Here is a 101,354-nt window from a genome sequence, read left to right on the forward strand (position 1 = left end):
ATTTAATTTTTTTGCTTTTTTCCCAAAATATTCCTTCGATTATCAGTTTATTAACTTGTTAAAAATGATAAACTCATTATTTGGAAGGCATTTGATCATTTAGATTTTTCTTTTATTTTTCTATCCATGTGGAAAGAATAAAAATTATTTAGCATGTAATTTTCCAGCCTCGGATCTGATTTCAAATGATGTTAGCAGCTGCAAGACAGGTCAAAGTTCTTTTGATCAGTGTTGTCATCTAAGATCTGCAAATGCAAAATACCATCACTGATCTCTTTTTTCTCTTATTTTCTTTGTGTCGGTGCGAAAAGATGAAGGCAGATACAAAAAGTGTTCTTTGTAGAGTTATAGAAACAGTCACAAACAAGGAAACCAATCCCTACAAACTTTCAAGCTCAAAACACAACTCAGCAAATTATTACAGGTTTCTATATAGCCTCACAAAACCTTGGATTTTCCTCGTCCTATCGATAGGTGAAACCTTAATCCTGTTATCTATCAAACAAAAGAACCTCAGATTGTAGGCATGAAGTGAAAATTTCCGAGATCATAAAATCATACGCTGACTGATCAGAATACCATGCAGCTAGCTACACTCTACTTGGAGTCTGCGGCCAATGGCTAATCCCGTGACAGAACAAAGTGTTCTTCTAGAGAGATAAAGCTTGATGCGTTGTTCGCAGCTGGTTCGAAAATGTCGCCTAGCAGTTCATTCGGGCTTGTTCCTGTCCTTTGATCTCACTTTTGCAGCACTTTGCATGGTATCGCTGGGTGGTGCAGGCCGCTGAATCTGAGACTGGGTGATGTACTGCCTCTGCAAATCTTTAAAGCTTTCAATGAGTTCATGGAAACTCGGTCGATGTTTTGGTTCACTGTAAGGGAGAGAAAAAAAAGAAAAAAGAGACGGTTAGTGGAGGCTAATTAAGAAAAATGCAGGAGAAATTGTATTCAAGATATTTATGGGCAAAAAAACAACCTGCGCCAACAACTCTCGATTATGAATGCCCATTGTGGATCCAAATCTTTCGGAAGATCCAACCTCTGATTCAAGAATCCAACAGCTGCGATGACCTGGATTGAGAAAAATTAAAGTGTGATAGAAATTCAATTCAAAATTTGAGCCAAACTTGTTAGAAATGGTGAAACAATCAACCAAACAAGCATCTCCTGGTATCAGTGTTTGATGGCATGATATGAATGACTGAGACTATTAACAACTGGAGAAATAGTATGATACTACACAAAAGTATCAGACCAAAATGAATCTGTTCTATGTTTCCACCAAGGTTCGCAATACCGTATCGTACCGGTATTTCGACCTGGGCTCGGTACCGGTATGGTACGGTATACCGAGCGGTATACCCAGGTGTACCGAGTACTGTCGGTCCGCGTACCGAAAACCTGTCGGACCGGTACGTACCACCCGTACCGGGCGGTACGGCTCGGTATGGCAGACCCTGGTTTCCACTATCAACCAAGAACATGTGTTTGGATGACAACAGAACACGGGCTTTCCTGAGTTAGAATAATAATTTATGATAAACATACGATGGACTAAAATAACTTCAAATTCATTTTGATAGCAAAAAATGAAGATGTGGTTCATTCGGTAATCACACTAGTTATGTTAGTTTAGCTTTCATGCATTGAACATCATTAAAAAGCAATAGAAAAGTTATATGCCATGATCATACATCACGATCAAAGGTATGAAGAACTTCTATAATAATGTAGACTGTCAACAAATGGAAACTACTAAAATGTAATAATAACCTGCATTGAGTTGAGATTACACCAGGGAACTTCCTCAGTGACAAGTTCCCACAAGATCACTCCATAGCTGTACACATCCGACCTATTTTTTTCACAGACCAAAAATAGAAGATCACTGAAGCAGCATGTTGATTACCAAAATAAAATATACACTAAGCCAAATTAACATCTGAACTTACTTCTCATCTGAAGGTTCATTTCGAAGGACTTCTGGAGCCATCCATTGAGGCTAAAAACCAGGAACATAATTCAGCATCACGAATAATTAAATGCACAGAAACCATCATCAGCAGGAATGCATTATAAGCTTTGTCAGCAATATCAATACCGTTCCTCTCCCAGTTTTGGTGGTCAAGAAAGTCTCATACTTCAAACGCGAAAGACCAAAATCACCAACCTGTTTTCCATAAACAAGTTAATAGAGGATAAGGTGTTTCTGTCTAGGTGAGAGAGACCAATGATACATGCAAGGCAAAAAGCCAACCTTAACGGTCCAATTCTTATCGACCAACAAATTTGATGACTTTAAATCACGGTGGATGATAGGAGGATTGCAATGATGAAGATAATTCATCCCCCTTGCCTGTCAGAAAGTAAGACTTTTAATGATGAGCCAAACTCATCTGCAACATGTGGAAATGAACAATTTCTACAAAAAAAAATAGCAGATTTAAATATCTTGCTAACAGACAAATAACTTTATCGGAAATCAAACAGAATATACATCTGGACTTGGATGCAAGAATTTTTCTATGCAACTGCTACTAAAATTTCTGAGGAATATGCATGCATTACATTCATTTTTAAGGTTATATGCACGAAAAGTCACAACATTAATTAACAAGTAAATGCTGAGATCATCTTTCATCATCTTTCCCTTTGATAATGACATTATAATTCCAAGAAACATATGGTTTCTCCTGGTGCATAAAACATAGCCATTCACCAAAGCTTGTTCTTACTTTTCCAATCTTTCAGCTCCTCAACTCTGCCACCTATTTTCTCCCTCTAGCTTGTTCCTTCTGCTCCATCCTGTCCTCACTACCCACCTTTAATCTGGAAGTCCCACCACCTACCAAAATGTTTGCCCTAATTTCCCAACTCCCATACTATCTGGGAAATCCAAAGTCAGGACAGGTTGGGGAATTTTTTTTTTTTTTTTTATTGAATTCAGAAACAAATTAAAATAGTTAACCGTATGGATCTGGATGCTGAATCATTTACTGGCTCTGAAATGGCACCTATACCACCCTTTTTAATGTCCATATGCATGCATATAGTAAATTGCGGTGCCTGTGATATCTTGCATTGTTTAATGTGAATACAATTAGACTTAAACAGGGATACAAAATCGAAACATGTACATCTTCAAATAAGGAACTACGCTTACAATATCTAGAGCCATGAGAACGCGCCGTCTCCAGTCCAACTTTGTTGTATTTCTTTGCAGTAAACGGAACAAACTCCCACTACATTTAAAATGGAAGAAAAATGTAAGATTGGATGCTGATTAATATGTTTTTTCCAATATTATGTCTCTGTCTAAAGTAATGAACATCTGAAAAGATTCAGAACTGTAAATCACAATCCTGTGTAGATAAAAATGGGACGAGATAACTAGGGCTAATAGTTGCATCCAATTGTTGAATTTCCTAATATGTAGTAACAAACTAAATTAGTGACACTATCATCAACTTAAAACTATTATATGTGCCTTTACGAATATCATTTACAGCATAGGATATAGGGTTGTGTTTCACTACAACCTGACACTGAAGAAAGCTTTTTTTTTTTTAGCTTGAGGCAATTATGATATCGCTGCCATGTTCATGGCCATACAATTATTGCAAAAGTCAAGAAATGACAAAGAAAACATATATACAAAGTTATAAACACCAACTACAATCATGATTACCTACAAATAAAATTCTAATTATCAACTTTACAGGGGTTTTGTTATGTTCTTGGCATGATATGACCGAGAAACCCCATGTGCTGGCCAAAGCTGGCCTGGTCATACTACAGAATAGTTGACACTGGCATGACTCAACAAAACCCCCTGGTGCCATACAACAATCTAACAAGAATACTACAATGACACCACTTGGTGTACGCTGACTTTCTGTGGATTGGGAGCTCTCCGTTGAATAACTTGCTACTAGAAATTTGAGGCAAGATCATTTGGTTTCCTGATTATAAAGGACAGACATCATGTTGCCTAATTTCCTATATATGTAAGATCATTCTATGAATATTAGAATTGAATTCCTGTTATGAAAAAGCTGGAATATATGCACATTTTTGGGTAAAAGAAGCTAATATTCACAAAAAAATAATGTTTACATTGTTTTTGTTCGACTTTAGAAAGAAAATGTTGAGTACTAACCGTGGAAGAAACTCTGTCACAATACAAAGACGATGTGGAGAAGTAACCGCACCCATAAAAAGCAGTATATTTGGATGCCGTAGCTTCTTCATAAGTGACACCTTAAAAAACAAAGCATCGTTTGGACTTTGGATTGCAATGGGAAAGGGAGACATTCATCACTAAATTCAGAGAACCACAATGGACCATAAAGTTAATAACACCATGACAAGCATATATGAATACTAAAAGCAGCAGATATTTGGAGATCTAAAATACAATCTGGAAAAGGATTCCTTAATTCATTTCAACATTGAGACATTTTAGATTGCATGCTATTAAGTTAGAGCAACCGATGACTAAAAACTTATAAAGTTTTCTTATCTTTCCAAGTTTTCATCTTACAACATACACCAAAAGAAAAAAAGAAAAAAAAAACAAAGTTTCAACATTCTACCTCTTGTCTAAAGGAAAGCATCACTTCATCAGAAAGTTCCTGCATTGAGAACAATTTAACTGCCACATCCTGCAAGAAGCACGATACAAAATTTTAATCCATAACAAGAGGCACATAGCAGTTTGAACATCATAACTATTAACGATATGTCCAAGTCATCATTTAACAAAAGACCTACTTAAGAAGTTGAAAGGTTCATACTCAAAAATAAAAAAGATGAAATTATGCTCGACTTTGACCATACTTTTCAATGGTACCTTCTTGGGAGAGGACAAATTATATAAAACATGCCAGAGGCAGCTAAGCTGGGAATTAGCAAATCTTTCATCTTTGTGCAACTTGCTGGCCACTTGATTTCTATTACTAAATTGGTGTGGATACATCATGAACACTTGGATAATGTGTATAAATGTCATCCACTTAACTAATGTTGAAATATATATTGACCACCAAAAAAAAAACCCTATAACCACCAGCATTAGGAAAATATCAGATGTCTAGAAAGTATCTTTTCAGAAGCTTATAGAGATCAACAAGTTAAAATCATTACTTATCAAAGAGAAAAATGCATGGTTGATTGAGATGAAATGATACAAATATTCTAGTTTGTTTTCTTTGGAAAAAGCATATCCCATAATACATTGAATATCAGAAGAACTTGGTTCTAAGAAAACATGAGTTCCTAACCTGAAAATAAAAAGCTCTAAGCATTCCAAAACATGGTACTCCCCTTGAAAGAAAGTCATCAAGTTATTGAAGCAAAATTAACACTCAGCCAGTCAGATAGGAATCATGTCTTTTACCATGAAAGAGTTCATAAAGACCCATAGACATGGAATAATATGTATATCACTTATAATACTCATCTCTAACTTGAAACATTTGTTATATGTCTAACCCATCATTCCTGAGCATCAAATCACCAGCAGTATGCACAAAACATCTACGTGGTTGAAAAACAAAGTACAGACAAAGTTCAGCTGCATCTAGAGAACTCGCAAACAGTTTATTTAGAGGAAACTAATTGAAAAAAAAAAGCAATACTAGAAACCTTATTTTGGAGTTGACTTATATGAAAGAACAGGAGAAGCTTACCGAGCCATACCACTGAGCATGATATACAGTTCCACAAGAACCTGCAGAAACAGAGGATATTTACAGTGAGAAGTAGTAATGGACAACAATGATGACAGCATTATTCTCTTAACTAAGTCAGTTCTATTGGTTCGATCATTCAGCAACAACACAAGTTAGGCAATAAATAGATGATTAATTTTAACAGATGTAGGTGTTAAAATAATTACTTGGTAGCAAGCATCCACCAAAGAGATGATCATTGCATGAGGACATTCAACCGAGAAATGTTGCAGAATTTTGTTTTTATCTTTTCCATTAGGCGCATCCTAAAGAGGTAAGACCAGACAATCACTACTTTTGTTTGTGATGAACAACCAAACTTCATCATTACAAGTCTCGACTCATTACAAAAAAATAGGAGTCCTTTAAAGGGGGGTAATACGAGATTCAAGTTTCAAACACAGTGAGTCGAAGAGTGTCAGAATCAAATTTCTAACAAGTTGAACTCTGCCACTAGCAAAAAAAGTCAAACTCTGGCATTCATCAGTAACAATCAGATAAGAATTGCAATTGGAAGATGAAGAGACTGTACTGGTCTAATAGTCACATGGTTGGAGAAAGAAAGGAGATCAACAAGGAACTGTAGGAAGTATGCTTCTATGAATATAAGCCCCCATAAAACCCTCTTGGAACAGTAGGAAGTATGTTTCTATAAATATAAGTCCCTTAGATCTATGTGTCTATGATTATATACCCCTTAGATCTATGTTTCTATGAAATATGAATATAAGCCCCTTAGATCCCTCTCCATTTTTTGGAGCAATATAGTTACACTCCACAAAATAATTATTGAACAAAGATGAAGACATTCAAGGTTCAAATGTTCTATCTAGCTCAAATTCCTAAAATTCATTGCTAGTTTCTGCAAATTTAATTTTTTGGGCGGACAACACGATATTCATCTCATGGAAAAACCAATAATAGAAATGGAACAAAACACAGGACAGAATTTTTTTATATTACAAGATAGGACTTTTCCCAAGCCTAAATTATGCAACCATGGTTCCAAACAGTTTATAAACTGTACAAGAACCCTTTATTATGTAATAAATTTGTATCGAGCAACAGATGTTCTTAAAGTGCAAACTAGATCTATTAACATAAAAATAATTTGAATGGCCAGATTAAGAAATTCATTTTTAAATAAGTTCTAAATCTATATGAAATACCAGGAAACTGAGGCCTCCTTTACTAGCCAAGGGCAGCTTGATTTATGTATAGAACAAGCAGCACATTATTAATTGTCCAACTCTCTTATAGAAGCACAACAAACTGTCTTGGTACTATGAACATACAACACTAGCATAATATGTCAGGTGATGTCTCTCACTATATGTCTTATCCTATGCAATGCACTAATTTAACAGCCCAAGCACATAATGTTCAAATAGCAAACAATCAGGATTTGAATTTGGAATATCAGCGATAGCTATAAGAAACATCTCACCAATTCTCTGCATAATCATAGGACAATTATAACGTGATGCACAAGCCTTACAAACTAATGGAGCACCTGATAACATAGATTTAAGACAAGACATTGTGTTTTATAAATGCTAGTAATTTTTTTCTACAAAATTCCTGCAACTGTGGGGTATACCTCAAGGAATTGATTAATAAACGAGGCTGCAAGTTAATGGCTACTGGATGATGAGAATAAAAGTGAGATGTCATATGTACTGATGTCCGCGAGAAAGGCAACCATTTTTTTGTCTCAGGAGATGCTAGCAAAAGAACTGGTGAAAAATTCCTTCGAAACATTAAGAGCAGCATATAATTGTTCGAGATACATGGGACAATAAGCAATGAATTTAGTCTGACTGCTGGCAATTGTCTAGACGATAGCCAGCAACCAAAAGAGCAACCAAAAGAATGAAGATATAAAAGAAGCTGGAATTCGAATTCGATGATTCAATTGTTCTTATCAGCATGTTTGGATTAGAGTTTAGAACAACTTCCGAAGCAAATATAATCATGTTATTGCAAGAAGACGATGATTACCTTGTCCAATATGTTCTCCAATTTTAAGGTCTTCCCATAAGATCTCATAATCTAAGCAGTCAGTATCCATATCCACTTTCTGAACAGTACTGCTGCCAGTGCTCCCACAGCTGCTAACGCTACTTAAGCTCGCATTATGAGAGGAACAAGATCCAGAAGCCTCTTTATTGCCTGTCAGATTGATTTCAGTCAATTGATTTTCTGTTCTTGTACCAGATTCAGATGGCTTTTGAAGATTGTAATCATTTTCTTGATTATCATGCAACCATGGCCAGACAAAGAGATTCTTTGCATCATTACCGTCTTGCTCATGCCCTTTCCAAGGCCATGATATCCCCTTTTTGGCAAATAATGCTTCTGTCTTACTGATGATCTTGTGAATGCCTGTTTTTCCTTCATCTTCATCATTATTTGCTTTGGTTATTTTGCCAGGAGATTTCTCCTCCACTACAGCAGAGACCTCTGTTCTAGGTGTGCTAACTCCACTTGAAGTACCATCCTCCTTATGGTCTGAGGAAAGTGCATCATGATCAGAAGACTGACTATATCTGGTTCCAATTTCACGTTCCAAATTGGTTTCGCCTGCCCTTATTCGAGAACGAACTTTGCAAGTAACTTTAGAAGCCTGTTTCATCGATTTTAAAAATAAAAAAAGAATAAACTAGAAAAAAATTAACAATATATGCCAGATTCTATAATGAAGAATGATCCCAAGTGATCCTATGACATATGATGTCTATTGAACTATTTTGCTTCATGAAATTGCAACGTTTTACACTCACCAGGTTTGTGATTTTGGATGCAATAGAAACTTGGAAGGGTTGCTGATCCGAACCAAGCTTATTTATTAAATTTATTCTTGGTCGACTTGCATTGCTGCAGACAGACGCTCGTGGCTTGATAGAGATTGGAGGGGATCCCACGTCCTGAAAGGACCTTGAATCACTAGAAACACAAATTATGCCAACCAAACTATCATCATCATCATAAAAGGGGGTGTTGGTGGCAATAGCTAGAAAACGTTCTCCAGACTTGTTCTTCACAGGAAACTTCCCTGTCCAGCTCTCCCCCATGGTTGTACGGTGAACCATGTTACTAGCAATGTTGAAATCACACACATCAACAAGCAGCTCAATTGCATCCCGACCAAGAGCTTCAGACGAAGAATAACCATAAAGACTTTCTGCTGATCGATTCCTACAAAAATAAATAAGATAATCTTTGAAGAAGACCCTTTATGGATTCCTAGCTTAACATTTCAAAGACAAAAGGATCACACACTTGTGTGTTGATCAAAACACAAACCTAACAGCAAAATATTATTAGCAACAGCACAGCATAAGTTGCAAAATACTGGAAACATTTTAAATGCCACAAGAAGAATATGCAGCATCGTTCATGATATAGAATGGGCAAAACAATTGTTGCACCATGGAATACAAAATGACAAAGAAAAGTTTCAATTAGAATGACAACATCAGATCCATGTTTGAAAATTTTAATATCACAAAAATGCCATTGTCTGCAAGTAACTCTCCACAAACACAAAATTCATGTATACCCATGTTATAACACCCCCAAGCTTAATCTCACTTCCAATGGGGAAAGATATAAATTAACCTATGAGGACTTGATAGATGTACTATTATTAATTTGGTCTTAATCATTTTTAATCAATGTTTCAGACTCAGCAAGGTTAATGAGGCACTTATCCTATTGGACCATATCGTGACACTTGCAAACCTCAAGAAAACCCTTACATGTCCCTGATTTTAAACCTTGATTGATGCCAATACCAGATTTTATTCTCAACTCGATCTAAGATAGATGGGCCTTGATGTGATCTAATCAGGTCTATTATCAGCTGCATGTCTCATAAATATTTGCTATTTTTTAGTGGGACATAGAATATCAGAGTGCTTTGCAGCTATACTCCAGAAATTTTCCCTTTCCAGCCTATAAATTCAGCACACCAGAGGACAAGCAGAAGATACAACAGGTCAGGGTAGAAAGAAGAGGAGCATGTGAGGTTGCAGATTCTAACAAGTGTCCAATCCAGGTATTGACGACCTTAGTCTGCAAGCAACTATCACGTTGACAATGATTGGCAAAGGATTTAAAGCTGCAAGCAGCAGTTTCCATTCCTTTCTTCTCTAAGACTCCATGCATATTATTTTCCTCATCAGCTATTTCTCCAACAGAACTAGACAATGTGGAAATCACACATGAATGAAATGTTCAGTAACCGAAGTTGTACGTCATAAGTAGAAACACAAGGTATATGCTGATTGTTCCACCAAAATCATGGCAGAAGACAACATACTCAATTCTAGTAAAGCTACTGATATTGATCAAATAATCCCAGCATATCAGGTGAAAACTAAGCATAGTGCTTTTTACAGTTGCTTGAACAGTCCCATACACTGGTGGATCTTGAACACTACCTCTCCTTGCTACCAATTATACTTGCAATTCTCATGCAATTTAATAGAACATCATAGGCTAAACGATACTTTTTTAAGTACCCGCAATAAGGAATCATATGAAACTTGATTGATCTAGGATGGATAAAGAGCAGGAAGAGGAGATCAAAGAGCTCATAGAGGAAAGCAAGTATGCACAGCTCACCAATAAATTATCCTGCCCTCGAGATCGAATATATGAACCGACTGCCCCATCGACTGCAAAATGTTCAGGTACTGCCTTTCCGAGAGAAGCATGCCAGCCGGACCGTCGCTGGAGCCGCTCGTCCCCCGGATCTCTCGCTGTAGACTCGACGAGTGCCCCGAGGAGCTCGATCCCTTCTCCCAGGCAGGACTGGCCTCCTCGAGACCTCCACTGTTCCGCCTCTGAACCAGTACCTTCGTCCGCTCCGGCAACACGGACACGGAGCGGGACCGGCCGCGGTCCGACAGGCGCCCGCCGCCGCCGTCCACATGCATCATCTTCGACATCTCATGCTTCAACCGGGCATGCACCGCCTCCAGCTCCTGGATCTTCTTGAGCAGCTCTTCTGCCGGGGATTCCATGCCCCAAAAGCGGCTCCTTTTCGCTTCAAAAAAGGAAGTGGAAGAGGCAACGGTGGCAGGGATGAGCGAGGGCGAGGGTTCATCGGCTGCTCTTGAATCTCCGAAGCGGTGGAGAGTGGGTCTTCTGCTCCAAGAAGCCTCCTTTTCTTCTGCACCTCTCCATTTTCTCTTCTTAGAAGGGTAATCGCCTGCTCTTTCCTTTCTATAATCTGAACTCTTTCCTTAGCTTGTAAGTTTGCTGCCACTAGGAAAGCATGTTCAGGGGGGCTGCTCCCTTTGCTGAGTTCCAAAAGCCACATTTTTCCCCCTTAACTCTTCTTGCCTTGCTATGTATGCCAGTTCATGGCCTAATCTTTTCCGTCTCAGCAACTGGAGTTGGAGGCAAGCGAGCTTGTCGGGTCGTTGTGTTCTTCTTATCCGCTCAATTGCCGGCCTGGATACTTCCGACGCAACGTTTCATTCTTGGGAATCTAAACATTGTTGCTGTTGCGGTGCAGTTCATTTCCCATGACTGCCCTTCTTTTGCCTTCCTTGTCGGCGCTCGCTTCCAGTTGTTTCGACTGCCTCTTGCAGTCCATGTTGCTGCTCCAGTTCTCACTTTCATGCTTGTCATTTCCCTCGAAAGAGAGCAATCTTAACACATCACGAATCTTCCATCACGACCTTATCTTCCTTAGGATTTAGTCCTCCACCAACCTCATCCTCGGGGTTGTGTTTTGCTTGCAAGCATGTCGGCTCATAGTGAATCAATAAGCTTTGTGAAGCTTCACATGGCTGCATCTTCTTCTGTGATTCAACTGCATTCCTTCCAAACAGAGAAGAAAAGAAACTCCAATTATCTGCCTCTCTTATTTGTGTTGATGGAAGATCAACTGACCGAGGATAAAAATTGTACATTGATTGCATCAGCCTCACTCATGCTCATAAATGCTTCAGTAGATCATCAGTATCAACATCAGCATCAATAATGTGTCAGGAAAATTGATTGCACGGAAGCAGCCATCCACGGAAGACGACAACTACAAAGGCGCAGATAGTGAGGCATCAAATTGCTGATCTTTCAGAGCAACTGCCCAAAAAAATAATCTTCCAAAGATGCTACTTGCTTGCTCATCCGCGGACAGATTAAATGTCACATACAAATATGTACGAATCATACTAGATTGATTTCTCTCTCTTATTATAGATTATGGGCCCAATTCTTTAAAAAAATTATTATTTTTATTTATGATAGATCATTTTTTTATTCTCGCATAACATCCCTCTTGAACATCTTTATCATTTTACCTTTCGGTTTTCAACATCGTCGTAACTATCTTCAGCCTCATCGTGAATATCTCTGCCCTGTCACACTATGGGCTGCTGTGTTTGTCTTTCAGGAATCACCCCTACGGTGATACTATCACTTCATTCATCTCTATTTTGTTCCACCATGATAATTACTCATAAACCCTTCAGATTCTTAACTCTCCCGATGTATTCCTATTCGTGCCTCCACGAGGGAGTCAGGAGAGGGAGGTCTAAATGCATTTTTCTCCTTCATCCTATTATGGCCACCTTCGTCTCTTCACAAGACTTTCGCAAACTTTATAGGGTCGATTTCATTCTATCGAGAAAGCAAATTATCTTTTTTCCTTTCTTGCAATGGTCTTATCATCTAAGAGATTTCTTCATTATTCATTTTAAATAACAATATCATATATGAGAAAGTAGATAGTCAAATCTTACGATGAAATCCAGACAAAAACGATAATCGTGGATGCCCACCTAAAAAAATGAAGAATGTGATGACGTAAAGGTTATATTATTTTTTTAAAAAATAAAAATATCTAAAAAAAAAAAAACTCTAAACTCGAGGAATATGCGATAAGTACTTGTTTGAATATATAAAAAAACACAAGAAAATTATGGTAAACACTGAGAATGGGAATTGTGACGGCAAGGCTGCGAAGTTTCGCATGAAATGTCCCTTTCTTTTTGGTAATTACAAAAATCCACCTTATACGGTGCACGCCGGAGGGGTTTTTCCCGTCGAAAAATAAAAGAAAAATCGATCAAAAATTCAAAAAAGGGGCACAAACCATTTTTATACGGTGTATGATCGACACGCCCAAACTCAGTGGATAGCCCCCGAAATAGGCCAACTTGATCAAGACGCCCAAACTTCGCCACGCAAAACCTTTGCCCCCCTGCCAGCCGTCCATCCTTGATCAGACGGTCGACGACCCCGAAAGTACTGCGAACTTCAGAGCCCTTCTTCCTCGCCTCCACGGTTTCTCCATGGTGCCGCCCCTTCCATCGTATGCGGATGAGCCGAGGACGCGAGAGAGAGAGAGAGAGAGCCTAACGGTGGATTTTGCTTTTGAGACCCTAGAATCCTCTTCGATCTCGACAGGCGAGGCTGCATGAGTAGGAGGGGAGAGGTCGGTCGCGGCGTCAGACGAAGGTTCTTGAAGCACTCATGGCGCCGTTCATCGTCTCCTCCCCGTGGACGCTGCCTCCGCCTCCTCCCGGCTGCGGAGTTTCGCCTCTCATCCGGGGTTCTGCGAAGCCGAACCCCCGCCGATGCGTTGGCCACCTTCGACGGTTGAGGCTGAGGCCCTCCGGCTGCCCCATTCGCAGGTGATTCATTCGGGTCTCCGATGGGTAGCGTATTTATGGAATTGGCGAAGTTGCTTCTGTAGGAGATAGTTGTAGCCGAAAATTGAACTTAGATCGCACTGGAAGCTTGGATTATCTTGGATGAAATCCTTGGAGATCCGTAGTTTTAGCTTGCGGCAGCCCCGCTGTTTCTGGGTCAATTAGGCTTCTTCGTGACAAGGTGAACGTGCTGTTAGTATCGTATAAGTTGGATTAAACATCCATACAGCAGATTGTCTGTCGTGCGTTATGGATTCAATCCAGGTTTTACTAGTTATTGGAAGGCCTTGATCATAGTTCAATTGATTTATGGGATTTTTATTGCGACATCTGTGTTTGTTGTAGAACAATGTCTTTTGACAATCTCCAACAGTAAGCATTTCGCCTCTGTGGTTAGTGACATATGGAGATGATGAAATCAATGAGCACGATGGTTTTAGAACAACAGTAAATGGACAATCTTGGGGAATAAGGGAAATGATACATGGATATGCTACTAGCAGTGTAGGGTCTTATAGTGGAGTGTAAAGTTCTTACATTCCTGATGCTCATGAAATAAGGAAGGTTCTTATTGATTTTAGTTCAATTACTAGAGTGTTTGTAACTGTAGATGAGCTAAATTACTAATTAAATAGCTGTGGACATGACTGCATAAATTTTGGAAGTGGAAATAATTCTATATACATATATATGTATATATATTTATATATATACATACACACACACACACACACACACACACACATATATGTATATATGTATATATATATATATATGTATATATATATGTATATATATATGTATATATATATGTACATATATATGTATATATATATGTACATATATATGTATATATATATGTACATATATATGTATATAAATATATATATATATATATATATACATTACTGAATTCATGTTCCATGCACATATGGGAAGATTAAAAGCATATCATATGAAGACTTTGTGGGCATCCTTATAATCTGATTTATTAACCACTGGATCTGATAAACATTGGAATTATTGTATCAGGTTGGATGTATTCACTTCAAAATGCTTTGCTACAAACACTGATGTTGATGGTGACAATGTAGCAACTGAGAATACAGTTGCAGAAAATCCTAGGCCTCTTTCATCCAGTTGCTCAATATCAGTTCATCTGAAATCTGATATTCTTGATTCTATACCTTTAGATTTGTCGAGCAAAAAGACAGATGCAAACCATGTCTTCACAAACCTACATGTATAGTCTCTCTCTCTCTCTCTCATTCTCTGTGTGTCTATCTGTACATCTGCTTACATCAATTACATATTTTAAAGCCCTGGCACTCTTTGATTATGCTTGTCGGTTATTCATCTTCAGTATTTATTAGCTTGAAGCTTTTGGAACCTCACTTTCAGGTTTTATCCAAAAGAGAGCAAGATGCTCTAGCAGCTACTCCAACACATCCTGCAAGTTTATATGGTACGTTCAATCTTCAATTAAAGAACAAATGCTAAATGTCATTTCTTTCATGATAGGATAGAATTTGCAGTTTTGCACCTTATATATCCATCTTTATCTGAGAACAATATATACAGATTATGTTATTTTTTGTTACAATCAATAATCTCGTTGTTGGTAAAGATCCATTTGTTGGTATTTTTATATTGGAGTCAAATTTTAAATCTATGCTATGTTGACATGTAGTTTTTAAATGATCCTACAGGATTTAATTTAAAGTAGAAACTGGAATATGTGTGAACTTTTATATTCTAAAAGGCAAAGTCTGATTACATCATAGTGTTTATTTCAAACAGACCTATATTGAGGATACAACTGCTACTATCAATCTAACACAGGTTGAACAGTTCCACTAGAAAATCATAGAATTACTGAACCTTCCCTCTGTTCACAATATCCCATTTTAGTTACCAATCGGCAAGATGGTTTCCTTCTCTCAAAATGTGTGTGATCTTAACATGAGCAAACTCTTTTAGGGACAGATGTGTTTTGAAGCTAAACACATTTAGTCATGTCAATCCTCTCCTCTGAACTCCTTCAAAATTGACCATTGGAAAACGCTCTTCAGGGGAAGGTCGCCAGGAGAAAATAGAAGAATTCTGATGTTCTGATTCTTTCCAAGTTGTTCCATTTTCCTTCAGGTATTGACTTAATATCAAAATATTCTTTAGCATGACTGCAGGCGTAGCAGCAAGAGAGTGTGCCTGATCAAGGGAAATAAACTTTCTTCCACATATTAGAACATTCTTCGCTCTTCAAATACCTCGAAGAAGACATGCAGAGGCCATTTTTGTTTGACATGAAGCAAAACAATTAGCAAGTATTTATATCCATGGCATTAAAAGGCACACCATGGATACTCATGAACCTTTTGATAGTGCTCAGCAAATGGCAATTGAACTTTGGGATACAGTGCGACCAACTGGTTCCTCCTCACTTACACCTTAGGCTTAAACCATTCACATTCAGCCAAGTAGGTGAAAGGTATTTCCATGTTAGGATCCTCTAACAACAAGCCTTCCAATAAATGATCTCGTATGGTTAGCTTATTTATATCCATTTCAAAGGTAAGGAACCCTCCACCTAAGCACCCAAGGAAACAAACTGCTACATATAAGTCTCTGCCACACTTTTGCATGTTATGCATGCTGCAGCCTGATCTATCGAAATATCATGCATAGTCAGAGGTATGTTGAAAATCCTCATATATTTTGGATGAGCCAACCTTGTTCGTGCAGTAAGTTCACCAACTTCCAATCAGAGAAATGAGCTAGGTTCTTGTGATAGAGAATTCAAAATCAAACATATAATTGACTCCCAGATATTCCTTATCACTGGAGTGTTTGGTAACCAAGGGTGTCCTGGTTTATCTGCCTTTCCAGTATCAAATTGAAATACAAGGAGAATCACTGTCACACCCAAGCATAATGATAGGGCAGCCAAGATTCTTTGCTTTTATGCTTGGCTGATATATATCTGTTCCAGAGACTGAGGATCTAATACAAGTTTTGCAGACAGCATTTCTCATCGGTTTAAGCTGTGAAATTCAGAGTCCCTCAAAATCCTTTTTGCAATTCCCAGATTCGAAAAATTAGACCACTAAATTTTCCCCTCCTCAAGAGATAACCTTGGTGCTTCTTTCCAAGTTCATAGGAGATTGTTTGGAGAAAAACAGGATGCAGAGGATACCAAAAATTGATAAGAATATAATATTCATGCAGTAAATTTGTTGTTGAACTTATTAGATATTCCAATCATCTGATTAGATAAAGGCCAACATCTGAGATAATTTTCTTAGCTTAGCAGATGTGCCAGTTGGAACCCATCTCCTTTAATATGACCTTCCCTCTTGTAGCTCTCTATTTATCAACCTAGAGAGTGATTGGATTCCCAGTAAACAAATAAAAGAAATACAGGATTTTAATGATGGAGAAATCTTTTGAGCGTGACATTGTGCGGAGGAAATACACTCCAAAAACCAGTAACTTCGAACATTACCCCATATCACTTAGTATCTTATTAGAGAGCCTGGATGCTTCCTATCATAAGCTATCTCCACGTCAAGATTTTCCAAGTACATTATTTTAAAAACACTATCATGCTTCAGAGAATGAAGACCTGAAGTGCTAAAAAGCTATAATCACTTGTACATATTTCAGAAATAAATGCTCTATGTTTAATTGAGATCATCTTAGGAAGAACAGGTGTATCATGGTAGCCAATCATTTTGTAGAAATTGTTGCACAAGTTGATAGCCTATTAATTTTTGTCTTGGATGTATTTTCAATCTTTAGCAATAGAAATCAGCTTTGAATGAACATTTGCATGCTCATGGCATATGTGGCATATGAATAGTAGTGAATAAGCATTTAATGCCAGAACATTTCTTACTCTTAATGGTAGGCCAAAAAGCCTTGTGAAACAAACCTTTGCAAAACACTCGGTGTTTGGATAAGGTGAGTTTTAGCGACATCTTTGTGAATCTTGTAAACCTAGATCAAGCCATCACAAGATGTCTGAGACTTCAATATTACATATCACATGCTACAGAAGTTCTTGAAAACTACAATGCCATTAACCCATCTACAAAACAAAACCCTCAATAAGAATAGTCCAAATAGTAGTGACTCAGTTTCAGAGAATATGTATAAGTTATTGAACAAAGGAATATGTGATTCATGTAGTAAGCCGATATCTCTAGTATATGCAGGCAGTCTAGGCAAATATTAAAAGAAATTGCATTGCAGTCATTGAATTTTGTCTTTGAATTGAGCAACATAATTCTTTATGCAACTTACCAAAAGAACATAATATTTTTATGTTCGCAGCAATTTTGTCAGCATTGATATTAATATTTAGTTGTTTATGACTCTAAAGTGCAGTTCTATATGCTATCTCCTTGGTGGGAAATTTAGTCGAACAACTCTGGAACTTCGTTTGGCCTGCTGCTGTTGCAATTGTTCATCCGAGTCTTCTGCCTGTGGCTGTTGTGGGTTTCTTCACAAAGGTATTGAAAATTTTGACTTTTCCTTGAATATTCAAAGAAGGTTGTGACTGTCTGACTGACACATTTCATTATACACAGCTAGCCATTTTTGTTGGGGGCCCATTGGTTGGTAAACTTATGGATTGTTTCCCTAGAGTTCCTGCATATCATAGCCTAAATGTTATTCAGGTATTTAGGTGTTCTTGTTACCTTTGTTATGCTTTAGATCTTCTCCTTTGGCTAGTAATAACTATGAGCCAGGGAAATTTTCCTTTGAACTTTATGGTTCCTTGTTTTAAAACTTTTTGTCAATGATCTTATTATGTCAGACAGCTGCTCAGTTGTTATCAGCTAGTATGATCATATATGCACTAAATAATACCATAAAGCAAAGCTCTACATCTTCTGTAATTCTCCAACCTTGGTTCATGGTACTCGTTGTGGCTGGGGCAATTGAAAGGCTTGCAGGCTTAGCATTGGGGGTCACGATGGAGCGTGATTGGGTTGTTATGGTAATTTGGATGATTTGCACTTGTTGATTTAACAAAATTGTGAAAATCATATAAGCTAAATTTCTTCTTTGTTTCCCCTGTTTTGCTTCTCTGGAAGTTAGCAGGCAGAAACAGGCCAGTTGCACTTGCCCAAGCAAATTCTGTACTTAGTCGAGTTGATCTTCTTTGTGAGGTAAACATTACTACTGTCATGTAAAATCAAAGATTCCAATTCTACAAAATTTTCATGATTTTTTTTCTCATATATAGACTGTCTGCAGATAGCTGGTGCTTCACTCTTCGGCATTTTGTTGTCAAAGTACAATCCAGTGACATGCTTAAAACTTGCTTGTGGTTTAACAATATCTGTGCAACCTATTCTGGTAAGTTTTCCGTATCCTTTTATGAGTATATTAATTGCTGATTAGAATTCCTTCTTTCACTCATTTTGTGTTTATTTTGCAGGTTATCCTGGGTCATGTTATCAATTCACTTTCCAGTGGTGTTCTTGATTGCTCAAGATCTGGCGTTAAACCTGTTGGTTCATCTTCTTTGTTTGATGCCAGGAAGATCGGTTGGACTACTCATACTCTATGACGACTATTTTTCATATCTCAAAGGTTATATTTATGGATATGTCTAACACTTAGAAAATATGCAGTTGAAAATGGACTAGATGCGTTTGGACATGGCTGGAAGGAATATAAGCATCAGCCTGTGCTTCCTGCAAGTTTGGCATATGTGCTTCTTTACTTCAATATTGCTTTAGCACCTGGTGCCATAATGACTGCATTCCTAGTACATCATGGTAATTATAACTCTTTATTAAGAACCCTACACTTCTGGTGGAGATCCAACTTTCACATGATTTTTGAACCCAACATTTTTTTACACGATTAGATTCTTATATGTTATTTAGTCTTAGTTTTAAAATTTAAATTATTATTGTCTGAATTCTATCACCATTATATAACACATCTGTGTCTAGATAAGACATTCTGTTAATTAACAATGTAAGATCTGAAAGTAGGAACCACTGCTACAATCACAAACAAATAGCCTCCTAAAAAGGCATGGTAAATCATTATAAGCTACACTAACTAGACATTCACATAGAAATAAATCGGTTTTGCTGCATCGAGTGCTAGCTTTTGGAGGTTATGGTTGTGCTTGTCATTAATGTGACCAGAAAATTTGTGCTCATTCAGAAGCTGTAAACAGCCTATGTATTTGCACTCACTTGAATGAATGTGACCCATGAAGTAAGAATGTCTATGATGGTTGAGTTAAATCTCTTATTCAGAAGCAAAAATGTTGTCACAGCAACAAAGATAGTGTCCCAACTATTTGGGTTCTGCCACACCTTTTGGTGAATGCATCTGCCTCCACAAGTCTGCTGACAAGGTTGCAAATAAAGTCCTTGTCTGAGGGTCTAGAGAAGCTATTAGGAATGCAACAACTTTTCTAAATAAAGTTCGCCTTATTTTCTTCAAATGACAATGACACAAGGGTTTATGTTCTCATTCATTTAGTTGAAGATGTCTAAAAACTCCCAGTAGTCACACCCAGTGATGATCATGACCAAAGAGCCTCCTCCTGGCTACTGATAAAGTTACTTTTATCTATAGATAGGTTATTGTCTTTTTGTCTCTTGATGAAGTCAGCTTTTCTGTGTTCATATTTAATCCACCAAATGAATCTATTGACTCATCTCCTGTCTGAAAGACTCTTAATACCTACTAAAATTTAATCTGGGTATAAAAATCCTACTCTTATTGTTCATAACAAGAAAAACTTATAAGTTAGGAGACATAGGGAAGTTTCACATGGTTCAAGTTTGCCAACTATAGAAGCGATCAGTCTCTAACAATGATTGAGAGGGGGAGAGAGAGAGAGAGAGAGAGAGAGGAGGACAGGGTGGTTGAGGAGGTGGAGCTGAAGGTTGAGGACTGGTGCCATGTTGTGTGGCAAAGGAGGTAGTGACCTGGGCAAACAGCAAAAGGAGAAGAACCAGCAGCACAAACAGAAAAGAGAAGAAAAAAAGGTTTAAAGGTATGGCAGGTTACCAACCGATACAGCTCAATATCAATCATCTTATTACCTGGTAAGCTTGCCTTTGGACCATACAGGGCCAATCTGTACATTGGTCAGCCATTTGACCAGTTAGAGCCAGTCCAAATCTAGTGGTATGGTTGAAACATTAATCCTTGGTGTCGAAACCATCCGGAGGCTAAAAGCCCTCTATGGTTGCACCTATGAGATAGTCTGACTAGAGAACATTAATGTGGCTGCGGTTGTAAGTCACCTTCTCTTGAGGTTAGCAAAATTAATAACTTGAAATGGAATTACTAAATCACCTACTTAGGGATAAAGTTGGATTTTTTTTCTAAATGTTTGGATACCAAATGCAGGAATTTATGGTTGTCCTATAGACATTCATTGGGATTTTTTTTCCAAATGTTTGGATGCCAAATGCAGGAATTTATGGTTGTGTTATAGGCATTCATTGGGATGATTGCTGAGCCATCTATGACTGCAAACTGTCTGGATACCAAACACAGGAATCTTTTGGTTCTGCTATAGACATTCATTGGGATGATTGCTGACCCTGTTGGTGGTTGAAAACATATTTGGAGGGATACTGAGATAAGGAGGCTATTTATAAGCTACAGTTTATTACCAAGGGATAAAGCTGATTTGCCGACCGGAAGTTAACTATTGGTGTTGATATTTGCAATCACCTAGATGAATGCCTATGATAGCCATCTACTCATGCTTAATCATATGAACTTGCTGAAAACAACCTTTTTAAGTCTGTAAAATGATGCTTCTCTTATTTTGAAGATTGAAATGCTATGGTAAATTATGGCCTACACTTTAAGATAGTCAATTTTGCTGTATTTGGAAGCCCCTGAGAGCTAGGAATTGTCATGGCAAGGTATTATCTACTGAGATTCATTTTGGGATAATGTTGCTCTTGAATTTAGTAGTAACAGTCAGACAGATAATTGTGACTGAGAGTCAATCATGCTTGCTCAATTGAATGTAAGGATACATGATAGATGAGTTGGGTCAGATCTGTTTCCTGTTTAAATCACAGTTTTGAGAAACTTTTGCTTGGCATGAAACAAACTGCCTTGCCATGGATGAAGGATTTACCGTGCAACTAACTAAATGGATCCTAATTTGAAGGTCAAGTTAAGTGATCCATATATTCAGATTGTTGTGGCTCCTTTTATGTTTTTTTCCTTGCATCAGCATTGGTTACTCATATTCTACTCAGTCATTAAGACCTTGTTCTTGCTACTGTGACTTATTTTTGGTTTTGTAGAGAACTTAAGATATAGCAACTGCTAAGCTTATATGGCTGGGCTTTTGGTCAGATATTTTGATTATATGCATTTACCACGGTTGCATCCATGGTTTTTGCAGGGATAAATCCATCAATTATTGGTGGATTCAGTGGATTATGCTCTATCATGGGTTTTACTGCGACGTTCATGTCTGCAAGTCTAGTAAGACAGCTCGGCATATTAAAGGTTGCAATTTCTTCTATGGTATTTTGATTGCTTTCAGACCTCTTTTCTGGGAACACCATCTAAAAATGTATCTCTTGTACCAGGCAGGAGCTGCTGGATTGATTTTTCAGGCTTTTTTGCTCACATTAGCTGTTTCTGTGTATTGGGCCGGTTCTATTACTCAGCAAGCTAGACTACTAATTTTTCTCTCCTTGATTGTAAGCATCATAGTATCTTTTCCCTTGGTAACTCGTAAAATTACATAGCGTAATGATATGGTTCTGCCATGTTTGTTTTTTGTTCAGTTAGATTCAACCTTTTGCAGGGAACAGTGATTTTACTGCATGGTGTTTTTTTTTATCTTTGTTTTCAACAGGTAGTGTCACGATTGGGCCATATGTCATATGATGTTGTGGGGACACAGATTCTTCAAACGGGAATTCCTACTGCCAAAGCAAATTTGATAGGGATAACAGAAGTTTCAATGGCCAGCCTAGCTGAACTTCTGATGTTTGGTGTAGCAATAATTGCAAATGACGTTTCACATTTTGGTTTTCTGGCTACACTATCTGTGTCCTCAGTTGCAGTAGCTGCCTTGATTTTTTGCTGGTGGTTAGCTAATCCAACAGATGGTCAGAAAAAGCTCTTCAAGTTTGATGCTCCACTTTAATGCTTGTGAGTTCTCTGTCACCTTTTTGTTATCTCAACTTCATTGAGCATTGTTCTCTTTTACTTGTGTGGCTCTATCTGTTCCTACTAGTTAAATATGGATTGAAGATTCTCTGAATGCAGATTGTAGCAGAGTTATGTTGGAGTCTGTAAGGCAGCAAGCTTTCTTCCTGCCTCTGATCTCCAGTCTGGCATTTAGTTATCACCTGGAGAATTTTTTAGGTGCTTCAGCTGGGAATGAAATGACAGGGCATAAATTTGGCTATGGAGCTCCTAGACAAACATCAACCAAACACTTCCAATAGCTGGAAATACACAAGCCTAAATGCTGCTTCACATTCTACTTAGTACTACTATTTGAGTTCTTGAGATTAAACTTAATCATGTGTTTGTTCAATAATTTCAATCTTGATTTCATAGAGTTTTTTCTTTTGAAAAAAATCAACACATTTAGTTATCACAATTGGCCATGTATATATAACAACCTGAGTAAAGTCCTTGGTGACCAAAATAAATACACAACATGTCTCACTCTCCATAGAAATTGGAGCAGTTTGACCAAAAATTTGCTAGAGTATATGCTATGTTAACATGTGGAAGTAGAAAACAGAACAGAAAAAAAAATTCAAGTAGTGATCTTGTTTGCAAGTTGTACTGATATCAGAAAATTGTGATTAATCTTGTGCACTTGATTAATTTTGTGGAAAGGGATCCAAACTTTGTCATGTGTAAATTCTCAGTATGATTTTTAAACTTTGAATTGTTTCTGATGCTGTTGGGCTCTTTCTTGGTTAAACTGCTTTTTCTCTTGAGCTGTTCTGTGCTAGAAACTACTGGAGGATTTCATATCTTCACAAGCTGTAAGTTATTTCATTGTCTGATAAATGTTGCTAATGTTGATATGATTTTTTTCTGTGACTTGAATAACCAATGTGACTAAGGCTGATACAATTTTATTCTCGTAAATGAGAAAAAGTATTTCTAGGAGCAATTGTTGATTTAAACGCAGTGCTGACATAATTTTATTTTTACAAATAAAATATATTACATTTTTATTCAAAAATAATATAGCATAATGTTATCCTATGGGCTGTGCTATGACATAATGCTATTGTCGAGGTTGGCCACAAACGATATGTATCGTGGCATCCGATGAACTGTCCCTCTTTTATTGGGTGACAAAAGCTGTTTGCTCTGTGGGAAGCAACGCCCTTTTTCTGTTATTTACACGCGGATGTCCGATGTTCGTCAACCAATCTTCCTATATAGGCACGAAAAAAGAAGGGGTGTCTCCATCATCACCACGCTGGTTATTTGGGCCGCCTCGTCGTTTCTCTGCTCGCACAGCTCTCTTTCATCGCTTCGAGGAGTGAGGACGGCGGCCGATCGGCGCGGTTCTCGCCGTGCAGCGGTGTGATGGCGACCATCTCATCCTCGTCAACGTCCAGAAGGAGGGCCACTACGAAGAGGGCGAGATGCAGATGCAGGAGACCACCGGATCTCGTATGGATCACATTCTCCCCGAGTTCTTTTCTCCCCATCCTTTCGCGTCCCTATTTCTTCCTCTTGGTTTCATTGGTTCCATCTGTGCTAGTCGCGAGAAACTTTTTCGTTTTAACGCCTCCTCGGTGTTAACCCGATCGGGATAAATCGAGGATAGCCTTGGTCGGGCTGCACGGAAGAAACCCCAGCTGGAACGAATTGTTGGATCGGGCGCTTAGAGAATGATGGTTGAACTAGAAAATCATTTTGTTCTTTCAAGAAAATTGACCAAATTATAATGGGCTAAGAGATTCAGAACTGAAAACCCTCAGGTGCTACTAAAGTGTTTGAATTGTTTGCGTTTTAGCCTTTTCTAGATTCTACCTCTAGGAGTTTCCTTCCGTGCGGTTCATTTCTCGTGATTGTTATCACACTTTCATTCTATGGTGTCGGCCATAACCCTCTACCTGTTTCAGCAAGTATTCAAATCTCTGTATTTAGTTGGTGTTAAATGAAGAGTTGGTTCTAAATGCTAAAAGGTTAGTGACACTGATAAGATTATATTTAGTTTCATCGGTTGAAGAATTGGTGAATGCTTAATAAAATTTCAAATTTGACTCCTCTCCCATATGCGCCCATGTATGACTGCTTTCTGTCATGCACATTTTGCGGAACCCACACTAGAGCAGACAATTCTTCAGGGCTAATTCTCAGAGAAATAATGATTTGTGTGGCCCTTATCAAATGACATCTACCGTGAGCCAGGAGGAACTGTCCATGGGGAGAAGTGTCATTGCTTCTAGGTGGACATCGCGTGGTTTTGCTAGAAAAGGTAGACCGAGGAAATGAATTGCATTTGGTCTTTTATTAGGTCTTGGTTCTCCAACTATCCTAGAACTGAATATGGTTTTATTACACAAAGCTTTAGACACTAAACTCTCAGCTTAATACTAATGCAAATCAAAATGTTTATTTATCATATATTTGTCTTCAATATATATTTTTTTCTTTTCATGTAAATTTGTGAGCTGTCTAGTTTAAGTTAGCAATCATGGATCCACAAAAATTTAAGAAAACCAACTTTTTTGAAAATTAAAACTCTATACAATTTTGATTTGCTGATTTTGAGATGGCGAAATAAATTGACACAGGATCTTTACCCTGTATACGTATCCACATTTTTGGAGGGTTCTAAAGCATTTTTGTTCTTTTAATTGGCCTTGGTGCACATTTTCTTTCACTTGGTTCATTGTTTACATACTGAATAAGGAAAAGGTTGTGACATACTAAGCATATATCGAAAATGATTGTCTCAGGCTAATGGATCTCACTTTCCAATTTGCTTTAACTTTTTTCATATCTTTATAACTTTTGAAGTTGAACACATAGTGTAAAATATATGGTACTGGTTGTGGCAGTGATCTCACTACTAATCCATAGAAATCTTTAGCTGGTTTGGTAATGGTTTTATTTGGCTCTGCAGAAGCATTTGTCCACAATAACAGAGTTATCTGACCCTGGTACCGCAAAGAAATATGGGGTGAAGCCTGATGCTGAAAACTTGGGACATACTCAGCACTCTTTCCAGGCCAAAGGAGGTGATCTATTTCTGAGTTTTTTTCAAACCTGTTAATAGAAAGATGATTCTTTGCTAAAAGTCAAGAGACTTACTGCTTGTGACTTTTCAGATTGTTATTGTGATGAAGATCCACAGGAGAGAGGCTGGTGAAAAGATATATGAAGCTATCGATAGTATTCCTCTTAAGCTGTTTGGTCACTGGGAATAGAGGGTTTGACAAGATCAAGAGGTCAACAAGATGTCCTTTTGCTACTAACATTTTGTTTGTCCAAGTGGTTAATGAGTATAGCAACTGTCCATTTACTGAATCATTTGAGAGTAATGAGTAATCCTCCAATTTTTTTCTGTCCTCAGGGTGCTTTTGGGTAGCTTAACTACATGGTGAATAATGCTACTTGCCCAGCCACAGTTGCAAGGAGTGCTGATCCTGAAAGTTAAACTCATCTGTTTTGATCTTCTGCAGCAACCTTGCCGGTTCCCTTTGATAGCAGATAAAGATTTCCTCAACTGCATGAGGAATTTTTTCCTCAACTAGTTGAGGAAATCTTTATCTGCTATCACCCTTGGGCGCATATTTCATGCAGAGCTCAAGATCACCTTCCCCCAAATAAGAAACTTGGTTGTTCACGTAAACTTGTTTGACAAGGTTGTACTTGTAAGTTATGATGTATATATACTAATTTCAACAGATCTGCTATGTTCATTTCTATCGTTGCATGTTAAATCTCTTCCTCCCTCATTGTTCGAATCCTATGTTTATAGAACTTCTTATACAGGTGTTGTTGGTGGCCAAAGTGTGAGATGCGGAACATGAAGATTCAAGCTGAGCATGTGAGCTTAATTTCTATTCCATGTTCTATTTCTTTGTTTCATCAGTGTTCTACTCAATGTTGCAGCATAAGATTCTGTAGTTTCCGCATTGCATGTTCTGTGCCAAATGTCCAACTCCCATGTTTTATTTCGTGCCAAATGTTTCTTATATTTACAATATTTTTTCCCCATGTTGCATACCTTATCAGGGAATTCACTATGAACAACATATAAGAACATGTCTTGCTTGTAAGGGTGAACCATGTCATTGAGCTCAGACCGACCAAATGTGTTGTGGTTTCCTGATAGAAATTGGGCCTTTTATCTTTCATACTGAGGATTACAGTTCCCTTCTTATATTTCCTAATATTCTTTAAGTTAGATCAAAATATTTTCTAAACCGGATCTAATACACCAAATTTTTTCTATTTGATTATCGTTGGGGGTTTAAAAGGCTAATTAAAGTTTATCTTGTGTAATTAATTATTTTTAGTATCTTGATTTATACATTTTTACAAGTTATATTGGGATCCATATGTGTTGTCGAAAATATCGTATATGTTGATAAATCAATATGAGATAGAGTCCGTATGTATTAAACTCTATCGGTGATGTTTGGAGAAAGTATAAGGATCTTAATATAATTTTTGTAAATATAACGATCAAAATATTAAAGATAATTAATTACAGAAGATATTCTATAATTAATTAGCTCGAGTTTAATCATGTAAATAGATACCTTAATAATTATGTTATATCTACCAGCATTATTTACATCCAAAATCTATATAATCCTGCGGGGTTCTAATGAGGACTTTCGATGTCTATTTTTAACCCTAAAAAAAAAATGCCCCCTTTGTTTTCAGGGATAATCTATATCAAGTAAACAAAGTGCAAGGAAAAAGGAGAGCCGGTCAAAAGCGTAAGAAGGGAAGAAGAAGAAGCGGGGCCCATAGGCAGAGAGTCCATTTCGAGACCTCTCTTACCTACCAACGGCTACCATTCACCGTGCGGATCCTGTTTCCGTGGACGAGCAACGACTCCTCCCTCCAATCTCGTCCATCCCCTCCTGTTCTTATTCCTTCTCCGCCCCCTCCCCCAACACTGCTCTCCGTTCTTCCTTCAGCAGCTCCTCACGATGAAGCCAGCACTGGCGCTTCTCCTCCCTCTCTCCCTCCTCCTCCTCCTCCTCCATGCCTTCCCCCGTCCTGCCACCGCCCTCTGCGTCCCTCGCAACTCTTCCAACCCGACCAACCTCGCGGCCCTCCCGCCACCTTCCGTCACTACCACCTCAAGCCCCGCGACGCCCTCACCAGCCCTGAAATCGCCTTCATCGTCCTCAAATCCGTCACAGCTGCCGCCTTCCAATACCACCCCAACCCCTGCGACACCCTCACTACCCTTGCAATCGTCGTCACAGCCGTCGCAGCTGACACCCTCACCACCTGCCTTTTCGCAGCCCGCGGCCGCGGTCTCCACCCAATTGTCCGCTCGCCACCCGCTTCTCAACCTGCTCCCCTTCGCCGGCGCCGTCAGCGCGCTGTGCGGCCACACGGACTACCCCGACGTGTGCGCCTCGTCGATCCAGCCCCTCCCGCACCCGCCCGGCCTCGCCGGCCCCGCCGCCCTCCTGAAGCTGCAGCTGCAGGCGTGCCGGGAGCAGGCGGAGAAGGCGCAGGCGCACATCGCGGCACTCGTCAGCCTCCCCGGCACGAAGGCGCGGGATGCGAGCAGCCTCCAGGACTGCGACGACAACTACGACGACGTGATCGACAACCTCGACGAAGCCGCGGCTGCCTTGGAGTCCAGGGACAAGGGTACGCTCAAAACCATGCTCAGCGCCCTCGTCACCGACTTCTCCACCTGCGACGACGGGTTCGCGGAGATTGCCAAGGTCTCGCCGCTGGCGGTCATCGACGAGATGCTCACCAAGTTGGCAAGCAATTGCCTGGCGATCGCGGCCTTGGTCTGAGCGGACCTCCCTGCTTCGGAGTCTTCTTCCTGCTCGCTCTCGTCAGTCCGTGCGTGCGCACGCGCAGTTCCATTAGTTCCGAGTAGTGCATGGAGAAGAGCTGAGCCCCGATGAAGAAGATGAAGCCTCTTCGCTGTTGTAATTGCGCAGTGGGGTTTTGTTGCTCTCGTTTCATGAGGGCTACCTGCGGATGGTAACATGTTTTGTCACAATACAATTGTAGTTGATCTAAAGAGCGAGTAATTATATGTATACAATATTTTTATTTTCTCCATTTAACGAATATCAATATTTAAAAAAAAATTATTTAGTAATGACATCAAAAGTAAAAGCTCATAATTAATTTAGTAATGACATTAAAATTATATGTATACCTTATTGTCATATAGTCGATACCTTATCGTCGTTAAAATGATATGATAATTAATTTAGGCTCAAAAAATTACTTACTCCTCTTCGTCCAATATCACTCTACTCATAAATAAATAAATAAATAAATATATATATATATATATATATATATATGTTTGTGTGTTAATTTTTTTTTAAAAAGTCTCTATGCTTGAATTTTTTTCACGGAGCTCTCCAACTTTGAATAATTATCAAATAATATTATTTTTTTAATCAAAATAATCATTTTACCTTTATTAACCATTACTATCTATCATGTCGATCACTCTCCCTTGATTATCTATGTCTTTTATGCACAGGCTGAAGATGCTTGCCTCTCTATATACAGATTAATCTCATCGATTAATCCTTTCTATGTATATAATATCCTTGAGATTTGGCGAGAACGATTAGAGTTAGCATGAGTGCTTATGTCCACATCCACAATACTCCTAGGTTTAGCAATGATATAAGGACAATAATGGAGATAATATAGAGAAGAGGAGGCTACGATTTATTCAATCAAAGTATGAGTAAAACGATATATTCATGTGGCTATAGGCGTGAAAAATTTTCAAAGTTCGAACGTTCTATGAAAAAAATTTAAATTTAAGAACTTATATATATATATATATATATATATATATATATATATATATATATAAGGCTTTAATCGGGTTTCGGATCCGGGACGGGTTAACTGATAGGAATAGAACGGGATGGGTTAAACGGACCTGTTTGGGCCGGGTCGACACGAAGGGAGCTGGTCTACACTCGGCCCTCGCTGAGTGGGCGGCTCTCCCTTCGCCAAACTATAACAATGGCACAAAGAGTCGGACGCCTGACCACAACCGTGGAGGAGAAGAGGTGCCCACGGACGGTGTTTTCCCGATGGACGAAAAGGCGAAGAGGACACGAGAGCTGCTCGCCAGCTTCTACTCCACCGACCCCTCCGCCGGCGGTGGCGGTGGCGTCGGCTCCGCCGCCTCACCCCGGAAGATGGCCTCCCCCGACTCCATCAATTCCCCCTCCTTCGATCCCGACGTCTACATGAGCCTCCTGGTACCGGATCCTTTTTCCGCTTCTCTTCTCCCTCTCTCTTTGGGTTCTTTGGTTCCTCATCCTGTCTGGATCTGATGTCGCGAACGTATCAAAAATCTTGGGCTCTTATTGCGGTATTTGAGTTGTTTGACTCGTATTCCTTTCTGGATCTAATGGCGCTGTAATTCTGTGGAATCCTTTGATTTCTCTTAGATTTCCCCGAGAATTTTGAACTCTCCCATACGACTTTAGGTTCTTTGACTCGTATTCCTCTCAGGATCTAATGGCGTCGTAATGCTTCGGAGCCCTTTGATTTATTGTAGATTTTCCATCGAAGTCGTTAGGGATGTTGGAATTGTAATTGATGTATGGCTTATGGTGGTGGTGTCGGAGCCGCCTCCGCCCCTGAAAAGACTGCCTCCCTAAACTCCATGAACTCCTTCGATCCCAGCAGTTACATGAGCCTTAGGCACCGGATCTCTCTGCCTTTGCGGGATTACGGTCTACTTCTCGTCCTCTGGATCTAATGGCGTCATTACGCATTGGAGCACTAGATTTCCCGTATTGGAACCGTGATAAGGGTGTGAATCCGAATTTTTTTACGGGATTCAAAAGATCTTCATATAGTGGATTTGATTTTCTTGATTCTTGCCCTCATGTTAGGCTCACTAGCATTCTGCAGAGTTCAAATTGTCAGTGACCTCTCCTAAGGAGTTGTATTAGGCCTCTTGTTGGTCCTAAGAGTATTCCTTCAAGATGTTCTGAACCATCATGCTGTTATTAGAGTCGATATGTTCATCATGGAGCGTTTGGTCTTGACTTTTCAGCTAATACATTGTGACTCTTTAAGCAAGCCGCTTTTGTCACATCGTGAAGAAAACCGACACAACTTTTTTCTGTTTTTGCATTTGGAAAGGCCACTTAATTTTGTCCATGTTAAGAGATACATAGACTGGGACAGACGAGAAGTTTACAAACTATCGAAAGACAGACAGCTTCGAGTTTTCTCTTTTTATAAACATCAGAACAGAACATTTTTTATTTCCATTTTGTAACACTTTATGTTTTAGTCAATTAATTATTCACATTTTGAGTGAAGAGTAATATTGTTGGTCTAAGGTTGAGCATGATTGCGGTTTCTTCAAGTTTTAGGTTCTTTGAGGTATATGATACCACTCAAGTTAGATAATCCCAAAAGATTTCCTAAGCAACTGGATTATCGATGAAAGATCTTGCTATTGAAATGCTTTTGATGGAATAAACTAATTGCTATAATTTCAACGAACAGACTATGATTTCGGTGCCATTCATAGGATGCTTTTAAGTAAGAGAAGCTTTGTGTATTAGTTAGTCCATCAACTAAGAGAAGCATTATTATGCTTAACAAAGCTCATTGGATCAAGAACCGACAGAGCCGGGCAATTGTTACCTGGAAATATAGCTGAATAATTTGTTTGGAATGCTGCTGCATACTATTGTTTGATATGTTAGTAGGACAAGAGTGTTTCATCGTAATCCAGGATGATTTCTCAGATTGGTGACTGTTTTTGATATTCAACGCATACTCTTTGTGGGTCCTTATAAATGCAAGTGATAGGATTTTGTGTATAAAAGCATAACATAAGATTGAGCTTACAGATATTTATATATAATATATATAACTCTCATACTGCACGAGAAGTAAAATGCGAAGCTAAAATTAAAGGTTTCAAATATAATCTAATGGACAATTTGCTTAGATCATGATCTGTGTGCTCTCTATACGAAATAATGTCCCTAGTAATGTTGACATCTTGGAAAATATGCACCGTGTGAAAAAAGTGCAAGAGAAGAACAGGGGAAGAAAGTCCACGAAACAATAGAAAACAACAAATCCAGCCATCAGGGGATGTGGGCACATGAATGACACTAGAAAAAGAAAGAGAAAGAGAACCATGGAATGAGGTCAAACCAGGTGAAGTGATAAGTAATTTTTATCTCCCTAACTGACACAAGGTCATGCATGTAGGCAAGTATTACTGGATTGGTAAGAGGATAACCTGAATCATGATATTCTCAAAATTGATGGCATTTTATTTTGTCATAAAGCTCAATGTGTTCTAAATCCTCGGATTCAGGAATTCAATCGTTCACCTTTTCAAGAGATATGGTAAAGCTTGTCTCATCATGTATGTGGACTCAATTTAAAAAGTGATGGCCACTACAAGTGAACATAAGATGATTGCTACATACTCAGGTGTTATGTTTAACAAAAGGATGAAATTGTGTAGGCAATCGGCTTTAGTTTAGTGGAAACTGGTGTTGCATGATTTGAGTGAACAAGTATATGTGGTCTATGGTGGAGGAATCATGGTGGAGGAATGTGATTAAATTCAACACTTGCACTCTTGATGACAGAGATAAATTGATTTGTTGTGCAAAATGCAACACCACTGTTGCAACTTCATTCACTAGTTGCATAATGATGCTGATCTGATGGTACTTAAATTTTGCAATATGATATCATATGATGAATGACTTCTATGATTTCCTTTGTGCTTTCTGTAGGTTCAAAAGTTAAACTTGGAGGGACTTCTTCAGAAGCATGTTGAGATGGCAGCTGAAATCAAGAATCTTGATACTGATCTGCAAATGTTAGTTTATGAGAATTATAACAAATTCATTAATGCCACTGACACTATAAAAAGGTAATGTTACTCATTCTCTTACCATAATCTTGGTGTTACTGTTATATGGAGTTACTATATGTCCATTTCTTATATTTTTTGCTGAGATGGCTTATTTAAGATTTATCCTTCCATGAGAATCTTGTTAAGCACACCTGGAATACTTTTTTACTGAATTGTGGTCTGCCTAAAAGGACAAAATTGAAGCACCCAACTGGAAAAAGAAAGTTTATACCAAGCTTCTAGTTGGTGCCGAAGCAAAAATTTCATGGTTATGGTTGTCCATTTGCTAGTTAAATGTAAAATTTCATTTCTTTGAAGCAAGGTCTGTCGTACTGAAGTATACCGCCCGTACCGGTCCGATAGGTTACCGGTACGCAGACCGCCCGGTACCGCTACAGTGCTACAGTAATATATTGTAGCACTGCTACAGTATGAAAAAATAAAAAATTATTTGGTACACGCCCTGATGTACCGCCCGGTACACCGGTACCATACTGTACCATGCCGGGTCAAAATGCCGGTATGGTACAGCGAACCTTGCTTTGAAGACTGAATAGAGGTGCAGTCGTACAAATTATAAACAATTTTGAAGGTTACTGATGCTAGTTCAAAATTTAGAGGGTGTATGTGTAACATCTTTTTGGGGCATAAAGAATATTGATTGATTGTATGATTTCCTTACCAAATTTATTGAACTTGTGTTCTAATCCAAACAATATTAGTAATATTCAACACATAAAACACATGCAAACAATTATGGGCCAAGCTAGTTTTGGCATAAATTTGTATTTACCTATTAATGTGAGTTTACAGAAGGCGAAGAAGGAATCTAAGTGTATATTGGTGTGCCTATAAATGTAGTTTTATGCCAGCTCAATATTTAAGAGTTAATAGTTGCGGCCAAACATACAGGATCTGAAAAAGAAAAAGAAAAAAAGGAAAAAAAGAAAAAGAAGAAAGAGAAGAAAGATAAAAAAAAAATGCAGGATCTAAATCACTACTGCACTTTGGAAGTCCGGTTCTGATGCCCCCTTTTGTTGACAAGTTGTCTTCACACAGAATCTTTTGTGGCTTCTTGTAGTTTTAGCAGGCATGTGAAGTCAACTTGATTTGGATATTGCATCAACTTTTCCATTGTCTGTTTCTCCTTTCTCATATATTTTATTTTCTTTACATCATTTATTGGATTCTGAAGCAACACGAATAGGAAGCTTGATCAGTCACATATTTTGTGGGTTTACTTTAGTTGTTTACTTGTTTTTGTGTAGTTACTGCTATATATAAACTACTGTGCATTTGGAAACAATAATGCTGCACACTAGCTTACTAAAGTTACTTGTAGAATGAAAAATAACATTGTTGGCATGGAGGCAAATATGGAGCAACTCCTTGCTAAGGTATGCCTTTGTTGAAATTTGGGCTGAATGATGACTTTCCGTTTATCCAAAAGAGCTGATTTATTCCTTTTTGCTGCAGATTACGTCGGTTCAATCCAAGAGTGATTTGGTGAATACATCTCTTTTTGAGAAGAGGGAACATATAGAGAAATTGCACCGTACTCGGAATCTTCTTAGAAAAGTTCAAGTATGTTTTTGAAGCTATTAACTTTTACTAGTAGTTTGAAATTAATTTTCTTGGCTTGGAACTAGAAGTTCTTAAATGTATTGGCTATATAAAATTTTCTTGCACTTGATAATTTCATATTTGAGTGGTTAAGGTGTTAAGTGATAAAAGTATTCAATGATATATCTTGCTTGATGTATTTTTTTTGCTAACCAACTTATGCACTATGGATACAGTAAATTCGATGAATTTATTTGCTTTTTCTTTGTGTCATCTTTTGCTTGAATAAGGTTTCTGATAATGGTCATACAATTTATTTCATCATCACTGACTTGTTAAAATCTGTAGCTTTCCTTGGTATATCTGCATAAATTCTTTGGCCTCTTTTAACTTATGTGTAGCTCATAATAGTCAACCAAGCAAGAATTATGTTTTTTGGTGTATATTGTCTCTTTCTTTACAATTGTTCCATCATTCCATGTTGAAAAAAAAAAGTGATGAATTATGTATAGTTGATGAATTGCTTTTATTGTTTGAGGCTTTAAGTTTTGCTTATCGTAACATAGAGTGCTTAGGTTACAGATATCTACATATAGAAAATGAGATTAGCTTGTGCAAGTATCTTACCAGGTGCATGAACACATCCATAGCTTTAACATTTGTAATTCATAATTGACCTGCTTGAGGTGTTTGAGAACATGTTCATGTATGTTTGTTTTCTATAATTGCAGTTCATTTATGATCTTCCAACTCGACTTGCAAAATGTATCAAGGCAGAAGCTTATGCAGATGCAGTGAGGTTTTTCATTGGATCTAAGCCTATATTTGAGGTAGAATTTAATCTTTCAATTAATTCATATCATTTACTGTTTACTAATATTGCGTTATTTATTGTCATTAACTTTGGTTGATATTGTTTATGGCTGATGTTGTTGCAATTGTTTCTGGTTTACTAGGCATATGGGGATTCATCCTTCCAAGATTGTAAGAGAGCATCTGAAGAGGCAATAGATTTGGTTATTAAGAACCTTCAGGTAACTCTATGGACTTTATGTTTACATTGTTAAACTGAATTAGTATACGGATCTATCAAGAGACCATTTTCTTTTAGTACCATTCATCTATATTTTCTATGTGAAATATTGTGCAACCAAGGCCTGTCCCCGTCTCAAATTGGAATCTGAATTTTTCAGTGAGGAAACCATAATAGTGTGTAAAGGCTCAGTGTCATTAACTAACTGAAAGTGACCAATCATTTCATTGATAACAGAAGAAAAATCACTGTGGATGGTCTATTGCTGCAGCTTTCTGTAACTTAACCTTTTTCTTCCAATTCTCTGTCACAAAATTTCCTAGAGAACAACAGATTCAAGGGAAAATAAGTAGTTAAAATCTAGTGCCTAGTTTGTACCACTTAGTTGGTTATTCATCAATTTTTCTCCCTCCTTTGGGTTAATTGCATATACCTATACTGGCTAATCCAAGCTAAAATGGTGGTCTGTAATTGTTTAAAAACCATACATCATGTCTGTGATTTTGATACCAGGAGTTCTTTATGAGTAGGTCGTACATTTCAGTAAGGTTTCAAGTTACTTCTTCACTAGTGTTGCTTTGAATCCAATGTTCCACATTTCTTTAGAGTTTAGACAAATGAAAAATGTGCACAATATGACTAAGAGACCTCCAGAGCTTGGTATCCAATTTATCATCAAGGGTATAACTTCCTAGTGGTGTGCTCTACCTTTATAATCTGGTCATTTGACTCTCCTTAACTCTCCTTTTGTTTTGGTGCTTATACATACAAATTAGTCCATAAGAGATCTATAGATGCACTGGTAAAATGATATGAATCGACAAGGATTAAAGGTGTGAATCAAGTTAAAGTAAGATCACCTCAGAACTAGTTCAACTGGGCTTGATGGTTGGAAAAGGTCCATCTGATTGTTGTATGTTTACTGATTGAACGGATGATGTTAAAGACTAATCTTGTTTTTTGTTTTTCATCAGATTCCGCCCTATTTGGTGGATGAAATTTTTTCCACAAAACGTTTGTCGAGCTTTTAAATTTCAAAATATTCTCTTCCTTTATAATCAGTATTCAAAGTTTATAGACAGCATAAATATTGCTATGGAAAACATTAACAACCTATAGGGAAAACATTAACAACCTATAGTTCCTTGCATTTTGGAGGAGTGAGGTGGAGTATACTCTGAAAAACTACAGAAAATCACTTTAAAATCTGCTGGTTGTCAAATGTTATCTGTCAGCATGAATAAAGTATTACAAAGTAGAAAAAACTTGAATTGGATAAAAAAATTGTGATTTTTTTTCAATCTACATGCAATAGTTGTTTTGGGAATTAGAGTCAAAGATAGGTTAAAAAGTTTTCAGTGAGAGCAAGTATTTTTGCTCTTTCCTCTAAAGGTCTCTAAATAATCATTTTTGATGCTAATGCAAGTTTATCATCTGAGGCTATGAACTTAATACATCGGAATGGTTATGCTGCTAGTAGAAGCTATCTGTTTAATTTGGTTCATGTTTAGCATCCATAGCTTCTTGACTGCTTATGTATTGCCCTTATAAAGGATGAAAAAAGCCTGAGCAAGCTTTAACGTCATAGGAACTTGCATTGTTTATAAGTATTGACATTTTAATTTCTGAGGCACATGAATTTTTCTGGGTCTATGTGCAATTCCGTGTTTAGAATGGCAATGATGATTTCTGTGCAACTCTTCTTTTAAAGTATAAGGTCTGTCTTCCCTGTGCTTAGGCATACTTGGTCTTTGCTTTTCTCGCAAGTGTCAGTATATTAAACAAAAGATCTTCCAGTGAAGGATGTTAGTGGCTTCATATTGGAAACCTTAAGCTAATAAAAAACCATTCTGTCTTTTGAACCACTGCATCAATTTAACTGGAGATATTTTTTTTCACATGGTACCTACCTAGATAATTAGACAACTAGTCTAAAAGGTTTTTCAATCTGTGTATAAGAAATTGAAGTTTAGAAGTTTTGGAATTTTACCTACAAAATTTGCACATGTATCATTTATTACTTGCTTTTGAGGGAATGCCCTTCATCAATTGCTTAGATTACTTGTTATCAAGCAATCTCATTTTTTTTAATTCAACCTCTTCTTTGCCTCCTGACTCTTGTGTAGCTTTTGACTCGTTTTAGAATTATCTTTTTTGTCAGTATCTCTGGATTCAATGTTTTGATTTGCAAGACATGGAGTCATAGTGATGCATGCTAACAGTCTTTGATCTTCATAAAAAATGTGTTGCAATTTTCATAAGATATTTTTGGATTTGTGAATTCTGAAGACAAGTAATTTCAGGCAAAAATATACTCGGATTCTGAGCCTATTGAAGCAAGAGCTGAAGCTGTTGTGCTTCTAAAGCAGCTGAACTTCCCTGTTGGTATTTCTCCCTTTTTCTTACCTGTCTTCAAGTGTTATTTCTTTCCTTTTTCTCCAGTTATGCTATTGCCTTTTGGTTTTCATTCATGATTGATCTGTTCATTGTATCTATGATTACTCATGTCCCCATAGGAGTTGGTCTTGAGTGGATCACAACACTTGTGGTTTTTTTCCTTTTACATTTTCATCGAGGAACCTGGGTTGGTCACACGTCACAGAATAAGATGCACTTAATGCTTTATGTGTTAGTTGATTATATGCTGTATACTGTTATAAATTGGCTAATTGAGCTCTCTATTTTCTTAGGATAACAACATCCTGATAATATAGCAGCTAATCTGTTTATTATTGTTTCTCATTATTTTAATGTCATTCTACCAGCTATTAGATATGTTGTGGCTAAGGATTGGCATTCCATGTACAAAGCTTTATATGACTGTGTTCATGTGTGGGTCATGATGTACCTTTCCGATAGGGTACTGATATGAGCATGGCATGATGCTCATGTCACAACATGTGCCATGCTGATTGGTGTCGGGCATGCCAACCCCTGGCAACAAAACTAATTTTATAGGAAAGAGTGATATAAAAAGAAAATGTGATGAATAATGGTCAGATTTGTGTAACATGACAAATTTACCAAAGCAGAAGCATGAACCCTGCTGACCTATTAAGTATGAACAAAGGGCATCAAAATTTACCACAAGCTCATCTCTAATAACAAATATATGACACAAATTCGGATTTACCAAGGGTTTTCTTTTGTCACAAGCAGTTTGAAATCATAATCCATTATACTCTTGATTCTCTAAGTGCATAGTCTGAAATGTACAAGTAAAGTCACTGCTTGAAGAAATAAGAACTAGAAATCTAGGAGTTTAAGATGAATGGAAACTACTTTGTCAAATTAGTTTGTCTTATGTTTAATTCTTATAGTCTTATGTTGTTTTTTGTGTCAGGAATCCACTATATGCAATCCTTTTTCTATTATATTTTTTGCAACTTTAGTATGTTGAATAAAGTTGTTGAGATAGGAACATTGAGGTGATTGTGTTGAGGAGGTGTAATGAACATGTGCTAGTGAGATAGTGGGAGACAAATACTATCGGTGGTACTAGGAGATAGAGGGAGACATGAGAAACTTTACTAAAAACTATAAATAAAGATTTAAATGCTCTTAGTTTAATTAAGGATTTTGTTTTTTACAAAAGTCATTGGGCATATCTTTTCAAAGATACAATAACCTACGGCCCAAATAGTTGGGACATTGAAGCTTGTTGTTGGTGTAGTACCTCGGATAAAAGGGATCATAAATGTGGATATTTGGAGTTTCTGGGATGATGAGACCTCCCCCCACCCCCCCAGTAATGAATGAATATGTAATGTCTTTTTTCTTAGCACAATGTGTTCACATGCATTAGATTCTTTACCCTCAGAACAATGTTTATTCTATGTTTACCTGGACCTGTGGTTGATATCATCTTAGCATAAATAATGCATAATTATCATCTTAAAAGTGCAGTAGATGATCTGAATCCAATTTTGATTGCCAACAATTTTGTTACATCTTGCCAGGTGGATAGCTTAAAGACAAAGCTACTTGAGAAATTAGAGGACTATCTCATGACACTTCAGGATGAACATAAGGAGACAGGGGCTTCAGCATTGGACACCTTGGAGACTAGTGAACCATCTGATATAGGAAAATTATCAGACACAATACTTTCTTTAAAAACACCAACAGGCACACACATGGTAGCTTCCATCTGTTATTCTTCTTCTATTGAAATTTGTCTTGTTCTTTAATTTTTGTTTCATAGAACTGGTATTGGTTCCTTGAATTGGTATTATGCAGCAGCACATCTATGTTTCTTTTGTTTCTTTCGGAGTAACTAGTGCAGTTGTTATACAGATCTAGTGCTCGTGCCTTCCTGGAATTCCCCATCTAGGATTGTATTTTGGAAGATCTTTCCCTTTACATTTGGGATGTGATATATTGTCGAAGGTTACCTATTCATTAGAAACATTGGCTAAGAATTATATAATTTAAGATTCTCCTAGAAAAATGTTAATAAAGATGAATGATTCATCATTGTCAAGAAAGCGTAGATCAGATCTTCCAAAAACACTAGAAATATGCAGTGCTGTGGATTCCCAGTTTTTTGGCTTTGGTTAGTTACTTAGTTATACTAAATTAAATGATCTCAGGGCTGCAGAAATTGAGTTTTAGAGACCATCAGTTTTGAGCTATGTTTAATACATATTTATACAACATGAATTCAGTGAGTTCTTGATTTTAACTTAAAAATGTGACATAAACATAGGTGTCCACAAGTGTTTGTGAGCTTGTATTTTCTCATTTGTTGATCTTATGGAGGTTACTAAAATCTTCATAACTCTTCTTTACTTTTTTCTGATTAATGAAAATTTTAATTAATATACTTTTGGCATTAACAGTTAGTTCCAATGGGTTATGATAATAAAGGTGTTGTTGTTGAATTATCTCATTTTACTAGTTATTTAGTTATCTGAACCAGTTGAGTTTGGTACATGTTAGGGTTTTTTCAGTTTTTGAATTAATTACGTCAACCAAAGTAAAATGAAGGTTTTCACAAAGCTGGAAGGTTTGTTCACAATTATTTTTGCTTTAGAGGGATCATGTACAAAATTTTAGTGACTTGTAGTGAATAGAAGGCTGCTCTAGTTTTATAAGTGGGTTGCCTTCTTTGTGCAAAGAACTTATTGTGTTTGCTTGTAGCTCCATTTTCCACATATGACTACTAGATTTTCTTGTTATCCTTGTTGAAGTATGGTGATTCCCTTGTCATTCAAGTTATTAGTTATTTTCTTGTTTGTTATCAGTTGGGTTCAGGTGATAACAATCTTTGATCTTTTATACAACCTTCATTACCTAGGTTTCTGTTGGTGAGGTCTCCAAGATTATCCGTGCCTATCTTATTATATTTCCTGATTCGGAAAGACGACTCATTGAACTTATACAGGAGTTGTTTACCAAGTAAGTTTTTAGTTCTGTGATTGATAAGTTGAGTCTTCTTTTTAAATGTGTTTGTATTTTGTTTCTCAGCCTAAATAATTTTGAGAAGCTTTTGAAGTCATTTGTACTTATGACTTATTCATTGTTGTACTTGAAGGCGTTATGGAATTATTGAACGACGAGTAAAAGAAAGGATGAAATCTGCAGATATACTGAAAATGATACGTAAGGACTTTAGCTATGAATTTATGCTGTATGTGGATCACCATTACTCTGATGTTCTCTGAATTTTGTGTTAATTTGCTTTTAAAATGCAGCTGCATATCTTTTCTAAATTTCAGTAACACTTTTCACTTGGTAAGCATCTACATGTGTGCATCCTGATGTTAACCTATATATATTTAAATTTCTTTTGGCAAGACATATAGGTCTAACACAATAATAATATCTCATCCACTATCAGGACTTTGATTTACAATTTATTTGTGTCCATGGGCATCATATCTGATAATGTTTCTACTTAAGTCTGTATGATACAACCCATCCAGGTCTTTTTTGTTTGCAATCTTCTGGACATTTAAGATGCCTTCTCATATTGGTGAACTATAACCTACATCACACACAACCAATCTGAGTTGCTTGAACTATCATTACCTATTTGTGCCACAAATTAATTGCTTCGGTGTCTTTTGATGCCAAGCATTTTGTAATATTTACCAATTCAACAGTTGTAGTCAGTGACAAATATCTTAACTCTTAGGTTTCTATAATGGCTTGTGACCAATAACATGCCGATTCCTAATGGAACATCCGCCATGTAAAATAGATAAATTTTCATTTCTAAAGCTGTTCATACTTTGTCTTTTGTAGATTGTTCTATAATGGGACAAACAATTTTGCAGCTTGTAAGAGTTATATATTTCCTACTTAATATTCCATTGACATAATGCAGGAGTTATTTGGGAAGATGTGACACTGATGGATGAAGTATTGGCTGAGGCTGCTCTTCCTGCTTTTTCTTTAGAGGTTTTTCTTTTACTCTTTAATAATTTTGACATGAATATTGATCACTACTATGTTGTGCCTTAAACATTTTCAAAGAATTGTGCTTCTGCTCACAGAAACAGAAAATGTACTATATTTTTTTCATCATTTCAGTACATAAGTTGATCTTGCATACATTTGTTTGTTTATAAAAGTTCATAAAACTTCAAGTTGAAAAAGTTTAATCCGTCATGCACTAAGAACAGTAGATGAACTAGACTAATTTGTTGAAACCAATTCAGTTTGGTATATTTTAAGAGACTAATTATCTCGAGTCTAAACATTTGAATTTATCATCATTTAGGAGCATCACTGTGCATTGTTATCTATTTTTGTTGAGGATAATAGGACTTAGATTAATAATTATAAACCATATACCAAGGTTTGAAGTTCTTGTGGAACTGGAATGAAACACACTGTGTTTAAACTGTGCCATATTGAACAAAACATGCTGTATTTAAGCTTGTGCCACATGGCACCGCCTTTTGTGGCAACAGCAGAAAAAATGTAAAGAAATAATTAAAAGAAAATGTAAAATTATACATATAAACTTTATAAGAATAGATAAAATGAAAAAAAAGAAAAACTTGGGTAAAATAACTGTACTTGCATTGTATAGTACCAGTGAGTCCAAAACTGGTTCTCATTTGAGACATGCATCTTAGGTTAGTTGATCAGTTGTTTCCAGTGTATCTGCCCTTCCAGAGGTCTTTTAAAATAAGCTCAGATCATGCACATGATGTGAGCTCAGATCATCTTAGGTTAGTTGATCAGTTGTTTCCAGTGTCCCTGCCCTTCCACAGCGTGTTTCATTCCAGTATAGCACATGATGTATGTCTGAAAGAGAGCCAAAAGACATGGGTGGGCTATAACAATGACTTTAATATTTCTCTATATAGTGGGACAGAGGAAAGGAACACCAAAAGGAACTCAAGAAGTTTCTCTTGTAATGCTTAGATCACTCCTTAGCTCTGGTGGCGTGAAATTTGGTTGCCTCTAGTATTTGCTGTGAGAGTTTTGAAATTGAAGCCTTATGGTTTATTTATCAGAATTATTTTTTAAAGCATGATTAATATCCTCAGATACATTGTAGGTTATGTTGAAATGTTTTTGTTCTTCATGATAGTTTAGTTTGTGATGTTCCTCTGCATGATTCACATCCTTGGATACATTGTAGGTTACCTTGAAATGTTTTTCTTCTTCATGATAGTTTAGTTTGTGATGTTCCTCTGCTTATGGGTCTTATTCAACTTTATTTTAGGCTGCTAGGAGTATCATCAGACAATTTATCTCGACTTCCTTCTCCCATCTTCTTCTTGAAGTTTCAGGTGATACTCTTGCTGCTAATGGTGATCCTTTGTAATTTGTGAAAGCATCTTTGTTGACATGACATTGTCAGAAACTTTCAACTTGAGGAAATATTACTTGCTCACCTTTGCACTTAGTAGGTGGTACAAACATATATATGCAATGGGAATAAGGAGCACTTCTGATGTCATGTCTGGAAGAAATATTTAGACTTCCAGATTCAGAATTAAGAAATATGACTCCAGCCACTGTGGGGGAAATCGAAGTCATGAAACAATGGAATATGTGAATTGATAATAGATTGCCTAATAGTCTCTTGACTGCATTTCTTATCAACATTCACGTATCAACTATTTATTACAAGAACTTAATATGTCAAGTATAAAGTGGTAAGAGTTTCCTTGATAATTAACTGCAAGTCTTATTAACTTTTAACTGTCACAAATAAATAAATATGCCAATTTCTGTAGATTTAACTCAAGAGCCAAGTCTGGAAGCGACTAGTAAGTTTGTTATTCTGTCTATTATAAGTGTTTATCTAGCAGTAATAAAGCCAATGCATAGATTTCTCTGTAGATCTGAATGTGGATATACAAATATCAATGTTCTTCAGAATTAGATTTATAGGTTGTCAATTTACAGGTTATATGGCCTAAAATATGTGGCCAAAATGATGTAGAAGAAGTCAAACATAAGAAGGTCATGTGGAAAGAAAGCAAGTTACATCTGAAAGAGAGGATTTTGTGTTAATATGAGATGAGAATTTCTTTCCTGCTAGCATATGGTTGTAGATCCACAGTTTTCTCTATTCTGGTATCATTTCTATGATTTAACTCTAAGATAGTGGGGTTATTTCATTATAATTCATATGTACTTTTGGAGACATTTGATTTTATTTTTTGCTTTAATATTTCTACCATTATAGACACAGTGCAACCTTATTCTCTCCTTGTTCAGTTGTATAAACAGTATATAATGAAGTCATTCATTTTCAGCGCTTATATCCTTGATGGAGGAAATAATTTCACAACAATCATCTGGATTTGAATGTGTTGTGAATATTAGTGAAGAAATTAGTTATTTTACTTATAGGAAAACACTTCTTTTCTTAATTTGGCAGAAGCACTTACCAAAAGCCAACCTATGCCAAAGAAAGGGTCAGAAGAGTCTTCATTGCAAAATGCACTGGAAGACAGCAAAAAGGTTGTGATACAGGGTAGTTTGGATCTCTTATTGGTAAGGCTTGTAGTTCAGTGGGATGATTATTAAATTTTATCTTCATCTAAGGATGTGAACTACATAATAATAGTTTCTCTTTTGTTTGGTACAAAGATGCAGAGTTGAATTAGTATTTGACTAATTCTCATACCAGTGCACTGAATGAAATTGTACATATGAGGATTATACTGTTTCTTTAAATGACAATTCATGTTTTTGAAAAATTAGATTGATGTAAATTGAATATCAATTGTTTGTTCTTGTCTTATTAACCTTCTGCTGGAATGTAATTCTTGATTGTTTTAGACAAATTACGAGTCATTTCTTTGATGTATGATAGATTACCTCTCTTTGTAAATTATACTTTTTTATGGAGTATGTCTCTTATTTGAATTATGGTGATGGTTAAATTCTGCTATTTACATGATTGGCCTCTTGTGCATCTCTCTCAGTGAAATTCTGAGGAAGGTTCCGTGTCTTAGGAAGTACAAATTAATGCTCTTTGGTAGCATTACAATGCTTATGAAGAACTAACATGTCTATACTATTTACAAGAACTTATATGCATGAGTTGGCATCTCTAAGGTGTCTATATTTAAGAAAAAAGGTGTCTAGACTTTGAGTAGCATATGCAAGAAGTGATAAGTGGTCAATCAACAAGCAAACCGGTTGCAATTGTGAACGAAGATAAGAGGGGATTATGTGATGATGGATCTTTTATTTCTTGGCCTATGCTATGATGTTTTTGTGATACCAACTAATAAAGGAACCCATTATTTTTTTTCTCTGAGAACATGGCATGAAACTAAAAAGTATAAATCAAAGATGTAGAGGATGCATAATACTAGCTAAGTTTCTAGATTACATATGTTTGTATTCTGATGTTTCACCATATCTGTCTTCATTGCATCTTTTTCTTTTTCTCACTGCCTATTGGTGTTTGAATGTGAAGAGGGGAAAAGTGGAACCTTCACTGACAACTATAACTGATTGTGCAGCTGGTTATCATCAGTTTCGTGTTGATGCTTTTTACCAATGAAGTTCTCTTTGTATTAGTGTTGAGAGATCATTTCATCTTTTGATGCATATCTTTATTGTCAATCCGTAATGGTCAAGATTTTTACAATTATTAAAAGGTCAATGTTATTGACATTGTCTTACCAGATTCCCTCTATAAATGACTTTATTGTTCTCTTTATTTCTTAATAAAGTATTCAAGTCTGCTTGAGGTAGCTTTGTTCATCACTCGAAGGTCATTTTGCTCAACTGCCTGCCATGAATGAAGGATTGTACAGTAGGCTTTAGCCTTACTAAGAAGCCAAAGTATAGGCAACATTCTGGAGTGCAAAAGTTATCTATTTTATCTTATAAGCTGTTTCATCATCATTAGTGATACTTATGTAGTTTATATTATAGATCTTGGTATGAACCTAGGCCAATGGGTGTTGTTCAGATTTCACCCTATAGGACCTATAGTTTATATTCTAGATCTTGGTATGAACCTAGGCCAATGACTTTATATTTCCTGTGTTTAGGTACACCCAATGTGGACAACATAATAAATATTTAAAATTGCTGATAAGTACAAACTCTAAAAATGCAAAGACAGAAGAAAGTGCTGCTTTGGGTTATTTGATTTAATATTCTTGGAGATAATGCAATATGATTGGATCTTGACTGACATAGGATATTATTCATCTTTAATAGGATCAATTTTAAAAAAAATTAGCTACATCTCTATGGACTTTATTTTCTTGTTGGTAATACAAGATTTTCTCATTGATGGAAAGAAAACCCTTGGGGCTCTTCATATGTATATCATAAAAAAATTTCCTCTGGATTGAAGTAATTTTTGTTGGATTACCAACTGTGGGTTCCCGTAGATGACATCAGGCACCAAAAATATGGACTGACAATTTGAGTTGTCTGATGTATGGTATATTTTTTGACCAAATCCAGCGGGCCATACAATTTTGTCGCATAAATGTTCCTCATTTGAGAGAGGATCAACCCTTGTTTAACCTTATTCAAGACTCCTTGATATGTGATGTTTAGTCCCCTTCCTTATTTGTACCATGACAAATTAGCATATTTTAATTTAGTTTTTGTTAAATTTATCTGGTATGATTGGTGTAATTATGTAATTATGCAATCCATTAAATGCAGGAATTCCGTCAGCTTCTTGATGATAATTTGGAGTTGCTAGCAAAGCTGAGAGACCTAATAGTTGATTGGGTGCAAGAAGGTTTCCAAGGATTCTTTCAGAAACTCGATGAGCGGTTTCTTGCGCTTTGTGGAAGAGGTTATATCGCAAATCCTGATCCAAGTGTAATAGATGCAATACAAGTGGACAAAGTGCAGACAGGACTTGTTCTTGTGCTGGCTCAACTTTCTGTCTTCATAGAGCAGATTGCAATACCCAAAATTATGGAGGTAGAGCTAATGTCTTATCTTTTATTTTCTGTACTACATGCTTTGAACGACAAAATTCTACTGTATGTTGTCTTAATTATGGCTAGTTTTATAACAGTCAAGTGATATTATGATTCTTTATAATATACTTGTTAGGAAATAGCTGCTTCCTTTTCTGGAGGTGGTGCCCGTGGCTATGAACATGGACCAGCTTTTGTACCTGGTGAGATCTGCAGAATATTCCGTTCAGCTGGTGAAAGGTTCTTGCTTCTTGTAAGAATTTCTCTCTATTTATTGCTCTGGTTATCCAATGAGAGTGTTGAATTAAGCATGCAGCATATAGTGAATTTGTTAAATCTATGCCATTGAGATCATAACTGTATCGATTCATAGACAAGGAGGTATTTTTTGATTGCTGCTTCAGTTGCAATATATTGACCATGTAGCCTATTAATGTATTGCAAAAGTAATGCATGCTGATTACTCTGCTGAACCAAGATGTGATCTCTGTAAGGTTGTTGTCACAGTTTAAAGTGTAATTTGTCTAGATTAGTTAACTTAATGAGATTGAAATTGACCATTTTTTTTTAGTTCAGATTGTCATTATGGAGACTCTGTTGACTGGAATAATCAAGGAAATCATACATTCTATTTTATGATATAGCTAACGTTAAAAAATTTGGGGTATCATCTCTTCTAGATTAAGATATAGGTTGACTAATTGAACTCAACATATTAAGCCTTTCTCACTGTCGTTTTTATCCTTTACTGCATTTTAGTACTGATACTTTAATTTGTGATGCAACAACATCTGCATACTGATCTTGATAGTAATACCTTGTAGTAGCTTAACTCATTGCCATGCTTATGTACCTCTCATGATACATTTTTTCTTTATCTGATCTGCAGTTTATTGTGCATAGACCAGCAAAAAAGTACATGAACCTTTATGATGCTACAATAAGCACGGATAACAGATGTGATTAGTGCTTTTGCTCTGTTCTAGGACAAAATACTGCAGCTAAAATGGCCATGGACTGCAGAAACAGTGGATTTGCTTCAGTATTGCATTCTCATAGAGAGAGCAGGTGGTAGATGGAAAAAGAAATATCTTCTTGTGGCTCAGATTTGCCAATGCCTTTCAGGGATGGCACAGTACCATGTTATTTCGATCATAACATCCCTGTCCCTGCTAGTACAAGCCAAAAGATGGTCTAGCCATGTTTTGGCATGGCTCAACAGTGCACTTGCCAGTACCTTTCTGGCTTATCTAACTTAGACCTATTATGGCTCAAGGTTAATCAGGACCTAAATAATAGCTTTTTGCCAAAACCCAGTGAACTTAGACTAACCAAAGCTGTTGGTTAAACATTTGAATGTATTAGTTGCATCTCATTAATTATGATTTAAACTTCAGTTTTGTGTGTGTATGTGTGTGTGTGTGTGTATATATATATGTATTGGAAGTTCACTGGTGTTTAAGTTTCAACATAGAAATGAGTAAGGCTATGAAACTGTGGTTTTTGTTGATATGCAGATAGTTGACTATGAATGAACTAAACTGTTTGAGTGGAGTAGGCTACTTTTTGTGGCTTGCAAGATAGACTTGGTAACTAGAGCGACCATGTGCTCACATTGGAAAGTTAAAGTGGTTTCCATTTCTGTAGGAAATTAGTGAGATCATTTTGTGTCTCAATATGACTAGTGAGGCTGTGTGGGTTCATGGTAAATATTCACTTACAAGGTTAAAGAGCATAATTTAACCACTTCCTTATATGCCATGGTAACTTGCTAGATGTTGAAAATGAAGATGGAAAAATAAGTTTATTCTTTTCATTAAAAAGGAATGTTACCTGTGTTGCATGTTTGTACGCAAGGCAGAATGGTATACTAATGATTATCCCTTCAACTTGCAGTGAATTTTCTAGTTATTTTTGTTCTATTGATATACATGAGAGAAATATTTTCTAATGTCTTACTAAATGAATGAAGTCAATGGATCAAGGATTGCAATTTCGGTCCATACTGGTGTCCCTAGCCTTACTTGGTATAGTACGTACTGATTAGGGTTTTTAAGTTAGAAATAAATATAAATTTAGTATAATTTTAGCAAAAATAATGTAAATTAGGAAAGAATAGTGTCACATCTTTTTCGAGTTTTGAAAAGTAGCTTTGTGGTATGCTAGGGATCGTCCTTCCATTAATATTAAATTATCTACAAAAAAATATTTGAATTGTTAGATTATTTTTTATACAACTTAAACTTTAAGATTCAAATAAATTAAGTAATCAATCGATGGATATACATGGTTTTGCCACCAAAAAGAATGACGGGACTTTACGAGTGATTGATCGGGGCCCTCGATCCTATGTATTTGTATATTAATATACTATGTTTGTCAGACCCAATCTTGAAATTGATCCCACAACATAGTATACTGATACATCATATGCCATTGGTGCATCAATGTGGTGATGGTCGTAGTCTGATCGTCGTGAACCATATGTATCTGAGGCGGCTCCTAATGCAAGGACGAATATGACATATATTGGTGCGGAGCATAGAGAATGTTAGAACTTCTACTTTTGCTATTGATTTACTGCTTCATATCGTAAGATCGATTATCGTACTGTTGCTCAGAGAAGTATGACCAACTATCATTATACTGTTGTTGGTCGTAAGATTCTCCATAATACGACGGTTATGAATACAATAAGCTTCAATCTATGTTTATGTCGTGTATGTTCTATCGCATCTGCCCAAAATCATCCATTAGCCTCCCCTTCCCCTTCCGTGCATAAACTTAAAATGAGTTGAAAGAGGGGGGAGGAAAGGGTTTAAAAACTCTTTTCTAAGCCTCAAATGGTCAAATTAATTGTTTGAAATAGGGCAATCTCGGCCTTTGATCGGTAACGGTCGAAATCTGATCGTTACCGATCGGTACAGGATGGAAACAATCGGATTTCAATCATGACCGCCCGGTACTGACCTCGTATCACCCAATATAGGGTCAAATGATTGGTATCGTCCGATAGAGGGCAGTCTGCATACCGGTATCCTGTCAGACCGGTATGCACTACCCGTACTAGGCGGTATGCATCAGTACAGCAAACCCTGCAATGAACTGACCTTGCTACGACTACGAGGGTTCTGTTATGATCAATTTAATTGGGTATGATTATAGCTATTATTTTGATGCATTTACAAAAACCAAAGAGATTATTGCTTTATTTTTATTGTGAAAGAGTTGTTTTCTTTTACCTACCTATTTTATGGTCTTGAAATCTCTCTATGGTCACAGCTAATTAATTTCTTTTTTGCAGTATATAAATATGAAAACCCAAAAGATATCTATCCTTCTGAAAAAGAGGTTCACCACACCTAACTGGATCAAGGTGAATGTTGGGTTGATGGCTAGTTTGGCTTCATTGTATTACTTAAATACACTTTTCCACTTGATGTTTATGCTGAATATTTTGACAGCACAAGGAACCACGAGAAGTTCACATGTTTGTTGACCTGCTGCTTCAAGAGGTCTGTTAGCTTTCTATGTGATCCATTTCTTCATTTTTTTGTTCTGTGCAATTTTCTGTCGACTTTCTATATGTGCAGATTGTTCTGACCATCGAACCAGTGAAGATATTTCATTTGAAGTTACTTTTAAATATCTGATGTTTCTGTGAGATTTTGAACTGCTGGAACACGGTTTAAGTTACTGTATCTGAAGGATGATTGATGTTCTTGCAAACAGTTGTCATAGAATAAGGTTTACCTATTTGTTTATGATAGCAACAGAAGATAGATTAATTTTGGGTTGCAAATGTTTATCTTTTTCATAGCCTTAATGATGCTTGCAACAGGAACAGTGGGATGTACAAAAGAACTTGTTTATCGAACTAGCACTGGAGGCTTGCTGATACTAAGCTGAGCTCCTTGATTAAGACACTACTTTTTAAAGATGCATTCATCGTTATTCTTTCTTTGTATTCAGATGGAGAGGATAGAGGGTAAATTTTATAATCCAAATTGGCAGTTTGTTTACACTCCAAAGTTGACACTAAGAAGATTAGTGCTTCCTACAGTTCATAAATTTTTTTTTGATGTGGGTTGAGTTGCCAGACCACCTACAAGTAATTTAAATATAAGATTTTGGTCATTCTAGCTTTATATGCTAGTTCTAGCTTTTTATTTTAAATAAAAAAGGGATATATATATATATATATATATATATATATATATATATACATATTAAGAGGAAATAATTGGTGTTAACATGCTAAAAATAAAAAAAATACATGAGTATACACATGTATTTAGAATAGTTGAGGGATGTAAATTACCCTTGTCCATGAGAAATTGTGATCTTCTTGGGATTAGTGGATCTGAAGCCACAAGCTCCTACAACTCGTGATTTTAGGTATGTCAGCAATCATATGTTTGATGACTTCATTGAACCGAAGAGCCCCCTGAATTCCATATTATTTCACTTCACCAAATGCATAGAAAAACTTCACAAAGCTATGACAGGTTGCACTCTTTTTGTGACATCTGGAGTTGCTGAATGCAGTTTCTGTTGTTAATGAAGTCTATTGGAGCTATGTTTAAGTATTGGTTATCGTGTTAGTTTTTGTTAAATCTTCTTGGAAAGGCTTCATGGTTATCATGGGGCAAGGTCAATTTCTTTTTAATGTTTTGATAGCCCATCGACATGAGTCCTGTTATATTTTTAACAAGGATTGATTTAACTAGTCTCTATTTCCTTGCAGTTGGAAGCTGTAGGAATCGAAGTCCGACAGATCTTACCTCAAGGACTGGTTCGGCGGCATCGCCATTCTGACAGTACAGGGAGTACTAATTCTTCTCGTAGCAACCCAACACGTGAAGATAAGTTAACACGAACAAATACACAGCGAGTGAGAAGCCAATTTTTAGAAAGTCATCTTGCCAAGTTATTTGAACAAAAGATGGAGATATTTACTAAAGTTCAGTACACACAGGTGAGAACCGGTTGAAACTTTGTAACATAGCTAGACTTCATTAGTGTTCAAGAGTCCTGTCTTTTGGTTGGCTATGATGGTAATCAAGTAGGTCATTATTGTTTATGTGCCAACATTTTCTTTAAAAAAAGTAGTATAATAAGGTGGTTATGTTAAAACTGTAATAACTATATACTGTCAAGAATGAACTACGTGTAATGAATCATTCTTTCCTTCAATGTAATGAAACTGACTGAGGTACCAAAGAAGTCAAGTATTCGGCCAGCAATAGTTTATGCTTGTTGATATAGAAGTTTGGTGGTTCTAATATTGTGAGGCTTTAGTTAGTGTCATACTGTTTTCTCAGTTGGCCTGTAGTAGCTATTCTTAATTGGAAGGTTAGTAATAACTAATAAGAGACTTCAGAATTTCCATATACTGGCTTTAACTCTTTTTTAGCAATTGCGAGCTATAAAATCATGGCCAGTATCTGTAACATAGTATCGCTGGATAGTAAATTGTCTGTTTAGTGAACCATAATGCACCTAATATATCGATAATTTGCAGGAGTCAGTTATATCGACCATAATAAAATTTTGCCTGAAGAGCTTACAAGAGTTTGTGCGACTCCAGACATTCAATCGTAGTGGATTTCAGCAGATTCAGTTGGATATTGAATTTCTGAAGAATCCACTGAAAGAGTTTGTAGACGATGATGCAGCAATTGATTTCCTGCTAAAAGAGGTAATCACATGTCATCAGTGCATAAGGCTTTTGTCATTTAAGATAATTGAAAGTTTCATGGTGGCTTGTCTTTTCTGCAATTTAATCAATCTTCATTTAGTACAGAAGATACACTTTATTTGTCTTCTTATTATGGTATACCGAAGAATTGAAATTTCAAATATGTTGATGTCCTGCCCTTTCAGTAAGTATCTAGATAGTGCATCATTGTGTTGAAGGATTAATTTATTTGATATGTTAATGTCGTAGTGGATCCATAACAACACTGCGTTCAGGTCTGATATAGTGAGTAATCCCAGGTCCTAGTGTCAATTTAACTAGTTTTCTGAATTACTAGTAAGATATGAGCTTCACAACCAAAAACCAGTTCCACTGTGTTCTGGCGGAACTCGCAAGACTTACATTTTAGTTATTTAAGAAACCTTAGAGGGATTATAGTAAATTACACTGCAGTTGCTCCTTCAATGTACTACTTAACCTTAAAAAGTTAAAAGAACCTATCTATGTTCCTTCTAAGGTTTCATAAACTTTCATAAATATGACTCGTTGGTGTCCGAGTTGGCTTATGATTCTTGCCTACTTATGACAAACTCATGATAGTCACTTTTAACTCCCACATTTGTGTTTAAATGATCCAGCATTGACCAAGAAAATGCAACATTTATAGCTTCTGTTATTGATTAATTTCTGAAATTTCGTTGCAGGTGATTGGTGCTGCTCATGAAAGGTGTCTTGACCCAATCCCCCTCGAGGCTCCCATTTTAGACAAACTCATAACCACAAAGATATCCAAGAGCAGGGAGGAGAACCAAAGTTCCTCTTTGGCGTAGAAAATGGAGAACTTCGGAGAATCTATCTCCAACTCTGTTTTGAAGTTTAATGTGTAATTTTCTCACCTTCGGTCAATTCATTTCAAGCTTAGGGGGTATAACATAGGTTCTTTATCAGGTTGTACATAGTGTTTAGACCTCCAGATGACACATCATGTTCACCAGCACAAACAGTAGAATTGTATTTCTTATCTTCTCCCTCTTAGCAGCTATGCAGTCATCAGAAAGTTCAAAATCCAGAACTATGAAAAGAATCAAAAAAATTTTTTGGAAACCAAACACTAATCATCTTCACGGGCCACCAGGAGTCATGGTACATTAGTTTCGCGTTCTGCAAGTTTTTCTTGATATGAAAATGGTGTTCCTTGGCCCAAAAGACGTCCAATCTTGGCTTAGACATACCTTAGTAGTGATAGCATCGGTCTAGTTCATGGCTCTCTGGAACATACGGGAACCTGAATTGTCGAAGGAACAAAACATTGATTGTTATTTTTTTCCCCATTTCCTTGCAGGATACAAGAATCTGACAAAGCCCAAGTTGCTTTTTGTTTTTTCTGAGAGAAGGCTTTGACGAGCACAACTCCACAGAAGATCCATTGCCAGCGTTCTTCATGTCATGTCTTGGTATCTTCTTACTTGTTCGAGCATGGCCGGATTCTTAAGCTTGTAAGAGGAGAATGTTATTGAATTTGATTGGCTTTCCTTTTGCAGGGAAGCAGCCCCTACTTGGTATTCGAACTCTCATGACAATGCTTTTGTCCATAGTTTGATGAACAGTTGTTTTGGATAACTCTTTTATGTATGTAGTAGATTTCTGTTATAGTTACGAACGTCAATATAAGATTAATCTCTGATATTAACATTGATTATTGCGGTTTCTAGGCGCAAACCTGGTGAGAATTTGGCTTCATGTGCATGACTTGTATATATCCTATCATGAAAACCTTGTGGTTCTCACTTATTACTTGCATGGCTCTCTCTGCAAGAGGTCCTTTATTACAAACATCGCACAGTCCTTCCAGTGCTAGTCCTTCAAGGAATGCACTCACCTGTCTTCAAACTGCCCAGTATACAGGAATAGAGATATAATTCAAGCTTATGGATGTCTTTGAGTGAACATTTTGAAGATTTTTATCCATTATAGTGAAGTTTTCCTTTTCCTTTTGTTCTAATTCAGGTTTTGACTTTTAGCACCCTAAAAACTGCAGCTAAAAACACATCATAATTGTGTTACGACAGGTTATAATCAATTGATTAATTTGGTTATTTAATCTATTTTATACTAATTATTGATTAATTTTGTTATAAATAGTTCTTTACGCACGAAGTTAGTACATAATTCTTATCATCTCTTCTCGAAAGCTGAAAGGACTGAAGTGACTATGTATAGGCACGCGTCACACTCTTCGCCGTTACTTCTTCAAAACGCGGGGCACAGACCCCGGCCGTCGAACAAGCCAGCGGTTGTCTCTATCGGCGTCTGCCTCCACCTCTGCGTCGAAGGCCATGGGATCGATGGGACGGACGTCGACTCTGGTGCTCATAACTGCGGCGGCGATCGACGAGATCGGGTTTGCTCTTCTTCGGTGGTTTTTGGTGTCGAGGGTCGAGGTATCGAGCGATTCGGAGGAGAGCCATGGGTTTTCTGGAAAATCTCTTCGAGGAAGAGGGGGCGGGGGATGGATTGGACCGCGACTCCGTCGCTGCCATGTGTGCGGAAAACCATAGGATGTCGCCCCGTTTGGTGATTCTGATCCGTATGAAAAACTTCGAACTTCAATTTAAATTTTCGGATTTTATTCCCTTTTATATATTTCTTCTTTATTATTTTCGTTTCTTCTGTGCTTTTCTGTTATTTGGTTCTACAAACTTTGCTGCTTTAACACACAGATCTCACCTTTTTCCTTTTTCGGTTGTTGGTTTTGCTTATGTTGAAGGTTAAATCCCATGAAATTATACTCCATCATGGATTTTTCTCCTTATGAATGAGCTCATCCAAAAACTTCGGAGCAAGCCATATGGTTGTGGTCATACGGAAGTCTAATAATAAGTCACTTATAGCATCCTCACTTTTTTTTTTTCTGCTTCTGATTTTTCTGAATCTTTTTTGCTATAACGTCCTAGTCATCTACTTGATAATGTATATTTTGGGTCCTGGCAACGCCATGCCACCCCACCGCCAGACCAGTAAGAGGAACACTCCGACGCGCCTAGCCAGAATCCGTATAAGGCGTCCTCGGTACGTCCCATCCTGAAAAGCTCAAGACGGCACCGTTCTGCGCATCCCAGGATGGCGACCGCACAAAGGTACCATCTCGCCCCTCGAGGATCGGTCGCCACGCCAAACCTGCGTACGACCGACCCTCGTATAGTAGGCCTTTGGCCGGCATCCGGCCAAGGGAGAGGTAAAAACAGAGAACAAAACACTAACTTATTCGTTGAGGGGCCAAAGTTGGGAACCATCTGACGAGGGTCTTTCATGTAGGAGAGCGGCCAACCCCCTCGAGGCGCCACTATCCCGATCGAGAGGCGTCTTCCTCCGGACGGATCCGACGTCCCGACCGACGCTCAGGGCTTTCCGTCCAAGAGAGCGGACACCCCCGAGGCACGACCGTCCCGACTGAAGGATGCCAACCAACATTCCGACGCCAGCACCCCGTCTTGAGAGCGTGATCGACCTCGGCAACCAGCTCAGCCGACCGAAGACTCCCGACATCGACCTGTGGACCAGGTCGTGCTGACTCATCAGCCACGGCGTATCAGTTCATCAACATTTTTGACGCTAGAAGGAGGGCCTTTCGTGCAGGAGAGCGGCCACCCCCCTTCAGGTGCCACCATCCCGATCGAGAGGCGTCTTCCTCCGAACAGATCTGACTTCCCGATCGATGCTCAGGGCTTTCCATCCAAGAGAGCGGACACCCCCGAGGTGCGGCCATCCCGACCGAGGGACGCCAACCAACATTCTGGCGCTAGCACCCCGTCTTAAGGGCGTGATCGACCTTTGCAACCAGCTCAGCCGACCGAAGACTCCCGACATCGACCCGTGGACCAGGCTGTGCTGACTCATCAGCCACGGCGCATTAGTTCATCAACATCCGATTAGTTCTTGGCTTGGCTTTTAGTAATACTAGATGTGATGCCCCGATTAGTTCCGCATTGGAATGTAAGATTAGACGAACCTGTTATTAGTAACATTGGCATCCGAGATTACGATGTTAGTAACTGTTATTAGTAATCATTATGACTCACCTGTTCTACACCTTATAAGCTCAGATGTTCTTCTACAAGTAACCTGAGCATGCCATTTCGTGTCATGGGTTATATGAGTGATAATAGTAATTTGGTCTGAAGTATATTGCACCACGACTTAGAAACTCATTCTATCGTGGTTATCAGGTTGCTTATATATTGGATTGAATTGTGAAAATAAGAGGGATTCAACATTTCTCTATTGAGAAAGAACTTCTTCCATTTAAGGCCTTGGTTTTGATCTTGAAATTGCCAATCCAGTTTGAAGCATGATGGCCATAGATCACATGGTGGAGCCGTTGTAGTGTGAAGTAGAGAATCCAAGTGTGAATATGCCTTGCTTTAAATGCACAAGGAAAATTACGTTGTGTTCTATGGATCAGATTTTTTGCTACTCTTGTTAATGTGCTTCTCTTTGTTGCATAATAGTCTTCGCACTCACTCCTTATTGCCCATCGTGCTACATTTTCTTTTTCGTTTGTTCTTTCATTGTAAGATTTGTAAGGATTATCTTCAGTAAATATATGATTTTACTGGGCAAACTTTTACTATCAGGGGCAACATCTTTTCTGTTTACCAAGTACAAGTATCTTGGTATTTTCATGGTGTTTTGTGGTGTTGGTATCGTTCTCTTCCTTGGATCAGTTGAAGGCTTCAATAAAGACAGTGAAGGAAAATTTTGCAAGCTAGCCTTGTCAAATGCTGTTTTCGGTACAGTATCCTTCCTGATCGGAGCACTTCTTTTTATTCTGGTTTTCTTGGAATGAAGTTTGCGACTTTGGCTAATGCTAGGACAACTTTGGAAGCCAGAAAAGGTGTTGGAATGGCTATTGTTACAGCTTTTAGGTCTGGTGCTGTGATGGGTTTTCTTAAAGCTTCCAATGGTCTGTTTGTTCTCTACATTTCTATCATTCTAGTTGGCCTAAACTGTGGAGATGATTGGGAAGGCCTCTATGAGTCAATGACAGGCTATGATTTTGATGGTTCTTTAATGCCACTTTTTGGAAGAGTTGGAGGAGGTATATATACAAAAGCAGCAGATGTTGGTGCTTTTCTTGTTGGAAAAGCAGAAAGGAATATACTTGCAGTTTGCCAAGAAACCCTGTGGTAATTTGTTTTAAAAGAGACCTTTATTTATCCTAGTCGCTCATGTCAACTTTCGTATGGTTGTCATCCTTATATTAATGTGAATTTTCTGAAATCATGCAAATAATCACATGTCAGCGATACTGAGGTAGATACTGCTGTAGTGGGTTCTGATCTTTTTGCATCTTATGCTGAATCCTCTTGTGCAGCATTATCTATTGCCTGAGTATCTTCCCTTTGGTATCAATCATGATATATCAGCAATGTTGTATCCTCTCCTTATGAACTCACTGGGTATTGTTGTTATGGTGCCCACCCTCCTTGCTGCTGAATCTTCTGATGTTAAAACTGTGCCTGATGTTCAACCTTCACTAAAGTGGCAACTTATCATTTCAACTCTTCTCCTGTATCCATCTCAAATAGATAGTTTTCTTCCCCTCATTTTGACTGCAGAAGGCATGTTCATTAGCACTATGATGCTTGACTTCTAAAATTTGTTGAATCTTGCAGTCCTGTGCAAGATGTTGCAAAGTCTTGTAGAACATGTGTGGCAACTAATGTTATATTTAGATTCGTTTTGGGATAAAACCTGTGATCATTCCCATATTTGCTGTCGGAATAACTATCTATCTTAAGCTCCAGCTTGGCTGGTATGTATGGTATTGCTCTTGCTGCCTCAGGAATGCTTGGCACTATAGCCACTTATCTGGCAAGTGATAATGCTGCTGGAATTGCTGAGATGGCTGGAATGGTCTGCAAACTCTGTGAGATAACGGATGCTTTAGATGCAAGAATGGGTAGCAGCAACATGGTCAAAAACAGAAGAGGAGAACTATGAGTGCTTGATTATTTGTGATTATGCCTTTTATAAGTTCATCATTTGAGGTACTTGGGTACATCATTAGGGAGCCAACATGGATCTTCCTCATCATTGGTTTTCATTTCCATCTTGAAGAGATTCTGGGTCTGAAATCTTGTGGAGGTGGTGTCTAAGTATATTTGACTCAGATAATACTCTTGTGTTATTCTTGAAAAACACACTGTTATTGGCAAGTGTTTAGCTGTACTGCCTTATTCCTTGCTCTTCTTGCAGCATATCTTTCCGATTGTTAAGGTACATCTGTATCTAATTCCATTTAAACAATGAAGTATGGTCATACTTTTTCCCTTCTCCAACCTTCTTGTTGGGTTTCCTGTGCACTTAATTTAGTTAACATGGGTGTTTTTGATCATTCATCTCGACTTGTGCAATATGACACACTAATGTCTGTGATGGGGATTTTCTTGTTATTGGATCAGCAGCTCTCCTCTCTGTTGCTTTATTTGGTGCATTCATAAGCAGGGCCAGAATCATGGCTGTTAATGTGTCAAGTCCAAAAGTCTTTATTGGATTAATTGTGAAGCTATGCTGTCTGCCTTATTGCTTTTCTACCATGGCTATGACAGGTGTTGGTAAAGCGGCCTTGAAGACGGTCGAGGAAGTTCAAAGGCACTTTAATACAAATCCTGGACTCAGAGATGGAAGGACAAAGCCAGAGTATGCAACCTCCTGTGTCAAGATGACAAGATGTCCACAGATGCCTCATTGAAGAAGATGATTCCAACTGATGCTCTTGTTATTCTCACTCCTCTGGTTGTTGGGAACTTCTTTGGGGTGCACACTTGTTCTTCTTGCTGGCTCACTGGTTTCTGCTGTGCAGGTACACTATACCTATATCGTTAGAGCTTTTTTGCTTCAACTGTCTTAATTAGCCATTGTCAAGTGTCCTACTCTTCATATATCTTCTGTTGAACTCGTAGATATTCGATTCGATCTCTCTGTAGGTTGCTATCTCATCTTCGAACGCAGGTGGGGCTTAGTTAGGATAATGCAAAGAAATACATGGAGGTAAGTTAAGTTCAAAATGAAAATGCTCTTTAGCAAACTGTGATCCACAAAGTCCATCTGATTCGTCATAGTGGTATGGTGTTAATCTTTTGTTAAATCTATCGCCCCCTTTCATGGCTTTGAGAACACATCAAAGACATAATGATAATAATATTGGATTTTAGAGATCAAGTTTAATGGAGTCCATCTATCTTGTTATCTTCTAATGCAGTTAGTATATATGTATCTATCTGATGGGTAATTAACCATCAGTTGTTGAATCCAAGACACTCATGTCAAACTCAATCTTATGGGTAGTCTCTGTGCAGGCTGGTGCTTGTGAACATGCCAGGTCACCAGGGCCAAAGGGGATCTTCACAAAGCCGCTGTGATCAGTGCCACTGTTGGCATTCCTCTTAAGGACACATCTGGACCATCTCTCAGCGTCTTGAGCAAGCTGATGGCTGTTGAGTCACTAATGTTCGCCCTCTTCTTTTCAGCTCATGGTGGATTGCTTCTCAAACTGCTCTGATATATTGCTTCCAGGGTTGTATTCTTTGTCATCACCTCAAGTAGATCTTACCATGGAGAGAGATGGCTGGAGTCTGTCTGCATTTATGTCAGCAAACATGATCAAACTTTGCATGCTGCTGAACATTTCCTGCCAAAGTGACCAAATGACACACACTACTATATATTGTCAGCTGATCGGCCAGGTGAATGGTTTATCTCGTCCTCTAAACCATGCTTTTCAAATCAAGGAGGCTGTGTGTGTGCTTGACCATGTTTCATCTGGGAACAAAGTGAGCATGTTACTCCAATGCATGGAATCAGATGCACCCAAGAAAGTGGCAGAGAAAAGAAGAGAGAAAGAAGCTCTCAGCCATTTGCATTGATCTCAAATGAAGTGGAATCATTCTGGCAACTGAAACTACACTCGCTGGGGAGAAAAAGAGAATAAAAGAAATAGCAGGACATCATGGAGTTACTGGAATAGGATTAATGATCAGTGTCTCTTGTGTCACTACAGAATTAAGAAAGATTGTGATGCCCCAGGTGGGTGGGAACTATATGCAAAGGAGCACTACCATTTGATGGCAAAGCACACTACATTTGGGGCAGTAATATTGCCACACTTGACATCAGTTTGGCAGATGATTGATGCCACTGAAGATAATCTCACAGAAACTTTCATATAATATATGTACCAAGATTAAAGAAGGAACGAAAGAAGAATGTAAAGGGAGCACCAAAGGAGTAAACAAGAGCCAGAACAATGTTGGAGTTCCTTTTCACTACAATAAAGAAGGTGTAGTGATATGCTTGTATACGAAACCACTCATTGGATTCCTGGTATAAACTGGGACTTCAAAGGAGATGCCTCTTCATCAAATTCATGTATTACACCTTATCATTCCACGACAAACTAGCATTTTGAAACCAGGACTAGAATTGGCTATGCTGGCATTTATATGAAGACTATCATGAAGAGTTGTTTAGCTCATGGATTCTAAATCCTCAGAATATTCAGATAGGAATATAATTTCTTTGAGTGCCCTTTGATTGGAATACAATGAAAAGCAAATATCACATTTGTTATTGTGATGGGAGCCATGCATGAAAGCACAAAAGAGATGATAGGCATCAACTTGGCCATCTTTATTCACAGGTCATGATTTCTTCAAACTCAACATGCTTATCTCCTAAGCCAATATGATCATAATGTTCAACAAGTGTTAGCTTACAAAGGTATCTTTATTAAAGTTGATGCATCTGTTAATATATACTTGTGTTTTAACAAGTGTTGAGTGTCTTTATTAAAGTAGATGCATCTGTTATGTACCAGCAGCCATCATGCTTACATTGTAAGCTTTGGTTTAATTCCCTGCCTAATATTTAAGGTAGATGTGAACATTATGGTAAGATCATGATGATTGCAGCTTTGTTTATTCTTGTTTAGATCACTAATGTTTTGTATATCTCTTGAATTTTCACAATTAAATCTCATCTCTTCCACTAAATTGCACAATTAAGTCATGAAACATCCTACTACCACTAGGCAATCAAATCTGATCATGAGATATCATATTATGATTATGATGATACAATCGAATCTGGTCATCGAGCATCCTACTATGATGGTTTGACTAAATTTCCTTGTAATGCAACTAACTCTATCATAAAATAGTGTCCAAATCTTACCGAATGAAAGCAAATGAAATGTTGCTCGAAGATGATTCAATTATATTCGGTCTTAGAGCAACCACTAATCAACCTATGACCAACGTATATAGTTACACAATGAGACACATAATTAGTAGTCTGTCGTAGAAGACATAAATGATATGAGAAGTTTGACACACAAGCATTCTCATGTTACATCACACCCATTCGATCAATGTGCCACAACCCGTAGCCAATGTATATAGTTTTTTTTTTTTTTTTGGTAAGTAGCCAATGTATATAGTTGTATAACGAGAGACATGATCGACAACCTATTGAATAAGACATCGTCTCTCGACCCTTTTAAAGTGTCAAAACATGATGATAGAGACAAATGACATGAGAAGTTTGAAACATAAAGCACCCCTTCTCGAGGGCACGACCACCTCGTCATCCAGCTCAGTTGACAGAAGGCTCCCGACATCGATCCGTGGATCAAGCCGTGCTGACTCATCAACCACAGTATATTTGTTCACCAACACAATCAACGTGTCAATCGGGTCATTATCTATAGTCAACATATATAGTTACATAACGAAACATGATCGGTAGCCTATCAAATAAGATATCACCTCCCTACCATTTTCAAGTACCAAAACACAATGAAGACAAATGATATAAGAAGTTTACGTAAGTATTTTGGTTACACATTACACTTATTTGATCGATGTGTTAGTTAGGCCTATGGCCTATGAGAACAATGACTAGACACTATGGGGTGGTCTAGTATGCTAAAATGGCAATTGGTGACATCGACATAATATGAGTCACTACTTCTTAGTAGCAATGCATGATGTTTTGACACATGATCCAATAATGACCGAATTAAGTAATATAATAGTTCCCAACATTAATCTCTACCTTGATTTAACAGTTATCCCGGTAGATTAAAAGAGGCTCTCAAGTGCATACTTGAGACTCTCGAAGAAATTGTAGCTCTCATAATTTCTAAACCGCATAAATCCTCACTACTTTGAACTTATGAAAGAATGTAAATTTTTACGGAGTCATCTATCGAATTTATCATCTTCTCAACACCTCTTCTTGTGATGAAGTGTGGAATTAGATCTCCGTTGAATTCGAATCTTCTCAACAATCTATACCTAACTCATCAAGTACTAAGAAAAAAAATTAGATCATATTATTAGTAATCCTAAAAATGTAAAAATATAATACATTTATAAAGTTGTAAATTTATAATCATAATTTGACTTGCAAAATTCTTTCCTTCACTCTTCTTGCAAAGTTTATAATCATAATCTCATTCTCACATACTATCTATCTATCTATCATCTTCTTTCTCGTTCTTCACCGATGAAACCAAATGTATGGAATGTGCACAAAAGGCTCAGAGCAAAAGATTCTTATCTCTTGTTTTATTTATCTTTCTTCAGGAATAAGCACCTAAACTTTTATCATGTGTTGTCGTAATTTTACTCGCTTATTGATACCTAAATGAAGTGAACTTTACCTCTCTTTTCTTTGCCTTAGGAATGATGTCACTTCCTATATCGTCGAGATAGCATTAGCACATTCTAATCTTTATTTTCTTCATTACAATGTCTATGTTGGGATTTAAAGTAGGAGATGAGAATTGGAAGACCCCTAACATTCATTATCTTAGTGGTAAGAATGAATATTCACATATCTCCCTCACAACTTTATATCATCAAATCTTTATAGTATTTTAATATAAATCTAGAAATAATTTGCTTTTTCTATTATTTTTATCAGAGTATTCTTATGATTATTGTATTTCTACGTAATTTACAGGTCTCATATTTGTGCCCCTATAAAAGTGATTTATAAAAGCTTATTATTAGGCCAAATATTTCACTTATTTTTAAGAATAATAATAATAATACATACATACAAATCTATAAATAATCCAAATTTCTTATTTCTATAGTAATGAAAGGAAAATACAAAGATATTTATTATTTCTAAGTCAAATAGTAAAATTGGAAGCCACTTGGCTTCTCTTTCCCTCCCAAACCCGCACGCGGTGAGTGGGGCTCTACGGGAAACCGCCTTTAAATAGCCCTCAGCCGGTCAGCCTCTGCCTCCCATCTCTGGTGTTCGTCGTCGTCGTCGTCGGGGAAAGGGAAGATGGCGAAGCTGGGAGACGCCTTGACGGAGGTGCTGATACCCCTCGCGGCGGTGATCGGCATCGGCTTCGCGGTGCTGCAGTGGATCCTGGTGTCCCGAATCAGGCTCTCGAGCGGGCCGGTGGAGAAGAACGGGCGGCCCGAGAACCTCGTGGGGGGGGAGCCGGAGGAGGACGAGGAGGAGGGCGTCGATGGCCCGGCCTCCGTCATCAAGTGCGCGGAGATCCAGAGCGCCATCTCCATTGGTGGGTGTGCTTCCTCTTCTCTTTGGTGCCCTTTCCTTCAAAAAAGCTTCCGTTTTCGACTGCAAGTTGTGATTTTTCTGTGGTTCTCTATCTACATGTATAGATTAAGCTCGCTTTTCTGGTGATCACTCTGAACTCTGATTGTTTTTAGTCTGATATTGCGTGGAATGGTTGATCATGCGAAGATTATGGTGCTCAATTTGATTGATTTGGCCTTCTACGGATGTCTACGAACTTAGTCTTTCTCTTCCTCTTAATCTTTCTGTTCTTCTTGAGCTTTCTGTTCCTCTTAATCTTTCTGTTCTTCTGGATCCTTTACCATTTAGTACTCCCTCTCATCGTTTGCCGTTTCTCATCTGTATTTAGCATCATTAAATATTTGTATTGCATAATCATAAAATTGTTTTTCTGATTCTGAGGAGGAAAAAAAGCTTCCCTTTTTGTTATCTTCTTCAGTTTATCTCTGCTCTGATACTATGTGTTACGATGACATCAATCTGCTGAATCTCAACAACATAGCTCGAACTACAGTGATAGATCCATTTAGCCTCATACAATCACATTTTGAAGATACATATGTGCATACCTTTTTGATAGATCAGTGCAACAAAAGATATTTGTGCTATCATTTCTTTTTCTTGTTAGAGTTAAAATAAGAATTTGAACAGTATCTGGAATACTTTGATTTGGCACATCACCATCCTTTATGTTGATTTCATCAGCAATAGGAGGGTCATCTGGTTATGCAGAGAATGCTTGCTGATATTTTTCTTCCACCAGTCTGCAGGTAAAAAGTCCAAATGCTGAGAACAAATCCTTTTCTTGTCTTTGATGATTATTTGTAATTTCTGGATTTCTCTTCAAGCTTAATGCAAGTATCTCCTTTTTTGTGAAAATTGAATTCGCTTTTGAATGATTCGGCCGACATCTCCAACATCTGTGGGAATTCTCTGCTGGATTTCTCTCTTTTTAGTAAAAATCTCTTTCTCCTTTTCATTATCAGAGAAGATTTATTTATGGTTCTCCATTGCGCATGATTAAGATCTTCACAGAAGCTTTTGGCAGTAAACTGCTACCACATATATGTACATAGATTGTCTCTGACATATAGCTAGTGACACTGTTCTTTCAGGGGCCACATCTTTCCTCATCACCGAGTACAAGTATCTTGCAGTTTTCATGGTGATCTTTGGTGTGATCATCTTTCTCTTCCTTGGATCAGTAAAAGGCTTCAGCAAAGACAGCCAACCTTGCACCTACAGCAAGGACAGAATGTGCAAGCCGGCCGTGGCAAATGCTGCTTTCAGCACGCTGGCTTTCCTGCTCGGCTCGCTCACCTCCGTTCTCTCTGGTTTTCTTGGCATGAAGATTGCAACCTTTGCTAACGCCAGAACAACTGTGGAAGCAAGAAAAGGTGTTGGAAGAGCTTTCATCGCGGCTTTCAGGTCTGGTGCTGTCATGGGCTTCCTTCTTGCTGCCAATGGCCTACTTGTTCTGTACATATCCATCAATTTGTTCAAGATATACTACGGAGATGATTGGGAAGGTCTGTACGAGTCCATCACAGGTTATGGCCTCGGTGGTTCCTCGATGGCGCTCTTTGGCAGAGTTGGAGGTGGTATATACACCAAAGCCGCCGACGTCGGTGCTGATCTCGTCGGCAAAGTCGAAAGAAACATACCTGAAGATGACCCACGCAACCCGGCGGTAATCTCCTACACCGACATCATGCATCAAATATGTCTTCCTCGGCCTAAATTTGGTGCAGTTTTGATCGGTTTCTCTGCGAAAAGTGCAGGTGATCGCTGACAACGTCGGAGACAATGTTGGAGATATCGCCGGAATGGGCTCGGACTTGTTCGGATCATACGCTGAATCTTCCTGTGCTGCGTTGTTCGTGGGCTCGATCTCTTCGTTTGGCATCGACCATAACTTCTCGGCCATGTCTTATCCTCTGTTGATAAGTTCCATGGGGATCATCGTTTGCTTGTTCACCACCTTGGTTGCCACTGATTTCTTCGAGATCAAAAGCGTCAAACAGATCGAACCTTCCTTGAAGTGGCAACTAGTGATCTCCACAGTCCTCATGACCGGGGGAATCGCCATCGTCAGCTTTGTTGCCCTGCCATCCAAATTCACTCTCTTCAACTTCGGAGAGGACAAGATCGTCAAGAACTGGTAAGCTTCTTTGTGGATTCTCATTATGTCTGTCCGAGCTCGAGAGCTCAACCGTGCACTACTGTTCTTACATGATGACAGGCACCTCTTCTTCTGTGTTTCCGTCGGGTTATGGGCGGGGCTCATCATCGGCTACGTCACCGAGTACTTCACGAGTAACGCCTACAGGTGAGGAGGCATTTCACCATGGCCATCACCCATGACACCATGCTTCGCACTAAAGCTCGTCGAACCTTTGCAGGCCAGTTCAAGCTGTTGCAGATTCCTGTAGAACGGGTGCAGCCACTAATGTCATCTTTGGACTGGCTCTCGGATACAAATCAGTCATCGTTCCAATATTTGCCATAGCTATAGCCATTTACGTCAGCTTCAGCCTGGCTTCCATGTACGGGATTGCTGTAGCAGCTCTGGGAATGCTTAGTACGATAGCCACCGGCCTTTCCATCGATGCGTACGGACCCATAAGCGACAACGCCGGTGGGATCGCCGAGATGGCCGGAATGAGTCGCAAGATCCGCGAAAGGACTGATGCTTTGGACTCTGCAGGCAACACCACCGCTGCCATCGGCAAGGTTCTTCTTTTACACCAGGAATAGTAGGAAACAGAGTGCCGATGCTCTTCCTTTGTTTGACATCGCTGATGTTTGCGCATCAGGGTTTCGCTATTGGATCGGCAGCTCTGGTCTCCCTTGCCTTGTTTGGAGCCTTCGTGAGCAGAGCAGGCATCGACTTCGTCAACGTGCTGTCTCCCAAGGTTTTCATCGGATTGATGGTGGGAGCCATGCTTCCGTACTGGTTCTCTGCCATGACCATGAGGAGCGTCGGCAGCGCGGCGCTGAAGATGGTGGAGGAGGTCCGGCGGCAATTCAACACCATTCCTGGCCTCATGGAAGGCACCACGAAGCCGGACTACGCGACCTGCGTCAAGATCTCCACGGACGCGTCGCTGAGGAAGATGATCCCGCCGGGCGCTCTCGTCATGCTCACCCCCCTGATCGCCGGCACGTTCTTTGGGGTGGAAACTCTCGCCGGGGTCCTCGCCGGTGCGCTGGTTTCCGGCGTGCAGGTATGGTGCCAAGATCGTCTTCTTCTTCTTCTTCTTGCCTGTTGCAGCTGCCATGTCGCATTCCCAACGGTGTTCCCATCCATGTAGGTCGCTATCTCAGCTTCCAACACTGGTGGTGCATGGGACAACGCAAAGAAGTACATAGAGGTAGATCGATCTTGAATCTCCCATTGCAATCTGTTCTTGCGTTTGATGCGTGGGCTCGATGACAGGCAGGTGTTTCCGAGCACGCCAAGACACTGGGTCCCAAGGGGTCGGACCCGCACAAGGCCGCGGTGGTCGGTGACACCATAGGGGACCCGCTGAAGGACACGTCGGGGCCCTCCCTCAACATCTTGGTAAAGCTCATGGCGGTGGAGTCTCTGGTGCTCGCTCCCTTCTTTGCCGCCCATGGCGGACTGCTCTTCAAGTGGTTCCGGTAAAAGAACGCGTGCATGGGTTGGTGGCAAACGAGGAGGAGAGCTTGTTGTGTTCCATTAAAGGCTTCGAGAACAGGAGGACTCCTGTGGGAATCGCCTTCTCTTTCTTTCTCTCGCTGTCGTTGGTGTTGTTGTGGTCTTTTAGTTGAACCCGAATCAATACAATGCTAATAGCATTGACGGCTTCACTTTTTAATATCTTTTTTTTTTCTTCTGTGTTTTATTCTAAATAAAAATATATTTATGTCAGACGTAAATCCTGATTTAAAATATAATAATAATATATTAAATTTGGATAAAAGCTCAACTCCGATAAAAATAAAAGCTCATCATTTTATATCATTTAGATTAGGGAATTGATCGATTCTCATTTAGTACGATACAGAAGACGATCACAAGCTTTTTTATACGAAGAAAATAATCTTAAACTTTAATGACAATGAAGGTAACTCTAAACTCTTTTTTTTATTATTTTAATGACAATAACATCACAAACTTTCTTTTCTTCATTGGTCTTAGTGTATATGGTACTTCACGAGTGTGACATTATCCACCTTAGAAACACTTTGAAGTCATCTTGGATCCACCTTAAATGAGATATCTCAAATATACCTTAGTAGAACGATATTTTCTTCTTGGAGGCATATAAAATATTTTTACATATAGATCACGTTAGGCTGACTAAGACGTCAACAAACAAAATTTTTTTCTAAGAGACTCTTCTCCCATTATGATTGTTTGTGATTTTAGATTTTATGATCTATTTTGGATCCGCCTTAAAGCTATCTTGAATACATTTCAGAAATATGATATTTTCTTCTTGGAGACATCTCAAATATTTTTTAGTACACGAGTTTAGACCATATCGAGCTGACCAAGATTAAACGATATTTTTTGCTAACAGACTCTACTTCCATTATCGTTATTCGTAATTTTATAATTTTTAATAAAAATAAAAAATAAGAGAAGATAAATAAAAATGATCGTAGAAAAAAAAAGTTCGTGTTGTTGGTCGTGTTGTCCGTTTTATACAGCGAAACGAAACGATGCGCGGACGGGTCGATCCCTCACCAAACACCCCAACTGCGCAAATGACCGCTATAAATATGCCATTTAATTGCCGTGCGACAATGACCTTCTTCGTTCCTCCAATTCCAAGCTGTTTCCTCTCTCCCTCTTCCTCATTGCTGTAGGTAGGGTTTCGCTTCGTCCCATCGAGGGGATTCCAGGCGGATTCCGGCGAGATCGTTCGTTGATTCGATCGATCCGGTCGTCCATCTCGTCGGACCCCCGCCCGCCGCGATGTTCCTGGTGGATTGGTTCTACGGGGTCCTTGCTTCCTTGGGCCTGTGGCAGAAGGAGGCCAAGATCTTGTTCTTGGGGCTTGACAATGCCGGAAAGACCACGCTGCTTCATATGCTCAAGGAGGAGGTCCCCCCTCGTTATTGTTCTCCTTTGTTGGGTTTCCTTTTGGGTGCTTCATCTGTCTGGCTTATTTTGGTTGTTGGATATGTTTGTTTGAATGCAGAGACTAGTTCAGCACCAGCCGACTCAGTATCCGACATCGGAGGAGCTGAGCATCGGGAAGATCAAGTTCAAGGCCTTTGATTTGGGGGGCCATCAGATCGCACGACGTGTCTGGAAGGATTACTACGCAAAGGTCTGCTATTTTTCTGCGACCTGCTTGTTAGAATTGGTCTTCTTGATTATGATTGTGTTCTAATTTCACATATCTTTTGTATTCAGCTCCTTAAATTGTTTGGCAACCGTGTTCAGTTAATAGGCAATTGACTCTTTTCCAATTAGATTAGACCAAGTTTAAAACCAAAACCAAGTGGTTAATCCTTATTAATCTAGTTAACATACCCAATTAGTCTCCTAAGTGCTGATTAACATGAAAATGCCATCCAATGGATGGCATCAGCCTATGTTCCAACAACCAGTGCTGGGATCTAATTTACAGAGTCATTATATGACTTGTAGTAGCCATCTTTGGGGCTATTGGGATATCACTGGTTTGCAGGGCTTCCAGATCTGGTCTGCTCATCAATGCCAGGAAGCAAGAATAATCAGCATATTCCAAGATGAATGCCATAAAACTTGGACTCTAGTACTGCTCTGCACACTAATAGTCACCTTCAGTTTAGAGAATACATGAATCATCATCAAAGGGCTTCTTCATTCATTACGGGTTGTATCTTGTGGACTTAGTTTACTTTGAACGAATCAACCCTCTTATAGGTGTCTCCTACCTGTTCTACTTGGTGTGGCACTTCATATAATTGGTTGTTACATTCTTTGGTTATTCTCTTTCCTTATTGTCTATGAACGTATATCTTGAGTATTAAAATAGTGTTATCAGAAATGGACCATCCCAGTCGGTGACATCAGAAAGCCAGGATCCAGATTGTGCAACTCATCTCATTGTGCCCATTGCTCATTGTTGCTGTAAATAAAATAAAATTATCATGGGAGGTTTACTTAATCGCAGATAGACTTCAAGAATGTCATATATGTGACCTTCATGAATGATCTCAAGTGAACCATGGTCAAACATAGTAATCCAACTAAGGCTATTCCCTCATACAATGTAACCAGAAAAGTCTTGTACCATGTTCGGTGACCCAAAAAAAAACCATGTTGATTATGTACTTCAGACAAAATGGTGAAAACTAGACCAAACTGCTCGTTCATTTCTCTTCGACAATGCTAATCCATAACATCTCTTTACCAATGCCCATTAGCTTTGTCTTTGCACATCCATTTGGGATACAACAATCTAGATCAGTATTACTGAAAAAGAATGAGGGAAGACATTCAAGGAGGAGCGAATGTCAAGAAGAGAGAAAAAAAGAGCAAGAGGAGAAAGGAAGGAAGAAAGAAGAAAGACAAAAAAGCAAAAGATGAAAGGACAATTTTGTCTTTTTAATATTTTTTTTCTTTTTCTAAACCTGTGATGTAACCATTTACCCACTGATTTAACAGGAACTAAACACTCAGGACTTGGTTGGGTCGACTTTGCTGACACTAGGAAAAAATATATTTACGCTTGATGTCCCAAATCCAAAACATCAAAATTTTGTTGTCGTGTATCAATTTGCCAATCTATTGAAGCCAACTAAACATGCTGCTTGCATTTCATTTCTATTGTAGCTAATACTACAGAAAAAGGGCAGCTCAGTGAGAGAGGCTCGCACCAACTGGAACTGTAGGATAGAACCTCACCACTGCATCCCTATTGTTGGCATTGCAGCCATTATTAAATTACTGAACTATTACAGACCTCGTTCCCTGTTGTGTTTGTCAGTAACTCTAGCTAACTTCCTTTTTGACAGTTATACAAAATATTTACTGGTGATAAGAGTGTGAAAAATTTTGTAAACTTTCCAAGAAATCGTTCATTGTTTATCTAAACTGATATAGCTTTGGGCTATTATTCACTGATAGATTACATGCTACATTTCTTCTTATGATCTTGATTAAATTAGTCAGTGCATGCTTTCTAGATTTTGTGACATTGTATCCCTCTGTATAGTAGATGTGATCTTTTACTCTTTTAATATGCTGGGTATGGCTACTGTCTAAATAGGTGGATGCGGTGGTATACCTAGTGGACGCATACGACAAGGAGAGGTTTGCAGAGTCAAAGAAGGAACTAGATGCACTTTTGTCTGATGATGCCCTTGCCAATGTCCCATTCCTCATTTTGGGGAACAAGATTGACATCCCATATGCAGCATCGGAGGATGAGTTGCGCTACCATCTGGGTCTGAACAACTTCACAACCGGCAAGGGCAATGTGAATCTTAACGACTCCAATGTCCGTCCCCTTGAGGTCTTCATGTGCAGTATTGTGCGTAAGATGGGCTATGGTGATGGCTTCAAGTGGCTTTCGCAATACATTAAGTAGGGGTGAGCCTTTGGTGCCATCTGGCCTAAACTCAAAAACTTTTGCTAAACCGTGGTCCTTGGTCGTTGTTTGCGTGATGGACGACACATTGTGATTTCTCATTGGGCCTAGACTCGACTCTTCTTTTTTGGACCATGGAAACCATGCTTGTAGTGTCAACATCTGGTTTGAGTTTGGAAGGATCGAGGCCGTGCTGCTTCCATCCAGATATTTATTTGTTTCACATAGTAAGTACTCATAGAAACAGGAATTAGTGGTTTCAGTTGTGTTCTGCTTCCATCCAATCATTTATTTGTTTCTCTCAGGATTTAGAAAAGCAGGATTCATGTTTCACAGAGCACATCGTTTTTCATATGGCATGATCTTGTGCTCGCTGTCCGAGCTTGTGATTCATGGTGATATATCATAGAACTGTCATGCCGAATTGCTACATCTCTTGGTGACACAAAGAATTCGAAGGTTCATGAATGGGTCCTCTGTTCCTTCCTCATTAGACTTGCCTACTTCAGCAAACTAATATTTGGAATTGGTGCTGCTCCGTATTTTTGTTCCAATTTGATCCTTGTCGCTGTTGAATTTGGCCGTCAAAGAATGGATGCAGTTGTCCCACCGTGTCTGAGATGATAAACAAAGTTGATGGCATCCATATATGTTTCCTAGCATCGACTTACGATTGATCATGAACGAAGGACGCTGAGCTCGTGACTGTTTCCTCTCCGCAGGTTTACTATATATGTTTTGGTCAATGAGGTTTGACTTCTTCGTTTACCATATATGTTCTGCTTCCCTGCTCTGTTTTGCTTGTATAGCTGCCATCCATCTCATGTTGGGAGTCGCCGTTGTTAGAACATTATTAATCGATCTAAAAAATTCATGCATGACATAATGATTCACCCAATGACAACTTTCCATCAGCTCGAATCTCAACAACTCGTCTGCGAGTGTTGAAAAGTCAAAATTGATAGTTAAACGTTCCTCGTCGAATTATTATTGGCAATCGTGCCACAAATATTCCTCGAAGCTACAATATACGATACATCGCACAATCACCAATAGATTCAAGTGTGACTGTCAGCACACCATCTAAAAGATTACTTGCCGTTGGTCATTATTTTCTATATTCTTTTAATACATTGGACCAGGAGAGAATCAAAATACCTATAATGCCCTCAATTTCCAGAAGCAAGACGGCATAATCCCATGCATCACAGGGGTATGATTGGAAAAGAAGGTATTAACCTCACACGTTCCCACCTACCTCTCGGATGCATCAGCCTGCCTCCATTGATTCGTCGAGAACTTCTCCGGGCGACACTTACCGTCGTCGTCGTTTTCTTCTTCCTCAGCCACCCACGCGCTCGCCCACCGAAACCTCAACCTTAGATTTCTCTCCCTCTCTCTCGCGTTCTCGCCCGGCGCTCCGATGGCGTGGTCGACCCGGTTCCTCACGGCGGTGGCGTTCCTCGCGGTCGGCGTCGTCTTCGCGCCGGACGTCCTCGGATCGGGGCCGGAATCCCCCGCGGCCGCCGTCTCCGCCGCCAAGCTGTGCCACCTCCTCGCCTTCGCCACCGCCTGGGGTGCCGCCCTCTGGGTCACCTTCATCGGCGGCATCATCATGTTCAAGTAATCCCTATTCTCCCCCCCCAAACATCCCAACTTTGGTAATCGTTGCTATCGTCGTACTAGAATCGATTCAGGCATAGAGGTAAAGGTTCATTTGCTAGTGATAGCTAGAATTTCGCATCAGTGTAGAAATCTTGCAGATATTTGCCGAGGCATCAATTCGGCAATCTCCAGCGCAAGATGTTCCCGGCGTACTTCATGGTGGTGTCCGTGTGCGCGGCGGTTTCGGTGGCAGCGTTTGCCTACCTCCATCCGTGGAGGTCAGCCTCATCCATCGAAAGGTATCAGCTTGGGTTTCTGCTCTCTGCGCTCGGCTTCGACCTTTCCAACCTCCTCGTCTTCACGCCAATGACCATCGAGGTGATTCAGTCAACTCATCCAAGATCTTGAAATCTATAGGCTCAATTAGAAATCCATAATTGTTGTGTTCTTTATCATAGTAGTAAGAAAAGATACAACAGCTATTCCTTTTGACCAGTAATATTGCTCTTAGTATAGCTCAATGTTATCATTGATTCTCCTCTACATACAGAGGAGGTAAGACTGCATACGTTGATCCTTCCCGAACCAACGCAAGTCTCATGAATTGGGTTCATCCCTTTTATGTAGCTCTTCTTGTGATATGATGATCATGAGTAAGTTTAAGACATCGTGTTATGGGTTTCTTATTTTAACTACTTAGATCACCTTAAAATGTATTATTAGCTAAAAATGTCCTAACTGTTAAAATTGTGATTGGATTCGAAAAGGTAATTCTTTGAACTTGTACAAGTTTATTTGGCAAATTTCTACAGCTTGGTGTTAGAACCTTTGCAGATTATAAACTTAAGGTTGATCTCTTTAGGGGATCGGCCTTCCTTGGAACTCTATAGGGGTTTCTCCCTCCAAGTTGCTGCTCAAAGGCTGTAGAAAAGATTCATCTATTGCTTATGAAAAGAGGAGGAATACATGACTATTTATAGGGCTTCTAAACCCTAACTCCTAATAGGACTCCTACTCAAGACTCCTATTCCTTTACAACTCCTTATTCTTCTCTAAGAAACAACCTCCTAACCCTAACCGGCCTCTTCACCTCTTTAATAGGGGTCGGCTTAGGTAGGTTTTACATAAATGTCCCTCTCAATTAGGACTCTCCTAGCTAGAGTCCTAACACTTGGGTTATATATTATGTTTGTTTAGCAAGTTCTTATATAGGAGAAAAAGTTCCATTGTATCCTCGTCTCTTTTCCTTCAAAATTTTGAAGGAGGTCAAAAGGACAAAAAATTCATATGTTGATCGTTTCATGAGTTTGCACAACCCCCAGTATCTTCCCTAATTCTATTAAACCTCCATGGAGTTGACCATGAATGGCTAGATCTTCTGGGAGTTAATATAAAGAAATATGAATTTTCGAGGGGGATATAAGCAAATATTTCTTTTAAGACTATTCATGCAAAAGTCAACTTAGGGGCATATATGTAGAATACTAAATATGTTGGATAGTATACTAGTAAAAATACACGTAAAGACCCATACTTATAGTGGATATACATGCAAAAATGCTTTCTTATATTAGAACATGTCTCTTTTATAGTATGTGATTCAATCATTTTGTTGTGATCCATAAAAACCTGAATCTTGTCCGTACTTATGTGGAGTCGAGTTGGGATTTGGGTTTATGTTCAAGTATTTCGAGAGTGCAAACTATTTGTGAAGAATCAGTAGAGTACTTGACAAGTTTAAACATCACTCTGCACCTCCTCAGAGAATTTTGGCATAGTCCAAAATATTTTGTAATTGATGTCTCATTTTGTCGGATGTAAAGTTACTCTGCATTTCATGAAGGATTTAGTGTTGCGAATCGGTCGACTATATATGCTAGAAACAACAAATATTTCTTGCTAATTGGTTAACTTTTTGTTTGTTCTGATGCAAACAGTCTTGTATCTTCTCATTATAGTTAGTAAGGGCTAACTTTCTTTGCAAAATACTATATAACTACAGAAATTGTGATGCTCATAAAAAAAAGTTAATTATCTTTTTTACTCTTTGCATCTTCGGATTGGAGCAGATGATGAAGAAGAGGCACAAGATCGAGAGAGACCTGAACATTGGCCAGGAAGTCGGAGGGGCAAAGAATAAGGAAGCCGCAAAGACCAACCCGCAACTCGCTGCGATGAACAAGAAATTCGGTATGATCCATGGCTTGTCTTCGCTTGCCAACATCACGGCATTCGGCAGCCTCGCGATGCATTCGTGGTATCTAGCAGGGAAGCTTCACTTCTGAACGAAGGCAACACTGACGCCGTCTGAGAGTTTCTCATATCTGCTCACCCATGTTGTTTAGATGGTCTTGAATTATATAAAGTGTGGAGATTTCTTTTACCTTCTAATGGTTTAGACACTTATTCGGCAGTGTGTCGATGATGACCACTATTATAATGGATTGAAAGAAGACTCTTGTTGTGTTCGCCTTGGAGTTGTTGTACTGCCAGTGAAGAAACATCAAGCCATAGCGTGATCATTTGTGCCTAAAGTAGCGCAAGCTCAGAGTCAGTAAACAGGCAGCTTTTGACACAGTTGGAGCTAAAATTTTGATGCATATCCTTTCTCCTCTCTTTCTTGGTAATATAACAATATTGGCTCATCACAAATTCATAGCAGCATCATAACAATGTGAAGAACCTTTGGTTTTTTCACACCGAAATTGAACTTTTTTGCTTGCTGATTAATATGCTGACAAATGTTTTAAAGAACAGTAAAATGAATGTAAATTTAAATCAAGATTATGCAATTGGATGTCATATCAAATCTATGATCCACAGGAACAGTAGTCAAGACACATTTTGTTTCTTTCTTCATGTTTAGTCCTCAGATTGAGTGATGTATGAGAATTACTTACAGAAACTACTTTTAGCTTTTGGTAGTTCAATCCAACAAGATGAGCATTCTGTTCTTCACCATTAAGCTTTTCAATAAACTCAAGCATCATCACCACCCAGGTTCCCACAGCAACATTGTGCCTGCCTATCTCCTGAATTGCTCTAATAATCTAAGCAAACACCGGAAAGTCTCGGCTATGCGGGCTAAAGCCATTGAAGAGCATCAAATTGGAAGACCCATGCAGCTATTGCTCATATATCACTTCTTCGATGACCGGAAACCTCCAAATCCCATCATAGCCGCCACATCGGGGTCGACATCCTCTGTTTCTTCTTGTGCAGCCTTCTCTTTCTGAGATCCAAAAATTTTAACTCATAAGTAAACAAAGTAGGAAGAAATAAATGTAGGGCATATTTGTTACACAGAAGAAAATGCTTCTCATTATCAAACATGTGGGCAGCACACCATACATTGAAGAATATATACCATCTCGAATGTCATAATTACCAAGTGAATAATGCTTCTTACAGGTTGACATGAAAATTTTGAGAAGTCCTAATGTAGTGAGCCAAATCATTTATCATGGAACTGATGGTCGTATACGCAAGAGAAATTTATAGCAAGTCCTAATATAATGATTTACTTTACTCTCGAATGTTTTCCATCTTTTCATGTCACCATATACCGATCGTAGCGAAGAAATATGTGAGCAACTAATTTGTACATGTACTTTCTCAATGGTTAATACCCTTATAGGCAATTTAAATCAGTCGAGATAATGCAAGAGCAAGAAATGGTTTCACTTACGACTCGCTATAGGATATTTAGATCTTCAATGTTCTTTTCACATTTGCATGACACTACTACTGTCAAATTAAGTACAACCATTCAAATGTATCATTTGATTTTCTAGGCTCCTCGTATTGCAGACAGCTATTGAATATGCCATACTTGGATGGACTCAGATGAAGTGGCATCTGTCTGTCTTGTTCCCAAAAAATATATGATCTCTCAGCGGTTCATGCCCTAACCTATTAACGGCAACCAAAATTGCAATGCTTAACACACTGGAACCAATTCTTCATATTGGTTGCCACTCTCTCAACAAAAGGTCTTGTTTAAAACAAATTGAAAACCAATGCGTCCATAGTCAAATTGCAAAACAAGATCACACATGCAACCAATGTATTCACATCTCTAATCACAAAGTCATGGTCTTTAACGAGTTCAAGAAAAAATTGATAAGACCATTAACAAAAATAGTGGACAGTAGCAAAGGTAAAGAGACTGCAGTCCAAACCAACAACCCTTATGAAAACTGCTCACCTTCTTCTCCTTCTTTCTTTCACGACCCAGACGCTCCTCCTCCTCTTCCTGCTATTTTCTTAGCCTCTCATCCAAATCTGTGGCAAACAAATAAAAAAGGACATACACCATTATATAGAGCGAGAGCCACTAGTTTATTCTTGTTCATTTCCACAAAACAGGGGAAGCAAAACTGCAAAACTGTATAACGAATCATAGACCAGCACCAAACAACTAATGAATTTGCACGCTAAGAAAGTTCACTCGATTTCCTTACCTTGCTCAGAAAAGCTCTCCAGAGCTTTTTGCTTCTTAAGCATTTCAAATCGTTCTTGAACCTGTAAAAAGAAGAAAACACTTGAGTATAAGAATGATAACAAAGAAATCAAGAAGTACAGATAAAAGTTGCTGCATGAGTGCATGACAGTTGAAGCAATCATTTTATATCAGCACAAGAAACAGACTGATCCTAGTATAGTGGCATGCTGAAGTTAATAGTGAAAACTGCGATCAAGCTGCATAATGAAGAAAATAACATACTAAATGCTTCAGACACTGCACCTGCTGTTCCTAACTAACCAATTTTCTTCTGATCACATATACTTGCTAAAATTACCACAAGAAGGTTTACTATATCATACAGCATAGATCAATGAAACTTTACAGGTAAATAAACATGGGTTTTACGAAGAATAATTTAGATTAATCCTTTCAATATATTTGATTATGTTGTTAAATGGCCATAAATAGTCAATTATTTTTGTTCTTAGAACAACCGAGCATAAAATTCCCGTTGAAGAGTTGCCCTCTCCACCCTCATAGACATGCCTAGAGCTCTCTGATCTGAATAGAATCAAGACCAATGATATTAGTGCAACTTACAAGAAACAACTCGTCCAACAATTGTAAAAACAAAAATTGCATGGGACACCCACGCTTCTTCCCATTGATGTGGTCCAGGTAATTGGCAGTCTTTTACAACTCATTCACAGACTGAACAGTAGTATCCAGCCTGCAAAATACAAATTCATAGACTGAATGTTGACTTCATTACTAACCTATAAATTGAAAGAGTCGCTTCAAAAGTACAAAACTCACATTTATAACATCTGTGTTACCATGACTCGTAAGAAAAATTTTCACTAGAAAAATGGATTCCTGATATCATTGCCTTCATGTGTGCAGATGTGTGTGTTATCTTATTTTGCAGGAAATAATATTTTAGCTGGTAAAATCATGATGGACATGATGTACCAAATCTTAATTGATGTGGGACACAGAAATAAGACAGCCTAGAAATGGCCTGCATACCAGTCATCTGCCATCCTGTCACGGACAAACTTCGAAACAGGATGTTTGATGTAATGCTTATGTATGTCCGTGTCTTTTGGTATGTTCATGCTTTGTACAGCATGTAGAGGGATGACCGAATGCTTAATAGTCCCATTTTAGTAGGGTTGATGGCCGCTTTAGGCTTGTAAATAAAGGTTGTGTCATGTGGACACGTGTGAGAGATTCTCGGTCTGTAATGGACCATTTTACCCTTTGTTGTGCAACTGTTCAGAGCTTGTAAAGTCTGTTTGTAATTTGCATTGTTTATGAAGTGTTTTCGGAGATGTTTGCTTGTGGATCCCGAATGAGGCGTTTTCTCTAACCCGTTTCTCTCTTTTGTGGGTCTTAAGGGACATGGGAGGCTTCGGGGAGGCTGACCTTTGCGGACGGACACGCAAGGGTGCCGCACGACTTAGGAAAAACCAGCTAAGTCTGTGATAGATGGTATCAGAGCGGGACAAGCACTCATAGAAACACTTAGCATGCAAGCGTGGGGGACCTAGCGGGGCTGCGTTGAGGGCAGTCAGCACACGCGCGACCGTTGGGGAGAAAACGAGCATGGAGATGTAGGGAAAAGAGTCGCTCAGAGGAGCGGGCATCTGAGATTGGCATTCAGAGGAATGGCCAACCCTTCGCGCAAGAGGCACCACGAGAACAGGCAAGCTTGGAAGAATGTGGAGCGCACAAAGGGTGGAATGGCTGAGTTCGAGCTACGGCTCGACGTTGACAATCATACTTGATGGTGCTCAAGACAAGCGAGGCGCTTGGTAAAGGATGAGACCATGCAAAATGGAATGAGTTGCTCAGCGACCGAAAGGGTTGTGCAAAGCTCACAGAGGTGAGGGGAATTGCTAACTCAAAGAACAGAACTCGGTACTCATGCATGGGCTTGTATGCGGACGATGGAATGTTCGTGGCCATCCCAAGGCATAGAAGATGGAACATGGAGCGAAGGCACAGAGCTTTCCTTGGACAGAGGTCAAGGACATGAACTCTTGCAGAGGCAAGAGCAGGATCATGTTGTTCCATGGGTCCTTCATTCTGATGGAGCGGACTCATCTTGCATGGTGCCAAAGACGAAGGGAGCTTCTGGGCACATGCACCTTTTCTCGGAGAAGCATTTTACGGAGGAACTAAGGCGACTCAACTTGCTGAGGCGAAGTTGGGTTCAGAAGGCCTTGACACGGGGCAAAAGGATGCAAAGGCAGGTACTCTTGAAGAATAGGTCACAGTGTTGCCATTCAAGTTGCTTGAAGGAAGCGGTGCGCAGCGGAAATTGTGTTGGTAGGGGCGGAGGCCCAGGATCCAGACAATGGTGCACTAATTGCAACGAAGTCGGTGGACTTCGGGAGCTACTAGGCGACGGACTGTCCTAGAGCGGTGCTTCATCTAGGTGTGACCCAAAAGCGGGTGGATGAAGGTCAATTGCCAAAGGAGCGAACAAAATCGAAGGTGGAAGAGACCTTGCGATGTATCGGCGGAGGCCACACATGGAGGGATCACAATTCGAGTTCATCCCACGAGGATCAGAATGCAATGGAGATGTCACCAGGAGGCGACATGTTGCAGCGGATCGTGGTGGAATAGTTCATGGCAATGAGATACACATGACGCAGTCCCGTGAGGGACTAGATCATACGGAGGTATGATCGGGAGCTACTGGAAGCTCCACTTTGGTGAACAAGACGACGACAAGAAGGGCTATGAATTCAAGGAGTGAAGGCCATGGTACCGTAGAGGCGGGTCTTCCGTGCGTGCATCGAATTTTGCATCGGATGAAAGCCTTGGTCATCAGCATATGGGGGCTGTGTTCCGTCAGGGGAAAAGTTCGACTGCAAGTACCAGTGAGTCCCATGGGAGGGACTTGATCATACAGAGGTATGATCAAAGTAGTTGGAGAGTTAGACTGCTCCAGTGCTTATATTCGCTTAAGGGAGCCCGGCAAGTCAGAGGACAAGGTCGAGTAAGCGAACGTTGCTACCAAGGAAGCTAAGGAGAACAGAATCGGTGCAAACCCTATAATGCGATGGCAGAGGCCCCATGCATAGGAGTTGCAGTCTGTCTTTCCATCGACCAAAGGGAGCTGCTTGCAGAACACAGAGGTGTTGAAGCAGGGGGTCGAAAGGGGCGAGGAAGCGACGACGAGTCCAGAGGGACTTAGCTACCCAAAATCAAGCATCAGTTAGAATGTAGGTGGACTCAGAGGAGTGCCACGGAGACATATCTACTGATCGTGAAGAAAAGGGATGCAGATGCGAGGCGACGGATAGTAGGGCCATGGGCATGGTAGCGCCATGGTACCGCAGAGGCAGGACTTCCGTGAAAGTCATTGATCCCTTGCTCTCATGGAGGGAGATCGCTTGGTCGTGAAAGGGGCCGAGGAGATGGAGCATGCAGAGGCAATCTCCAGGTACCGAGACAAGGCTGAAGGGCAGAGGCCGAGGAACTTTGTAAGACAGGTGTCAATGAGCTTCTTATCAAGATAGCCGAAAGTGAAGGACTTCGGGTCATGCAAGAGTGCATAACCAAGGAACGAAGCAGGCAGTATGCAGTGCTGTACCTTTGCTACTCAGTGGAGTAGGCGGCAGGGTTGATGGAGAAGACGATACAATCCCAGAGGCGACCAAACCTATGAGAGAATTACTCCAAGTTGGGGTGAAAACTTCCTGCATTCCAGAAGTTCGATGGCATTGAGAAGGTGAATCACAGTAATTAACTCAACGCAAGGAGTGCAAACACTTCAAGTGCTTCAGAAGTGTGAGCAAAGAGCAGGCGAAGGCTAGTAACCAGCTCGATGCATGGAGTACAACCTCGAGGAGGCGGGCGAAGTCAAGTAACCTTTGCCTTCTCAACCCTTAAGAGGATGGGGAAACCGAGTACCCCAATTCTCTTATCTATCCAGCAGTGGAGCCCTGCACAAGTTCAAAGGCCCTTCGAAGATAATGGAAGATAATAGTTGTCAAATCCTCACCAACAGTGATCAGTGCTACTGAGAGTAGATTGTCCGTTTCATTTCCCAACGAAATGCCAATCGAAAGCGAAAGTGATGTGAACCTATTTGGATGTGACAACTAAGTGAAAGAAGAGTCAATGAGCAAATTTTGTGGAGGAAGGACCCAAAACTTCAGAAGTTTGCGAGACGATGCTCGTTAAAAGCTCCAACAAGCATCCACCCAGTTCAAACAGCATGAGACATTTGAGAGACTAGCGCAGTAAGGATGGTCTTTTCCTTTATTTGGAGGATCCGCAGGAATCAACAAGGATCAACACAACTCAGCCAACCCCACACCAGAGTCAGAGTCATTGGTAAATTGAAGCAGCATGGCGGATCAAAGGTTCGACTACTCAAAAACAGCAACGGAGAGCAGCTGGGAGCCAAGAGGTGCATTGCAGCTGAAGCAGAAGATTGAAGACTCAGCAAAGGCGAGGAGTTGCAGTGTCGACAAAGGCTTCGACGAGGACGTCGAAGGAATAAGTGGGGGAGAATGTCACGGACAAACTTCGAAACAGGATATTTGATGTAATGCTTATGTATGTCCGTGTCTTTTGGTATGTTCATGCTTTGTACAGCATGTAGAGGGATGACCGAAGGCTTAATAGTCCCATTTTAGTAGGGTTGATGGCTGTTTTAGGCTTGTAAATAAAGGTTGTGTCATGTGGACACGTGTGAGAGATTCTCGGTCTGTACTGGACCATTTTACCCTTTGTTGTGCAACTGTTCAGAGCTTGTAAAGTCTGTTTGTAATTTGCATTGTTTATGAAGTGTTTTCGGAGATGTTTGCTTGTGGATCCCGAATGAGGCGTTTTCTCTAACCTGTTTCTCTCTTTTGTGGGTCCTAAGGGACATGGGAGGCTTCGGGGAGGCTGACCTTTGCGGACGGACACGCAAGGGTGCCGCACGACTTAGGCAAAACCAGCTAAGTCCGTGACAATCCGGTACAGATCATTCGCAACGACCAGCCATGATATAACAATGACAAGCATTTGTATGGCAATATAAACATAAAAGGGTTGCCAGTACCTGGACTTAACCAACGCGATAAAAGACTAGCTAAATTGATAAATTTCAAATTAACCTATGATAAATCTCAAATTAACATAGTAATATTATAATCATGGGCTAATTACATATTACCTTATGTATTTGGACCTTTTAGCATCGCGAACCCTGAACTTTCGAAATTTATATTGGGATCCCCATGGTTATGAAAGTGAAATAATTCATCTTATTTTCCCTAACACTGTCGGTTGTCCTAACAGAATACATAGCAAGTGACATCATGTGTTGGATTGATATGAAACAGATAAGAAAAAAAATAATTTCAACGGTGATGGGGCGATTGCTTTTATGGCGATGATCGCCCCGTCGACACCGCTGCCATTGCGATCGTTGTGGTGTCAGAACTTGTTGACGAGGGACTTGGGTGCTCCTTTGTCTATGTCGGCCCTAACGTGCCCCACCTCGCTAGCTCTGACTCCAACGCCTCCTCCTCCTGCATCCACCACTATGATGTGGGTGTTTCCATAGGCACCACTATGTTTCAATCCATCCGTCGAAAATAGTAGTGGCATAATTGACCATGATAGTATCTTTCGAAACACTGAGGAGATCGAAGACAAAGCAGCCACTGCAAACATCAAGGTTATGATGGTGGAGAGCCACATAAACCTCAAGGTGCTCACGAGGCGGCGGCTGAAGCAGCTGCTCAAGTTGGTGGTCGGGCTACAGAGCTCGCGGCTCCTGCCGCTGCACTTCAATGTCACCTCCGTCGAACAGATGGTCATGTACTCCTTTAGTTTCAAGGTACGCCGGACTCCACCTCCTTCCTCTCTGCATCAGTTGCCAACCTCATGGAGTTTGCGTGCTCACATTAGTGACGCCTGCCTTTGATTTGCAGGTGGAAGATGACTGCCAGCACATGTCGGTGGACGAGATTGCAGCAGCAGTGTATCAAATGTTAGGCAGGATTCAAGAGGAGGCAAATATGTAGAATCTTTGTTTTGTTCTTGTAGTATAAAAAAGTCTGTTGATTGCATAAAATAATCTGGCCTTGTTATGTGCAGTAGCAGAACTCCTGTTCACCAGGATAGCTGCTATTGATGATCACCTGAGTATGCTCTCTGCTTGGCCAAAAAAACTCTTCAAACAGTCTCACTAAGAACACCCAACACAACAAGAACTGGGTTAAAAGCTATGGAACAGAGGATCTTTGCATCTGAACATGAACTTTCAGAATTTTCCTTGGATTTCTTTTCCTTCAATCTATCTACTTTTACTTTCTGAGTTGCCACCAAAACCACAACAGATCCAATTAGCTACCTTACTGGTCAAATTTTCTAGTTAGATAGATTCACATAAATCCTAAGATACACGGATGCACTAGAGATGGATTGGAACATGTTGGTGCTTGTGACAACGCCGTCATCAGAGTGGGATATGTTGACGTAGACAAAGGAGTGCCCAAGGTCCTCGTGGACAGGGTCCAATGCCACAACGGCTGCAGCGACAGCGGTGCCCAATATGGCAGCCATCACCGTTGAAACAATCGCCTTATCGCTGTTGAAATTACCTTTTTGCCCATCCATTTCGCATCAATCTAGCACATGATATCACGTGTTGTATTTTCCGTTAGGGCAGCCGACTGCGTTAGGGAAAATAGGATGGATTGTTTCACTTTCATAATTATGAGGATCCCAACATAAATTTTTAAAGTACAGAGACCACGATGTTGAGAGGGTTCAAGTACAGGAGGTAATATGTAATTAGCCTCATAATCACTAGAACCCTTAAGGCACCACCGCACATCTCCCATTCCTTAGTAAGGAAACATGTATCATACATCCATATCCTTGGGATAATAATAAGCATATAACCCACTTGCCACTTCATTTTTGTCAATATTTTCTGTTTCAGCAACACTTCTTACCGGTCAAGAGCGCAAATATGAGAGGTCTATCCTCATTAATGTTCTATAATTCAAACTAAATACTTGGCTGATCTAACCTATGACTCTAAGTTTTAGACTCACTTCTCCAGATCAGATATAAATATAATTTCTCATTAAAAAAGAAAAGAAAAAGTTCTGCCTTCTAACATCAAAATTGTGCAATCAGCTAAAAGAAGGCCATAGATTCCTTCGAAAGCAAAGCTGCCATGAAGACCATCCCCTAAGGATACGTAGATCCAAAACAGTTCCTCAACAGCTAAAGTATGAGATAGAACATACCTGTTGGCTTAGTGATGCAATGGGGGTAACAACCTGCAAAAAGAAACGAATGTAACCCATGAGAAACAAGTAATCATATATCAAATTTTAATTTATTTGAACCATCTAAGCAATCAAGAACCATTCTATCAAGTTATATTAATTACTATATCAACACTAGCAATAAGTCAAATAAATAAATCATGAATGCTTGACCATGAGTATTCTGTAAATAATTTTGCTTGGGATACAAAAATAGCGATAACAACAAGAATAATGTATTCATTTGAAAATAATAGGACAAATGATGTTAAGGGAGCTCTTGAGATAATCAACATGGGTAAAGAGTACTCGTAATCGTAACCCAATTGGAGTATGGAGAAATTTATTGAGATAAGGGGATGGTTTCTTTATATTTTTCAATATTCAAGATACTCAAAGGTTGTTTAATAATTGAAGTTCTTTGATATTATTATAGGAGTAATGATTGGAGAAGTTCTTTGATATCCAACTCCTCCCTCGAACTCCTGCACCACAAGACCCATCTCTATCAACAACTATGCATATTTCAAACCACAGACCTAAAGCTACGGAAGAATTTCATTCAGCAAGATAGCCAACAGTGGAGAGGAGAGGATGAACCAGTAAGTTCAACCTGAAAAGATGGAAAAATAGTTGCAGTTTGTTTCTGCAGGAAATTAAAAATCCATCTCTATCAAGTTCAATCCAATATTGCCATGGAAACAAATTCAAGTCCAGATTAAAAAAAAAAAGCGAAATAGTGGAGGGTAAAATGAAAGTTTCATGGTCATTAATTGGTGAGCTCCAATTGTGGTTAAGGCTCAATTTGTGGAATAGAGAACACCTATAATAACAAGGATGTCGATTTGAATGTGTCTAAAAATTACAAAGTTTTAAAGATGACTTCATAGTGAAAATACGGTTTAAAGGTTTTTACATTCACATTGAATCCCCTTGGTTAAAGAGGTAAGAGATGAATGGAGTAAAAAACATGCAACATTGACATAGATGGCTACACTATCCTAGACAATAAACAAGAAGTTGCATGTCTTCAGAGCAGCAGAGAATACCAAAAGAAGAATAAAAACTCTTACAGTTGAGCATCCTTTGTAACACAAATGTAAATATAAATCTACAAGTATGAGTATTTATTGTTTAACAATCATAAATTTCTAACAAAAAAGGATTATCCTAAGCAACTAAACTTTGTTATGACAAACCTGAGTTTTCCCCAAGTGGGATTCGAGGTCAACTTCATAGTTCCTGTGCTTCAAGGGTTTCCTTTGAACAAGAGGAGCTTTTTCTGAGATTTAAAGCAACAAATTAGGGCATGAGCAACTATAAAAAGTCATTGATATAAAGCAACGAATCAATCTGGAAGATCTGCACATTTTATAACTTACCTTTGAATTTGAATTTGGACTCCTCATCCTTGTTACAGAAAAAAACATAAGGATTGAATGAACATGCCAACTAGTTTAATATAAGCTTAATAAATATATCTCTGGTCAGTGCATTCACCTCTTGCCTTTCTCGTTCTCGCGTTCTCATTTCCTACGAAATGTGTTGTCTACTCCAACAGCCTATGCATACAACAGGTAGCAGACATGTAAATTGCAATTTAACAGCACTTTCATCATAATGCAACTTCCCAAAATCGAACTCACGTTAGTGCGAGGTTGAGCCATTAGAATCTGCTGTCAAGACGGCTCTTTCAGCAAGGGAAGCAACAAAAGCTCCTCTACCTTCAGTTCCAATATCAACAATGACAGAAAGAACAAAGAGAGAGATCAATAATCGATCGAAGGGCTAAGATTCCACACAGTTAATCCAAACCTTGACGATCGCATAGCACTAAAGACCGCAAACAAAAATCCGATATTTGATTCCGAAAAGAATCAGCAATCGAGCAAAGATTTTGACCTAATCATGGAACGACCATGGATTTCTTATCGGAAAGATTAGAAGGGGATCACGACCAGGGGTCGTCGCGACCAAACTGTGCCGTATGTTGGCTGACGATGGAACTCGTAGCAGCGAGAGGAGAGGCTAAAGAATGGATGAAGGATTGAAACGTGCGGGTTCCTTGGGGCAAAGACTTAATTAATATATTTATATAAACTTTACCAAATACTTACCAATTCGGGCGTTTGGTCTAGTGGCATGATTCTCGCTTCGGGTGCGAGAGGTCGCGAGTTCGATTCTCGCAACGCCCCGTTTCGAAAATATGTGTTCTTTTGGATGGTTGATCGAACCTTCCGTCGTTCTTTCCCAATTTTATTGTTGATTGGCTGGTTCGATTAGTAACTCGACCGCTCAAGGTCCATCATTGACCGGTTCGATTCTTCCTGACTTCTAGAAGAGGGTTGGTTGGGTGATTCAATAGCCGGTTCAATTAATACCTCGTCCAGAATTTTATCACCCTTTATTTTTCAGTGACCGGTTCGATTAATAATTCGACCGGTTCGATTAATAATTCGACCGGTTCAGCGTCCATCCCAAACAATATAAATCGAGCCGATTCAATTAACAACTCGACCGATGAAGGGCTGATCTAATGGTCGGTTTGATTAGTAAATCGACCGGTTTAGATTCGAGGCGGGCTCAGAGAGCGGCTCCTTCAAGATTTAAGCGGAAGGCGCGATGAGCAGAGCCCATAAATATCCCTCCGTCGTTGGAAGGGGCGATAGAGAAGGGCGAGAAGAGCTCGCGGGTTCCTTCGAAGCTCGATTCGAGGATCGTTAGGCCTTTCGTGAGGGCGATCGACATCAACGCCATGACCCAGAGAGTGGAGATCGGCAATCGCATCTCCCCTCACCCTTCTACTACCGTATCGCGGGTAATATCCTTAAGCAGGATCCCAAGTCTTATGTCCCTTTTTCTTGATCTCGAACGGTTTCTTATTCCGATGTCCCCAGATAGAAGCTGTTTGGGTTCCATGGGACTAGAGATGACGGTGATGGTTCAATGTGAGTTTTCCGGTTGGATACGTGGGAAGGAACCATCAAGGATCAACATCCTCTTTTCTCCCCCATCCACCCAGAATTGAATCCTCCTCCAGTCACAAATCAGGTAGCAACAAATCAGGATCAACATCAGTCTCATCCCCATAATGTTGCAGGTTAGAATCATAGCATTACTGAGAAATGGAGAGTGGATCATGAAATGTTTGAGGAAATAGTGATGGAGAGGTCGCAAGTGGTATGAACTTACTCTTGCGTGTTTACTTGCGTTCTTTACAGGTAAGCATTGTCATGAACTTGGAATCATCATTCAAGACTTCTCTTACCAATATGAGCCGATCAACTATTAGAGGAACCCAAAATCGAGAAGTTCCCTTGAAATTTTTCGTAAAAGCTTATTATCTATCTGTTGCCAACACTCTAAATCTTGTGCCAGAATACAAGACAAACCAAATTTTAGATGAGATTTGAACTAGAGTTCATTGACTACCCTCAGACCTGGCATTGGCTCGAGTTCAGAATTATCTTGCAGACTAATACCTTTTTTCTTTCACTAATATCTGGTGTTTAATGCTTTGACCATATGGAACACAATTTCATAACTCAAGTGCTTTCTTTAGGCTCGAATTTATAGGGAGGAGAAAAAAACTCATTGATCTGTACATCATACTTCTCAAAATGTGAAGGTAATATGTGCTGTCAAGTAGATACCACTTCGTTATATGCTTGTTTTATTTTCACTGAAGTTTACATGCAGCTATATGTATTTTATCTCTCTCCATCCCCTAGTTTCGTGCCTGTTGCAGATATTTCTGTGCTATTTCTATCAGAACATATGCTCAGAACTGTGGTTTATGATGTTAATTCTAAAATTATCTCTATGGCTGCAGTCTGTTGTGTGAAACAATACTCAGATCATGACTCTATATAGGCCATACCAATTTCCATGCAGCTCAGGCACATGCTTTAGTTGTGCAGTATCTTGTATCTGGAGACCCATGCTTAGTTCATGTCGTGGCATGTGTGGCACTTATCAATTGGCGACGGTGTAGCATGTCACCTTGGTCGATTAGGTTGACCTTAAAGACCCATGCTTAGTTTGCGTGGGGGAAAAATGTAGCCTTTTCAAGTCAATGGCTAACTAATATGTCCAACATAATCTCGTCTGCGACTAGTTATTAATAATAATGTCCAGAAAATAGTATGTTGTCAGGAAAGTGATTGATTTTATAGAGACCAAGATAAGTGGAATGTCTGAAACTCAATCTGAATGTTGAGCCACATGGACTGGTAATATATTAAATGTCAGATTTCTTTGACATGAAAATGCGTTTATAATATGGCAATATGGCTCGATGACATATTTTATTTCTGTTATCATTAGTTTTTCTTTGGCCTGAGTGGCATTTCTTCGCTCTCTTCTTTTACGGAGGTTATCCTGCAAGATCTTGGCCTTGTGACTTTTTTATAGGAGAGATTAGTTCCTATAAAGTAGAAGACCAGAGGTCACAAGCTTCACAAAATGTTAGGAGTTTAATCTGGTAGGATTTCTAAGATGTAGGCTTTAGTTAGACAAGGGAGAAGTATGTTCCTGTAGCATTCTTTAGGGTTTGATTGATCATCAAGACACCTTTAGAGATTCTAAAGGAGGGAACAGTCGTCTGGTTCATTGATCTCTAAAGTCGGCAGCAAGTACCTTCCCAAGCAGTGAGTAGGTTGCCCAGGAGTCTGCTTCTAGTGCTTGCCAAAGACAATTATGTTGTCACAACCATTGCACTGCGAGAACTATTGAAAACTTTTGCAATTCAATTAGATGTGCTTTGTCATTGTTCATCTATCAAGAAAATTCAAGGAAGGTTGACGAGAATTATTGGTGAGGAATTATAATGCCTAATTTTCATTTCTGGTGAATATTATGATGCCATTCCATTTCATCTGCATTAACTGTATTCATTCTTTTCAAACTAGACTTGCTTCATGTTATCTATTGATCACCATACTCATTGATAATACCATGTCTATTTTAGTTAATTCATGTTAAAGTGGTTGTTTTCAAGTTGAACCAAACTATTTGTCAACTTTATTTAATTCAACCTCGATTTATTACTGAATGAAATGTTGGGTTGCCTTTGATTTTTAATTAATTTCTGCAAAAAACATGTACTATCACGTAGTCTTTGCCATTAGCACAAATAAGATCATCTTTTCTAGCTAATTAGACTTTTGCCGTTTCATATCAATTATGTACTGGTTCCTGTTTTTTTTTTCTTTTCCAGTTCCTATTTTTTATATGAATATTTTCTTAAATAGATAGCAAATTTTGTCATGGAAGTCCTTTCATACTTTGTAAGCAATAAATTTGTATTACTATAAATTTTGAAGTAATATTTTCTTAAATAGATCGTTAATTTTGTCATAGAGGGCGAGCCTAGACACAATACTCAAGGTTGCCTCTTTGTGATTTAGAAGATTAGGGTTGGAGTGACGAAAATAATATCTTTAAATATTTAAAAATAAAAATATTAAATATTTAAAAGTAAAGTTATATGTATTGATCCTCCCTAAAGCTCGTATTTGGAGAGTCTTATGCGCTGGATATATATATGTTTTTTTATATTTATATACCCAATCAGCCTATATAGACTATTTAGGTGTTGCTCGTCAGAAGGTTTTTGATTCAAGTTCCTTTTAGGTTTCCGCTTTAGTTGCATTTGGTTACGGATATACTTTCTATTTCAGGCAATATCGTAGGGATATACGTTATCCTTTAGCTAAGACAGCTACCTTAGATCTTTGAATAAAATGAATGCAAGACTAATCTAATGCTTGATGAACATAGGTTCATCAAAGGAAGGAGGTAGAAGGAAGTCTAGGGAAACTTAAGCAAAAAAGTTGACGCCCAAGACGGGCCCACCTTTAGCTTTTGAGGCACACGGGTTCGCCACATACAGCTGGATTCTGACGCCTCATTGGAATATGTTGGCCCACTTGGATCCCTATATCTCCCATTTGTTGGGAACTAGAGAATTTTGGTATATCTTCTTTTGCGACGAACATTGATTTTTTAGGAGCAACTACCTGTTCTCTCTCCATTTATTTCCTCTCCTTTTTTTTCGTTTTCTACTGCTGCTTTCTTTTCCTTCTTTCGACTTCTGATTTGTTGTTATATTAAAGTGTGCATCGTTTTAGTGACGTGCAAACCCTCAGCTTGCGCCTAAGCTCTAGGAGAACTTAACACCTTGATGTGCCTCGAATCTTTTTATAACATCATTTATTCTGATTAAATATGTCACCGTCTAGATGCTTCTTAAATTGAATGCATATATATATATATATATATATATATATATATATATATATATATATATATATATATATATATGATATCTTTTGGTAGGATTATGGTTGTAGGAATTGGCTGGACATTATCAAGAATATTGTTTGCTTACAGCATTTGATGGTTTATGATATAACTTTCATCCCTGTAAATTGCTGCATGCTGCTTAATTGGTGCATGCAATTTGCGAAGATTGGCATGCGGGCCATACTGCCTCCCGTTCCATTATGTATCCGAATCATCTTGGCTGGGATGCCATTCATGCAGCAGTAAGAAGTGAAATCGCGCTCTTATGATGCTATTGTAAATAAATGATTCTAAACACCTGTGTATTTTTAGGGCCAACGTAGACACCACACTTACAGTTTCCTTTATATGCACCATGGTTGATCAATGATCAGATCTCTTGTCCACTACAAGTAGCTTCCATCCAAGGGCAAGGCTACTGCAACGCACTAACAATATTGCTGGTCTAGTTTTAGCCTATTGCTGCCTATTATGTCCATGTGTATGCACCATTTCAAGAGACTTAGCTAATCTTCTCCATGCATGTGGTCCATGGCATCTCGGGGGCTTCACCAACTAAGCCCACCACCACAGCGTCTAAGAGGTTAAAAAAGGAGTTCATCTACAGTGATATCCATCCACTTTGCCTTTTGTCTTCTTTCTCGGGGCGTGTATGAAGGTGAAAAGAAAAAGAGAAGGGGACGAGTCTTTTTTTGGTTTCATAACAGCCCCTGCCACTTGGTAGATTCCCGTTTTCACATGCACAACAGCACTTGGTGTTGGGATGCATGAAAGCCCTCACCTTCCCTTCCCTTCCCTTTAGGTTTTCACGCTTCCATCTCTAGCAGCATAGGAACCAACTTCCTTTCTTCGTGTGTGTGTATATATATATATAATGCTGGAATACTGCTCCATGACATCTTGCTTTCGCTGTTAGCCTGTAACTAATATTTAAGGCCACCTTCCCTGCTTCCCACGTGGTCCAAAGCCCTAATCTCAGCTGTGATGCCAAAGGAGTGTCTTAATTAACTGCCGGTGGCATTAAACTATTGTCCATTCTTAACTACGCATGTGGATGATAGAATGAAAACAGTAGAGAGCTACTGTTCCTAGATGCCGTGTGTCGTAAGTGTGTGCAATTTAGGCATACAGTTAATCTAGCCTTTGCGATGACTCCAGATGCAGGTTGGGTTTGCACTTGCGATGGGAATCACCCGCACATTGAACCGAATCTAATCTAGCACCGACGATCAAAAAAGGAAGGAGAATATGGATCAAGCTTCCATAGTCTTGGGGATTGGACCTACTGCCTATTATGCATAGCATTACTCTTTACACAAGAACACGATGTGTTGTTCTCTGATAAGATGGTAATGCCTATCAATCAATGGACGGTTATGTGGTCTTGACACCAACTGAGGCTGTACCAAGGGATGTGGACATGTGATGAACCGGCAACACATGAATCACACCCACATCTCCATCCTTGAGTGCGTCCAAAAAGAACTGGAAGCTGTATGTTGATGCATCGAAGCACCGTGGAGAACAGCGGAAGACGGAAGACGATGCCTGTAACTTAACAGACGGTGTCTCATGCTCTTCGTTAGCTAGGACAAGCAAGCATGGACTTAGTGGACGAAAGCAAGAGGTAATGAAGAAGCAGGATGCAATCGCAAACATGAACGAAACGCGAAACAAGAAAGCCTCGATCCCTCATACACTAACAGAGATTTGATGTACTGTACAGAACTCGATTTGCTAGTTTTCTTGGGTAGTAATAATGCGGAGGAGGTGGAGCGGGTTACCTCGAGGGGACGGGATTGAAGGACCGGGCGAAGCCATTGATGGCGCCGTAGCTCTTGGAGCTGAACCACAGGCACCCGAGGAGGCCCTGCCGGTAGGGCAGGAAGGTCCGCCGCCTCATCTCCTCGGCCTGCGCCCGGTTTGTGGTGTAGTGCCGCTCGTGAGCCGATGGCGCCGCCCTCCTCCGTCTCCTGATCCCATTCGCCGGTCTGGGCTGCGGCGCATCGCGCTGCGTCGGGGCCGCGGCTGGCGGCTTCGTCTCCGGGTTCGAGCTCGCAGTGGGTTTCGGCCTGTCCTTGGACCCCGAGAAGGAGATCCCGTGCCAGAACTTGTCCTTTCCGTGGTCGCTCCCCTCGCTCTTGCTCCGGTGGAGGAGATCCTTGAGAAAGATCCACCGCTTCGAACTCCGTCCCGACGAGGAAGACGAGGACGTCGACGACGAAGATGAGGAGCGGGAGGACGCCGACACGGGCGGCGCCGGTGCCTCCTCCGCCTCGATCTGCGTCAGATCTGGGGGCTTCTCGAGATCCTTGCCCCTCTCCTCCCGATCCGTGCCCTGCATCCGCCAACGGAACGGCAGGTTCCTAAGCGGGGAAAGCGATCTGGCCCTCCGATGGACGGACCGGCTCCGGAGCTTCAGGTCCCGCCCTCGGACGCCGATCTCCAGCCCCTCGCGGTTGTACCTCGGGCCATCCTTCTCGTCATCATCCTCCTCTTCGGCGAGATCTGGGAGCGGGGCGAGAGCTTGTGGGCGCTGGAGGTGGGAGGATAGCTTCATGGGGCGGATCTGGCCATTAAGGAAGAGCTCGTCGGCGGAGGCCGCGGTGGAATGGGCGGGGAAGCGGGCGGAGAACTCGAACTCGAAGGAGAAGTCGGTGGAGGCCGGATCCGAGGGCGAGTCGGTGACGGAGTAGGGAGAGGAGAGAACATAATGCATCGGGCTGGAGGGGGCGCTAAAGAAGAAGAGGCCACCGCCGCCGCCGCCGTAACCGCCGCGGCCGGGGCTAGAGGGGGCACTGGCGAAGGGGGTGGAGCAGGCGCTCTCGAACTCGTCGCCGTGCCCCTGGCTCGTGGGATCGAGGGAGCCATCGGGCTCGCCATTGCTAGGGTTTTCTGGTTCCATATCGCACAGAGGAGAGGAAACAGTCACGAGGAGGAAGAGAGAACAGACGGTAGGCGTCGGCGTCTTCTCCGACACGCAATCATGGAGGAAGGCGGGGACGGGAGCCTTTTAAAGTCCTCAACAGGCAAGATTGAAGAGCTTTCCCGTGAATGCCCTCCCTACGCCACCCAAACTCCGAAAGTGCCACTGCCAACACTTTGATAGTAGTAACGCTAAAATAAACCAACAATTCTGTTGTCGCCCTCGGATTCTCTCACTTGCCATAAGATTCGTGCGCATTCCTAAGCGACCGCATCGCGTCGTGCGAATATTCTCACCCACACCTAATCCTTATTTTTCGCTTAAAGGTATATATCACATGAAACGTGAGGGAGGGGGAGGGGAAGTTGGCCGATTGGTGAGAAGAACATCGGCGGTCCCACGACGAAGGACCACTCGCTGGTATGGGACCGGCAGTGCCAGCCAATAGCTGAGCCGCGGCATCTCGCCACGTGTCCAGGAATCACGTGATCGGTCCGGGAGCGGGACCACCGGCCGTCCCTGGTCCCTCCGTCCGATCGCCAACGTACGGCCAATCTTCCCCGTATCTCACCGGTGACGACAGTTGCTCTCGAGTTGCGCCGAAGCTACGTAGGGCTTCTTCGTGGAGACGACTCACGAGAGCGCTGGGACAATGTGGGTGCGATTACCGCAGGGGTGGCCCGGGCAGTTTCGGTAGAGACGATGTTTGGTGTCAGGGAACGTGGGGTGGTGTCCATTTTCCCAGGCCGTGCCAGGGGCGCATGATGCTGACCTTTTCGTGCTGTGCTGCTCTCGATGCAGCGCCTTCACCGTGTTGGTTAATGAACACACAACTACATGTTCTACATATTGTTGACGCCTTTTGACCTGAGCCACCGTCGCACAGGTCGGCTACGTTTCGTTACGATCCGCTTGAAGCGGTCGTAGCAGCAGCGGAGTAGGGGAAGTAGGCGTAGCAGAGTGATACTGACGTGTTTGAACTTTGAATGAGTTAGGCGTATTATGGTTGAGCTGCATACATGAGACAGTCGTTCGGCTAGTGGACTGAGAAGAGTACCAGCCAATGGGAAGATGATGGTCGTCAAAGAAACAACCTGCAACAAGACGTCATAGGGTGAAGGGAGGAGGGAATAAGGTCCAATCAAGAGGGAAGGATAATGATGGCGTCAGCTAGGGAGGGGCGCCTCGCTACCTCGCATGGAGAACTAGCGATTTGCATCGAGATTCGTGCATACCTAAACCTTCTCGCTGTCCTTGATCGGACCTCTACCCGACCTACTAACGGATCAATTCTTTCCCAAACCCGCTAAAGCCTACCAACCCAATGGATCAACAGAAGGGGAGTAATACTTAAACCGTCCTGCTGTCCTTAATCGGACGTCTACCCGACCTACTAACGGATCAAGTCTTTCCCAAACCCGCTAAAGCCTACCAACCCAATGGATCAACAGAAGGGGAGTAATACCCAAACCGTCCTGCTGTCCTTAATCGGACGTCTACCCGACCTACTAACGGATCAAGTCTTTCCCAAACCCGCTAAAGCCTACCAACCCAATGGATCAACAGAAGGGGAGTAATACCCAAACCGTCCTGCTGTCCTTAATCGGACGTCTACCCGACCTACTAACGGATCAAGTCTTTCCCAAACCCGCTAAAGCCTACCAACCCAATGGATCAACAGAAGGGGAGTAATACCCAAACCGTCCTGCTGTCCTTAATCGGACGTCTACCCGACCTACTAACGGATCAAGTCTTTCCCAAACCCGCTAAAGCCTACCAACCCAATGGATCAACAGAAGGGGAAAAATGGCCCATCCGATCCACTGGGTCGAGGTAAAAACATGGAATACAGACACTAGTCAACGGTAGAAGAACAAAACAGATGATGGCTTCTTTCATCTTCTTCTTCTTCTTCTTCTTTTTAATGTTTTTATTGCCAATAAACAGAAAAAAGAAGAAGCCTAAGATCGAGTTTATCTAATGCTGCTTAGAATAGTTTATATGATGATCAACAAGTTATGGATACAGAATTCAGCATAAACACATGAGGTTTAAAGGTACCTCTTTCTGCAACCTCAAGGGACTGAAACTGACATTTTCTGCTGGAACACCTGGATGGACAATTGAAGAAACCTCAAATTCACCAAAATAGGTGTTTGTACTTTGTTTTTGTGTACTAATTCATCAAAACAGAATAATCCATACCTCTTCGAAATGATCTAATTCAGGTCTTAGTTCTTCCTCAATGATGGCTGATGTCAGTTCGATCCCATGGGAACCTTGCAGATGGTCCTTCAAGCTACCAAGAACCTGAGACATTACAAGTGTTCTTCAGCATACAACATGGGACATTCTGCTATTGCTACCTTATCCTGTACGAAAGAAGTTGCTGAAAATGATAAGATAATCTAGGAAGAGAGATTCATGGCAATCTAAATTGTCGAGTGTGATAAATTTGAGTCTATTTTCTTTATCTGCAATCAAGAACAATATGCACAACATAAACAAAATCCGATGAAGAAACATATGTACAATACAAACTATATCAAAGAACCATAAGAAAGCAAACTTAAAGGAAATGTTTCTGCTTAAACTTAAAGCCAGTAACTCATCGTCTGAATAATTGGCAATTTTGCTTATGCCTACAAAAAATGGATTCAAACCGAAGACATTCTTAGTGATGATGGAACTCTATGCACCAATAAGGAAATAAGATTGGCACCCTCGGTGACAATACTACAAGCTGCAGAGTCCTTAATCCATGGATAGGTGTTCACTGTGCAAGAAAGGTATCTTATATCATGATGAAGTGTGTTATTGGGAGGAAGAAAGCATATCAGATGGTGGAATATGAACTAACAAAGTACATGACAGTCCAATGTTCGCCATTTCGCCCAGACCGATACGAAATGGGGGACACACATTGATCTGAGCACTAACCGGTATGCGGACCCACCCCGGTCCGGTCCAACAAATAAAGGGAACTAGTTTCCCACTTCTCACGTGACCGCTGCCTCTGCAGCACTCGCAGGCATCCTCTCCGCCTTCACAGGGCTCACGAGCATCACCTATGATGCTGCGATCGATGGTGACCTCCGCTTGCCGCGACCTCACTGCACCGCCACATCTCAGGTAAGGTCTCTTCTCCTCTTCCTCTTCCTCTTCTTTCTTCCTTCTTCCTCCTTTGCCACTTCCTCTTCTTCCCTCTTTCTTTCTCATTCCTCTTCTCCCTTTTTTCTTACTCTCCGAAACACTGGTACTTACCAGTGTACCATGTGTCGATATACCAATAAAGATCGGTACATGCCGTGTCGTCAATCGACCGACACGCCAGCTCCGACTGGTAAGGCGCACCTTGCATGACACAATGTGTCAAGTGACATTCACAACATGTGTAGCCTTCAGTAATACATGAATCCAAAAGCACAAGTGTAAATGCTTCTAGCTGACTAATATAGTTGGAGAAATTGTGGATATATGTCAGCATTGTTGTCAGTCAAGATCACATTTTAGAAAAAGGACACACATGCTATTTCTCTTTTCTGGTCAAGTTCCGCAAAAGAAAGATATACAATTAAATCATGCACAATACTCTCAATAAATGGCACAAAGTAAATATATGTTAGTGGTTAATGCGCACCATTTCAAAACCTTCTTCAGTAGGAAAAACTTCAAGTCTTTGGGAAGTCACACACTGACATTTTTGTAGTCTCAAAGAAATTCGTGTGATTACACAAAGAACTCTAAATTTCTGCCTCATCTGAAAGTATGAAACAAATTAAGCGTCAGCAATGAAGCATAAAAAGCATAATAATGGAGGCTTTTTAGAAAGGTTAGGGTGCTCATGTTTGTAATGTTGAAAACCTACAATTCAATGCTATTCTAAGCATGTCTAATTATCTAGAAGTACCTGACTGATCCCACAAACCTTTTGCCACAATACTTGATCAGAAAATCCTTCTCACACAATAAATAACTAAAATCTTTGCCCTTTGTAGTATGCAAAGAAGTCAAATGTAACTTGATGCATTATTTAGTCCGTAAGTATGATATCCGGCTTCAACATTGATTTGAATGGAGATGCACCAATCAATTAAAAGGCTCTGTAATAGGTTCCTTAGGTACCAGTGACAGTATTCATCAGTGTTCCATCTCAAGTTGAACATTTTCTGAAATCAAATGTAGCATATATGGCCAAAATCTGGCATGAAAAGCAGCATATGAACCACAGAATTTAATGTTGTGACACAAAACAAATAGAAATATCATAAAAAATTATGTCAGCATCTCATTCTAGAAATAGCAATGTCAGAAAACCACTAGAATTTGAGACCTAAAATTAGCAGGACGAAAGAAGCCAGTTGAGGAGCTGGCGTATCAATATCTATGAACATCACTAGGAAATATATTCTGCAGCAAACATAGAGTTGCGGCATAGACACACGAGGAACCTGCAATAAGCTTTCATTTCTCCAGGCACACATGTACAAAAAATAGAGACATACAAGCAGGATATAGAAGCTGTGATCTGACAACTTTGAATGGCTACTATAGTGATCTAAGAAAGCAATATATGGCAATACCTCAGCTGAAAGTTCTTTTAAATGATCATTCTGGTATCTTGGAAACTTTTTCCTGTGAAATCTCACAAGTAGAGCAACAAGCTACAAGATTACAGTCAGGCAATAGCATTAAGGGATATTGACGAATTAAATAAACTAAAAAAGAAAAATGGTCTAAAAGAAAGTACCTCTATCTCTTCAGAACTGTAACCATGAAGATGCCCACAATTCTGTAGCACATATGAGAAATTTTAGGTGGCAGACTCCTCAAGTGTGAATTAAGAACCAATTTAGATAAAAGAAACCTCCTGTTCATGAAAGAATCATCAAAAGCAAAACAATAGTGAAAAGATGTTAGTTCGGCAGCATCACCAACCATTGAGGTTTATTTTGTTACGGGAAGCTTTGGAGTTAACTTTACGTAAATACTGTGAAAGATGTTGGCATATATATGATTGCTTAATGGTAGGTTCCTTGCTCCATAGCTCCAATTATCCTAACTAAACCGAGCAAGATAGAGGCTTCTCATCTTTGCCGCAACTTTTTTTCATCTGAATACCTTAGATCAACCAGGGTCTCAAGTTAGGTCAACCAACAGATCAGCAGACATGGAGTATTGATGTAACCAGGCTGAAGTTCTATTAGATGAGGATCTACATGACTGCTACCAGCAAGCTATCATAGTTAAGAATAGCCTCGCCAAAAGAGACTGTTGCACATCCAACGTGCATCTGACATGTATACAACTTACCATGACAAACAACATACTAGACCTGGTACAAAGTTATACTAATCCTGGTCGAGATGGATAAGGAAACTGAATAACTATTTTAGATCAATGTGTATTTTATTAGCAGTTACCTGAACTTCTAAAACATCATGGGTGACAATTGTAATTCACTTTGGTAAAGTTGGCATTCACACCACTCTTATCTCCACATTATTTTCTGTGCTTCTCCCCAATAATAAGTACCATGGAAGATGACATATATATGTACTCTAGAGCATACAACCACTCATTGTCAAAAAAACTTGTTGCAAAACCCTGATCTAATTAGTCCTACATCGTCTGTGGGCTAGACCATGATTAGTACATGAGTTACAACTCTTGAGACCTCCTTGTTGGAAGAAATGGTCCCCATGGTTCTGGTTCATGTTTGGATGAGTATAGTATCAGATTACAATACCCTAATTAATTAGTCCAACATTGGTCATAGGCTAGGCTTTGATTAGTACATGAGTTACAACTCATCCCTCTCTTAGGGTACTCCTTTTGGAAGCACAGCCCACCAAGTTTTGAGCTCAAGTGGTAAAACTTATTTAGTGAAGATTTTATCAATTGCTTTTGAACCTTGCCATGCCACGTCTACCATATCCTCACACTCATGCTGCATCGGTGAATAGTCAATTTTTAGACTCTAGTAAGCATATGATGGAATTCGTCCCTTATCAATCTTTTTATAATGTTTATCAGCATGCCTTGAAAAATGAATGGAGTATATGAATACAAGTCTGAGTACTATAAGATATTTGCAGGTACTCAAGTTATATATCCTTCTAAGTTCAAAGCAAGGCCCTTCATAAATTTAATCACCTATGATCCTTCCAGCCATGCTAAATGGAAACTTTCTGTCACATGAAACCAGAAATTAATACATGGAAGCATGTATAGTGTAAGATTCTAAATGATGCTCAGAACTTGGCTAACTTTGCAAGTCTACTAGATTGAGTTGACTTTCAAATCCAGTTGGATTTTTCGGATTTACAGTCCTAATATGTCCTTTGTTTGAATAGAACAAATTCATCCAGTCCTTGTGTAGAATGAAAAAGGCTCAAAAGATATTCTGGACCTCTAGTTAGCTCAGTAAGAAGCCAACAGAACAAGGTTGAGCCCCTTTAGCTCTGCAAGCCTTTACAAAAGCTTATTAAGAAGCAAATTGTTTTGTTCCCATATTTTCTGTGATATTTTGACAAAGTAACACTATCCATCTTAAGTTCAAGTTCCAAAGTATGATTTTAAGCAACAAAATAACACCATTATGTGTTGTTAACTCACTAGCATAGGACAGGAACTTATAAGAGAAAATGAGGTCTCAAGGAAAGTACCTTGATTATCTTGTACGAACGTTTGTGGTATCCTTTCATGCCCATTAATAATCCTATATTATGAAGCAATAAAGCTGCTTCCATATACTCAAAATCTTTTTCATGCAACCGTGCATTGCCATCAACGAGCTCGTCTGATCTTCTAATGCCATCAAAAAGTTCCTATTATATGGCATAAAAACCACAAGCATGCAGATTATTGCCAACAAAATCACAGTGACTATATAAATTATTGCATTAGACCAAATATCAGCTAAGGGATGGATGATACCTTGGCGATGCCAACACAATGTAAAGCAGATTTCATCCTGTTGTCCCCATCAAATCTCATGGCTAGGCTTACTACTGACCGCCATCGAGCATTCATACCAATATCATAGTCCATCCGATCATTTGTGAGCATCTCAGAAATGACCCCTTCACTGAGAGCATACCCAGAGACCTCAATGTTGTCAATTCCAAGAGTCTCAAAGATCTCCAATAACAGCACAGCACCCGCAACTATAAACTCTCTTCTCCTCTTTCGAAATCCCAATCTTTTTGCTCTCTCTACCTCACTAGGATTCGGACTAGTAAGCTTTTCAACAAGAAGCCCCAATTCATCTCTACTGAACCTCCACTCCCTGCCAAAGTCTCTTCTCATAGATTCATCAAAGCCATCAAGAAATATGGACCTTTCGATCGAACGGATTGTTCCTGATGAACCGACAG

The 101,354-nt window shown here is 39.4% G+C and overlaps 9 protein-coding genes, 1 non-coding gene and 1 pseudogene across 15 annotated transcripts in view; 8 read left to right on the forward strand and 3 right to left on the reverse strand.

The window, feature by feature from the left end:
* Nucleotides 1-322: 322 nt before the first annotated feature.
* On the reverse strand, nucleotides 323-11,740 carry LOC135587148 (uncharacterized). 2 transcript variants are annotated; one of them, XM_065078200.1, is made up of 14 exons: nucleotides 10,362-11,740; nucleotides 8,516-8,930; nucleotides 8,034-8,358; nucleotides 7,734-7,904; nucleotides 5,691-5,731; nucleotides 4,596-4,664; nucleotides 4,160-4,260; nucleotides 3,164-3,242; nucleotides 2,258-2,356; nucleotides 2,102-2,170; nucleotides 1,953-2,002; nucleotides 1,774-1,855; nucleotides 977-1,071; nucleotides 323-872 (listed from the first exon to the last, which is right to left on the reverse strand). In XM_065078200.1, exons 1-14 carry the CDS (start codon nucleotides 10,760-10,762, stop codon nucleotides 710-712), a joined length of 2,160 nt encoding a protein of 719 aa, XP_064934272.1. In that variant the 5' UTR covers nucleotides 10,763-11,740; the 3' UTR covers nucleotides 323-709. The 2 variants fall into 2 exon arrangements, with proteins under 2 accessions (XP_064934272.1, XP_064934271.1); XM_065078199.1 differs by having other exon boundaries at nucleotides 7,734-8,358.
* A 1,141-nt stretch (nucleotides 11,741-12,881) lies between these two features.
* LOC135587149 (solute carrier family 40 member 2, chloroplastic-like) lies at nucleotides 12,882-26,550 on the forward strand. 2 transcript variants are annotated; one of them, XM_065078202.1, is made up of 18 exons: nucleotides 12,882-13,384; nucleotides 14,435-14,645; nucleotides 14,804-14,867; nucleotides 17,789-17,913; nucleotides 17,992-18,081; nucleotides 18,222-18,404; nucleotides 18,502-18,576; nucleotides 18,665-18,766; nucleotides 18,849-18,957; nucleotides 19,045-19,191; nucleotides 21,816-21,922; nucleotides 22,006-22,119; nucleotides 22,278-22,576; nucleotides 22,694-24,073; nucleotides 25,536-25,650; nucleotides 25,741-25,860; nucleotides 25,986-26,286; nucleotides 26,408-26,550. In XM_065078202.1, exons 1-13 carry the CDS (start codon nucleotides 13,224-13,226, stop codon nucleotides 22,569-22,571), a joined length of 1,782 nt encoding a protein of 593 aa, XP_064934274.1. In that variant the 5' UTR covers nucleotides 12,882-13,223; the 3' UTR covers nucleotides 22,572-22,576; nucleotides 22,694-24,073; nucleotides 25,536-25,650; nucleotides 25,741-25,860; nucleotides 25,986-26,286; nucleotides 26,408-26,550. The 2 variants fall into 2 exon arrangements, with proteins under 2 accessions (XP_064934274.1, XP_064934273.1); XM_065078201.1 differs by having other exon boundaries at nucleotides 25,986-26,277.
* A 1,029-nt stretch (nucleotides 26,551-27,579) lies between these two features.
* LOC135588913 (pectinesterase inhibitor 10-like) lies at nucleotides 27,580-28,413 on the forward strand. The gene has a single exon (XM_065081252.1). The coding sequence runs from the start codon at nucleotides 27,580-27,582 to the stop codon at nucleotides 28,411-28,413; it is 834 nt and encodes a 277-aa protein (XP_064937324.1).
* Nucleotides 28,414-29,655: 1,242 nt separating this feature from the next.
* LOC103993692 (vacuolar protein sorting-associated protein 51 homolog) lies at nucleotides 29,656-53,887 on the forward strand. 2 transcript variants are annotated; one of them, XM_009413850.3, is made up of 22 exons: nucleotides 29,656-29,865; nucleotides 32,392-32,531; nucleotides 33,856-33,910; nucleotides 33,990-34,097; nucleotides 34,808-34,906; nucleotides 35,033-35,110; nucleotides 37,413-37,490; nucleotides 39,069-39,248; nucleotides 40,409-40,509; nucleotides 40,646-40,713; nucleotides 41,441-41,514; nucleotides 42,794-42,860; nucleotides 43,961-44,076; nucleotides 46,225-46,491; nucleotides 46,627-46,743; nucleotides 49,795-49,866; nucleotides 49,955-50,005; nucleotides 51,238-51,468; nucleotides 52,015-52,191; nucleotides 52,896-53,074; nucleotides 53,534-53,645; nucleotides 53,733-53,887. In XM_009413850.3, exons 1-20 carry the CDS (start codon nucleotides 29,695-29,697, stop codon nucleotides 53,019-53,021), a joined length of 2,376 nt encoding a protein of 791 aa, XP_009412125.2. In that variant the 5' UTR covers nucleotides 29,656-29,694; the 3' UTR covers nucleotides 53,022-53,074; nucleotides 53,534-53,645; nucleotides 53,733-53,887. The 2 variants fall into 2 exon arrangements, with proteins under 2 accessions (XP_009412125.2, XP_064934275.1); XM_065078203.1 differs by having other exon boundaries at nucleotides 53,534-53,887.
* Nucleotides 53,888-57,231: 3,344 nt separating this feature from the next.
* On the forward strand, nucleotides 57,232-61,200 carry LOC135588918 (pyrophosphate-energized vacuolar membrane proton pump-like; annotated as a pseudogene).
* A 2,308-nt stretch (nucleotides 61,201-63,508) lies between these two features.
* LOC103993690 (pyrophosphate-energized vacuolar membrane proton pump 1) lies at nucleotides 63,509-67,658 on the forward strand. Its single transcript, XM_009413848.3, has 8 exons — nucleotides 63,509-63,799; nucleotides 64,932-65,506; nucleotides 65,598-65,977; nucleotides 66,059-66,145; nucleotides 66,219-66,549; nucleotides 66,633-67,043; nucleotides 67,131-67,190; nucleotides 67,256-67,658. Exons 1-8 carry the CDS (start codon nucleotides 63,556-63,558, stop codon nucleotides 67,463-67,465), a joined length of 2,298 nt encoding a protein of 765 aa, XP_009412123.2. The 5' UTR covers nucleotides 63,509-63,555; the 3' UTR covers nucleotides 67,466-67,658.
* A 966-nt stretch (nucleotides 67,659-68,624) lies between these two features.
* LOC135587151 (GTP-binding protein SAR1A-like) lies at nucleotides 68,625-71,595 on the forward strand. Its single transcript, XM_065078204.1, has 3 exons — nucleotides 68,625-68,893; nucleotides 68,991-69,122; nucleotides 71,052-71,595. Exons 1-3 carry the CDS (start codon nucleotides 68,765-68,767, stop codon nucleotides 71,370-71,372), a joined length of 582 nt encoding a protein of 193 aa, XP_064934276.1. The 5' UTR covers nucleotides 68,625-68,764; the 3' UTR covers nucleotides 71,373-71,595.
* Nucleotides 71,596-72,635: 1,040 nt separating this feature from the next.
* Nucleotides 72,636-75,445, forward strand: LOC135587152 (uncharacterized). The gene is made up of 3 exons (XM_065078205.1): nucleotides 72,636-72,995; nucleotides 73,136-73,355; nucleotides 75,047-75,445. Exons 1-3 carry the CDS (start codon nucleotides 72,796-72,798, stop codon nucleotides 75,260-75,262), a joined length of 636 nt encoding a protein of 211 aa, XP_064934277.1. The 5' UTR covers nucleotides 72,636-72,795; the 3' UTR covers nucleotides 75,263-75,445.
* Nucleotides 75,446-86,866: 11,421 nt separating this feature from the next.
* On the forward strand, nucleotides 86,867-86,938 carry TRNAP-CGG (transfer RNA proline (anticodon CGG)). The gene has a single exon. It is a non-coding gene; the product is annotated as a tRNA-Pro (tRNA).
* A 5,775-nt stretch (nucleotides 86,939-92,713) lies between these two features.
* Nucleotides 92,714-94,075, reverse strand: LOC103993685 (uncharacterized). Its single transcript, XM_009413843.3, has one exon. The coding sequence runs from the start codon at nucleotides 93,952-93,954 to the stop codon at nucleotides 92,830-92,832; it is 1,125 nt and encodes a 374-aa protein (XP_009412118.1). The 5' UTR covers nucleotides 93,955-94,075; the 3' UTR covers nucleotides 92,714-92,829.
* A 1,766-nt stretch (nucleotides 94,076-95,841) lies between these two features.
* LOC135582144 (uncharacterized) overlaps nucleotides 95,842-101,354 on the reverse strand; it is a 6,196-nt gene continuing 683 nt past the window's right edge. Inside the window, exons 1-7 of one of the 3 annotated variants that reach the window (XR_010475780.1) lie at nucleotides 100,915-101,354; nucleotides 100,644-100,805; nucleotides 98,726-98,767; nucleotides 98,559-98,610; nucleotides 97,616-97,735; nucleotides 96,181-96,285; nucleotides 95,842-96,086 (exon numbers count right to left, since the gene is read on the reverse strand). The exon at nucleotides 100,915-101,354 is cut by the window's right edge and continues 682 nt beyond it. Coding sequence is in view for 1 of the 3 variants with exons in the window: in XM_065078206.1 (XP_064934278.1) it covers nucleotides 96,051-96,086; nucleotides 96,181-96,285; nucleotides 97,616-97,735; nucleotides 98,559-98,639; nucleotides 98,726-98,767; nucleotides 100,644-100,805; nucleotides 100,915-101,354 (986 nt within the window). In the remaining 2 variants the exon portion in view is untranslated. Of the gene's footprint in view, nucleotides 96,087-96,180; nucleotides 96,286-97,615; nucleotides 97,736-97,885; nucleotides 98,177-98,558; nucleotides 98,640-98,725; nucleotides 98,768-100,643; nucleotides 100,806-100,914 lie in introns of those variants that run through there. The other 2 variants (XM_065078206.1, XR_010475779.1) reach the window with 2 other exon arrangements.

The sequence above is a fragment of the Musa acuminata genome, chromosome BXJ1-8, assembly GCF_036884655.1.
Source record: "Musa acuminata AAA Group cultivar baxijiao chromosome BXJ1-8, Cavendish_Baxijiao_AAA, whole genome shotgun sequence".
Lineage (NCBI taxonomy): Eukaryota > Viridiplantae > Streptophyta > Magnoliopsida > Zingiberales > Musaceae > Musa > Musa acuminata.

Bases quoted from the DNA above. Each gene is read 5' to 3' on its own strand.
- LOC135587151 (XM_065078204.1), top strand. From the start codon at position 68,765: ATGTTCCTGGTGGATTGGTTCTACGGGGTCCTTGCTTCCTTGGGCCTG. The intron at 68,894-68,990 runs GTCCCCCCTCGT...GTTTGAATGCAG, and splicing joins TTCATATGCTCAAGGAGGAG to AGACTAGTTCAGCACCAGCC. The intron at 69,123-71,051 runs GTCTGCTATTTT...CTGTCTAAATAG, and splicing joins GGAAGGATTACTACGCAAAG to GTGGATGCGGTGGTATACCT.
- LOC103993685 (XM_009413843.3), bottom strand. From the start codon at position 93,954: ATGGAACCAGAAAACCCTAGCAATGGCGAGCCCGATGGCTCCCTCGAT.
- LOC135587149 (XM_065078202.1), top strand. From the start codon at position 13,224: ATGGCGCCGTTCATCGTCTCCTCCCCGTGGACGCTGCCTCCGCCTCCT. The intron at 14,646-14,803 runs GTATAGTCTCTC...CCTCACTTTCAG, and splicing joins ATGTCTTCACAAACCTACAT to GTTTTATCCAAAAGAGAGCA. The intron at 18,767-18,848 runs GTAAGTTTTCCG...TTTATTTTGCAG, and splicing joins TATCTGTGCAACCTATTCTG to GTTATCCTGGGTCATGTTAT.
- LOC135587148 (XM_065078199.1), bottom strand. From the start codon at position 10,762: ATGGAATCCCCGGCAGAAGAGCTGCTCAAGAAGATCCAGGAGCTGGAG. The intron at 4,665-5,690 runs GTAAGCTTCTCC...TGCTTCTTGCAG, and splicing joins ATGCTCAGTGGTATGGCTCG to GATGTGGCAGTTAAATTGTT. The intron at 2,171-2,257 runs GTTGGCTTTTTG...TATGGAAAACAG, and splicing joins ATAAGAATTGGACCGTTAAG to GTTGGTGATTTTGGTCTTTC.
- LOC135587152 (XM_065078205.1), top strand. From the start codon at position 72,796: ATGGCGTGGTCGACCCGGTTCCTCACGGCGGTGGCGTTCCTCGCGGTC. The intron at 72,996-73,135 runs GTAATCCCTATT...GAAATCTTGCAG, and splicing joins GGCGGCATCATCATGTTCAA to ATATTTGCCGAGGCATCAAT. The intron at 73,356-75,046 runs GTGATTCAGTCA...GGATTGGAGCAG, and splicing joins TCACGCCAATGACCATCGAG to ATGATGAAGAAGAGGCACAA.
- LOC135588913 (XM_065081252.1), top strand. From the start codon at position 27,580: ATGAAGCCAGCACTGGCGCTTCTCCTCCCTCTCTCCCTCCTCCTCCTC.
- LOC103993690 (XM_009413848.3), top strand. From the start codon at position 63,556: ATGGCGAAGCTGGGAGACGCCTTGACGGAGGTGCTGATACCCCTCGCG. The intron at 66,146-66,218 runs GTGAGGAGGCAT...GAACCTTTGCAG, and splicing joins TTCACGAGTAACGCCTACAG to GCCAGTTCAAGCTGTTGCAG. The intron at 67,191-67,255 runs GTAGATCGATCT...GCTCGATGACAG, and splicing joins ACGCAAAGAAGTACATAGAG to GCAGGTGTTTCCGAGCACGC.
- LOC103993692 (XM_065078203.1), top strand. From the start codon at position 29,695: ATGGACGAAAAGGCGAAGAGGACACGAGAGCTGCTCGCCAGCTTCTAC. The intron at 39,249-40,408 runs GTAGCTTCCATC...TTCATTACCTAG, and splicing joins CACCAACAGGCACACACATG to GTTTCTGTTGGTGAGGTCTC. The intron at 51,469-52,014 runs GTGAGAACCGGT...GATAATTTGCAG, and splicing joins CTAAAGTTCAGTACACACAG to GAGTCAGTTATATCGACCAT.